Source organism: Geotrypetes seraphini, chromosome 3, assembly GCF_902459505.1.
Source record: "Geotrypetes seraphini chromosome 3, aGeoSer1.1, whole genome shotgun sequence".
NCBI classification, from domain to species: domain Eukaryota; kingdom Metazoa; phylum Chordata; class Amphibia; order Gymnophiona; family Dermophiidae; genus Geotrypetes; species Geotrypetes seraphini.
The window spans coordinates 5848061-5969956 of record NC_047086.1 but is presented as its reverse complement, the minus strand read 5'-3'; the positions used below and the strand labels follow the sequence as shown (position 1 = coordinate 5969956).

General features: G+C 43.6%; 1 protein-coding gene across 2 annotated transcripts; it reads left to right on the top strand.

The window, feature by feature from the left end:
* The first annotated feature begins 520 nt into the window (after window positions 1-520).
* CDC40 (cell division cycle 40) lies at window positions 521-116093 on the top strand. Of its 2 annotated transcripts, XM_033939257.1 has the most exons (15): window positions 523-831; window positions 26786-26872; window positions 35148-35277; window positions 48842-48925; window positions 64071-64210; window positions 64325-64421; window positions 74676-74815; window positions 76177-76251; window positions 77133-77178; window positions 87107-87208; window positions 98351-98466; window positions 103455-103588; window positions 105160-105236; window positions 114905-115049; window positions 115390-116093. In XM_033939257.1, exons 1-15 carry the CDS (start codon window positions 691-693, stop codon window positions 115565-115567), a joined length of 1692 nt encoding a protein of 563 aa, XP_033795148.1. In that variant the 5' UTR covers window positions 523-690; the 3' UTR covers window positions 115568-116093. The 2 variants fall into 2 exon arrangements, with proteins under 2 accessions (XP_033795150.1, XP_033795148.1); XM_033939259.1 differs by lacking the exon at window positions 48842-48925 and having other exon boundaries at window positions 521-831.
* The last annotated feature ends 5803 nt before the right edge of the window (window positions 116094-121896 follow it).

The window sequence follows — 121896 nt, the reverse complement described above, 5'->3', positions numbered from 1 at the left end:
CCTCATGTTACATTGTTTCCCTAACCATCAAGTTCCATGACGTCACAATGCAGCCGTAAAGAGTCTTAACCAATAGGGAGAGGAGGAGACAGCGGTTCGTGTGGATGGGCCATTTGGCCTTTAGCTGCCCTCATGTTACATTGTTTCCCTAACCATCAAGTTCCATGACGTCACAATGCAGCCGTAAAGAGCCTTAACCAATAGGGAGAGGAGGAGACAGCGGTTCGTGTGGTTGGGCCATTTGGCCTTTAGCTGCCCTCATGTTACATTGTTTCCCTAACCATCAAGTTCCATGACGTCACAATGCAGCCGTAAAGAGCCTTAACCAATAGGGAGAGGAGGAGACAGCGGTTCGTGTGGATGGGCCATTTGGCCTTTAGCTGCCCTCATGTTACATTGTTTCCCTAACCATCAAATTCCATGACGTCACAATGCAGCCGTAAAGAGCCTTAACCAATAGGGAGAGGAGGAGACAGCGGTTCGTTTGGTTGGGCCATTTGGTCTTTCTAGGTGGAAGGTGAGCGCGTGACTGTCGAGGGCTGGACTCAGCCATTGAGTGTCTAAAGGGGCCGTTGATTGAGGCCGCGTCTGGAAAGCTCGAGAGGAAAACAGCGAAGCGGCTCTTGAAGGGGGCTGGGCCGCGTCGCTTCCGGTCTCGGCGACGTACTTCCGCTTCCGGGTTGGCGGGCCATGGAGGCGCTGGTTTCGTACGGCAGCGGCTCGGGCTCGAACTCGGAGTCGGAGGCAGAGGCGGGTCCCGGCGAAGGGGTTGCGGCGGTCCGGAGCCTTCTGCGCATCGCCGTCGACTCCACCCCGGAGGTGGCGGTGAAGGTGAGCGGGAGAAGCTGCCCCCGACCCCCATTGTTTTGCCTCACGGGACGGGGGAGGGGAGTGCGCGCGACCCTCTGCTCTCAGTCGCTCAAGGCGAAGACGGGGTGGCAGGGAAGCGCGTTCTCATGCAAGAGCTCTTTTGTTGGCATGAAGGAGGGTTGGCATGAAGGAAGAGGTGGCTTTTGGTATGAAGGAAGGGGGTTATTGGCATGAAGGAGTGGGTGTTGTTGGCAGGAAGGGGTGTTATTGGCATGAAGGGGGACTGGCATGAAGGGAGGGTTGGCATGAAGGAAGAGGGGATTGTTGGTATGTAGTGGAGGTTGGCATGAAGGAAGAGGGGGTTGTTGGCATGAATGGGGGTTGGCATGAAGGAAGAGGGGGTTGGCATGAAGGAAGAGGTGGCTTTTGGTATGAAGGAAGGGGGTTATTGGCATGAAGGAGTGGGTGTTGTTGGCAGGAAGGGGTGTTATTGGCATGAAGGGGGACTGGCATGAAGGAGTGGGGGTTGTTGGCAGGAAGGGGTGTTATTGGCATGAAGGGGGACTGGCATGAAGGAGTGGGGGTTGTTGGCATGAAGGGAGGGTTGGCATGAAGGAAGAGGGGATTGTTGGTATGTAGTGGAGGTTGGCATGAAGGAAGAGGGGGTTGTTGGCATGAATGGGGGTTGGCATGAAGGAAGAGGGGGTTGGCATGAAGGAAGAGGTGGTTGTTGGTATGAAGGAGGGGGGTTATTGTCATGAAGGAAGAGGGGATTGTTGGTATGTAGTGGAGGTTGGCATGAAGGAAAAGGGGGTTGTTGGCATGAAGGGGGAGGTTGGCATGAAGGAAGAGGGTGTTGTTGGCATGAAGGGGGGTTGGCATGAAGGAAGAGGTGGTTGTTGGTATGAAGGAAGGGGGGTTATTGGCATGAAGGAGTGGGTGTTGTTGGCATGAAGGGGGGTTGGCATGAAGGAAGGAGTTATTGGCATGAAGGGAGGGTTGGCATGAAGGAAGAGGGGGTTGTTGGCATGAAGGAAGGTGGGTTATTGGCATGAAAGGAGGGTTGGCATGAAGGAGGAGGGGGTTGTTGGCATGAAGGGGGGGTTGGTATGAAGGAAGGGGGGTTATTGGCATGAAGGAGGGTTTGGCATGAAGGAGTGTGTGTTGTTGGCATGAAGGAAGAGGGGATTGTTGGCATGAAGAGAGGGTTGGCATGAAGGAAGGGGGGTTGTTAGTATGAAAGTGGTGGAAGGGTTGTTATTGTGCTATCGTATGCATTGCTCTCTCTTGAAGTTAGTGTGCATCCCTGCAGGTCCAAAGGGTACCCAAGCCCGGTGGGGGGAGGTACCATAGTACAATAGGATAGGGTCAAGCTCTGTCCTTGCAATGCTCAACTCGTTTGGGTTTTCACAGTATGCCTAAGAAATATCTGTAACCAGGATTTAAACCTGTTACTTCTATCATACATAAATGTAAGTCTTTTGCATATTCATTGTGGTTCCTGTGTTAGGGGAAGGTTCTTAAAACTTTAACATGGTCGCTAAACCGGTTCTAGCCAGTTTAGCGTTCACGTATTTTAGCGGTGGATTATCAAAACGGCTTACCGTGGTCTTTTCTGAGATTCCTAGCAGTCTCTGACTCTGCCATGCAAATGTATTACAATGAGATCATTACACTCCTGACGATTCTCTATTATTGCCGGGTGATTCCCAAACCTCACTGTCCTACATTTGCAAATAAAATTTTCCAGCAGGTCTGAGCTGATGTAGCTTTACTTTCTGATTGGCTCAGGCATTGACAGGAAAGTAACACTTGACAGCTCAGAACTGCCAGAAAATTTTGCTGCTGTCAGGTAACCCTCCTCCCACCCACGGCACCAGGAGAGATACCCACTCCCGCCGCCCCCAATGAACCCCCCCCCCCCTTGTTTGCGAAATGTGGCTAGAGGGATGCCTACCCTCTCTGGCCAGCAGATACACTTTTTCAAAATGGTGGGCCTGCCCCTCCCCAATGCATCCTAGGATGCACCAGGGAGGGGCCTAGGGCTCTGGCTCATGTTGTTTAAGGCCTGCTGGCCGGAGGGGGTAGGCATCTCTCCAGCTGGTCTTGAGTGGGAGGGGGTTATAGGAGGCACAGGAGGGTGGTGAAGGTACAGCAGTGAGAAGGAATGGGCATATCTTCCTGTGCCAGAGTTGTTGAGAGGGGGTTGCTTGGCGGTGGGAGGGAGTGGGCATCTCTTCAACTACGGGGAGAGGGGGAGGGGGAGGGAGGGGAGTGTCAGGGGTTGTTGCATGGTGGTGGGAGGAAGTGGGCATCTCTCTCGCCACCATGGGGTGTTGCTTGATAGCAGCGGGAGGGAGTGGGCATGTTTTTAAAAAATTTTATATATAATCCACTTTTCCCAAAGTGGCTCAAATATAAATATACATAATAAAAACTACATAAAATACATATAAAAACAGTCACACAAATAAGCGACCAGCGCTTACACCTAAACAGCTGTCTTAAGCCCTTATTTCATATTGCAAAATAAGTGTCTCTTCAATAACTTAAACCCAATGAGATTACATTGCTTTCTGATATACAAAGATAGGAGATTCCATTCCTGGGGTCCCCTACAGGAGAACATAGTCACACGTGAGGCATTCAGTCTCAGGTCCCTTACAGATGGCACAAACAAATTGCCATGATGGACGGCGCAGTTTTGACAGAAGGACATAAGCATGAATAGTACTCACCAAACTTGCAGGAGCCAAACTATTCAAACACAAATATACCATCACAAGCAACCTGAAATGTATGTGATCTTCTAATTTCAGCCAGTATAGCTTCACATAGTATTCAGTGACATTTTCAGTCCTTTTCAAATGCAAGAGGGTTCTAACCACTGAATTCTGAGTGACCTGTAATGCACTCAACAAGGTTCCTGGTAAACCCAAGAGCACAAGATTACAATAGTTCAAACATGACAGGACCACTGACTACAAAATGACCCTGAAAATGTCAGGAGACAAGTATGGTCGAATTCTATTGAAAAGACGTAATCTGAAAAAAGTAATTTTTATCAATTCCTGAACATGACTTTTGAAAGTCAAATTCGAATCCACCACAACACCTAAGTAATTTACCTTATCAGAGAGCTATATTGGGGTGCCCCAGAGCTATACAAACCCTGAAGTTTCCTGCTCTGCGACCTCCGGACTAACATCATTTTTTGTTTTTTGAACATTCCGTTTCTTCCTACTACTCTCTATCTATTCCTTCACACTCGTCATCACTACATGTAGTCGTTCCTTCATTTCTTTCCAATTCCCATTAACAGCCAGTAACTGACCTCGGAACGCTGCAGAGTTGTAAAATTCCCACTGTAAAAATTTGGAAGTGTCCCTGAGAGTTGTAAAATTGTCACTGTAAAACCATTGCTGAAAAAACAAAATCTGGATAGGGAGATTTTGAGCAATTATAGACCTGTTTCTGTAATGCTGGTAGTTTCAAAAATTATTGAGCGGCTAGTTTTGAAGAAATTAGAGGAATTTGTGGAAGAAATTAGTTTGTTGGATAGGCATCAAAATGGCTTTAGAAAAGGGCATGGAGTCGAGACACTCATGTTGCCTACATTGGATGTGCTTCAACGTGGTTTAGATATGGGCAGGGCTGTGTGGAGTCCTCAGTTTCTGGTACCCATAACGCCGACTCCTCTGTATTTAATATGCTAATGTAAAACATGACAGATTAAATTACACATTCTGGTGGAATTCTGTATGCCATATATACAAAATGGAGCTCACTATAGCAACACAAAAAGGACATGTAAATGAATTTCAAAAAATATGGAAACCATTAACTGAATATTGTAAAGAATGATTAATTTTCCCATATATAGAATTTGTTTAGAGAAAAATGGATGAGATCATATTTCTAGATATTATATAATATATTAATACTTGATATATAATATGATATATAGAAAGAATAATTTTAAAAAATTATATTCATATATTACTGAATAGAAGGGAGGGGATGGGATATTATTATATTAACAAATAATTATATAAATTTAGTTTTCTGAAATATTAATATGAATTTTATATTTTTTGATGTAACATATGAAAATGAATAAAGATTTCTCATTCTGTATAGATAGGGAGGGAGGGAGGGACGGGAAATTATTATATTCAATAATAATTGTATAAATTTAAATTTCGTACAAAATAATATAACTTTATAATATATTGATTTTCTAAAGAAATGTTAAATTTGATATTAATTTGTGAATTAATCAAGTGTGTTTATTCAAGTTTATAATGAATTTATTTAAAACACTTGTTGTAACATTAGAAAATGAATAAAGATTTATAAAGAAAAAATATGCTAATGTATTTCCAGGTTGATTGAAGGAAGGCAACATACACGCCATTTAACCTCAGAACTACTGGCTCTACTGTATTGGCCAGTTTAAACAAAAGACAAAAAAATGAAAACAATAAGGTTTATTTATTGTTTTTATCAAATGGCTATAAAGTAGTAGTATAGCATGCATAAAAATCAGGAACAGTTTAAAAATATGAACCACATTCTTTGATAGTTTTAAAACAAAGCTTAACTACATGAACAAAAAGAAAAGCTGGAAAATCTAAAACAGCTTATATATTAAACTTGGAATTTAGTTGCAGAGTAGAATAGCTGTTAAGTGCAATCCCAAACTAACTCAATATAGTGTTGCTCTAAGGAACAGAATTGCTTCTGCCAGATCCTCTTTCATAGAAGTTCTTAAATCTGACTTGATGATTTTTAGAGCTGAAAATAGTCTTTCAACACTGACTTGGGTGAGGGCATTGCTGTTACTAATAATCTCAGGATAAACAAGGATGGCAGTTTCGATGAGCGATCAAACTTTTCTACATTCTTTAAAAAACTCCTGCTGGAATCTCTTTATTTGGACATTTTCTGGTCGTTTATCTTTCACGCATATGCGACGTCGCTTTACTGTTGAAAGTTCCATTTTGTCCAAGTAGGAATCAATGTCTAATTCTTCATTTGAAGAGGATGATCCTGAGTTACCAGTGCTTATAGCTTCAACCAGTGGTGGTGTTTCAGGTAGTACACTTCTCCCTCCGGATTCGCAGTGGATGCGGGCGGAACATAGCCGTGAATATGGAAAAGCTGTGAATAACTGTTTATATGTTGGGTTTTTTTGTAACAGCCAGCGTTTTTGCTATTGGAACCACAAATAACTAGAGACTCTGCAGCTGAAGGTACCTGGGACTGTGCTAGATGCTGCATACGTGAGCAGCTCTCTCTCTCTCGATCTCGCTTGTTGGGCTGGCTGGGCTTCGTGCAGGCTCTGCTTCTTCTCCGTGTCGCAATGAGAGGGGGGTGGGGTCCTGCGTGAAGGCCGCGTCAGATTTCAAAGCGCTCGGCACTTGCGTTTCCTGCACTGTCTTCCGGGTTGTTTTGTTGCCCTGTGGATTGTGTGGGGCTGCTCTCCTCAGAGCTTCGTAGATTCGCCATCACACAGGTGTTTCTGTCAGGTGAGCCCTCCAAAAGGCACTGTTTTTACTTTAATTGCTCTCTGTGACGTAACTCAGATTTTGCATGTGAATATTCAGTGGGTGAGGAAACAAATTGTAGTGGCCCAAGGCAGAAGCACTCCTCGTTTATTTTCATTTTTATTTGAATCAGGAGTAGCAAGGCAAAATGTATTATACAGGATGATTCATTTACTTGAAGGTTGATCACCTGCATCTCGGTTTCAAATGTAGTTTGGGTTCAGAGTTGATTGATTTTTTTTTTTTTTTTTGGGGGGGGGCGCGGAGTCTGCATGCAAATAAGCGAAACCACAAGTGCAGAGATGCAAATACGGAGGGAAAAGTGTAATCCCTTCATGCGAACTGCTACATCATAGAGGGCCTTTTTTTTTGCAGTATCAGTCTGGTCATCACTTAACAAAATTCAGCTCATTGGGTCAACATAAATAGCAGCTAACAAGATTTGATTATCCAATGAGAGATTCTCTCTTTTCTTCATTGAAGATAAGAACATAAGCAGTGCCTCCTCCGGGTCAGACCATAGGTTCATCCCGCCCAGCAGTCTGCTCCCGCGGCGGCCCAAACAGGTCACGACCTGTCTGAATCACCAGAAGGGGCCCCCTTGCCATCTTGGTTTCCCATTGAGTCTTATCTTCCCATCGAAGTCCTAACCCTCCGGTCCTGCACAAGCACGACCTGGTTGGGTTTCTCCCAGCACCTCTTCCAGCTTGCAAACAAATGGCAAATGCGCTTTAACGTGGAAAAATGCAAGGTCATGCATTTAGGGAAAAAGAACTCGTTGTTCGACTACAAATTGGGGGGGGCATTGTTGGGAGACAGCAGTCTTGAGAGAGACTTGGGTGTTCTGGTGGATGCATCACTGAAGCCATCTGCACAGTGTGCAGCAGCCTCGAAAAAAGCCAACAGGATGCCATCAGCTATTAACCCTCCACTTTTGTTCAGGCAATATATCAAGCTCTTCCATTTCAAGAAGAATTTACCAGGTGTTACATCTTCAGATTGCAATCTCTTGGTGACAGGAAAGGGGGTTAGAAAGTAGATTTTCCAGTGCTTTTACTTGTGCCCACTGGCTTTCATTGTCCAGTTCTTCAAGAAAGTCTTTTAATTAAGCAAACGCTTTATCATCGTGTTTGATCCAAAATGGCTCCTGAACACACATTAGGCCATAGCATTCACCTACACCTACATCATTTCACACAAATGAACTTGTTAAACACATTAGATCTGAAATAAAATGAAAACACTTTTTCTAATGTACATAATCCAGATTACAATAATGTGAATGTCAGGTTGTATAATAGCTCAGCTGAACTTCACACTAGTGGAAATACAACTATGCACTGGGCTTTATTCTTACATCAGAGAAGTACTTAATTATGACTATTGTTTGTGAAATGGGACATTTGAATTTGCTGTATTTTTAAAATTATAATTTAAATTTATCAGTTGTCAGTACATTTTTATCGACTTTGACTCCAGGTACCCAAAATTTTCTCTGACTTCACAATCCTAGGTCCAACTTTTTGTATGGTATCATTGGACACATCAGATGCTTTTGACGCAGTGGATCCAAGATTGTTATTAGAGAAGTTACAGAAGGGTGGGGTGGGAGGTGTAGTGTTGAAGTGGTTCAGCTCTTTTTGATGGACTGAAAATTTGTGGTGAAATGTGGAAAAGAAGAAAGGGATACCACAAAGATCTATCTGCTTGGTTGGCATTATTATATTGTATCGATAGGACCTGTAGTGAAAGAATTGGGAGTGTATTATCGCAAATATGCAGATGATATATACGCTTTTTCTTTCCTGTAGAGAAGGAGGGAGGGTATATCGAACAAATTAAATGACTGTAAGTTAAAGATCAAAAACTGGACGAAGGAAAATAGATTGGTGCTGAAGACAGAAGTGATGATTATTGGGAATGATAAACAGTTATAGCTGTAGGATGTGAAAATACCTGTTTTGTCTCACATGAGTTTGTTAGGGGTGCATTTGGATACACAGCTTACCATGCAGGTCATCAAGGGAACTTTTTACAAACTTCGGATATCATGTAGCATCTGTGCCAGATTTTTGGACAGTGGTGCAGAGTCTGATAATTACAAAACTAGTTTTTTGCAATGCATTATTTTTAGGTATGTATTGTAAAATCTAAGGTCAAAGCGTTGCAGATAGTACAAAATACAGCAGTGAGTATGATTACTGGGGTGTCCCGATATGAACACCTTTCTTCACTGTTGAAATGATTACACTGGTTACCAATTAACGTTCCAAGTTCAGTATAAAGTTTTGACAATTACGTGTCAGGTAATTTATGGGAAGGCACCCTGGTATCTGACACAAGTTCTGAAGTACTTTGCTGGCACGTCCGTTGAGATCACAGTTAGCAATGAAACTGTCAATTGGGTCTGTTGGAGAAACACATAAGAGAATGCTGGTGACAATAATATTAGTGGCAGGTCCATAGTTATGGAATTGCTTGCCTGACTAATTGAGGTTATGTAGGGATGTTAAATCTTTTAGAAGAGATCTGAAAACTCATCTGTTTGTGCATGCTTTTCAGGGTTTTGAAAGTGAAACTGTGGAGATAGATTGTTGGAAGAGTTTGCGGAATGTGTAACTTGTCCAATTCATGTGTTTTGTTTTATTGTAATCCTCTTAGGTTTTAAAAGGAATAGAAATTTTAAAAATAAATAAATATTGATGGAAAGGGGAGAGGAGATGCTGGATAAAAAGGGAGGGGGAGAATAAACTATAGAAAGAAGGAGGGTGACAGAAGCTTGGATGAAAGGGGGATATATAGGAAGGAGATGATGGAAGGGGGAGTGAAAGGGGAGAGAAGGGGCAGACTGTATGGAAGGGAGAAGAGACAGGAGGGAGATACTGATGGAAGGGGAAGAGAGTGTGGAGATGCTGGATGGAAAGGGGGCAGATACTAGATGGGAGAGAAATGAGCAGATATTTAGGGGAAAGAGACAGAAAGAAAGAAGATAATGCTGGAAAGGGGAAATGAGCAGATATAGGAGGATACTCATTCCATACAACTCTTCTCGCTCCCTTTGCTCATCAAGACAAGGTCTTTTGGTAGTCCCTTCTTTGAAAGTGATCGGCACAAGACGACACGATATATTTTCAGTAGTTGCCCCTCAGACCTGGAATTCTCTCCCCCAATATATTAGAGATGAAAAAGATATTAGCCGTTTCAAAACTAATTAAAAAACCCTTCTGTTCAAAGATGCGTTTACCTCCTATATGGAATAATTGCAGTGCAGCAGTCTTATATAAAAAAAAGAAAAAAAAAAAAATTACCCCTCCTAATGTTTTCTCCTTTCGTGTGTCTCTCTTTTTAAAATGATTAATAATGTAACCTGAATCCCTCCTTCCTTCCATTCAGTTGAGTCTGTTGGTCTGTAGGTCAAACCCCCTTTTTTTGGATTTATTATTATTATTATTACCTTGTATCTTAACATATGTTCAAATTTGGATTTTATAGTAATTCGCTCAATATTTTATTTGTTATTATTATTTTATATTTTATCGTACATTCAAATTTGGGTTTTATTGTACATCGCTTAGTATTTTATGTATAAGCGATTCATCAAATTTCGAATAAACTTGAAACTTGAAAACATTGTATAGAAGGGGGAGAAAAAGAGGGCAGAATTAGGGAATGACTGGGAATAAGGGGAAGTAAAATAGGAGAGCCAGGGTGAGGGAAAGAGATGGAAAGCTGCTAGTAGATCGTAAAAAAAGAGAGAACGAAGTCTAGATAGTAAGAATGAGTTAAATCTGAACATAGAGGTAGAAAAATAAATTGAAGAAAGCCAAAAGGAAAAAGAGGAGAGAAAAATCCTGGAAAGAGACTTAAGACAGAGGAAAGCAGAAGCCAGAAAATGGCCAGAAAACAAAGGTAGAAAAAGGAATTTTATTTTTAATTTGGGATAAAGTGTTTATACAGGTTAATAAATATAAATAAAATGAAGATGATATATTTTCATTGAACTATTTTTAATACATTTTTGACCATCTGTCCGAGACCAAAACCGCCTTTCTCAGGTCAAGATAGCTACTGTATTGACCTGGGGAAGGTGGTGTTGGCCTCTGAGAGCTAACTGAAAAATGTTAAGTCCTTTCCATAAAATATAATTTTATTTTCCATTTTTAATGTATATTTGTAATTCTTAATTTGTAATGTACAGTGTTCAGGGTAATGTAACGGAAAAGTTTTGCTCACATCAATTCAGTCCTTTGCTCGCGAAAAAAAGTTTTTGCTCACATGAACTCGGTCCTTAGAGATAACATTGATCTCCTCGCTCTCTTCCCTTTTCTCTTCTCTACGACATACTTCCACAATTCTGTTCCAGACACTTTGCTCACAATCGCATGGCTGTGGATACCTTTTTGTTCCGTTGAGGAAACAGTTTCTGTACATGTTTCCTCCGATCCCACTAATAGGGAAAACTCTACTTTGCCAGGATCAGGGACTCAAGAACCTCCCATATGAGGAAAGTCTGAATAAACTGCAACTATACTCGCTCGAGGAACGTAGAGAGAGGGGGGACATGATTGAGACTTTTAAATATATCACGGGCCGCATCAAGGTGGAAGACGATATCTTCTTTCTTAAAGGACCTTCAACCACAAGAGGTCATCCGCTGAAAATCAAAGGTGGGCAATTTCATGGCGACGCCAGGAAGTATTTCTTCACCGAAAGGGTAGTCGATCATTGGAATGAACTTCCATTGTAGGTGATTAACGCCAGCAGCGTGCTCGATTTCAAAAAGAAATGGGATATGTATGTGGGATCTCTAGCCGGATGAAGTCTGGGGGTGGGTTATTGGTGTGGGCAGACTTGATGGGCTACAGCCCTTTTCTGCCGTCATATTCTATGTTTTTATGTTTCTATGACATGGGATTTGTTAGGGAAAGAAGGTGATAGTGGACACTTCAGATGGGCCAACTGGATTGGCCATTTGGCCTTTATCTGCTGTCATGTTACTGTGATCCTAATAGCACCTTTCTGGCCATGCCAGGTTTGGTTTCCACTTGGTAGATTAGAAATTGTATAAAGTAAAACATCTTCTATACTGGAAATGTCAAGTTTATTAATTGTTTTTTTTTTTTTTTTTAATTTAAATCATGTTTATTAAGACAGTAGGGCAACTGAACAGCAAGTGAAACATCCAATACAAAAACGGTACATCAGAACAGGTATGAACCCATACATGGGCAAGATGTTACAACAAGCAAGAAAACATAAAAACAAAAAAAATGTGATAAACAGCCCTTTTAGTAGGCTTTCAGAACTGTGTAAAAGAAGAGAAATACATTTGTAAAAAGGAAAGCTAAGATGCAGTCATAGTTGAGCAAAACTCAGAATTTCCTTGTATAGAGCCCACCTCCCATAGTAATGAAGAGGATAGGTATGGGAGTAATTAGTTCTGATAGGCATCTCCGTATTCAGGTCTGTCTTAAATTTGGTGTAGAGAATGATATGGTCACAGAATTCGCCATCCCCTTCCCCACGGATAACCACAGGAAACAATTCTGTGTCCTTCTTTAGTTTCTATCTCAACCTCAGTCCTTCTATGCCAGCATTTTTCAATGCAAGGCTTGAGGGTCAGTGGCTGGGCCCATTCATACTCTGTTTTTTTCCCCTCTCTCCTTAATAAATGACATAGGGATGGTTTCTTGTGGGTATCCATGGAGACAGTGACAAATTCTGTCACTGTCGTTCTCTAATTTGGTAAATGAACATTCTAGGCGTAAGGTCAGAGGTAGAGCATGCCAAAGAGTGGGACCAGTGGCATTAAATATCTTTGCAAGTATGAAATTGAAACAAATAGTTCTATAGGTTTGGACAATTTCTTTGAGGAAAAGTCCATAGTATGTTATTGAGAAAGACATGGGGGCACTGCTTGCCTTGGATTGGTAGCTTGAAATGTTGCTACTCTTTGGGTTTTAGCCAGGTACTAGTGACTTGGATTGACCATCATGAGAACAGTCTACTGGGCTTGATGGACCATTAGTCTGACCCAGTAAGGCTATTGTTATGTTCTTTGGTTGGAAGTAGTAGGTTATTTGTTTGAGAGGATCTTAGATATGGTATGAGTAATCGTAAAGGGTCAAGAAGTAGGCCTGCTTGATGCATCTTATGAACTAAAGAAAGAATCGCCTTTTAAAATCCTATGTGAGTGGTGCACTGGAAAATGTCCCAGTTGTCCTGGGAGGCAACAGAACTGTCTTCAGCCCCTTTTAGGTTGACCTGAACGGTGGGAGGAAAATACATATTTGGCCCTCATCAGGGTCTGTAGGGTGACAGTGACCTCCTGCGCATCACTGGCACTAGTTCAATCATAATAATAATAATAACTTTATTTTTCTATACCGCCATAGTCAAACTGACTTCTAGGCGGTTCACATAGAAAGAAGGCTGGACAATCAGCGAATTACACAATGCACGAAGAAGGAAGTTATGTGATAATTTGGGAAGCATAGGGAAGGAATACATGAGAGAAAGAAGTTACATAATACATTGGGGTTATAAGGGGAAAGAATACCTGAGAGAGGTCATCTGATTAGGCAAGGAATTTGTCAAATAGAGTGGTTTTAATTGATTTTCGGAATGTGTTGTAGGTCTGTCTGGCTTTATTTATGTGGTTTCCCAGCCAGGATTGCTGTCTGTTTGCTTGGAACATGAAGGTTCTGTCTAGGAAGGATTTGTATTTGCAGCCTGTGATCTTTGGGTATGCAAAGATGTTTTCGTTTCTGGCTGTACGTGTGGGGTTGTGCATAGTGAAGTGTGTTTGCAAGTAGGAAGGTGCTAGGCCCCAGACTTGTTTGAAGCAGATACAAGCAAATTTGAACAGTATTCGCGCCTCCACAGGTAGCCAGTGTAATTTCTTGTAATAGGGGCTGATGTGGTCTTTTTTCCTCAGTCCGAAGATCAAGCAAACTGCAGTGTTTTGCACTAATCTTAATTTTTGTACTGTTTTTTGGGGGATACCCAGATAGGCGATGTTGCAGTAATCTAGGGTAGATAGGATCAGCGATTGCACCAGTAGTCTAAAGGATGTTGTGTCAAAGTATTTTTTTGATAATTCTTAGCATCCACATCGTGTAAAAGCATTTCTTCACCATTAGGTTTGTGTGGTCAGCCATGGTTAGGTGAGTATCTAGTATGGTTTTGGAGATTGGGTATTCATGGTAGTTTATTTTTAACATAAAGACTTGCCATACTGAGACAGACCGAAGCTCCATCAAGCCCAGTTTCCTGTTTCCAACAGTGGTCAACCCAGGTCCCAAGTACCAGACAGAAGCCCAAAGAGTAACGACTTTTTAGAGTTGAGATTCTGATGCCTCATTCCACCAATGCCTGAGAACCAACTTCTTCAGTAATGTCACAGTGCCTTGATTGTCCTATACTCAGCTCACATAAAAACATAAGAGCTACTAAATTAAACTAAACTAAACCTTAAGTTTATATACCGCATCTTCTCCATGGAAGTAGAGCTCGGCACGGTTTACAAGAACTTAAAAATGAAAAAGGGTAGGAAACTAAAACTTAACTTTATATACCGGGTCTTCAACCAGAGGAAGCTTGACGCAGTTAACAATAAGTTAAAAAATAAGCTAAAATACCATATTGGGGACAGACTGCAGGCCCATCAAGCCCAGTATCCTGTTCCCAACAGTGGCCAATCCAAGTCCCAAATAACTAGCTAGATCCCAAGTAGTAAAATAATAATAATATAGTAATTTTATTCTTATATACTGCCAAAGCCATGGTAGTTCGAGGCGGTTTACAACAAGAAGAGCTAGAACAATCAGCAAAGAGGTTATAATTCAAAGTCGTCAATACAATCTATCTATCTATATATATAAAATCGGAAGTATGTATGTGTGTGTGTATGTGCTGCGATCACGCAAAAACGGCTTGACCGATTTGAACGAAACTTGGTATGCAGATCCCTCACTACCTGGGATGATATGTTCTGGGGGTCTCGCGGCCCACCTGCACACGTGGGCGGAGCTACAAACAGATAATCAGATTTCACCCATTCATGTCAATGGAAAAAATGTAAAAAGCTGCCATTCTCACAGTAATTCAAAAACGGCTTGACCGATTTGAACGAAACTTGGTATGCAGATCCCTCGCTACCTGGGGTGATATGTTCTGGGGGTCTCGCGGCCCACCTGCACACATGGGCGGAGCTACAAACAGAAAATCAGATTTCACCCATTCATGTCAATGGAAAAAATGTAAAAAGCTGCCATTCTCACAGTAATTCAAAAACGGCTTGACTGATTTGAACAAAACTTGGTATGCAGATCCCTCACTACCTGGAGTGATATGTTCTGGGGGTCTCGCGGCCCACCTGCACACGTGGGCGGAGCTACAAACAGAAAATCAGATTTCACCCATTCATGTCAATGGAAAAAATGTAAAAAGCTGCCATTCTCACAGTAATTCAAAAACGGCTTGACCGATTTGAACGAAACTTGGTATGCAGATCCCTCACTACCTGGGGTGATATGTTCTGGGGGTCTCTCGGCCCACCACTCTATGTTGCTTGCTCAAGGGTGGGTTCCCCCAACAATTTATATGTTCTTGCTCCTGGAGGTGAAACTAAAAATGTTGTTTATAATCACGTTTTGCGTTAGTTGTATTGTATTCATTTTGTCAAATATTTCACATTATAATTTGAATATTGTACTTTTTATTAAGCTGTAAAAAAATAATTTCATTCACCACTATAAAGTATCTTTATTTGAATCCATTTACAGTGTTATTGCTATAATTAAATACCTGTGCAACGCCGGGGCATCAGCTAGTCTTACATAATTGAAGAAGTGGAAAGCTAAATAGTTCTTAGGTTAGTGATTGAATTAACGGCTATAAAAATTCTTAGTTTACAAATCGGTTGAACAAACTCGTTTTTACCAATTTTCTAAAATTGAAGTAGGATGAGGAGAGCGTGATAACGTTACTAAGCTTTTTCCCCCTACAAACCCGAAGCAATCTTCAAGCAATTCCTATCCCTCTCACTTTCCCTCCCCTTTCAACCCCTCTTACATTCCCTCCCCTACAGACCTTTTCTTCTGTAGCTTTCTCCTCATGCATTTGTAATTCGCTGAATGTCCAGCCTTCTTTTGATGTGAACCGCCTAGAAGTCGTCTGACTATGGCGGTATAGAAAAAATAAAGTTATTATTATTATTAGCCTGCCTGGAAGGCAAGAGTTCTCTCCAAGAATCTTTTGTAGTGGCAGGCCTTTATTGTCAGATAGGTGAACAGATGTATTCTTCGTGTGGGCCTAATAGAACTAGCCAGGTTAAATTGGTTAAAATATCTTATGCTGCTTATCCTAGGAATAAGCAGTGGATTTCCCCAAGCCATCTCAGTAACGGCCTATGGACTTCTCTTTTAAGAAGAAATGTGTAATGTGATCTCAGGTTTATCATTTTCCCTTCAAGCTTATCACAGTGCTTGATGCCAAGTATTTTGTACTTATTTTCAGGGTAAAGGGAGTACAGTATTTCTCACTAGGCTGATGGTTTTGACATACAATGTTTAGGTCAGTGCTTCACAAACTTTTATCCAATTTGACTTTCTTTTCATGGGACCCCAGATGATGATGATAATGGATGACGCTGACAACATTCCCCTATTCCATCTATGTCTTCCCCAGTTCATCCAAAGCATGAAGGAGTCAGCACAAGACCCTATGTGTCAGTATGTGTTCACCAGAGCTCTGCATGGTGGAAAGGGCAGGCTGCTAGACCCTTCCCATAAACTGACTCTGTCCACACCAGGAATGCTGTTGCATAAAAGTACAGATTTATTATAAAGTAGAAGACAGCATATGAAAAAGAGAGTAGATTAATAAATGGATTGCATTCAAAGTGTCACAGAGAAGGTACGGTTCCACACCCTGCTTTACAATCTATTAGAAAGTTTCTGATTGGTTATTAGCATTATCACAAGTGATCAGTTGCTAATCTGATTTGTTAGCATCATTAACAAAATTAATTCAGTGTTTACAAATGCATATAATTGGTTATATCCCTAATTGACGTTAAAGCCATTAACATAATGCGTATGTCTTACAAGCAATTTTCTACTTATGTATGTCGTTATCAGATTGATTTTGATGGCCAAAACCACCTAAAATTATCTGCTCCTGACACCCTTCTGCTTGGGGCTTTTTCAGAGGTTATCTATGCATGACATACGCCCAATTCCAAGAACGGCCCCCAATCTGTCCTCCAGGTGCTCTGTGGTTTGTGCATACGTGCAGGCCAGCTTATGCTCTCGATGTTCCATGAACCAAGGCAACTGTGGTTCAAGTGTTATCTGATGTTCCAAAAGGCTGTTTCTTCATCTGTAGTGGCAACTGTCAGAAAGACAACCTTGTCGCTTGTCCAAGCTTTGCATTCTGTGCATACAATGCATAGGCCTCATGCCTGGCCTGCTGTCCATTTTTTCACCTCTGGTCAGAGAATATAGGAAATACAGGATTCGCTGCTGTAGGCCTTAACCTGCAGCCCTGTCTGTATCTTCCAGACTTGCATCCATATCATAATTTTCTTTTCATACAGCAAGCACTGATCTATGTAGTGTAATAATCATCTGTGCTGTGTTGTACCATGTTTAAGTTTAATTAAATTTTGATATACCGACCATCGACATGCACCTGGACGGTTTACAAAGCTAAAAATAATGTTACAATAAATTTTAAGAGGAAAAAAAAAATTGTGCACATTAAATAGACAAATTACAAATACGAACATGAGCTGTGGATAAAGAGGGAGGAAAGTTAATAATTATATTATTAAATTAATTAGGGGAGGGGCGAAATAAAACACCAAGATAAGGGATCGCTTCTTAAAAGCGGTTTGTTTAATATACTGCTGTACTGTTGGAAAAGAAGATATTTAGACGCTATGGTATGTGTCTTGGAATAAGAACATTTTTAGTTTAGTCTTAAATTTGTTCAGTGAATTTTCGTGGTGGAGTTGAGGTGGCATGGCATTCCATAAAGATGGCGCTACAACGGAAAAATTAGTATTTCTGGTGTAGTAGAATTCCTTGTTAGAAGGTATGGTTAATAAATTTTGATCAGCCGATCTAAGGGTAGAGCAATAGGGGATGATGAGTCTATCAAGAAAGGGTGGGAGGCGCAAAAGTTTTCTAAGGATACAGTGTGTTATGGGTACCCAATGTGCTTCTCACAGAAGAGGGGTAATGTGATCCTATTTTCCTACTTTAAAGATGAGTTTAATTGCCGTATTTTGAATGAGCTGCAGACGAAATAATTCTTTTTGGGTGATTCCATTATAGAGGGAGTTGCAATAATCTAAATGGGAAATGACCAGTGAGTGAATAAGGGTTGTGATAGCATCAGTTTTGAGGATTGAGATTAAAGAACGGATGAGCCGGAGTTTGTGAAAAGAGGTAGGGGGAAATTGCCACAGAAGTACAGAAATCAAGCTTGGCCTGTTTTTAAGTCCTGTGGCCATGTTCCAGGGGTCTTCAGGAAGGGGTCCAACAGGAATTCTCCTTCAATGGGGAGGACATTTACTGATCCACTGTCTGCCACTACCTGGCTTCATTTGCAGTGGACGTCCAAAAGAAGGGTCAGAAACCCTGTTTCTCTGACCCACAGTTTGGGAAGTGCTGCTTTACTGGAGGCAGATAGACCAGAGTGGAATATCCAGCGATTCAGAGGCAATTCTGTATTGCACTTTGAGTTGCACTAAGAGACAAGGAGACGGTACTAAGTGGGAACCATGGGGAAAATGAGGTAAGGGGGGGAGCTGTGGGTCTCATTCATGCATTATTCAGAATGTGTTTTATAGTCTTTCAGTGCACTTTTTAATTGCATCTGTTGAGGTAAAATTGCTTGCAGATTGATTTTGTGGAAGTGTTTTATAGCTTCTTCACTCAGTGGTGGCCTGAGTGCTTTATGCTGTCTGTCAGTTTACGGTTATTAAGCACCATTAGATGAGAAGACAAGGAAGCTAGCTTTTGGCACCCTTGCTGATAAATATGATTCTTAAGGTATAGAAAGATTTAGGAGATAGGCACAGGGATATAGAGCCTGTCATCTCTGGGACTGGACAGGCACAATGGTACAGGAACATTGCATTTCTCAGACATGTCATTTCTTTCTTTTTAGAATCACAAAAATCCATCCATACCTCAACAAGCCATAAAAACCCTTTTCTTCTTCTTACCTCTTGCTTCAATTATTGCAGCTTCTTTGAACTGTTTAGTTTTACTGGTCTATTATAAACTCAGCTGTAGGACTTATCTTCCTCCAGTAAAGTTAAAACTTATAGAAGGGGGAGAGATGGCTGGGTGGGAAAAGCCCATCTGAAAGCACACAAGATTCTTCAAGAAGCTTCGCTTATACTAAAGATGATGAAACTTATAAGAAACATAGAAACATGATGGCAGATAAAGGCCAAATGACCCATCCACAGCATCCACTATCTCCTCCTCTCCCTATTGGCTAAGGCTCTTAACATTTGCATCTCCTCTTCCTATAGGATAAGGCTCCTTACACCTGCAATGTGAGGTCATAGAGCTTTATGGTTATAGAAACATGATGGCAGATAAAGGCCAAATGGCCCATCTGGAGTAACCATTATCTCTTCCTCTCTCTAAGAGATCCCACGAGCCTATCCAGAGACTAGTGGGATAATGCACATCTACCAGCAGGGGAAGATAGAGAATTGAATAACAGGTAGTCCCATTGGTTGGCACACTCTCTGTATCTTCAGTATTACTCCTTGCCCAAGCATCCGGAATCAGAAACATGATCCATATGGAAAAAACTTATTTCCCACAACAAAGTGCAAATACAAGAATAGAGAACACAACTACCAACTCAAACAAACTGCGGAAACCCACAACTTACACACAGTGAGCAAAGAACCAGAAAGGGTGGGGCTCTGGATTCATCTGCGTCTAAAGGAAAGAAAATTAACAGGTAAGAACATCATTTTTCCTTCCTTTTCAACAGCAGCAGATGAATCCAGAGACTAGTGGGATGTAGCAAAGCAATTCTCAATCCGGGTGGGAAGCAAATGCTGCCTCCGCAATAACCAAAGCCCCAAAAGCAGATTCTGCACACACCACCACATCCAACCGGTAATGCTTCAAAAACGTATTCCGAGAAGACCAAGTAGCCGCACAACAAATCTCCTCCAAAGAAAAACCCCTGGACTCCACCCAAGAAGTAGACATCGCTCTAGTGGAATGAGCATGAAGTTTGTCTGGCAACCGCTTACCCGACATCAAGAAAGCAGACGCAATGGCCTCCTTGACCCATCGAGCAATGGAAGCCTTGGACGCCGCCATACCCTTGTTGTGGCCTGCGAACAACACAAAGAGGTGATCGGAACGACGAAAATCATTAGTAATCTGGAGATAATGCAAGAGAATCCTACGTACATCTAGCAAATGCAGAGAAGAAAAACGCTCTCCCCAATCCTCCTTCCGGAAAGCCGGAAGGAAGAGAGACTGGTTCACATGAAAGGGGGAGACTACCTTAGAAAGAAATGAAGGTACAGTTCTGACCGACACACCGGAACTCGAAATTCTCAAAAAGGATCTCTACAAGATAACACCTGCAACTCAGACACCCGCCTGGCCGAAGCCATAGCAACCAGAAAAAACGCTTTCAACATCACATCCTTTATAGTAGTACTTGCCAAAGGCTCAAATGGCGGCTTTTGCAATTCCCAAAGGACCACCTTAGACAGATCTTTTTAACAGGAGGCCGAATATGTTACACCCCTTTGAGAAATCGAACGATATCCGGTTGCGACGCTAGGGAAGAACGAGTCACCCGGCCTCTATAGCAAGCAATAGCGGCCACTTGAACCTTGAGAGAATTATAGGCCAATCCCTTGGTTACCCCTTCTTGAAGAAAAGAAAGAATGGTAGAGAGAGAAGCCTGGAAGGGCGACAGACCCTGAGCAACACACCAAGAATTGAAAACCCACCAGAGACGAGCATACAAGGCAGAGGTGGATCTTTTTTTCGCTTGAAGAAAAGTGGAAATAAGCTGTTCGGAATATCCCCTACGTCTCAGGCATGACCTTTCAAGAGCCAGGCTGTAAGATCAAAGTGGGACGGATTTTCAATGTTGATTGGACCCTGAGTAAGCAAGTCCGGAGTCACTGGAAATGTCAACCGATCGCCCGCAGACAGATGTATCAGGTCCGCATACCATGGACGACGCGACCAATCCGGAGCCACCAGGATCACCGTGCTGGAAAAATGAGTTATGCGATGTAACACCCAACCTATCATCAGCCACAGAGGAAACATATAAAGGAGACAACTCGGAGGCCAAGCAAGAGCCAGCGCGTCTACCCCTTCTGACGCCTGCTCCCTGTGTCTACTGAAGAATCGAGGAAGCTTCGCATTGTTCGACAAGGCCATGAGGTCTATGTCCGGGAGACCCCACCTTTGCACTATGAGATCAAATGCCTGATCGGAGAGTTCCCATTCTCCGGGATCCAAAAGATGTCTGCTCAGGAAGTCCGCCTGAACATTTTCCTGATCTGCAATGTGAGCCACTGACAGCAGAGGAAGATGAAGTTCTGCCCATTGAAGGAGCATCATTGCTTCGTTTGCCAGCTTAGAACTTCGGGTACCGCCCTGCCTGTTGATGTACGCCACCACCATGACACTGTCCGAAAAAATCCTCATTGGTCGTCCCTGAATCAAGGGTAGGAATGCTTGGAGCGTGAGCCTGGCCGCTCTCAATTCCAGAAGATTGATGGGCCACTGAGCTTCCTCCGGAGACCAGACTCCCTGTGCTGAGGATTGAAGGCAGTGAGCCCCCCAACCCAACAGACTGGCATCCGTGGTAACTATCATCCATGCTGGAGTCGCCAAAGGCATGCCTTTGAACAGATTGAAATCGCTGAGCCACCAAGCCATGCTGAGCGATGCTGGCGGTGTCTACTGCAGATGACGATTGTAATCCTGAGATACCGGGGACCACCGAGAGAGAAGGGACTGCTGCAATGGTCTCATGTGAAAGCGCGCCCAAGGCACAACTTCCAGCATAGCCACCATGGATCCCAGAACCTGTACATAATCCCACACTCTCGATCTTGGCAACTGGAGAAGCATGTGAACCTGAGACTGCAACTTCTCCTCCCGGTCTTTGGGAAGAAACACTTTACCTTCGTGTCGAGCTCCACTTCCGTGGAGATGACGCGGTATATAAACTTAAGGTTTAGTTTAGTTTAGTTTAGTGTTGAACAGCACTCCCAGATGTTCCAATGACTGTGACGGGATAAGAGAGCTCTTCAGAAAATTGATTACCCACCCCAAGGATTGAAGAAGAGAGATCACCCTGTGGGTCATTGACAAACTGTCCTGCCTGGAAGACGCCCTGATCAACCAGTCGTCCAAGTAAGGATGCACCTGAATACTTTCCCGGCAAAGGAATGCCACCACCACAACCATAACCTTTGAGAACGTCCGAGGAGCCGTGGCTAGGCCAAACGGCATGGCTCAAAACTGATAGTGCTGTCCCAGGATTGCAAAATGAAGAAATTTCTGATGCGGCGGCCAGATGGGAATGTGCAGATAAGCTTCCTTGAGATCGAGAGCTGTAAGGAATTCCAGCAGTTGAACAGCCGCTATGACTGACCTCAACAGTTTCCATCCGGAAATGCCGGACTCGAAGAAAGCAGTTGACCCTCTTGAGATCCAAGACTGGTCTAACCGAACCCCCCTTTTTGGGCACAACAAAGTAAATGGAGTACCGTCCCTGCCCCCACTCCACCAGAGGCACTGGAATGACGGCCCCAATCTCTAAAAGAACCTGAAGAGTGCTCCGCACCGAATCTCTCGTGGCAGCCCCTGTACACGGGGAGACCAAGAAAGAATCTGCAACGGGAGAGGAAAATTCTAATTTGTAACCTTCTCGAACAATGTCCAATAGAAACATAGAATATGACAGCAGAAAAGGGCCGGCGGCCCAACAAGTCTGCCCAATCAAGATCCCTCCCACCCTTGAGAAACTATCCTCTATTATACCTCTCTAGCGACCCTATCTGCTTGTCCCATCGTCTCTTGAAGTCTAGCGTGCTATTGGCCTCGACTATCTGACGTGGAAGACCATTCCATCTATCAATTGCCCTCTCGGTAAAGAAATATTTCCTGGTGTCCCCCATGAAATCTTCCTCCCCTATGTTTTAGCGGATGTCCTCTTGTCACCGTGGGACCCGTAAGAGTAAAGATTTCCTCCTCCTCCTCGATGCGGCCTGTTATATATTTGAAGGTTTCTATCATGTTCCCCCTTTCTCTGCACTCCTCGAGCGAGTATAAGCGCAGCCTGCTCAGATGATCTTCATATGGAAGATTTTTGAGTCCTAAGACCATCCTTGTGGCCGTTCTCTGAACCGACTCAATTCTATTCGCATTAAACTTGAACTTGAAACTTCCTCCAGGAACTTGTCTAAATCTTTTTTTAAAACGCTACGTTAACCGCTCTTACCACATCCTCTGGCAATGTGTTCCAAAGCTTAACTATTTGAGTGAAAATATATTTCCTTCTATTGGTTTTAAAAGTATTTCCCTGTAACTTTTGAGTGTCCATTAGTTTTTGTAATTTTTGATGGAGTAAAAAATTGATTAATTTGTGCCCATTCCATACCACTCAGGATTTGTAGACTTCAATCTTATATCCCTTAGCCATCTCTTTTCCAAGCTGAAGAGCCCTAACCTCTTTAGTCTTTCCCCTTTATCATTTTGGTTGCTCTTCTTTGAACTTTTTTTAGTTTTGCAATATCTTTTTTGAGATAAGCCGACCAAAATTGAATGTTGTACTCAAGGTAAGGTTGCACCGTGGAGCGATAGAGGCATTATAACATTCTTAGTCTAGTTTACCATCCCTTTTCTAATAATTCCTAGCATCTTGTTTGCTTTTTGGCCCTTGCCGCACATTGGGGGAAGGTTTCATCATATTGTTTACAATGACACAGAGATCTTTTCTTGGGCCCTGACCCCCAAGATGGAACCTAGCATCTGGGAACTATGATTTGGGTTATTTTCCCTAATGTCCATATTAAATTTCATCTGCCATTTGGATACCCAGTCTTCCAATTTCCTAAGTTCTGCCTGCAATTTTTCCACTGTATGCATGTGTTTTAACAACTTTAATAGTTTAGTGTCGTCTGCAAATTAAATCACCTCACTTTTGTTCCAATTTCCAGATCATTTATAAATAAGTTAAATAGCACCAGTCCCAGAACAGATCCATTTACTCTACTCCATTGAGAAAAATGGCCATTTAACCCTACCAATAACCAATTCCTAATCCACAACTGAATATGGTCTTCTTTCCTATGACACTTTAATTTTCTCAGGAGCTTCTCATGAGGAACTTTGTCAAAAGCTTTCAGAAAATCTAGATACACTACATCAACCAGCTCACCTTTATTCATACCTTCAAAGAAGTCTAGCAAATTGGTGAGGCAAGAGCTCCCTCGGCTGAACCCATGCTGACTCTGTAACATTAAATCATGTTTGTCTACATGTTCCACAGTTTTATTTTTTATAATTGTTTCCACTGTTTTGCCCAGCACTGAAGTCAGGCTTAACAGTCTGTAATTTCCTGGATCTCCCCTAGAACCTTTTTAAAAATCGACGTAACATTGGCCACCCTTCAATCTTCAGGTACTACAGAACAGACAGTTTTAGCGATAGGTTACATATCACCAACAGCAGATTAGCAATTTCATGTACCCTGGGATGTATACCATTGGGTCCAGGTGATTTATCACTGTTTAACTTGTCAGTTTGACTTAGTACGTCTTTCAGGGTCATCAAGATTTCTTTCAGTTTCTCCGCATCATCACCCTTGAAAACTATTTCCAGTTCAGGTAGATCTTTTACATCTTCTTTCGTAAAGGCCAAGATCTGGTGCCAGAGACAAGGTACTGATAAATATGCTGTGAGCTTGTTCACAAGTTCAGCACTTCGGACAAAAACTTTTAAATGTATCATTTATTGCATTGGCATCTGACTGTCAAATATCCCATTTTCCCAAAATGAGCTTTCTAGAACTTTTCTTTTTGAAGGCATAGGAAATGCATTTAAGTCATATTCACATAAAAGACTGATCTTGAGAGACTGGTAAATACCTAATAGAAGTAAGTCTCTCTTCTGGTCTCATCTACAGCATCTTCGGAGAACTTATTGTCAAAATGGATGGACTGAAGAAAGATGTAAGAAAATAGAGACTAACTTGCATAATGAAACTGGTTTTGAGTGGTTGCAGGGGGTCGATTATAAGGGAAGAAGGTGCAAAGGGTTCTCCTGGGAGAATTTTGTGCAAAATGTTAGAAAATTCTGCAGTGCTTGTAGCAGTTATTTTTGCACAGAATCCTCCCCATTCTAAAGCCCAAAATTTTCTCCTATTTTCCTCTTTAAGCTCCAGCCTCTCCAATGACACATATCCCTGTCCTCCTCTTCATTGTACTTCTAGAACTGGCTCTCCCCCTTCCCCATAGAGATTGCACTGCAGGAGGAGGAGGAAGTGAACCACTGCCCATTGGGTCATTTCCTCTTCTCTGCCTCCGCCAGCTTAGTCTCGACTGCTTATGTGAACTATGGGACCCCTGCAGTTGACATAAACAGTCTAAGGAGAAAGAAATGACCCAGTGTGCTGCAGTTCATTTGGAGTTGAGGAGTGGCCTAGTGGCAGAGCTGCTGCCTTGGCACCCTGGGGATCCCAGTGCTGCTCCTTGTGACTCAGAGTGAATCACTTAATCCTCCATTTCACCAGGTACAAAATAAATACCAGTACTGGTACAGTATGTAGAAGGCTTAGGAATGTGTAACCACAAAAAAAGGCAGTATAGAAATCCCTTTCCCTTCCTCCTCCTGCTGCTACTGTCTGTGGGAGAAGGGAACGAGAGACCCAGTGGTGGTACTGAGCAGAATTCTGCACGGCGAGAAGCTGTGTGCAAATTCTGTGCTATGGAGCTGTGCAGAATTTCCCAGGATCCGTGTGAAAACAGCATGGCTATTGTGTTTCTCAGTCAGGGAAAGTGCCGGTGATGCACTAAAGGCCACATAGCTGTTATATTTCTTTGGGACAGGTGTTTTTTAGCTTGAGGCATGCTAGGTCTGCAGTATAGGCGGTGTCAGAATGGCAGTGTAGAAAGAATTTCATAAGATAAGCACTTAGGCTGTAGAATAGCTTTGTATTCCCCCCTTCCTCTGATGGTACACCATTTGACAAACTCCCTGATTCTGAGATGAAAATGGGCTGCTGGGTTATAGCTTCTGCTGATCATTGAAGTTTCTAGTTTATCTCCTCTTTTATACTTGGTCACTCAATTCATTTCCTGCTGTTTACGGTTTCTCGCTTGCGGTGTACAATTTGGTTTTTGTGCAAGAAAGCAGTTCCCCCCCCTTTATTCATCAGCTTGGTTTTTCTTATTATAATAATAGTAATAAAGCAGCATTTTTAATTTACCATAAAACAATTCACAATATATATATTTTTTTAAAGTGGCAAAGCCTGACTTCTTCTGCATGTATTGAAAGAGCTGGAAGTGGGCCTTGTATACCACTTTTTCTGTGTGGTTTACATATTTTAGACAGGTACTTGGGAGAGTGAATTGAACTCACCAGCTCAGGGTGCTGAGGCATTCCCCTATCCTAAAGAATCGATGTTCAGCTTGCAGTGGCTAGATCTGAGGTGCAAACTTTGATTGACAAAAGATGTCAATGGCAGAACGAAGAAGGACCAGACATCCAAAGAAGTGTCAAAAGCAAGAGAAAGGAATCCACTATCTCCCCCCCTCCTTCGGATTGGAGTTTGCTGTATACCCTCAAATAGATTGGTTAGATTTTAATGCTAGCTGCTATGTGTGAATTGCACCAGCAACTCCTGGCTACTGCTGCTATTTTTTGCCAGCACACAGACAGCTCCCCAGGTAATTTAGGAGCACGTTCACGCTTCAAAAAGCATAGAGAGGAATAAACTAAACTAACCAGTACAGTAATTATAACCTCAACCACCTTACTGGGCATGTTGGTCTTTATCTGCCATCATTTCTCAGAGGAAAATGTAGAAATAAAACAAAAACATACAGGGGAGAAAAGAATACATTTTTTATTGGACTAACTTAGCTTTCAAAGGTAAACCCCTTCTTCCTCGGACCAGTTTTTGTTTTATTTTGACATATTACCTTGAAGAGTGGACTAACACGGCCACCACAGGAAGTGTAAGCGGATGCAACTATGGTGCCTCTGGCCAGAATTCTTGCCTAGTACCGATGCCAACTGGGGCCTGTCTGAGGGTGATGTGCAGAAGATATGCACTGTGTTGTATCTCAGTCAGGAGGGTGTTGTGTTCACATCTCTTCTCTTGCCTTTCAGGAAGATGTGGAGACAGGGACTCATCTGGACCCATCGCTTAAGGAGGTGAACTACAATCCCACCTACGACACCATGTTTGCACCAGAGGTAAGAAAGCAACTTGTGTCCTGCCCAAAACTTGTTTTTACAGGTTTCTTTTTCCCTTTGGAGTAAAAATATATACTTCTCCCTCCGTATTCGCTGTGATAGGGGATTAACAGAACCGCAAATACAGAAAAACCGTGAATAACTTTTTCATATGTTATTCGCTGTTTTCTATTAAAAACCATTGTGAATATGGTGAAACCGCAAATAACATAGTGGGAGACCTGGTCTGTTCCTGAAGGAGAGGCAAAACACGGTGAAGAAAGTGCTGGGAATCAGTGATTTCTCTATGCAAGCTGATGTAATTTGGGGGGAGGAGCCAGCAAGCTAAAAACTGTGAATATTCGAAACCGCGAATGCTGAAACCATGAATACGGAGGGAGAAATGTATCTTATATCAAAGTTATGTACAATTCAGCACTGCAAAAGCTGATTGACCTAAGATATTTAGTCATCTTTTGCGAATGTTTTATATATATGTCTTGTAGGTGTGTTAATGAAATCAAATCTCGGTGGTCTGCCAGGATGATAATTCCTTATCCTGCAGATGAAAGCAGAGAACACTGAGTTTTCAGTATTGTGATCGCCGGTTTAAGGAGTGTTTCCGTATTCTCCACTTGAGCAGATGTTTGTATTTTAGACTGGGTGGTGGAATTGCCTGACTCCTTGGAGTACAGTTTATGATATGTGACCCCCTAGGTCTAGTCCATATGAGCCCTGTGTTTTCTGCAGCTCCTTGTCCTGATGGAGTGTGTGACTAGTTCCCCACGGCTCTAGTCTCAGGATCTCAGCTTAGAGTAGTCTGTCCATTCATTCGCAATGCAGTACCAAAGGGTTCCCCATTTGGGGTGGTACTAGAGGCCCTTCTAGTACCTGCTGTTGCCACTTCCTCCTCCTGATTCGTTCTTAAATTGATTTTCCTTGGTTTGATGGCTGGAAAAGTTGTGTTGCAATTTTAGGGGTCTTATTCCTGAATGTTTTCTGTTATGTTTAGTGTATTATCCCAGGACAAGCAGGCAGGTATTCTCACATATGGGTGACGTCATCGACGGAGCCCGGATGCGGACACCTCACAAGCAGACTTGCTTGAAGAAACTCGAAGTTTCGAGTCGCCCGCACCGCACATGCGCCTTCCCGCCCAGCGCAGAGCGCGTCTCTTCAGTTCTCAGTTTTCTGCGGAGCCAAGTCCGTCTTTGACTCTCTGCATTTAACTTCGTTCCTTTGTGCCTTCTCTGAACTGCGTTTTGTATTTTTTTCCTCACGAATCGCTGTTCTTATTTTATTTCTTTTCTTTTTGTTAAAAAAAAAATATTTTTTTTCTTCTTCCGTCCATTTTTCAGCACAGGCCGCTCGGCCACAGCCCGAGGGCTTCGATCTTGCGGTAGCTATTTTTCCTTCTATGTCCCGGCCTGTCACAGGCTTCAAGAGGTGTAGCAAGTGTCAGCGCATGATCTTTCTTACGGACCCTCACGGACCCTGCCTCAAGTGCCTTGGGCTGAAACATCATCCTAGGTCGTGCCTACCTTGCCAAACACTTCAGCCTCATGCTTTTAAGCGTTGTTGTATTTTGGTAGATAAGCTCTTCGAGATGGAATCTTCTACTGATCTCTCGACTTCGAAGGCGTCCTCGGCCTCGACTCCTACGCGCCTACTGCTTCCACCTCGAGCCTCATCAGACCTTCGTCGTTTGCAGCGGCTCTTTCTTCGACGTCATCTGCTGTATCTTCCCCTGTTTCCTCAGGTCAGATAGCTCAGCAGTCGGTTCCACCGGTAGTGATTAAAGTGTCTGACTCCCAGGTCGAAGCACACTCACACTACCTCGAAGTAACCCCCAGCCAAAGCAGGTGGTCCAGTTTCAGACGCGGATCCATCCTTGCCGGCGTCTTTCCAGACCATGTTAGAGAAGCAGTTTATTCAGCGAGTGGTGGACGTTTGGAATGCTCTCCCGGAGGAGGTTGTGATGGAAACCTCCATTATGGGATTCTTGGAGTCTCAGTCCAATCGAATGCAGCAAGCGGAGGATCGCATAGCGCAGCAGGAGGCGCGCACGGATAATTTTGAGGAGAGGCTGCACTCCCTGGAAACATCCACCTCTACACTAAAAGAACGTGCTGAGGACCAGGAGAATCGAGGCCGCAGAAACAATCTGCGATTCATTGGAATCCCGTCCATGGTGAGAGATGTGGATTTGCGAGCCCGTCTTGAAACATGGCTGCCAACGGTTTTTGATATTCAGGCGCCTCTGACCCCGGTGTTGATTGAACGAGCACACCATGTGGGAATCCGCAAAGAGGGCGAGCTACGCCCGAGACCCGTGATCGCCCGGTTTCTGAACTTTGCAGTGAAAGAGCGAATCCTGTTTGCATATCGCAAAGGCACTGAGCTACAATTTGAAGGACAAAAAATCCTACTGTTCCAGGACTTTTCTCCCCACGTGTCTTACCAACATCGAGCCATGGCTCCTTTTTGTAACGAACTTTACAAGCGCCGTGTTAAGGTAACTCTCCTGTATCCGGCTCGTGCCCGGATTTTCTACAACAATAAGGTCACCTATTTGGATACTCCTCAAGTCATGGAGCAATTTCTCCAAACACTTCCCCTCCCCCTGGATCTCCCCGGGGTGGGTGACTGATTATACGGCATGCTTGATTGCTCACAACTCTTGGTACTGGACTTATGTCTGGGGCTGTTATTTCTGATTTGTTGTTTGCTGAGGACACTGTTTAGGCTCTGATGGCCCTTGACTCGACTTGTTACCATGTGCTGGCTGTATCACATTGCCTGATGGATTTTAAGAAGAGTCGGAGGGGGTCCTGCGAGCCCTGCCTGCCCTAACGGCCGGTACGATGGTGGCTGGGACCCCTCCACAGATGTCCTTATTTGGGAAGCATACCTCTTTATGTGCCTTTTTCTTGTTACTTGTTTTTGCTGTGTGTTCCTTTGCAGCTGTTTCCATGTATAAGATTTCGATGCTTAATAAGACCCTACTTAGTGAAATGGGTTTGATGTTTGTTCCTGGTTTGCACTCCTCCGGCACCCCATTATGGGCACTGGGTGATATATGTCTTTACTTAACTTGCTTAATCTTCTGTCTCTCTAGGGCTTTTCTCTCTTATCCTTATGACCGCTTCGAGGCGGCCCGGAGCTGATATCTCTATGCTGTTATGTTGTGCAGGGGTAGACTTATTAGTCTGGGGAGGGGGGAGGGGGGGACGGGGTCTGGGGTGGGTAGGGGGGATAGGAGTGTGTGTTTGTATGGATGGATTGGCTGTGTACCTTATGGATGGCAGTGGCACGGTGTCCTTTTCTCTATCTGGATGGAGCGGCTTTTGCTCGGGTGCTTACTTTTCGTTGCAGGAAAGATGGGGGGATATGGCTGGGACGCCCCCCATTCGGTCCGCTCTGGACTTTGGATGTTTTCATCATATCCTAATCTTGTTTTTCTATCATCTTATGGCTAATCTAAATGTTAACTCTTTGAATGTGGATGGGTTCCATTCCCCGGTAAAACGAACAAAGGTTCTGGCCTATCTGAAAAGGGAGAGATGTGATGTAGCTTTCCTCCAGGAGACCCATCTGTCCACCACTGAACACCTCAAACTTCGCAGGGATTGGGTGGGACAGGTGGGTTTCTCAGCTTTCTCTTCCCGGAAGAGGGGGGTGGCAATATTGATACATAAAAACATTCCCTTCATTGTTCATAAGGAACTAAAGGACCCTGAAGGTAGATATCTGTTTCTGATCGGGGACCTATGGGGCTACCCCCTGGTGCTGGGCACGATTTATGCTCCGAATATTTACTCTCACACATTCTTTTCTTCCTTGGTGGGCCTTTTGGCACCTTTTTCTTCCCATCAGATGATCATAGGGGGCGATTTCAATGTGGTGGCGGAGCCCCTTGTGGATCGCAAACCTGCTAAGCAGGCATCTAAAGGCCACTGATAAAGGAATACCCTTCCTTCTTCGTGAATTGAGACTGCTCGACGCCTGGCGGACCCTGAACCCGGGGGATAGCGACTTCTCCTTTTTCTCACACCCTCATAATGTTTACACTAGAATCGATTATATACTAATCTCGGAGGGCCTTTTTTCTAAGCTGTCTCGAGCTGTCATGAATGCCCCGCTGGTTTCGGATCATGCACTTCTAGGAACTACTTTTCAGTTTTCTTCGGCTTCTCCTGGTAGGGTTTGGAGGATGTCTCCCCATTTGTACTCTGATCCCACTTTTACGAGCTATTTGGAGCGGAAGTGGGAGGACTTCCTAGCCACTAACGATACGGGGGATATCAGCGCGGTCACGTACTGGGAAGCCGCTAAGGCTGTTATGAGGGGCCACGTGCTAGCTTATTCAGCGGCAGCTAAGAAGAAACGAGACGGGGAACTGCTGGCATTGACCGTGGAGCTGTACCAATTGCGACGTTCCCATATTTCGACTCTAACACGGGCCTCGCGGGATCGACTTCAGGTGGTAAAACATCAGTTAAATGATATCCTATCTCAAAGAGCTTCACGTAGCATTTACTTTTATAAATATAAATTGCACGCTTGGGGCAATAAGACTGGACGTCTGCTCGCAAATCTGATTCGACCACCTCGTGCACGACATGTCATAACGTCTATCCGGGATGGGGCGGGTAGGATGTATACCCAGCAACAGGAGATCACGAACCAATTTCTCCAGTTTTATCAACAACTATACGCCGAGCAACCACCTGATGACCAAGCTCGGGATGCTTTCTTCTCAGGCCTGAGATTGCCTACAATATCTGCTTCCCAACACCTTATCCTCAATCGGCCGATCAGTGGGGACGAATTACAAGCAGCCATCCGACGGCTTAAATTGGCTAAGACCCCGGGGCCGGATGGTTTCGGTCCGGAGTTTTATAAGTTATTGCCCCCTGCTGGCCTTTGTTCTCTTCAGGCTTATTTTATGGGCCTTCGCTCGGAAACACCTCCGGGAAATACACACAACCGCACCCATGTGATTATTTTGCCGAAACCTGGAAGACCTATGGATCAGCTGGGCTCTTATCGTCCCATCTCCCTCCTGAATCAGGATGTGAAGCTATTGGCTGGCATTCTGGCTTCTCGCCTTAACACAATGCTCCCTGACTTGTTTCACGAGGACCAGGTGGGCTTTGTTCCTGGCAGACATGCTTCTATGAACTTGCTTAAGGTTCTTGCGGTTTTACAACTTCCTCACCTGGCCTCAGATAAAGCCTTAATCACCAGCCTTGACGTGGAAAAGGCGTTCAATATGGTTTCATGGCGCCATCTTTTTTGGGTTCTTGAGCGTTATGGTATTTCAGGGGATTTTGTTCGCTGGGTGTCTGCATTGTATTCGTGTCCTCAGTCGCAATTGATGATCAACGGAGGGATCTCTGCCCCCTTCCCTCTCGGCCGAGGTACCCGACAGGGTTGCCCCTTGTCACCCTTGCTCTTCCTCCTTTCTCTTGAACCTCTAGCTATCCGAATCCGGCAAGATCCGACTCTGCAGGGTTTGAATGTGGGAGGCTCGGAATTTCGAATTAGCATGTTCGCAGATGATATGCTACTTTATGTCCGACGCGCGGATGTTCATCTTCCCCATTTGATGTACATTATCAACTCCTTTGGACTGTTCACTGGCTTAAAAATCAATTATGATAAAACTGAAGCTCTTCTTCTCCATGACTCTACTCTTGATCCTTGGTATAAACGCCTGGGGGTTGGCATTGCACAAGGGATGCTGAAATATTTGGGGATCTTATTATACCGGAATCCGAAACAGCTGTACGACGCCAATATTTCGGCGGCTATTGGTCGTATTAAAACCCTCTGTCAGCGTTGGCGCTCCCTACCCTTATCTCTGATGGGACGGGTGGCTCTGGTGAAAATGGTTCTCTTCCCTAAACTCTTATATGCACTCCAATCTGTCCCCTTTTGGGTTAGTCGGGAGGATGAGCGCCACTATAATTTCATCATCCGGAAATTTATCTGGCAGGACCGTAGGGCCCGCATAGGGTTCCATAAATTGTCTCGAAGTAAGGAACAGGGAGGGCTTGGACTCCCAGATCTACGCCTCTACAATGTCGCATCGCTGTTTCGCTGGATTCACGAACAACTGACTTCACACTGTCGATACTCCCCACCAGGACTTTTGGCTTCTTGTTGCTTCCCTGTATCTTTTGTTTCCTTCCTTCATGAGAACCCGAGCACGGCGGTGTCTCTTCGTTACCCCACAATGGAATTCCTTTTCGCTTTCCGTAAGGCTTGGACGTGGTGGAGAAAGCTCCAACACAAGGTGCCTCATCTGTCCCCTTTTCTGTCCCTGATAGGTAATCCTAGTTTTGTCCCGGGATTTCGGGGTCTGCCGGGCCTGCGGGGACGCCTTGAACACCTTGAACGCCTTGAATACTTGACTTGTTGCACCTGGGGGGTGGTCAATTCCCTTCCTTTTCTCAGCTGAGCACCCATTGGGGGCTCCCCACCACACAGATTTATCTTTATTTCCAAATTAAGCACTATTATCAATCAATGTTAGCCACACCCCTCACCACCTGGACCTGTGGTACGCTGGACGAGAAAGCATTACTTATTCTTCCCCCGCAGAACAAGATTGCCACTTGGTATAAAGAGAGCCGGAACTATCAGGGAGATAGCTGCCTCCAACCCGTGATAACTGAATGGTCCCGAGACCTGGGCTTACTGGTCTCTCTCCATGATTTACAAACCTTTTTCCAAAATACTTACCTCTTTATTAAAAATGTCTCGTTACGTGAGACCCAATTTAAGATTCTACACCGTACATACCTATCCAGATCCAAGGGTTTTGTCATGAAGCTCTGGCCCGATGATCTGTGTGTCAAGTGTCACCTTTCCCCTGGAACCTATCTACATTCTTTTTTCCTCTGCCCTGTCTTGTCTTTCTGGACCTTAGTTCGTAAATGCCTCGATTTGGAATCCACCTGCGTTACTGCTGGGTGATACACACGATTTGTCTCTACAACAACTCAGTACTTCTTCTCAGAAATTTATCCTCCATGCAATCTTGACGGGGAAACAACTTATTTTGCAACATTGGGCTTCGTCTGAGGCGCCTCCTGTATCGCTCTGGTCGATTAAAATGCGAACCTTGGCCCTTTATGAGTTGCAGACCTATTCTTCTCGCTCTCAGACCCATTGGAAAGAATATTGTAACCTGTGGGAACAATTTTTGGTGTATAGTCCTACGCAATTACAGTAGGCAACTGTCTTACTGTTGCTATTTCCTGTCTTTTTGTTGATGCACTGGTCTCAAATATATATTCTCTCTTATGTACTCTCCTGGACCTTGACTCCATCTTTCTTTTCTTTTCTTATACCTTGCTCTCTGTGGGGTACAGGTGTGGCTGGGTGTGAACGTGGGGGGGACGGGTTGGATGTATGAGTGTTTGCTTGTTTCTGGACTGTACGAGTGTGATTGTGTTGGTGAGTTTGAAGGTTGCTAGCTTAGGGTATTTTATCCTGTAGCTTGGGATAACTTTGTCGCTCTTCTAAAATTTGGGCATTTTGGCGTGCGGCACTCCTCCTTTCACACACCTTTGGGATTGACATCGCCTGTTTTTATGCTAAGTATGGAGGCGAATTTTACTTCTCTGTACAGCACTGACCTGTGTTTTTATGGTTGCCATGTCTATGCATCATGTAGCTTTTACGTGCATTCTTATCTTGCATTTTGTCTCACGCTATGTATTGTATTGCTATGCTTATTTCTGAAATTTGGAGTGTGGTTTGCCTTTTTGTTCAATAAACATGAGATTACAAAAAACAAAAAAACAAGAAAGCTTCTATGACTGGGGAGTCAATTCAGTTTACATGAGCTTCTGTAAAGTTGGCGTTTTCTGAGATGGTTTTCAATACAGACACATTTATACCATATAAAACTGAACTTGATTCTACCCGAGTCAGAGAGTTGGTTTTGATTAGTTCATTTAATATAGACAAGGATCCCCTGTGAGAAAAATGATTTGTGTTTCTACGACGACATGTGTTTGAGAAATGTCCTTGCTATCTGCACATTGCAAGCTGCTTTTTTTTTTAGTGTTTTTTATGTGCAGGTGAAGAATGTAACCTAGTCTCATAATCTTATTAAAAAGTATTACCAAAAAGGTGAATTTAGTCCAGTTTATGAGCTGAATATATGTCTAAGAGAGTATGCTGTCTTGCCTTAAAATTCTGCACTAGACAGATGGCTTACCTGTACAGTAGAAGAACTCCTTCTCCATTTATTTTATAATAAACTCACATGTTGTTTCAGTTTGGGCCAGTGAATCCATTCCGAACACAGCAGATGGCAGCTCCCAGGAACATGTTGTCAGGATACGCTGAGCCCACGCACATCAACGACTTTATGTTTGAGCAGCAGAGACGAACCTTCGCCACCTACGGTGAGACTCTTCCTCAGTGCCACGGCTCAGCCTAATGCTCTATTGCATCTTTGCAGCTACACTTGCTGGCTCTTCTATGTCAGCTGCAGTTGATTCTTTATCTGTGGGAAGAATTGTGAGTTCGTTTAGGTGGGATGGGGTACAATTGAGGATGGCTCTGGTATTTGTAATTTTGTTCTTGAAGTGTTCTGCTAAGAGGTGGCTGAGGGGGGTGGGGTATTATTAGTGGTCATGTAGGATTTGGTGTCTGTTAGGTCTTTAAATATTTGGAATAGATTTTGGTATCTTGGGTTTACGTTCCTATTAGATTGGTGTAGTGTGTTTTTCTCTTGTCCTTTAGTAGTATTTTCTATTGTTTGTTAGTTTTTTTCCAGGCGGTTTTCGTGTGATCTAGATTAGTTAACAGGTTACAATTTGCCATAGTTATTGTACAAGTTTTTAACCTAACTTGACACATACTAGGGATCTAATACCAATGTACAAAATATGCAGTTTACAAGTTAAATTTGCCTTAGTTACAGTGCTAGATTTTTCAATACAAATTTTTATCCTAACACGACACATACCGAAGATCAAGTACTAATATACATTTCTTTGCAATCCATCAGCCTTAAGCCGTAGATTCTAACGTCTACTATGATTTAGTAGTCTGCCTGCTTGCAAGTTGGTGTGAGGAGTACTGGAAGGAAGAAGACGGTGCATTTTGGCTTGCAGTTTCCTTCTACTTTAGGCTTCAAAGCCTTGGATTGAAAGACATGAGCTGCCTTGTGCAATTATCCAGGCATTTTTCCCTTATTTTCATACTACTTTATGGAACTGGGATCCCAGGATTCCAATGGGAGTGATGCGATATAGTATGGCATTTATATTCTGCCAACTCCCCAGAAAAGCTTCAAAGTGGATTACAAAAAACAATCACAAAAATCAATGAAAAGATGATTGTAGGTTAATATGTTTTAAATAAATATTTTCAGAGGGATCACTGTGACGCTATGCCCAGGAGAGAACGTTGAATCATTGCTCTCCTCATGCCCACCTAAACAACCTGCTTTTCTTGCTATTTCTTCTTCCAATTGCTATTTCTTCTTCCAACCTTGAGAGAGAATTAAATAGAAATTGTAAGAAGCGGCATGACCACAATACTGGTGAGAAGGATCAAGACTGCAGTCGGTTGGTGGAAGAGAAAATGGCGATGCCTCACAGTCCCACCGGTCCCTCAGTTGCGTCCACATGGTTGCTGAAATTACAGCAGAAGTTACCGCGGCCCTTGAAATGATCCTGGACAAATCAAGTTTTCAAGTTTTATTAAAATTTTCATGATTCGCAATATCATTAATTCAAAGCGGTTTACAGTTAAAAACAAGGTCTTAATTATTAACTACAACAGAAACACACGAACATGACAAACTGATACATAAAGAAAGGAGGGAGAACTACAATAAGCTTAGTAAAGGACACATGAAAGGAAAGTACAGAAGGAGGGTAAAAAAAATTTAAAAGTATTGATAAAAATTGAAAAGAAAATTAAGAACTTTGTTTTTAAATTACATTTCTCGGAGCTAAGACAGAGGACATGTGAGTTTATGCAGAGAATGAGATCAACAGAGACTCCGATGATTAGGCCTCAAAAGCATCCTTGTAGAACCAGCATTTTAACAATCCTTTAAATTTATTTAGTGATTTTTCTTCTTTAATAAATGCTGGTAAGGAATTCCATATTCTGGGTGCTGTAACTGCAAAGATCATATCTTGTCTTGTATTTATTATACTAAGTGGTAGAATTACTAGGTTTTTGTCTTCTGATCTCAAACTTCTAGTAGGAATATATGGAATAATGTACCTTTCTAAAAATGATGGAGCTTTAGTTGTTAATATTTTGAATAGATAGATTGTGAGCCCACCGGGACAGAGAGGGAAAATGCTTGAGTACCTGATTGTAAAACCGCTTAGATCAGTGTTTTTCAACCGCTGTTCCGTGCCTGGTGTGCCGTACGGTCAGGGCCGCCATCAGGGCAGTACCACCAGTCTAGGGAGAGGGGCGGACCGCCCCACGTGGACAGGAGAGAGCTGGACGGGGGACCCGCGGAGTTCAAAACATCTCGAGCCGCGAGGCTCGTCTTCTGTTCCTGCCTGCCCTGCAGCTAACATATAGCCGATCGCAAGCGTTCCCCGATGTCAGCGCTGACGTCGGAGGGAGGGCTTAAGCAAAGCCTGCCCTCCGATGTCAGCGCTGACATCGGAGAATACTTCCGTTCGGCTATTTGTGCGCGGCAGGGCAGGCAGGAAGCAGAAGACAAGCCTCGCGGCTTGAGCTTCGTTTTGCTGAGAAAGTTGCAAAGATGGGCTGGGAGGCAAACACGGAACACAAAAGGGGGGAGGGAGTGCGTTTTGGACACAAGGCATGAACTTGGGAGAGAGGAAGGGAGGGAAAGAGATGCTGAGGTGAGGGAGGGAATGCGTTTTTGGACACAGAAGAAATGGACTTGGGAGAGAGGAAGGGAGGGAAAGAGATGCTGAGGTGGGGGAGGGAATGCGTTTTTGGACACAGAAGAAATGGACTTGGGAGAGAGGAAGGGAGGGAAAGAGATGCTGAGGTGGGGGAGGGAATGAGTGTTTGGACACAGAAGGCATGGACTTTGGAGAGAGGAAGGGAGGGAAAGAGATGGTTGTGTACACGGGGAATAGAAGAAAGGAGAATTTTTGGTCATAGGGAGGGAGTGAGGTACAGATAGTGGCATACCAGGGTGGGGGGGCGGTCTGCCCCACCCCGGGTTTACGTCCCAAGGGGGTGCACAGCTGGCCACCCTCCAGTGTTGTCCCTAGGCCGGCAAACTGCGGCTCTTTAGCCACTTGAGTGCCACCGCCGCCATCGGGAACAGGCCGGCGCCAAGTTCTCCCTGCTTTTCCCTGTGGGGCCGGCCAACTCTCGCCACTCGCGTCAATTCTGACGTCGGAGAGGACGTTCTGGGCCAGCCAATCGCTGCCTGGCTGGCCTAGAACGTCCTCTCCGACGTTAGAATTGACAACGGGTGGCGAGAGTTGGTCGGCCCTGCGGGGAAGAGAAGCAGGGAGAACTCGGTGTCGGCCTGTTCCCGATGGCGGCAGTGGCAGCCTATTCCCCAGTGGCGGTGGCAGCATTATAAAATACTTTCTTTGTGTTTATTTGATTCCTATATATTTATATATAGTCAATATAGGCACAGTTAAATTTTTTAACTTTTTCTAATGGTGGTGTGCCTCGTGATTTTTTTCATGAAACAAGTGTGCCTTTGCCCAAAAAAGGTTGAAAAACACTGGCTTAGATAACCTTGATAGGCGGTATATAAAATCCTAATAAAACTTGAAAAACTTGAAACTTGAATGTTAATATTGCTAATTTGTAGGAGATTCTGTGACCAATTGGCAGCCAATGAGCTTCTACCTATTGATAACAGATTAGAACAGCTCCAGGAGAAAATGGAAGATGTGGACTGAGAATTGACAACTTTTCAGCAATGAGTCAATGATGCTGAAGATTGAGTCCACAGGGTGGATTCTGCCCAACAATGCCAACAAAAATGCATAGAGGCCTTGGCGAATAGGACCCCAATGAATATCCTTCGATTTGTTGGGCTCATGGAACCACTACCTGATACTGATCTTTGAGCCTTTCTTGAAAGGTGATTGTCCATCGCCCTAACATTGCTGAAGATCTTAGGACCACTTCGTATTGAAAGAGCTCATAGAATTGGCATGTGCCAAGCGGCGGCAGTGATGATGAGACTCCTCAATTATGCTCATAAAAATTTTACAAGCGTTGCGAGGAAGGCACCATCTGACTTATGGAAACAAACACATCCTTTGCTTCCAAGATTACTCAGCTAAGGTGGCACAACAGAGTTCTAATTTTACTCCACTTTGGCAATCGATGGAGGAACAGTTTTGCATATTGCCAAATTAAATTAAATATAGAACCTTTGCTGAGGGAACAATTAAGAAAAACCTTGTATGGTAACTAAGGCAAATTGCAACCTGTAAACTGTATATTATGTATGATAGCCTGTAACCAGTTCTGAGCTCTTTGGGGAAGAAGGTTTGGAAAACGAAATAAGGAAGTAAATAAGTAATTAAAACTAATTAGGACAGGGGTCGACAACCTGCTGCTCGCAAACTACATGTGGCTCTTTTACCACATGGTTGCAGCTCTTCTCTTGCTTCAACAGATTAGCAGCAGCAATTCCTACAGCTGCCTGCCGCTAACCCAAAAGCCCCTCCTCTACTGCGTCCCACCCTCTTTCAGAACTTCCTGTTTCTGCCCTGGTGGGACATGACAGAGGAGAGACTTCCGGGTTAGCAGCAGGCAGCTGTAGGAATCGCTGCTGAAGCAAGACAGAGCATAATATTTGTGAGTGGGGTTGGGGGAAGGAAATAAGAGAGTGGTGAGAGATGAACGTAGGGGTGGAGGGGAGGGAAAGATGGTTCATGGGGGGAGAAATGTATATGAAACAACTCTATGCAGTGTCAAAAGTCTCATTAAATTATTTTTCTTTATTTTCTGAAAGTACTTGAGGTTTTGTTTGTACCCATATCGCATTAAAAATCATATGTCAAACCCCCTTCTCTCTACCCATTGTGGCTCTTTGTAAATCTTGAGTCAAACATTTAGGATAAAATGGCTCTTTGCTTTAAAATGGTTGCTGACCCCTGAACTAGGACAACATATTCAAACCTTTTTCACAGGTGTAGCAGACTTTGGTATTTATTTATTTCTAAAATCTCTTGACCGCCTATAGCTAAACGGTTTACAAATAAAACATTCACAACGGTTCAGAAAACAACATATATGAAAAATATTTGGCTTGTCTTGGCACTTCATAAAGCCTTGCAACAATTTGAGAAGAGTAAAGATATGCAATCTGTAAAATCAGGATGGGAGGGAGAGTTTAAAAATTGCATTGGGACTTATTGGGGGAATGTTAAAGTTATACCCCAATTAATTGGTAGTGCGGTATTGCAGGAGTGTTACTTTCAGGTGTTCTACAGAGCGTATTTTGCCCATGCACAGCTATATAAAGTGGGAGGAATAGACCATTGTGCCTTAAATGCCGTAGGGAACCTAATACCTTTTCCCATTCCTTTTGGGAATGTTGGCATGTTCAAACATTTTGGGCTACTATAGCCTAATATTTACAGAATGATGGGTTGTGCAATAGCGGGCATAGTAGCGCAGTTGGTGCCAGATGTGCCAGGTAAGTTCCAGGGAGATCCCAGGGGTGGGACTCTGATGTATGGAGAACAAGAGGGCACTCTCTAAAGTTGAAAGGGGATAGATTCCGTACAAACGTAAGGAAGTTCTTCTTCACCCAGAGGCTGTTACAGGGGAAAACACCCTCCAAGGATTCAAGACAAAGTTAGACAAGTTTCTGTTGAACAAGAACGTGCGCTGGTAGGGCTAGTCTCAGTTAGGGTGCTGGTCTTAGACCAGAGGGCCGCCGCGTGAGTGGACTGCTGGTCATGATGGACCTCTGTTCTGACCCAGCAGTGGCAATTCTTATGTTCTTATGTATTGTCAGGTGTGTCTCCTCCTATCAAGAAAATGTATAATGCAGAATGGAGAAAACAGGTTCATACTCTAGTTACATGGGAAGCAAGAGCGTGGGGGGCCATCCTAGCAGAAGAAGCGATTTTTACCTACCTGGGTTGCTTATTTGATTTTTAAGTCCAAGAGGTTGAAGTTTATTGTTGAACATGCTGTAATGGTAGGACTACTGGGGGTGGGGGGTGGGGAAATTTAATGGAAGAGACAACCTAGAAGGGAGATTTGGAGATAGATGTTCCTTTTTACATTACATTGTGCTTGTTGACTGCGTAACCACACGTTCAACGCGGTTTACAAAAGACTCTTTGCTTTAAAATGGTTGCTGACCCCTGAACTAGGACAACATATTCAAACCTTTTTCACATAGTAGGGATCTAATACCAATGTCCAAAATATGCAGTTTACAAGTTAAATTTGCCTTAGTTACAGTGCAAGATTTTTCAATACAAGTTTTTATCCTAACACGACACATACCGAAGATCAAGTACCAATATACATTTCTTTGCAATCTGTAAGCCGTAGATGCTAAGAACACCAGAACTGAACGCAATACTCCAGATGAGGTCGTACCATGGAGCGACACAGGGGCATTATGACATTCTTAGTCTTGTTAACCATACCTTTTTTAATAATTCCTAGCATCCTGTTTGCTTTTTTGGCCGCCACCACACTTTGGGCGGAAGGTTTCATCGTATTGTTTACAATGATATCCAGATCCTTTTCTTGGACGTTAATCCCCAAGTTTGACCCTAGCATCTGGTAACTGTGTTTCAGGTTATTTTTCCCAATGTGCATCACTTTGCATTTATCCACATTAAATTTCATCTTGACACCCAGTCTTCCAATTTCCTAAGGTCTGCCAGCAATTTTTCACAATCTGCATGCGTTTTAACAACTTTGAATAGTTTAGTGTCATCTGCAAATTTAATCACCTCACTCGTTCCAATTTCCAGATTATTTAAAATAAGTTAAATAGCACCAGTCCTAGTAAAGACCCCTGCGGCACTCCACTGTTTACTCTCCTCCATTTATCATTCCCTCTTTCCAAATTGATCCACAGTGCCTCTTTCTTGCCCTGCAGATCCTGCAATTGTGTTTCTTTAATATGATTTTTAACATATAACCCTACTCCCCTTACTTTTCTTCCTACCCTTACTTTCCTGAACAGATTATAGCCCAGCATAACTACATCCCAATCATGGTTCTCTGAACCACATCTCTTTGATTGCCACTATATCCAATTCATCTACTTCTATCACAGCTTCTTGATCTAGAATCTTGTTTCCCATACTTTGAGCATTAGTATATTCTGCTTTCCAGACATTGCCCCTTTTTCCCATCTGTGTAGAGGTATTCAGTGATTTACTTACCTGAGGATTTATACTCACCCTTTCAGCAACCCTGGTGCTAGTGATGTTGGCTCCCGACAAAGGTAGGGGTAGGGCGACGGGGGGGGGGGGGAGGGGGGGAGCATATCGGTTTGCATGGGGGGGCAATGGCAAGAGGGAGTGGGTATCCTTCCTGCCATATTTTAAAGTTTGGGGGGATTGGGGGCCGATGGCAGGAGGGAGTGGGCACCCCTACTGCCATTTTTTTGGGGTTTGGGGAGGGAGGGAGGGGCGCTTTGTTATGAGGGGGGAGTTATCATTTTTTTATTAGGCAGATATTTTGCGTGCCATTAAAAAAAATAAATAAATAAATAAATTTTAAACCAGCAGAAGCTCTGACAGGAGGCTGCTTCTCCTGTCACTACTATCAGGGCTCTGCACCGAATGAGCGATTGAGTCAGTGAGTTTGCATGCAAATGATTTGTACCTCTGTGCCAAATCATTTGCATGCAAACTTGATAGTGAATCAGTCGCTGTTTGAAAATCAGCCAGAGAATCGACCAACAGCGGTTATTGAGAGTCACTATCTTTTTAGTGAATCTGAGCCCAAATCGGTTAGTGCCTCTTGATGAATTCCCTCCTGAATGTTGTATTTGTGCTATGTCAAGCATATTGAAACGTTCCCTATGATACTTCTTAGAGTTTTCACTTGAAACCTGTTGCCGCCTTTACTGCTCTTAACTATCCTGTGTATTTTATCATATTTACTGAGGCGATTGAATGTGTAGCAGTTGCCAATTTTCTCCTTGGCTATTCCTGAGAAGGTAGGTGAATGACTGTCGTTACTTTCAGCTAACCTTCCTCTTCAATGTGATGTAACAATTTCTCCATGATGCTGCATGGGTGCCTCATCCTGTAAATCGCCTTGAGTGCAATTAAGAAAGCCTGATTAGATTCAACTAAATTCCATTGATGTTTTAGAATACAGTACTTTTATTTATGAAGTTATCTGCAGTTAAAGCACTTGTCCACAAGGGGGCAGTCCAGGCAAAAAAGTGGGCCAGTGAGCACTTTGCAGTGGACAGAAGCATAGCTGTGTCATATTCCAAGGGGCAATACTCTTGCTTCCTTCCATCTTTCACAGTGCAGGTGATGGACTAGCTGCATGCATCATGAACTGGAGGAGGAAAGCGTCAGGGGCAATTGGTTATGCCCAGCTCTGATGGCTTTCTTTATTTGCATTGATTTCTTCTATACTGCTGCAAGTTCGAAAGCTATTGAAGTGGTGGAGTAGAGACATAGGAGAAGTCGCTGCTTGTCCTGGATCAGTGGCATGGAATGCTGCTACTATTTGGGGGGTTTCCAGATACTGTGACTTGGATTGGCCTCTGTGAAGATGGGCTACTGGGCTAGATAGACCAATTCTTATGTTCTTACATTCAGGCACCGTAGGAATTTATCTGACCATGGAGGGCTGACAGTCTGAGTTTGTATCTGAGGCAATAGAGGGTGAAGTGACTTGCCCGGAGGTCTGGAAGGTTAGGAGTGGCCTAGTGGTGGAGCTGCAGGATTGATCCCTGGACAAGTCACTTAATCCTCCATTGCACCAGATACAAAATGTATAGCTGTCTATGCAAACCAGAAAAAGGCAGTACACTTCTCCTTCCGTATTCGCTATGATAGGGGATTAACAGAACCGCAAATAACTTTTTCATATTTTATTCGCTGTTTTCTATTAAAAAAACATTGTTGATATGGTGAAACCACGAATAACATAGTGGGAGACCTGGCCTGTTCCTGAAGGAGAGGCAAAACACAGTGAAGAAAGTGCTGGGAATCGGCGATTCTCTCTCTAAACGCTTGGATTCAGCAATTTCTCTTAGCAAGCTGATGTAATTTTAGGGGAGGAGCCAGCAAGCTAAAAACCGTGAATGCTGAAACCACGAATACGGAGGGAGAAGTGTAGACAAGTCTCATCCCCTGGTTCTCTAACCACTCCTCTACATTTCAAGCTCTCTTGTAAAACCGTCACTTATCTTTGCATCAGTTGCCTCTTGCTAATGGAGAGTTCTCAGCTTCAGGCCAAAATAATAATAATTGGAGGATGTTTATTATAAGAAGCTGCGTGTGACATCCTGTAAATTCCTTTATAGCTCCTATCAGGCATATGGCTGCTTCAGAGCTGTGCGCACTTCCTCTGTGCTAGAAGATTCACGCAGCTTTCATCTGACACCTCTTTCTGCCTTCTAAAATTAAAGAAATAAAGAAATATTGTAGCATAAGAAAAGCCATGCTATGTCACCGAGACCCTTTGAGCACAGCAACCTCTGACAGTGGGTCACAAGAGCCTCTTCACCCCCTTTGCCTTCTCCTACCCACACTGGCACTGTGGTGTAAACAAAATAAACAAACAAAAAAGACTTTTCCTCTCTCTGTTAAGTCCTAGCTCACATTCATAGTCTAACAACAGCTCTGGCAGGATACATATTTCAAATCTGACCTATTGTAATCACAAAACAGAAAATAAAATTATTTTTTCTACCTTTTGTTGTCTGGTCATAAGAACATAAGAATTGCCGCTGCTGGGTCAGACCAGAGGTCCATCATGCCCAGCAGTCCGCTCACGCGGCGGCCCTCTGGTCAAAGACCAGCACCCTAACTGAGACTAGCCCTACCTGCGTACGTTCTGGTTCAGCAGGAACTTGTATAATTTTGTTTTGAATCCCTGGAGGGTGTTTTCCCCTATGACAAACTCTGAAGAGCGTTCCAGTTTTTTACCACTCTGGGTGAAGAAGAACTTCCTTATGTTTGTAAGGAATCTGTCCCCTTTTAACTTTAGAGAGTGCCCTCTTGTTTTCTCTACTTTGGAGAGGGTGAACAACCTGTCTTTATCTACTAAGTCTATTCCCTTCATTATCTTGAATGTTTCGATCATGTCCCCTCTCAGTCTCCTCTTTTCAAGGGAGAAGAGGCCCAGTTTCTCCAATCTCTCACTGTACGGCAACTCCTCCAGCCCCTTAACCATTTTAGTCGCTCTTCTCTGGTCCCTTTCATTATTCAAATCATGTTGGTCCCAGGCTCTGGTTGTCTTCTAAAAACTCGCTTGCCAGGGTCTCCTTCTTTCTCCGTTCTAAACATCCTTCCATCTCTGTCCTCCCCTTCCGTTTCCATTCCCTCCCCCAGATCCAGCATCTCTCATTTCTCAACTACCCTTTCATCCAGCATCTCTTCCTCCTTCCCCACCACCCCAGGGTCCACCATCTCTCAACTACCCTCCTGTCCAGTATCTCTATCCCCCCTCCACACCATCCCTTGTGTCCAACTTCTCTCCCTTTCTGTTCCCTCCCTCCATCCCATTATCCACCATCTCTCTCCCTCTTCTCTGTTTTTAGACCCATTATTTCTTCCCCTCCTCCTCCTCAGTCCAGCTAGAATTAAAAATGATAAAATATTGCAATCTACTGAAATATTGGGATATACCTTAAAAGCTAACACTGATCAAAATATATTCCCTCTGGATAGGGGAATCTTGGCATACACGTGTAAGTTTTTCAAGAATAGTATTCAAACATCATTTATTTTACCCAGCTTTAAGTTATATTATAAAATGAGTATCACCGGCGCCTACCTCGACTCACACTGGCTCCCAATACAAGCAAGAATACTATTCAAATTTTTCTGTCTACTATTTAAAGCCATGAATGGAGACAGCCCAGCTTATATAAACAATCGCCTTATCAGAACCACCACAACCAGGCAAAGGAGAACCCAGACACCATTCATACACCCCCCAATCGGAGGTGTCAAACGCAAAAAAATGTACGATGGTCTATTGGCCAAGCAGGCAGCGAAACTAGACCGCCAACTATCCAATCTACTGACCACAACTCCAGACTACAAAACTTTCAGAAAAGAAATAAAAATCCTGCTATTCAAGAAATCCATCAAAACAAACTAACACCACAGGAAGCTCTTCAGTCCCCCAAAGTAACCCGTTCAACTCTGTAACTCTTCTGGAAATGTCCAGATAACCGCAAGGTAATGGCGGAATAAAAGTCATTAATGCAATGTAAATATCTCTTTCTATAAGTTACTTTAGTATGTCTGGGCCGTGCACAATCCCCATTGAGCCTATGGCAACCTAACAACATTAGTGCGAATCACACAGGAGGCCTCAAGGATAAAGTTGGGCTCATATCCGAAATAAAAGCCATTAGTAAGCCAATGCTGAAAAATTCCATGTCTTACATTTAGCCACTAGGTGCTGCTGTTTCTGGTGGGTCGACATGGCCAGGTTCGCCTGGCTGTTCTTGTACTGCACCAGCTGCAGCATGATCTCGGCGTTCCATCCCTGCTCCTGCACGCACTGAAAGTCGATCTCGTGGCCCTCAGACATCACCACGGTGAAGTAGATGTGCTTGCCTGTGCGCTTCACGCAATCAGCTGACAGTACCATGAAGGGCTGGGAGTGTCGGAGATCATTCCTCCCTGCCCCCCACGCCTGTGAACAGACACCATGCACAAAGCCCGAACCGCTATTTTCTCGCGGTGGGTATTTTCCTTTCCAGGACCTTCGGGCCACCCTAAGTACTCGGTAACCTGCAGTGGCGTTGAGTGATAAAGGGGGGTGGGTGGTTCCTTACCTCAGCGGGTATCAGAAAATTAACAGTGAAGCGCACCCTCGGCCTTAAGTAGTGCAGCACTGACCCTCCCCCACTGAATTGGCCAGGTCGATTTTTTTTAAAAAAAGGAATCGATTCGAATCAATTCACCCAAAGTGAATTGATTCAAATCGGGCAGCACTAGTCCTGACTGCTGCGCCTTGCTGTGGGAGGCAAGCATTCAAGTCCTTGATCCCTCGATGGATTTGAATGGTCATTTCCACGACTTACATCACCCGCGGCAAGCAGCTGTTGATTTCACTTAAAACACATTCAACTAGAAGTGTGGCTGTGTCGTGGGTAGAGTCTCGCGTGATTCATCCTGATGAAATTTGCTACTTGGTTCTCTCTTCATATTTTACCTGGTTTTACCGAGTGGATATGGAGGCTTGTTCTGATGCTGCTTTTGGTCCCTTGGTGTTGAGGGCAGGCTCTTCTGTCCCTCCCTAGCTGTTACCATTGCTTTGATACGTCACCTAGCGTATGGAATCTGGAAGGGACATAACAGAATGGAAGATTAGGTTTATACCTTCGATAATCTTCTTTCTGTTAGTCCCCTGTAGGATTCCATACACTCAATTGTTTGGAACAGCCTGCTTTTTCTTCCTCGGTTATTCTCCTTACAGGCTTGAAGATTTCCCAGCTAGTTGCCAGATCCTGTGGGGAGTTTTCTGTGAGTATGAGCATTACCGAAGATTTTTCTTGGGGTGCTCGTTGCATACAGCAGGTTAGTTCTACATTGTTCCTGCAATGTTTTTCTGAGTTGCCTTTGTGCCTTGTTATTACTTGTTCATGTTTTGCAGAGCAACCCAGTTCAAGATTTGTTTGTGTTGCTGGAGATTCCCACCCCCCCCCATACCCCCCTTATCATGGATTTGTTCCTGGATATCTTCTCTAGCTCTCAGGCTAAGGGGGTGGGGCATATGCTCAGAAAAATGTTGGATTTCTGCAACTCCCAGATTGCAGGTTGGGATTGAACACCTACAGCAGGGGTAGGGAACTCCGGTCTTCGAGAGCCGTATTCCAGTCGGATTTTCAGGATTTACCCAATGAATATGTATGAGATCTATTTGCATGCACTGCTTTCAATGCATATTCATTGAGGAAATCTTGAAAACCCGACTGGAATACGGCTCTCGAGGACCGGAGTTCCCTACCCCTGACCTACAGGGACTAACAGAAAGAAGATTATCACAGGTATAAACCTTATCTTCCATTCATGATCTTGTGACCAGGAAGTGACTTCAGAGGGAGAGCTGAGGCCATTATAAGCAGCAGGTTGGCGAAGAGTCAGAGTTATGGGCAAGAGCAGAGATGCCGGTACCCCCACAAAGACAGTGCCTGGGGCAGTCAGCCCCCCTCCCTTACTACACCACGATTATATGTTAGTTTATGTTTATTAAACATTTATTATATCACATCACCATTATTATATTCAGCTTATTAAAAGTGTTTAATTAAGGTACTGGACATTGCTGGAGAACATATGATAAACTGAGAGGTATTTTCCATATAAGGTGAGCCGGCCCAAAAGTGACTGCTGAATTTACAGTTATTCATCAGATTATGGGACAACACTATCTATCCAAAACTGAACATTGTCTACCACATGGTAAAACCTTTGTGATGAAGCCTACCTTGCACAAACTAGCATCCAGCATTTTTGTAGCAACAAAGATAGGACTTGTGGCAGTATATAACCCCCCCCCCCACACACACACACTAGTACTTGATTACATCTTTTTATATGTCAAAGTTACCCACGCTCAGTACAGGACAGACAATACACTTTCATAAGATATGGGACTCTTACTTGACCTGGAGGGAGCAATGTGCCAATCAGCTGGACGCTAGATGAGATGTTATTCGAGGATATGGGGATATCCCCAAATCTAAAGTCCTGTGCAAAATGGGACCTCATTTAGAAATGCTTTATAGAAAACGTATGATTTCAGAGTTTAGGATTCACACACCATTTTTTTTTCCTTTGTCTTTAGGTTATGCCCTGGATCCATCCTTAGACAGCCCACAAAGTGTGAGCAAATACATTGGCTCTGTAAAAAAGGCTGAAAAGTTTAAAGGTAGAGTATCCCTACCATGGGCTGTATTTGCTGCAGTAGAAGTCTCTTTCCAGCTTTCCTGACACACTAATCGGACCTTTCAATCTACTGAACTGTTACTCTGCTATAATATAACACACAGCCTCACTAAAGCAGTTTTATGCTACGTCTTTCACTTAACGCTTTCTCAGAACCTGTTCCCAAGATCTAAATCTCCCATGTGTCAAAATGGCAAATTTGGAGTTGGATTTAATTAATTTGTCTTTCAAATCCAAGCTCAAGGTAAGCTAATTTTACTAGACTAGGTATTATCCCAGGACAAGCAGGCAGTATATTCTCACATATGGGTGACGTCATCAGCAGAGCCCAGATGCAGAAGTTCGCAAGCAGACTTGCTTGAAGAAACTCAAAGTTTCAAGTCGACTGCACTGCACATGCGCGAGTGCTTTCCTGCCCAGCGCAGGGCGCGTCTCCTCAGTTCTCAGTTTTCTGCGGAGCCGAGAAGTCCATCTTTGACTCTCTGCGTTTAACTTCGTTTCTTCGTGCCTTCTCTGAACCACGGTTTGTATTTTTTTCTTCACGGATCACTGTTCTTCCTTTATTTCTAGTTTAAAAAAATTTTTTGATCTTCGGTCCGTTTGCCGGGGCAGGCTGCTCGGCCGCAGCCCAAGGGCTTCGATTTTGCGGCGGCTATTTTTCCTTCTATGTCCCGGCCTGTAACGGGCTTCAAGAAGTGTAGCCAGTGCCAGCATGCGATTTCCCTTACAGATCCACACCGTCGGTGCCTCAAGTGCCTTGGACCGCAACATCACCCGAAGTCGTGCGAGCGCTGTGCTACTCTTCAACCTCGAGCCCTTAAGCATCGTCACCTTTTGGTAGAGAAGCTGTTCGGGATGGATTCTTCCTCAGATCCCTCGACATCGAAGGCGCCCTCGACCTCACCTTCGGCCGAGACTCCTCCTGCTTCAATTGCTTCCACCTCGAGCCTCATCAGACCTTCATCGTTTGCAGCGGCTCTCTCTTCGATGACACCTGCTGCATCTTCCCCTGTTTCCTCAGGTCAGAGAGCTCAGCAGAAGGTTCCAGCAGTGGTGCTTAAAGTGCTCAAGACTTCCAAGTCGAAGCACATATACATTGCCTCGGTGCAGCCTCCAGCCAAAGCAGGTGGTCCGGTTTCAGACACGGATCCATCCTTGCCAGCTTCTTTCCAGACTATGTTGGAGAAGCAATTCATTCAGTTCCTTACTAATATGGGACCGAAGCTTCTTCCTCTCATCCAGCCTGGGCATTCAGCAGACTCCCGCAAGGTCAAGCCGCTTCCTTTGCCTCAGTCTGAACTTACACACTCTTTGCAGGGAGCAGAGTCTCTGTGAGTGTCTGGTCTGGTATCCAAGCACGCGAAGCAAGGAGCAGAATCTTTGCAAGTGCCTCAGCAGGAATCCTCACACTCTATACAAGGAGCAGAGTCTTTGGAAGTGTATTGAGGTTCCTCCATCAAGCCTCTGGAGCTTTGCTCTACAGCCTCCAGTCCTATCCATTCTTTGGTGGCATCGGCTGCTTCTGTCTCCTAGTTGAAGTCTCCTCGAGATTCGAGATCTGCTTCCAAGCATCGTTCTCACCGACGATCGAGGCCTTCATCGAGGCATACTTCCAGGTATAGTTCTTCTTCTAAAGAACGTCCCTCTTCAACTAAGCCTCGCTCTACTCCTACTTTGACTAGACTGCCGACTCCTTGCTCGAGGTCTTCACTTCTGAACCTCAAGGATGCAGTGGTTTCGATTGCTTTGTCCAAGTCTCCATATTCTTTTGATGCCTTTTTCCTGCGGAAGCTTCATGTTCGACCCAGGCTGCCTCGATGTCCTCGAGGCAAAGCATTGGCGGATCAGCTATCTTTCTCATCTTTTCTTCATCAGATGGCTGTTGACTTGGATCTTCAATTAGATGCTGGTTCCAAATACTCTAAGGAGTACCTCGAAGTCATGCATCTCCCTCAACCTCCGGCAGAGTCACTTAAGCTTCCTCTTCACAAGCTTTTGTCTCAGATTTTTGTTCGATGCCTGGAGACCCCTTATACCATACCGGCTGTTCCAGGCAAATTGGACTCTAGGTATAAAACTGTACATCGCAAAGGGTTTGACAACTCACAGTTATCTCATCAGTCCCTGCTAGTCGAGTCCTCCTTGAAGAGGTCCCATCCTTCCAAGGTTTATGCCATCGTTCCTCCTGGAATGGAAGGGATAACTATGGACAAATTTGGACGTTGCATCTATCAAAATGCCATGATGTCCTCGAAAGTCCTCAATTATAATTTTCATTTTATTACTTATTTTGAGTTCCTCATTTCTCTATTACCAAAATTCTTGACTTATTTAAATACTCAAAAGCACTTTGAATTTCAAGAAGTCATTACTTCTTTATCACAACTTTGATTACATCTCCTCCAGTCATCTTTTGATGCCTTCGAGTTGTCTGCCTGGGCAGCTGCTTGCTCTGTAGCCATGCGTCGCCTTGCCTGGCTTTGTACCATTGATATGGATCCTAATCTTCAGGATCGCTTAGCTAATATTCCTTGTGCAGGCAATGACCTCTTTGATGAATCTATCGAGGCAGCCACCAAGAAATTGTCTGAACATGAATAATCCTTTGCTTCTATTGTCAGACCTAAGCCAAAGTCAGCTCCTGCCAAACCTACATGCCCTGCTCCTATCTATCAACGGCGTTTTACTCCGAGGATGGCTCCTTACAATCCTCCTCTTAAAAAACAGCAGCCTCAGAAGCAACAAAAACCTTAACCTTCTGCTGCACCTAAGGCTACTCAGCCTTTTTGACTGTTTAAAACAGAACATAACCTCCATCATTCTGACTACCTTCTTTACCCCCTATAGGAGGTCGTCTCCACTTTTTTTTACCATCAATGGAGATCAATTACATCCGACCTCTGGGTGCTTACCATCATCAGGGAAGGATACTCTCTTCATTTCACTCAGGTTCCACCAGAGCTTCCTTCAAGAGAGTATCCTTCCAATCCTTCCCAGACCGCCCTTCTTCTTCAGGAAGCTCAAGCTCTGCTTCGTCTCCAAGCCATCGAACCAGTTCCTCTGGACCAGCAGAACAGGGGGTTTTACTCCCATTACTTCCTTGTTCCGAAGAAGACGGGCGATCTGCGGCCCATTCTGGATCTCAGGGCTCTCAACAAATTTTTGGTCAAAGAAAAATTTTGAATGTTGTCCCTGGCATCTCTTTATCCCCTTCTAGAGAAGAACGACTGGTTATTCTCTCTGGATCTCAAGGAGGCCTATACTCACATTCCCATTCATCTGGCCTCCTGTCAATACCTCAGATTTCGGGTGGGGAATCTGCATTATCAATACAGAGTGCTGTCTTTTGGCCTGCTTCCTCTCCCAGAATGTTCACCAAGTGCCTGGTTGTGGTAGCAGCAGCTCTAAGGAACCATGGTCTTCAGGTATTTCTCTACCTCGAAGACTGGCTCATCAAAGATTCAACATCTCAGGGGGTTATTGTAGCGACCCAATGGACTACCTGGTTACTACAAAGTTTGGGATTTGAAATCAACTTTCACAAATCCCATCTTCAGCCCTCTCAGAATCTACAATTCATCGGAGCTGTTCTGGATACTATCCAACTCGGAGCATTCCTTCCACAACAACGTCTGGAAGCTCTTCTTCAACTCTGTCATACAGTGTCTTCCCGCTCTTCCATCTCAGCGAGACACATGATGGTACTTCTGGGTCACATGGCCTCCACAGTACACGTGACTCCTTTTGCCAAACTTCACCTCAGAATTCCTCATGGACCCTGGCATCTCAATGGACGCAGGTTTGCGACCCTCTTTCTCAACACATAACAGTCTCTCTGTTGGTGGATCTTTCTTCCAATCTCTCCAGAGGCTTGCTTTTCCAAACGCTCCCCCTATCAGAAGGTCCTCACAACAGATTCTTCAACCTACGCTTTGGGCGCTCATCTCGATGATCTCCGTACCCAAGGCCACTGGACCAGTTTGGATCTTCAGTGTCATATCAGTCTATTGGAACTCAGAGCGATCCTCAAGGCTCTCAACGCTTTCCAACATCTTCATGACCAGGTAGTCCTTTTGCCAGACTTCACCTCAGAATTCCTCAGTGGATCCTGGCATCTCAATGGATGCAGGTTTGCAACCCTCTTTCTCAACACATAACAGTCTCTCTGTTGGTGGATCTTTCTTCCAATCTCTCCAGAGGCTTGCTTTTCCAAACGCTCCCCCCATCAGAAGGTCCTCACAACAGATTCTTCGACCTACGCTTTGGGTGCTCATCTCGATGATCTCCGTACCCAAGGCCACTGGACCAGTATGGATCGTCAGTGTCATATCAGTCTATTGGAACTCAGAGCGATCCTCAAGGCTCTCAACGCTTTCCAACATCTTCATGACCAGGTCTTCATGACAACCAAGTTGCCATGTATTATATCAACAAACAGGGAGGGATGGGATCTGCCTCCCTTTGTTAAGAAGCTCTGAAGGTTTGGGACTGGGCATTCTGCCACAACACTTTCCTCAAAGCTGTCTATATCCAAGGGGCGAACAATTGCTTGGCGGCAACTTGAGTCATCTTCTGCAACCTCACGAATGGACACTCCATTCCTCGCCTCTTCATCACATTTTTCACAGTGGGGAACACCTCGGATAGACCTCTTTGCAGCTCCCCACACCTACAAACTGCCTCAGTTCTGCTCCAGGATATACTCTCCTCATCGCCTCGAGGCAGATGCTTTTCTTCTGGAATCAACATATCTCTTCCTCTATGCATTCCCTCCATTCCCTCTCATTCTCAGGACTCTGGTCAAGTTAAAGACCGATCATGCCACCATGATTCTGATTGCTCCTCGGTGGCTCAAGGATCTATCGTACGAGGAAAGGCTGAAAAATTTGTGGCTGTACTCACTCGAGGAACGTAGGAAGAGAGGATACATGATCGAGACGCTTAAGTATATTACCGGCTGTATCGAGATGGAACAAGAGATTCTTTTTCTCAAAGGACCTTCAGCCACAAGAGGGCATCCGTTCAAACTCAAGGGCGGGAAATTTCATGGCGACACCAGGAAATATTTCTTCACCGACAGAGTGGTTGATCCTTGGAACGAGCTCGCGGTGCAGGTGATCGAGGCAAACAGCGTGCAAGAATTTAAGAGCAAATGGGATGCCCATCCAGGATCCCTTAGAGGGTTAAGCCAAGGGAACCTGTCACCAGGAGTGGGTTCCCTAGGAGAGTAGATTGGGGGTGGGTTAGTAGAGTGGGCAGACCTGATGAGCTATGGCCCTTATCTGCCGTCATCTTCTATGTTTCTATGTAACCTTGGTACTCTCTTCTACTTCAATTCAGCAGCAGGGAGCCCTACCTTCTACCAGTTTTTCCATCTCTGCTTACACAGAGTCAGGGATCTCTGCTTCATCCCAACCTGCAGTCTCTACACCTGACAGCTTGGTACCTCTCAACATGATTCCTCTGCAGTTTTCTCAACCTGTCAGAGACATTTTAGAGGCTTCTAGGAAACCTACCACTAGACAATGCTATCACCAAAAATGGACTAGATTTTCTACGTGGTGTTTTTCTCATGATAAGGTGCCCCAACATTCCTCCTTATCTTCTGTTTTGGATTACCTTTTGCACTTATCGACTTCTAGCCTCAAGTCTACATCGATCCGAGTCCATCTCAGTGCAATTGCTGCATTCCATCAGTTTATCGAAGGGAAACCTCTCTCTGCTCATCCGGTGGTTTCCAGATTCATGAAAGGACTTTTCAATGTCAAACCTCCTCTCAAACCGCCACCTGTGGTTTGGTACCTCAATGTTGTCCTTGCTCAACTGATAAAGGCTCCATTTGAACCAATTGACAAGGCTCATCTGAAATATCTCACTTGAAAAGTGGTATTCCTCATTGCCTTCACTTCTGCTCGACGAGTCAGTGAGCTGCAAGCTTTAGTTGCTGATCCACCTTTCACTGTGTTTCATCATGACAAAGTGGTCTTACGTACTCATCCAAAATTCCTTCTTAAAGTGGTATCGGAATTTCATCTCAATCAATCTATTGTTCTTCCAGTGTTCTTTCCGAAGCCTCATTCTTATCCTGGAGAAGTAGCTCTTCATACTCTGGACTTTAAACGTGCTTTGGCCTTCTATTTGGAACGCACCAAACCACACAGAACTGCTCCTCAACATTTTGTCTCCTTTGATCCAAACACGTTAGGGCATCCTATCTCTAAGCGTACCATCTCCAATTGGATGGCTGCTTGTATCTCATTCTGCTATGCCCAGGCTGGATTGCCCCTCCACAGTAAAGTCACAGCCCATAAAGTCAGAGCAATGGCAGCATCTGTAGCTTTCCTCAGATCTACTCCCATTGAAGAAATTTGCAAAGCTGCTACTTGGTCCTCAGTTCATATTTTCACATCTCACTATTGTCTGGATACTTTTTCCAGACGGGATGGACAGTTTGGCCAAACAGTATTACAAAATTTATTCTCCTAAATTGCCAACACTCCCACCATCCCATTCTGATTAGCTTGGAGGTCACCCATATATGAGAATAGGCTGCCTGCTTGTCCTGGGATAAAGCACAGTTACTTACCGTAACAGGTGTTATCCTGGGACAGTAGGCAGCTATTCTCATAACCCACCCACCTCCCCGGTTTGGCTTAAGACGGGCGATCTGAGACCTTTTTTGGATCTCAGGGTGCTCAATAAATTTCTAGTCAGAGAAAAATTTTGCATGTTTACCCTGGCATCTCTTTATTCCCCTCCTCAAGCAGAACGACTGGTTATGCTCTTTGGATCTCAAGGAGGCCTACACACACATTCCCATTCATCCGGCCTCCCGTCAGTACCTCAGATTTTGGGTGGGAAATCTGCATTATCAATACAGAGTACTCTCTTTCGGTCTGGCCTCGTCTCCCAGAGTATTCACCAAGTGCTTGGTATTGGTGGCCGCAGCTCTCAGGAACCATGGTCTCCAAGTATTTCCATACCTTGATGACTGGCTCATCAAAGATTCCACGTCTCAAGGAGTCGTCGTAGCGACCCAGCGGACTATCTGGTTCCTGCAAAGTCTGGGATTCGAAATCAACTTTCCCAAATCCTATCTACAGCCGTCTCAGACTCTTCAATTCATCGGAGCTGTTCTGGACACAGTCCAACTCAGAGCATTCCTTCCTCAACAATGCCTGGAAGCTCTTCTCCATCTTTGTCATTCAGTGTCCTGTCGCCCATCCATCTCGGCGAGACTCATGATGGTTCTTCTGGGTCACATGGCTTCCACAGTACACGTGACTCCTTTTGCCAGACTTCACCTCAGTGGACCCTGGCATTTCAATGGATGCAGGTTTCTGACCCTCTGACTCGACACATCCAGGTCACTCCTGCTCTGACACAGTCTCTTCGCTGGTGGATGCTCTCTTCCTATCTATCCAGAGGCTTACTTTTTCACACGCCCCCACATCAGAAAGTTATCACGACAGATTCTTCAACTTACACTTGGGGGGCTCATCTAGTTGATTTCCGTACTCAAGGCTATTGGACCAGTACGGATCGTCAGTGTCATATCAATCTGCTGGAACTCAGGGCGATTTTCAATGCTCTCAATGCTTTTCAGCATCTTATTCACGACTGTGTAGTCCTCATTTGAACGGACAATCAGGTCGCAATGTATTATGTCAACAAACAGGGAGGCATGGGATCAGCCTCCCTATGTCAGGAAGCTCTAAAAGTTTGGGATTGGGCAATGGACTCTCCATTCCATGCCCCTTCATCACATTTTCTCTCAGTGGGGGACGCCTCAGATAGACCTCTCTGCAGCTCCCCACAACTACAAACTGCCTCAGTTCTGCTCCAGGATGTACACTCCTCATCTCCTTGAGGCAGATGCTTTTCTTCTGGACGAATCTCTTTCTATATGCGTTTCCTCCATTCTCTCTCATTCAAAAGACGCTGGTCAAGCTGAAGACCGACCATGCCACCATGATTTTGGTTGCTCCTCGGTGGCCCAGACAACCCTGGTACTCCCTTCTACTTCAACTCAGCAGCAGGGAGCCATACCTCTCTGCTTACACAGCATCAGGGATCTCTGCTCTATCCCAACCTGCAGTCTCTACACCTGACAGCTTGGTTCCTCTCAACGTAGCTCCTCTGCAGTTTTCTCAATCTGTGAGGGATGTTTTGGAAGCTTCACGGAGGCCTACTACTAGACAATGCTATCACCCAAAATGGACTAGATTTTCTACTTGGTGTTTTTCTCATCATAAGGAGCCTCAACATTCCTCCTTATCTTCAGTTTTGGACTATCTTTTGCACCTTTCTCATTCTGGCCTCAAGTCTACATCGAGTCGATACGAGTCCATCTTAGTGCAATTGCTGCTTTCCATCAGCCTATTGAAGAGAAACCCCTCTCTGCTCATCCTCTGGTTTCCAGATTCATGAAAGGACTTTTCAATGTCAAACCGCCTCCTGTGGTTTGGGACCTCAATATTGTTCTTACTCAGCTGATGAAACCTCCATTTGAACCAATTGACAAGGCTCATCTGAAGTATCTCACTTGGAAAGTGATGTTTCTCATTGGCCTCACTTCTGCTCGACAAGTCAGTGAGCTCCAAGCGTTGGTTGCGGATCCACCTTTTACAGTGTTCCATCATGACAAGGTGGTTCTTCGCACTCACCCGAAATTCCTTCCTAAAGTGGTCTCGGAATTTCATCTCAACCAATCCATTGTTCTTCCAGTGTTTTTTCCAAAGCCTCATTCTCATCCTGGAGAAGTTGCTCTTCAGACTAAAGAGCTGCACGGGAACGGGGACGACGGGAATCCTGCGGGACTCGCGGGCATCCTGCGGGTTCCCCCTTCGGGTCACGGGGATCCCTTGGGGACGCCTCCGAGGGTCGCGGGGTTCCTGCGGGGCTGGATATACTCAGTCGTGCGGCTCTTCTTCTCTCTACCTGCTCTGCTTGCAGCACAGAGCCAAACGGAAGTCTTCCTGACGTCAGCACTGACGTCGGGAAGACTTCCGTTCGGCTCTGTGCTGCAGGCAGGGCAGGTAAGGAGATGGAGAGTAGCCTCGCGGTTTGAGTGGCTACCAAGGGAGGGGGGCTAGATGTAATTTACTTGGATTTCAGCAAAGCCTTTGATACAGTTCCTCATAGGAGGCTGTTGAACAAACTTGAAGGGCTGAAGTTAGGACCCAAAGTGGTGAACTGGGTCAGAAACTGGCTGTCGGACAGACGCCAGAGGGTGGTGGTTAATGGAAGTCACTCGAAGAAAGGAAAGGTGACTAGTGGAGTCCCTCAGGGTTCGGTGCTGGGGCCAATCCTGTTCAATATGTTTGTGAGTGACATTGCTGAAGGGTTAGAAGGAAAAGTGTGCCTTTTTGCAGATGATACCAAGATTTGTAACAGAGTAGACACCGAAGAGGGAGTGGAAAATATGAAAAAGGATCTGCAAAAGTTAGAGGAATGGTCTAATGCCTGGCAACTAAAATTCAATGCAAAGAAATGCAGAGTAATGCATTTGTGGATTAATAATAGGAAGGAACCGTATATGCTGGGAGGAGAGAAGCTGATATGCACGGACGGGGAGAGGGACCTTGGGGTGATAGTGTCCGAAGATCTAAAGGCAAAAAAACAGTGTGACAAGGCAGTGGCTGCTGGGCTGTATAAAGAGAGGCGTAGTCAGTAGAAGGAAGAAGGTGTTGATGCCCCTGTACAGGTCATTGGTGAGGCCCCACTTGGAGTATTGTGTTCAGTTTTGGAGACCGTATCTGGCGAAAGACGTAAGAAGACTTGAGGCGGTCCAGAGGAGGGTGACGAAAATGATAGGAGGCTTGCGCCAGAAGACGTATGAGGAGAGACTGGAAGCCCTGAATATGTATACCCTAGAGCAGGGGTGCCCACACTTTTTGGGCTTGCGAGCTACTTTTAAAATGACCAAGTCAAAATGATCTACCAACAATAAAATTTTTAAAAAACACAAAGCACACTGTACACATAGAAAATGTTAATTATCATTCCTATTCCAGGGTTTTTCAAAGAGGTCAAAGCAGATGACTCTATGCACTATCACCTCAGTAACAACCATACAAAAATAGACAAATATACCCCCCTCCCTTTTTACTAAACCACGACAACAGTTTTTAGCGCAGGGAGCTGCGCTGAATGCCCAGCGCTGCTCTCGAAGCTCATAGGCTCCCTGCACTAAAAAACTCTATTGTGGTTTAGTAAAAGGGGACCTTAGTGTAAAATATAGACAGCAGATATAAATTCAGACACATTTTGATCACTAAATTTAAAATAAAATCATTTTTCCTACCTTGTCTGGTGATTTCATGAGTCTCTGGTTGCACTTTCTTCTTCTGACTGTGCATCCAATCTTTCTTCCCTTCTTTTAGCCTGTATGCTTCCTCTCCTCCAGACCTCATTCCCTCCCCCAACTTTTCCTTCCTCTCTCCCTCCCCTTTCTTTCTCTCTGCCTCCCTTTCTTTTTTTTCTGTTTCTCTTCTTTCCTTCTGTCTCCCTGCCTGCCCTTTTTCTTTCTTTCTCCCTGCCCTCCCCCAAGCCACTGCCACTCCATCGGGGACCAGGACCCAAACTGCCATTGGGGACCAAGACCCAAACCGCCACCAATAACGGGCCCGAAAGCCGACGACGCCCCAAGCTCTCCCTGCTTCAGCTGACCAGCATCGCGATCGACCTATTGGGGGAAATGCTGCCGGGTCCTGCCTTCGCGGAAACAGAAAGTAGGCAGGACCCGGCAGCAAGAAGAGGAAATGCTTCATTAACCTGTCTCCCGCCTAAGCCCGTAGCGAATGCTTGCTTCAGGGCTCTCAACATGTGCGTGCCGGCTTCCCTTCTCCCCCAACCCCTGGACATAACTTCCAGTTTCGGAGGGAAGAGAAGAGAAGCCGGCACACACACGTTAGATCCCGGAGCATAAGTTCGCTACGGGCTGAAATCTCCAAGCCGGGTTTTTTTTTTCATTTTCAGCAGCGGTGGCAGCAGCAGATGACAGCTGGGCCCTAGGGAGAATATAGAAGAAGGCTGATCGGCCCGGTAGATCAGTACGGCAACACGAGTCTAGCGATCGACTCACGTTGCCTTCCTGAGCTACTGGTCGATCGCGATCAACGTATTGGGCACCCCTGCCCTAGAGGAAAGGAGAGACAGGGGAGATATGATTCAGACGTTCAAATACTTGAAGGGTATTAACGTAGAACAAAATCTTTTCCAGAGAAAGGAAAATGGTAAAACCAGAGGACATAATTTGAGGTTGAGGGGTGGTAGATTCAGGAGCAATGTTAGGAAATTCTACTTTACAGAGAGGGTAGTGGATGCCTGGAATGCGCTCCCGAGAGAGGTGGTGGAGAGTAAAACTGTGACTGAGTTCAAAGAAGCGTGCGATGAACACAGAAGATTTAGAATCAGAAAATAATATTAAATATTGAACTAGGCCAGTTACTGGGCAGACTTGCACGGTCTGTGTCTGTGTATGGCCGTTTGGTGGAGGATGGGCAGGGGAGGGCTTCAATTGCTGGGAGAGTGTAGATGGGCTGGAGTAAGTCTTAACAGAGATTTTGGCAGTTGGAACCCAAGCACAGTACCGGGTAAAGCTTTGGATTCTCGCCCAGAAATAGCTAAGAAGAAAAATTAAAAAAAATAAAATAAAATAAAAAAAATTTAAATTGAATCAGGTTGGGCAGATTGGATGGACCATTCGGGTCTTTATCTGCCGTCATCTACTATCCTATCAACCCCACCATAAAAACACTCGGAGTCATCCTAGATAGATGCTTGACCTTCGAAGACCATACCAGTGCCCAGGTCAAAAAATGCTTCTGCACCCTCTGGAAACTTCGCACCATCAAATACCACTTCGACCACCTCTCCTTCCGTTTACTGGTCCAATCATTAATATTAAGCATACTGGACTACTGTAATATCATATACCTGGGAGCCTATAAAAACACCATCAAACATTTAAAAATAGTACAAAATGCCGCCGTCCGCCTCATCTTCGGCCTCAAAAAATACGACCACGTTAGCCCCTATTACGCTAAACTCCACTGGCTGCCGGTAGAGGCAAGAATCATCTTTAAATTCGCTTGCCTCTGCTTCAAAACCTTAGCAGGCTCTTCACCAATCTACCTATCTGAACATCTTGAAATTGCATGCCCCTCTCGCACCCGAAACATCTTCCTGTTCTCCTTTCCCTTCCTGAAGGGCTGCCTCTACAAAAAATTCCTTGACCGATCCCTAGCATTCCAAGCGGGCAAATGGAACAAATGCCTCTCTACTCTCATCTCCACTATCAAACATTCAGGAAGTTAACTAAAACCTACCTTTTTGACAAATTCCTCTGATTTATCCTCCCTCCTCCTCCCTTCTCTTCTGACCTCTCCCCCCCTAGACCCTTACCTCATGTAACACTGCTATTTGTAACACCGCTGTATCTAACTTAAAGCAAATGTAACTACTCCGAACATATAACCTAGCTGCTAAAATAACTTCACCGTATATTTATCGTCTAAAATGTAAAGGTAACTTGACCGAATATATATCGTCTAAAATGTAAATGTAACATTAACAAAATTGTAACTTCGCTGTAAATGTACAGTCTCTTCATCTGTTAACCGCATAGAACTTCCATGGTAATGCGGTATACAAGAATAAAGTTATTATTATTATTATTCATACTCTGGACTGTAAACGTGCTTTGGCTTTCTATTTGGAACACACCAAACCACACAGAACTTCTCCTCAACTTTTTGTCTCCTTTGATCTGAACAAGTTGGGACATCCTATCTCTAAGCATACCATCTCCAATTGGATGGCGGCTTGTATCTCTTTCTGCTATGCCCAGGCTGGATTACCCCTTCACAGTAAAGTCACAGCCCATAAGGTCAGAGCAATGGCAGCTTCTACACCTATTGAGGAAATTTGTAGAGCTGCTACTTGGTCCTCGGTTCATACCTTCACTTCTCACTATTGTCTGGATACTTTCTCCAGACAGGATGGACAGTTTGGCCAAACAGTATTACAAAATTTATTCTCCTAAGTTGCCAACTCTCCCACCATGAGTATAAGATGTTGGGGGAGACATTAGCCAAATGCGAACAAGAAAGGGATTTGGGGGTACTGATAGACAGAACCCTAAAGCCTTCGGCTCAATGTGCGGCGACGGCGAAGAAAGCAAACAGGATGTTGGGCATGATTAAGAAGGGGATCATGAGTAGATCGGAAGAGGTCATAATGCCACTTTACAGAGCAATAGTCAGACTGCACTTGGAATACTGTGTCCAACACTGGTCTCCATACCTTAAGAAGGATATAACTCTGCTGGAGAGGGTGCAGAGGCGAGCCACAAAACTAGTCAAATGTATGGAAAATTTGAGCTACAGAGAACGCCTCAAAAAACTGGGACTATTCACCCTCGAGAAGAGAAGATTGCGAGGGGATTTGATAGAAACTTAAAATATTAAAGGGATTTGATAAAATAGACCAGGAAACAGCATTACTAACATTTTCGGAGGTGACATGGACACAGGGTCATAGCCTGAAACTGAGTGACAGCAGGTTTAGGACAAATGTTAGGAAGTTCTGTTTCACACAGCGAGTGGTTGGCGCTTGGAATGCTCTCCCGGAGGAGGTTGTGGCAGAGACTACTGTTCCGAGTTTCAAGCGCAAGTTGGATGCACACTAGAGAATGGCACAGTGACAAAATTCATCATCGTTCCCGTCCCCGTGGATAACCGCGGGAAATAATCCCATGTCATTTTCTAGTGTCTATTTCAACCTCGGTCCTTCTACACCAGCATTCTTCAAAGCAAAGCTTGCGGGTCAGTGGTTGTGCCCAATTATACTCTGATTCTTCCCTCTCTCCTTAAAGAATGACATGAAGATGGTTTCCCGCGGTTATCCGCGGGGACGGGAACGGTGATGAATTTTGTCACCGTGTCATTCTCTAATGCACACCTTCTTGCAAATCATATTGAGGGATACGGGAAATCCGGGTCTCCAAAAAGGAGTACCTAAATGGGCCACCGCGTGCGCGGATCGCTGGACAAGATCGACCTCGGTCTGATCCGGTGCAGGCATTTCTTATGTTCTTATGTTTGGTTAGCTTGGAGGTCACCCACTTGTGAGAATAGCTGCCTGCTGTCCCTGGATAACAACTATTACGGTAAGTAACTGTGCTTTTTCGGTAATTCTAAATAAACAATATTGCAATAATCCAAGGTAGACAATACTGTAGACTGAACCAGCACCAAAAGGATTCCATGTCAAAAAACTTCTTAATAGTCCTCAGTTTCCACATAGTGCATAGCTTTTTTTAATTAAGAGATCTGTATGCTTCTTGAAAGTTAAACTACAATCCAAAGTTATTCCCAAAATCTTCAGATTTGACGCTTTCTCAAAGTTTTGACCATTAAATTGGATAGTTGATTTCTGAATTTTTTCATTAGGACTAGCTAAATAAATCTTAGTTTTTTTCAGGATTAAGCTTTAACCTAAACTGCATCATCATCCTCTTCTCAAGAGGACTCAAAGGTGTCCATTCTGGTAACTTGAAAGCTCAACATCTTCTTATAGCTTTTGCAGAGGAGAGTGATTATGGCAAAAGAAGCAGTAGAAATTTTATGCAGGTTTGAACAGGAGAAGCTGCTGACGAGAAAAATATCTTGCTAGTGATTCCTTACTCACAGCCTCGGCTCCTGAGCCTTGGAAGTCTTCCATACCTTCTGATGATGATGATTGAAGCTTCTGCACAGCCATTGTATAAGCAGGCTCCTCCCTGCTGCTTGTTGACACTACTTCAGTTGATTTGGGGGCTAGAGGAGAGTTAGGTATTGCGGGACTCTGCAGTATCCTCGGCCTGTCCACAGCATGTCCTTTAGCAACCCCCAAGCACTAGGGTCTGGCGTGAAGTGCTAACAGAAGGAAGAGGAGGTATTCCTCATCTTTTCAGCAAATGTTATGTTGTTAAACTATTTTTTGCTTTGTTCTCCATTTCTTTCCTCTTTGCTGCCTTAGTGCCGGTATTGCTTCCTGTTATTCTCATACTGCAAGGCAAGGACTCTTAAACAGGACACCGTAAGATTGTTCTTAAGTTCCTTTGTGGTCCTTTTCTCTTGCAGGTCGGACAGTGTTTGAATCTGGGAGGAAGAAATCTAAGAAGAGGGAAAAAATGAAGGGGACGGATGCATCCAATATCGAAGGCTTCCTGGGGCCCTGGGCAAAATATGTGGATGAGAAGGACGTGGCCAAGCCTTCTGAGGTAAAGATGCTCCAGTTATGTCTCCTGTAGGACTCTAGTGTTTCTTTCAGAACCATATTTCTGGTTTTTTGCTCTCTGCAAGATAACCTGGCTTAAAAAGTTTCTTTTCTTTAGGAAGAGCAGAAAGAGTTGGATGAAATTACCGCAAAGAGACAAAAGAAGGGCAGACATGAAGAGGAGAAGCCTGCCGATGAAAAGACCATCTTGCATGGTAAGCATTCTGATGAATCCTCTGGGTAGCATGACTTAGATCTGATTGTATCTCGCTGACTGATCTGGGCAGGAAGCAGGTTGGATGAAGTCAGTACTATGCTAGGAAGCTTCCAGAGAACAGCGAGTGCTGCTGTGATGCAACTAGTCCAATGTCCCCGTCCCCCCCCCCCCAGAAAAGGAGGAAAAAAGGTTGACAAAAATAAACCATTCAGCTTGCGGCTCTCCAGCGACCACAGCATGGTGTGGTTTCACCTCAGGAAAGGAACCACTAGGTCAAACACATCAACAAAGGTCCTTATCTTTAAGGGCACTAACTTCGAGAGCATGGGAGATTTTGTCTGTGAGGCGCTTCAAAATGTGGAGGTAATGTGGTCAGCTCTGAAATCTATCCTACAGGAAGCAACCAATCTCTATATAAAAACCGTGAGTAAACAACGGAGAAATAACAAACCCCAGTGGTTCTTTGCGGAGATCTCGGAACTCGAAAAACAGAAGAAAAGAGCATTTGTATCCTACAAACAATCACAACGACTAAAAGTCAAAGAAACCTATCTAGAGAAATCTAGAACTGTCAAAAGAGCGGTCAGAAACGGCAAACTCCGGATGGAAGAAAAGTTAGCTATGAATATTAAAAAAGGGGATAAATCCTTTTTCAGGTAAGTTAATGATAGAAAGAGGAATACAGACGGGATAATGCGCCTAAGGAAACCCGACGGTACCTATGCAGAATCGGACTCCGATAAAACCAAACTACTAAACAATTACTTCTGCTCAGTCTTTACCTGTGAGGCGCCGGGATCTGGTCCACAGCTGCAAACAAGGGAGAGCTCAGAAGACCTGTTCAGGAATTTTGAATTTACTACCAGCCGCATCTACCAAGAATTATCAAGGCTCAAAGTGAACAAAGCCATGGGACCGGATAAATTGCACCCCAAAGTGCTTAGGGAATTGAGAGATGTCCTGGCAGAACCGTTACCCGCGCTCTTCAATCTTTCCCTGAGCACGGGAAAAGTCCCATTAAACTGGAAAACATCATTCCGTTTCACAAAAAGGGATGCAGGTCAGAGACTGCAAATTACAGGCTGGTAAATCTTATATCAATAGTGTGGAAACTTGTGGAAACGTTGATTAAACACAAATTGGATATGTTTCTGGATGATGAGAGGCTGAGGGATCCCCACCAGCATGGATTTACAAAGGAAAGGTCCTGCCAATCCAATCTAATCAGCTTCTTTGACTGGGTAACAAAAAAACTAGATAAGGGAAAGTCCCTGGATGTAGTGTATCTGGACTTTTGATAGTGTCTCACACCGTAGATTATTGAACAAGATGAGCTCGCTGGGACTAGGAGAAACATTAACTGCATGGGTTAAAGACTGGCTCAGTGGCAGACTTCAAAGAGTGGTGGTAAACGGTACTCCCTCTGAAACGTCATTGGTGTTCAGTGGAGTACTGCAGGGCTCGGTCCTGGGACCAGTCCTATATAATATCTTCGTACGGGATCTGCCTCAGGGACTTCAGGGTAAAATTGCATTATTTGCTTTTGATGCTAAATTATGAAATATAGTGGGCAGAGGTACCATACCCGACACTATGACACAGGACCTACTTTTACTGGAGCAATGGTCTACTATTTGGCAGCTGAGCTTTAATGCCAAGAAGTGTAAACTTATGCACCTTGGTAGCGGAAACCCTTGCAAAACCTACACTCTGAATGGTGAGACCTTAACTAGAACTGTTACAGAACGGGACCTGGGAGTAATCATTAGTGAAGATATGAAGGCTGCCAATCAAGTGGAGAAAGCTTCATCCAAGGCTAGACAAATGCTGGGTTGCATCCGGAGAAATTTCGTCAACCGAAAGCCCAAAGCGGTAATGCCGCTTTACAGTTCCATGGTGAGACCACATCTGGAATACTGTGTTCAATTTTGGAGGCCAAATTATCAAAAGGATGTGCTGAGAATAGAGTTGGTTCAGAGATTGGCCACTAGGATGGTCTCAGGACTCAAGGAACTCCCATATGAAGAACATCTAGGTAAGTTGCAGCTATACTCTCTCGAGGAACGCAGAGAGAGGGGAGACATGATAGAGACGTTCAAATACGTTACTGGCCATATGGAGGTGGAAGAAGACATCTTTTTCCTTACAGGACCTACAGCGACAAGAGGGCATCCGCTAAAAATCAGGGGTGGGAGATTTCATGGTGACACTAGGAAGTATTTCTTCACCGAAAGGGTGGTTGATCGTTGGAATGATCTTCCACTACAGCTAGTAGAGGCCAACAACGTGCTCAATTTTAAGAATAAATGGGATAAACATGTGGGTTCACTTCGAGGAAGTGCTTAGGGGGGTGGGTTATTTGAGTGGGCAGACTTGTTGGGCCGATGGCCCTTTTCTGCCGTCATACTCTATGTTTCTATGATCACTCCTGCCGCGGTTCACCACTGGACCACCAGGGATTCAAAAGGTATGCCGGGGAGGCGGGAGGGAGGTAAAATGTTCTCCAAGTCAGCTGGGACAGGAGATGGATAGGATTCCTTTTCCGGCACACAGCTGGAACCACCAGGCATTAAAAAGTACACTGGAGAGGTGAGAGGGAAAATAAAAGTTCTCCAAGTCAGCTGGGACAGGAGATGGGAGGGATCTTGGTCACTCTTCTTTGAACCTTTTCTAGTGCCACTAAATCTTTCTTGAGATATGGTGACCAGAATTGAATGCAATACTCAAGGTGAGGTTGCATTATGGAGCAATAAAGGGGCATTATAACATTCTTAGTCTTGTTAACCATCCCTTTTTAAATAATTCCTAGAATCTTGTTTGCTTTTTTGGCCACCGCCACACATTAGGCGGAAGGTTTCATCTTATTGTCTACAAGGACACCCAGAACTTTTTGTTTGGCGCTATCCCCCAAGGTGGACCCTAGTATCTGGTGTCTTTGATTTGGGTTATTCTTCTCAGTGTGCATCACTTTCCATTTGTCCCCATTAAATTTCATCTGCCACTTGGACACCGAGTCTTCCAATTTCCTAAGGTCTATCTGCAATTTTTCACAATCTGCATGCATTTTAACAACTTTGAACAGTTTAGTGTCATCTGCAAATTTAATCACCTCTCTCGTCATTTCAATTTCCAGATTGTTTATAAATAAGTTAAATTGCACCAGTCCCAGTACAGACCCCTGCGGCACTCCACTGTTTACTGTCCTCCATTGAGAAAAATGTTTTCTATCCGATAACCAATTCCTAATCCACAACTGAACTTTGCCTCCAATCCCATGACACTTTAATTTTCTCAGGAGCTTCTCATAAGGAACTTTGTCAAAAGCTTTCTGAAAATCTAGATACACTATATCAACCGCCTCACCTCTATCCACTTGTTTATTCACACCTTCAAGCAAATTGGTGAGGCAAGATCTCCCTCGGTTGAACCCATGCTGACTCTGTCTCATTAAATCATGTCTGTCTATGTGTTCCACAATTTTATTTTTTATAATCGTTTCTACCATTTTGCCCGGCACCGAAGTGAGGCTTACCAGTCTTTAATTTCCCTGGAGCCTTTTTTTAAAAATTGGCTTAACATTGGCCACCGTCCAATCTCCAGGTACTATAGACGATTTTAGCGACAGGTTACAGATAACTAACAGCAGGTCAGCAATTTCATGTTTGAGTTCTTTTAATACCCTGGGATGTATACCATCTGGTCCAGGCGATTTATCACTTTTTAACTTGTCAATTTGGTTTAGTTCATCTTCCAGATTCACTGAGATGTCATTTAGTTCCTCCGCATCATCACCCTTGAAAACCATTTCCGGTTCAGGAAGATCTCTAAACTAAACTAAACCTTAAGTTTGTATACCGCATCATCTCCATAAAGATAGAGCTCAACACAGTTTACAGGTAATTCAATAAATAAGGGAAGGACATAATAAGAAATTAGAGGTTATGAAGAGGATAGCTAGCTTTACATTTTAAATAGATAGCTTTACGTTTTGGAGAAAAGCCAGGTTTTCAGAAGCTTTCGGAATAATTGGAATGAGCCTAGGTTCCGCAGCGGGGCAGGGAGGTTATTCCAAAGCTCAGTGAATTTGAAGAAAAGGGATTTCCCTAATTTACCTGCATACATGACACCTTTTAACGAGGGGAAAGATAGTTTGAGTATGTGGGCGGATCTGGTAGTGTCAGGTCTCAAAGAATTCCAGGATAGTGGGATAGGGGAAGAAGAATGCCATATAGGATCTTGAAAATTAGGCAGGTACATTTAAAGTGAATCCTAGAAATCACCAGAAGCCAGTGAAGTTTTGACAGAAGCAGGGAAACATGATCGAATTTGCTTTTTGCGAAGATCAATCTAGCCACAGTGTTCTGGATCCACTGAAGTCTTTGAAGATTTTTTCTTGGTTAGACTTAGATGAAATTACAATCTTCTTCCATAAATACCAAAGCAAGGCGGCAAAGGGGCCAAAAGAGACTACGAGGAAAAAATAGCCTAGGAGGTGAAAAACTTCAAGCCATTCTTTTGATATATTAAGGGGAAAACGACCCATGAAGGAAGTGGTGGGACCGTTGGATGACCATGGAATAAAGGGAGTGCTAAAGGAGGACAAAGCCATCGCCGACAAACTGAACACATTTTTTTGCGTCTGTATTTGCCGAAGAGGATATACACAACATACCGGAACCCATAAGGCTATATGCTGGATACGAAGACAGGAAACTGACAAAGTTGATGGTCAGTCTAGAAGAGGTATGCAGGCAGATTGATAGGCTTAAGAATGATAAATCCCCGGGACCGGGTGGCATACATCCGAGGGTCATAAATGAACTGAAAGGGACTATGGCTGAACTGCTTCAATTAATAGCCAATCTGTCGATCAAATCGTGAAAGATTCCGGAGGACTGGAAGGTGGTGAATGTTACGCCTGGAAAGATGGTAGAGGAGCTGATACAGGACTGCATCATTGATCACCTTGACGGACACGATCTGATGAGGACCAGCCAGCACGGCTTCAGCAAAGGCAGATCCTGTTTGATGAAATTGCTGCACTTCTTTGAGGGAGTAAACAGGCAGATAGACGAGGGTGACCGGGTCGACATTGTATATCTGGATTTTCAGAAGGCGTTCAACAAGGTTTTGCATGAATAACTACTTCAGAAAATTGCAAGCCATGGAATCGGTGAAATACTCACGTGGATTAAAAACTGGCTGGAGGATAGGAAATAGAGAGTGGTGGTAAATGGACAATGCTCGGACTGGAAGAGCGTCACTGGTGGGGTGCCGCAGGGCTCGGTGCTTGGACCCATGCTCGTCAATATCTTTATAAACGATCTGGACATTGGTACAACGATTGAGATGATTAAATTTGCGGACGATACGAAGTTATTCAGAGTAGTGAAGACACAGGGGGATTGCGAAGATCTGCAACGTTTCATAATCAAGCTCGAGAAATGAGCAGCAACATGGCAAATAAGATTCAACTTGGATAAGTGTAAAGTGATGCATGTCGGTAACAAAAATCTCATACATGAATACAGGATGTCCGGGGCAGTACTTGGAGAGACCTCCAGGAAAGGGACTTGGGAGTTCTGATCGACAAGTCGATGAAGCCATCCACGCAATGTGCGGTACTGGCGATAAGGGCGTACAGAATGCTAGGAATGATTAAGAAGGGGATCACAAACAGATCGGAGAAGGTTGTCATGCCGCTGTACCGGGCAATGGTGCGCCCTCACCTGAAGTACTGCATCCAGCACTGGTCGCCATATATGAAGAAGGACACGGTAGTACTCAAAAGGGTCCAGAGAAGAGCGACTAAAATGGTTAAGGTGCTGGAGGAGTTGCCGTAGTGGGCCTCTTCTCCCTTGAAAAGAGGAGACTGCGAGGGGACATGATCGAAACATTCAAGATAATGAAGGGAATAGACTTAGTAGATAAAGACAGGTTGTTCACCCTCTCCAAGGTAGGGAGAATGAGAGGGCACTCTTTAAAGTTAAAAGGGGATAGATTCCGTACAAACGTAAGGAAGTTCTTCTTCACCCAGAGAGTGGTAGAAATCTGGAACGCTCTTCCGGAGACTGTTATAGGGGAAAACACCCTCCAGGGTTTCAAGACAAAGTTGGACAAGTTCCTGCTAATCCAGAACGTACGCAGGTGAGGCTGGACTCATTTAGAGCACTGGTTTTTGACCAAAGGGCCGCTGTGTGAGCGGACTGCTGGGCACGATGGACCACTGGTCTGACCCAGCAGCAGCAATTATTATGTTCTTATGTTCAAAGAATTCATTTAGTTTTCTGTCATGGCCTTATCCTCCCTGAGTGCCCCTTTTGCTCCTTGATCTTCCAATGGTCCCGCAGATTCCCTCATAGGTTTTCAGCTTCTGATGTACCCACCAAAAAGCTGAATTTTTGAAAGTTTCTCTTCATTCTGTTTCTTAACTTTATTTATTAGTGCTTTGGTCTCTTCTTATTTTATTAATTTGGATTCTTTTTCCATTCTTTAAAGTATGTTTTTCTGGATCTGATAGCCTCTTTCACTTCACCTTTTAATTATGCCAGCTCTCATTTTCTCTTCTTTCTACCTTTAATATGTGGAATGCATCTGGTCTGGGCAACCACGCCTGGTTTACCTGGTCCTAACCTTTGCAACTGACCCCTTTTCGCTTCTTTTCAACCGTTTTCCTCATTTTATCATAGTTGCCTTTTTGAAAATTAAATGCCGCTATAGTAGATTTTTTTTTGTGACATCACTTCAGATATCAGCTCAAATTTGGCCCCATTATGATCACTGCTTTCACTGTGGACACAACACAGTTATCTCCTGTATTATACCTTGTATTCCGCTAAGGACCAAGTCTAAAATAGTTCCCCCCTTTGTTGGCAAAGATCAACTATACACACACACACATTTCCCAAAGCTAACATTTTAGAAATAAAAATAAAATACTTTTTTCACCTTTGTTGTCTGGAGATCTATTTTTCCTTCAAGTTGTTTGCAGTTTCTCTCTCTTTTTTTTTTTTTTTTTTTGCTTTCCTGTCTTTTGTAAATTCTCCTTCAAGTGGCTGGTGTCCATTTGTCTTTTCTCCTCTCCCCTGTCTTGTTCTATTCTTTCACTACAACTGCTTCCGACATATTAGCTTTTTCCTTCCTCTTTTTTCTACCTCTGTCAGATTTCACTTTCTCCCTCTCTATGCCCAACAATTCTCCTCTTTCTTCCTTTCTCCGTGTGCACCATCTCTTTCCCTTTCACACACCCATGCCCAAGAATTTTCCCTTTTTATTCCCTCCCCACCTCAACATCTTTCACTCCCTCCTTCTATCATATGTTCTTAGTTTGCGTCCCTTCCCTCCCATTCTATGTCCCAAGTTCATGCTCTCTCCCTCCCTCCTTCCTCCTATGTCTCAAGTTTGTACCCCCTCCATCCCTCCTTCTTCCATCCTGTGTCCCAAGTTCGTGCCCTCTCCCTCCCTCCTTCCTTCTGTGTCCCAAGTTTGCGCCATCCCTCCCTTCCACAGGTTTGTACCTGTCTTCTGGTAGGACTCCTTCATCCTTCTTTCCAGCCACACTTGCTTCTTCAAAAAGCCACAATTGTCTAGCTCAGAAGTATGTAATGAACTTTGAGTGATTTATACAGAATTGGGAACTAATGTGTCTGTATTGTGTTTTGTGTAATTTTATATTGCTTTTATTCATTATTTTGTCTCACAGGATTATGTCTCTTTTTCTATTCACCACCTATATATGTAAATGGTGTGGGATACCAGATTTCTTAAATTTGTGGATATACCTTCCTTTTCCTGTCATTCATTTTTTGTCTTGTATCTTTCTATTTCCCTTTAATTTTTAACTTTGTAAACCACTTAGATATCTTTCCATGACTTTGCAGTATGTTGAAAATAAAATGACTATGACCAAGTCTTCCAGTGGTGGGATTAACATGATTGTTTTTTTTTAGCTTATCAAAATTGCAGGGGAAGGGGCCCAGGGGCCTGAAAGTTAATCGAGAGAGGTGCTATCTTACACAAGACCAAATGAAAGAGGGTTACGGCAAAAATTCAGCTGGACTCTTTAATTATCTCTAGGCTAGATTACTGTAACACAAAAAGAATTGAGAAGATTGCAAATTATACAAAATACAGCAATAAAAATTATCACCAATTCCAAAAAATATGATCATGTGACACCACTTCTGAAAAAAGCACATTGGCTACATATAGAACTGCGTACAAAATAGCATTATTAACCTTAAAAATCCGGCTGTCAAATGCACCATTTTCTTATACCGTATACTCCATTTAGGACACTCAGATCAACAGAACAGCATCTTTTGACTATCCCCTCCCTAAAAGTTATAGGCACTAGGAGATCTACTATTTTTTCAGTTATAGCTCCTCCGCTCTGGAATAACTTACCAAATTATTTGCGTGGGGAAACCTCATTAGAAAAATTCAAGTTTCCTGTATAAGGATGCATTTGAGGCATAGACAAGACAACCAGTCTACATTTAAAATCTTATATTTTATATCTTAACATTCAATTTTAATCAGTCCTCATGTATAGGACTTTTTTTTAAAAAAAATTTTCAATTTTTGTCCCCCCCTTCCCCCGATGTGTTACCCATAAATGTTCTCTTTGTGCTTTAACGATTGTAGTTCATCTCCCTTTCCTTTTGTATCTGTACTGAATTTTGTATGTATGTATGTATTATTTTGTAATAAACTGCCATATGGTTTTCCCCTATTTTAAATTTGTAATACGCTTTGAAATATTTGCCATTTTAATAAAACTTGAAACTTAATAATAATAAATCCAAATCACATAATCCTTCTACAACTCAAGGACAATCCAACGATCCAACTACCACCCCCTCCGCCTACCATGTTCGATAAAAGGCTCTCTTTGAGTTTAAGGGGCCCAGAATCTAGAACAACCTCTTGGCAGCCTTCGACAAACACCCACATGCTTCCAATTCTGGAAAGCCCTGAAAACTCACCCATTTTCCCTCAATGTATTGACCCATTCCCCTGCAATTTCTTTGTAATATCTATGTCTCTGTAGCAATTCTAATATTGTGTAAACTGCAATGATTCCTAGCTGACATTTGCGGGATACAAGAGTTGGTATGGTATGGTATCCTATCCTGAAAATATGCCTAGGACTCTGAACAGCCTTGCATTAGCCGTGAGCATCCGACATTCTGAGATTATGCAAGAATGCATGAAATGCGGCATAAATTGATTTTTTACATTGTTAAATGTTAATGATGTAGAATTCCTAACAGAAGTTATTACATGAAACATATTGCAGTCTGCTCATGGTTAATAAGGCATCTTATGGAGGCCACTTTTTTCAGGCAGTTTAATCCTCCATGTTTTGTCAAAGTTTGTGCTATGTCATCGTTGGGGTAAGGTGGTACAATGTTAATAACCCTATAGTGCACGACTCAGCAAAAAGGCCAAGTTTGCACCATCCCTCTGTCCCTCTCTCCCGCAGGTGTGTACCTGTCTCCTGACTATCTCTAAGAAGTCCAAGTAGATCACCTCCTTCCTTTTTTCCAGCTGCACTTCTTCAAACTGCCATGGGCAGAAGTTCCCTACACGCTACCCGTGGATGGCGCATAAGCCTTCCAGGACATCCACAGGTAGTGTGCAGGAAGCCTTTTTGAAGAAGCAAGTGCGACTAGAAGGAAGGAATGAGGAGGCGCTACTTGGGTGTCTTAGAGCCAGGTAACACACCTGCGGGAGCCCTACAAGAGGTGCTTCCATCCTCGCAGGATCTCTATGGGTTTCCTGCGGGATTCTGTTGGCCCCATTGCCGTGCAGCTCTCTAGTTTGAGGGGTTCCTCCCTCTGATCCAGCATCATGTTGCTGTGAGCCAGTACTGATGAATGCTTTGTCTCTGTGTTCTGCTGAATTTTGCTCTCACCAGTCCTCGACAGGCATTGGAGCAGTAGCAAATTACAAGCATAAGTGGCTCATGCATGCAGGGACATGGTTGCTGGTGTGGATTCAGCTCATCCTCTCTGCATTCTTGAACATAAGAATAGCCATAGTGAGACAGACCTGTTTTCACAGTGGCCAATCCAGGTCACAAGTAATTGTCAGGAACCCAAATAGTAGCAACATTGTATGCTATCAATTCCAGGGCAAGCAGTGGAATCCCTCATGCCTGTCTCAATAGCAGATTATGGACTTTTCCTCCAGGAATTTGCCAAACCTTTTTTAAACCTTTTTTAACTATTCATTGTCTTCTTTCTAGTTAAAGATATGTATGATTATCAAGGCCGATCTTACCTGCACATTCCTCAAGATATTGGTACCAACCTACGCTCCACAGAACCACCTGAGAAATGTTATCTTCCCAAGAAACAGATTCATGTGTGGTCTGGGCATACAAAGGTAAGACATATTTATAGAATCTTTAAACTGGGACTAGCTATTCCATTGATCAACTCTGTCACATGATAAAACAAAACAAAAAATGTTTCATTCCCTCCCAGCTTGCACCCCATAAAAATATATGGTAGGCTCAATGGGAGTAATAGCTCAGCACTGCCTCCCATTCCTTGTAGTAGAATCACGCAGAGATTAAATGAAGAGTCAAAGACAACGAGGGAGAGACACAGTAGCAGAATAAGAGTAGTGGTGGGTATCTTTGCGATCGTAGGAAAATCATACCAAGATAGTACCAAAATTTGTTTTGCAAGGTTTTCTGAGGTCATCTTAGACTTTGGACAACATGTTCCACAAGTCTTAACATTCAACAAATATTGATTACATCTGAAGAATATTGGAAAAAACCAAGGAAAAAATAAATTAGTACAAAATATATTTAAAAAAGAAAATCTAAATCTGAAGATTCTGATTAATTGGCTTTTTATTTGAGCAGGCTAAGAACCTGGCAGGGGCTTTGAGCACTCGGTGGCAGGTGAAAGAAATTTGGGCTATAGTCCTGGTCTGTGTCTTGCCAAACAACATACCCAGGAAGTCGTAATCTGTTCTCAATGTGTCCAGTTATTTCACTAAACGTTCCCATGTTCTGCTCCACTATGCAGCACTCATGACCTGTGAGCACGCCATTGTATACTTCCTATAGACCCCAGACAGGCAGCGTTCCCTACCTCCCATCCCTTTGTCTAGGTGTGGTGAACATTGGATCTGCAACCGCTCGGGCCCCGAGACTCAAAAGGTTTCCGTGCTAGTGGATCTTGTTAAAACAGTCTTACTGGCACGGAAGCTCTCCTCCCAGAGATCAAAAGGGTTTTCTGAGAATGTATTACAAGGAGCTCATTAGTATTCTAATGAGCTTTCCTTGTGATGCATGAAATGAAACGCCTGCCCCCCCATTTATGATGAAGTTTTCTGGCAGAACTATTCTGCATGTGTTGTTCACTCACACGACACGCACGCACAACAGCTGCACCCTCCCCCATCCCAAAAAACAAAGCCACAGCTAAGCAGGCAGCCCCTGCTCTCCCTGTTGGCTCATCTTGATCTTGGTTCTGGAGACGCTATCGGCTGAGCAGCAGGGGATTCCCTGATTACATGAGCTGACAGGAGGTATGGTGGGGAGAAGCTGGGCCTAGCAATTGCACAAATAGCATGCATATGATTTACATGCTATTTGTGTGAGCATAGCCCTGGAAAGGTAAATTGCTCCCAACAGAGTATTTTGTACCATGTTGTCGGAGCATTGTGCATCCTGCCCTCAGAACTGCTTCCCTTTGCAAATGAATGAATCCTTGCTGTGTTTTTTGTAGGGTGTTAGCGCTGTCCGGTTGTTTCCTCTTTCTGGTCATTTACTGCTGTCCTGCTCCATGGATTGCAAGATCAAGGTGAGTTGTACCTGGACTGTAGCACATTCACACACAGTCAGATGGTCTCTTGCCAAGGTCCAGCACACCACTCCTGTTTGAGACCTTTGAGATAGCTGTGGCCTTCAGATCAGCCCCTGGACTACGAATTCTGGGTTTACAGCTGAGGCTCCTTTTAATGGTCTATCGTATTTCAGTATTAAGTCTGAAGAAGCCAGATTAATGTACAAAGTGGCATTAGTGAAGTGATAACTCACTCCACTGCAATTTACTTCACAAAATCCCATTCAAATCAATTTCCAGCTAAGAAAAACAGTTTTTCTAGTAATTGTTGATCTTTAGCAACTGGTTAAGCAATTGCTCAGCTGATTACAAACCTGGCTGTTAGTCAGCACTGCTTAGGGGAGTGTCGGAGGGGGAAGAGCAGTGGGCTTCAAAAGAATCCTCATCTTCCTTTTCTTAAAGAGGTAACTTGACACGTCAAAACTTCATATGTCTGTTTCTTCTTGTATGCACCAAGCATGCAACTGTGAGAAAAATGTTTCCTGATGTTGCTTCTGAGTTTATCTTCTTGAAGGACATCAGCTGAAGCGTCTATGTGGTAAACTCAGAGGGGATGGAGGGAAGATTTTTCTTAAAAAGGGAGGTGGGAAGATAATGAAAACACAGCTGGTGCTGGAATTGGAAAAAATGTGGGATAAACAGACAGGATCCCTAAAAGGCAAGAGGATGGAGTACCTGAATTTGAGCCTGGGTGTAGCTGGAACCCTAAACAAAAATGGGAGGTGAGGGAAAATGAGACCCCTAATCAGCTTACTGGGAGATGGAGTGGGCCACTTTGTCAGTTGCTGGCATAGAGTATGGATGCTAATAAAGATCCTTGTTTCCATTTGCATTCACAGCTTTGGGAAGTATATCAGGAGCGGAGGTGTTTGAGAACATTTATAGGTAATATATGGTATAGGTTTATTTGTTGCTTGTGCTATGTAAGGTTTTCTATTTAATATTTATATACTGCCTGTAGCCTAAGCGGTTTATATTCAGGTATTCTAGCATTTTCCCTATCTGTCCCAGCGGACTCAGAGTCTATCTAACGTGCCTGAGGCCGAAGAGGGTCACAGGGAGAAGCGCAAGGTTTGCTTTAGTTCTAACCATTAGGCTACACTCTCCCATGCTTCTTATATTGCATTTCTAAGTTTATTCTTCGGATTTGTTTACTCCTCCAGCATCCCTCCCACCCCTTTTTTTATTTTTTTAAAAATTCACCCAAGGTAGTGTGCAGCAAGTGTAAACTGGATATAGTTTGCTATCATAGTGAAAGTGTGACCATCATAAAACGCTCAAATAACAGCATAATAGCAACAATACCGATACAGATCAGCACACTACACTTTAAAAGAATGCAGTAAAATACAGAACAGTATACATTAGTAAAACAGAAGCATCTTAATAGACAGTGAATGAAATAAATAAGGTGGAAATAGGGTATAACAAAGGGGGCTGAGTTCCCCCCTTCCCCTGTAGTCTAGTTATTTCACTGAGCTCTTCACACGAAAATCTTCTGTGCACAGCAGCATCCAAAAAAGCAAACATTGTTAGGAATTATTGGGAAAAGGATAGAAAACAAAACAATTAATATAACGCCTCGTACATTAAGTATTATGTGCAATTCTGGTCCAAATATTGCAAAGAAAATATAGCGGAATTAGGAAAGGTTTAAAGAAGAGTGACCAAGATGGTAAAGGGGATGGAACTCCTTTTGTATGAGGAAAAGAGATAGCTGAGGGGAGACAGGATTGAAGTCTACAAAATCCTGACTGGTGGAGAAGTGAATTGATTTTTCACTCTTTCAAAAAGGACAAAGACCAGGGGCATGTTTTGGATAAATTCTTGGAGGTAAAATTCATAAACTGCTATTGAAGAAACAGAGAAACATGATGGCAGATAAAGGCCATTTGCAGCATCCACCATCTCCTCCTCTCCCTAACAGATCCTACATGCCTGTCCCACTCTTTCTTGAATTCAGGCAGTCTTTGTCTCCACCACTTCTACCGGGACACTGTTCCATGCATCTCCCACCCTTTCTATAAAAAAGTGTTTTCTTAGATTACTCCTGAGCCTCTCACCTCTTCACTTCATCCTATGCCCTCTCATTCCAGAGCTTCCTTTCTAATGAAAGAGACTCATCTCGTGTGCATTTATACCATGAAATTATTTAAAACATCTCTGTCATATCTCCCCTGTTCGGCACTTCCTCCAAAGTATTGAGATCTTTAGGTCTGTCCCCATACGTCTTATCAAGAAGGCCACTAACCATTTACTAGCAGGTTTGGTATCATCCACAAAGAGGCAAATCTTACCCGACAGCCCTTCAGCAATATCGTTTATAGAAATGTTAAAAAGAACAGGCCCAAGAACAACCTTGAGGCACACAACTGGTAACATTTCTTTCCTCAGAGCGATCTCCATTGATCAGAACCCTCTGTCGCCTTCCACTCAACCAGTTCTTGACCCAGCTGTCACTTTGGGACCCATCCCGAGGGCACTCAGTTTATTTATCAGACGCCTGTGTGGAACACTGTCAAAGGCTTTGCTAAAATTACTCACATTTCATGAACAGATAAACTCTTTGGTAAAAAAGTGTTTTTTTAGTTTACGCATTACATTACATTAGATATTTCTATTCCGCCATTACCTTGCGGTTCAAGGCGGATTATAAAAGAGTTATAGAGAGTGGGTTACAAAAGAAGGTCTCTGGTCATTTCCCGAACGTATGTTAAGGAAAGTTAGATCGTTATTTCATCAAGATCATTTTTCAGTGCTGGTACAGTCTATTATAATTCTGTATATTTAGGTATCAAACAAGGTAGTTTGAGAAGACTGCAGTTAATACAGAATACGGCAGCTAAACTCATCTTTGGGAAAAGAAAGTACAATCATGTCTCCCCTCTGATGGGAAAGCTTCATTGGCTCACAATCCATTTTAGGATCCAGTTTAAATGCGTCTATATCATTTTTAAGCTTCTCTATGGAATATTTGGCCCTTTGGTCCCTTTATACTGGAATACCCTTAGATCTTGCCATTCGAGATACAAACTACTGTTCCCTTCCTTCAGAGGAATTAAATCGGCTGGGGAAACTCAGTCAATCTTTAACTTATAAACTGGTAGAAATGTGGAATGGGCTTCCTGACTGTCAGATTGATAGGTCAGTTACAACAATTTTGTAAAGTCCTAAAAACCTTACTATTTACACAATACTTGAACAGTTTACCTAAAGATTAAACAAATTGATTGCCCTACAACACTTATTTTCGTCTATGCTCTTGTTTGTGTAAACCGAGTCGAGCTCTGTTGGGAGTTGACCCGGTATATAAATCGAAGATTAGATTAGATAACAGCACATTTAATGCACTCCCTTTCTCCAATTCTCTGGTCACCCAGTCAAAGAAATTGATCAGATTTGGCTGGCAAGACCTGTCTCTAGTGAATCCATGTTGCCTCCGGTCCTGTAATCCACAGGATTCCAGAAACGTCACTGAAATCTGTTTTCAAAGTGTTTCCGACAATTTACTTACTGGTTTGTAGTTCCCTACTTCTTCCTTACTTCCACTTTTGTGGTGAGGGACCACTTCCATCCTTCTCCAGTCCTCTCTAGAGAAAAGGTCAGTGAGCGGAGCTGCCAGAACTTCCTTAAGTTCCTTTAGTACCCTTGGATATACACCATCCATTCACCATTAGTTTAGCGAACTCGTCATGAGCACAGTTCTCTGCAAATCATTCAGGGTCTACCATACCTCCATCCCTATTTACATTTGTCTTCTGCTGTCCCGCTTCTGGCACTTCAGCTGTGAAGAGGATTCGGGGAAAGCCACTGATGACCTGAATTAACCACAGATGAAAACAGTATGGCTATTTTGTTCTTATTACCTAATGATCTGAAAAGGAATTCTGATTATTTACATGATTGGCTGGCTCTATTTGGAATGAGTTGGGTATGGGTTTTTACTTTTGTGTTTTTCTAAATGGAGCCCTATTTCAGAAGGGGGAATTCAGATTTCCAGGTAGGGGAGGTGGTACTTTTTAGGAAGCCCAACCAAATAAAGAGCCTCTTGTGGAATAGATGTAGGACTGCACATTGGCTCCTCCTATTTATTATTTCTATAGTGCTGCATATTACATGCAAGAGACGGTCCCTGCTCGAAAGAGCTTCCAATCTAATTATGAAAGACACACAGGGTGGATCAGTATATACACAAGTGGGAGCAGTGATTTAAATGTGTAGCCCTCCACCTATTTTACATTTGGCTGAGCCTTTTATAAAATACCGTGGGAATTCTCCTCATCCTTTCTATAATAAAGCCCACGTTGTGCTTGGAAGCAGGTGTAAATGCTGATAACTAGAGTTTTTAAAGATATCTACCTGGATTTCCCTTGTAAGTTGTGGATATTAGGCCTGCCTTTGCCACTCTTTCCCCTTCCCCCTACCATGCTACCTGGCAGTGTAATTGTGGTGAGCATCTCCACATGTAAATATCCCCCTTTCTAAAATGGATTTTAGATATGTAACAATTTTGTAAGCGATATTGCTGAAGAGCATTATGGTAAGACTTGCCTCTGTAGATGATACAAAAATCTGCAGTAGAGTAGATACCCCTTATGGTGTTGGTAACATGTGGAAGGACTTAGCTGATAAAAATGTGTTTGAACAACTTAGCTACAGTACGTGTGAATCCTGTGTCACTCCAAGACCCATAATCTGACCTTTGATTGGAATATTTCACGGAGAAAAAGATATCATAAGCCCCACATCAAACCTGCATAATTTCAACTTTACCTAGGTTTAGGGCTAATTTTCTCCTGTCCAATGAAGTTTATGTTCATTTTATTGTGGTCAGGTGTGAACTATCCGTGGTTGATGGGGTAGATTGCAAATACAGATATTATCCCAGGACAAGCAGGCAGATATTCTTGACTGATGGGTGACGGCACCGACGGAGCCCCGGTACGGACAATTTTAGAGTGATTGCACTCTAAGAACTTTTTAGAAAGTTCTAGCTCGGCCGCACCGCGCACGCGCGAGTGCCTTCCCGCCCGACAGAGGCGCGCGGTCCCTCAGTTTCTTAGTTTCCGCGGAGCTAAGAAGACGCGTTTTCAACGGCTGTTGAAATTTTTTCATAACTTGCCTTCCCGCTCGCGTAAACGTTTGGCTTAATTTGCCTTTTTTCTTTCTTTCATTTTGTAAAAAAAAAAAAAAAAAAAAAAAATCTTTCATTTTTTTTCTTCAATTTTCGGTTTTCCCCGGCGGGGCCTTCTGCCACCATCGAAGCCTCGGCCTTCGATTTGGCGGAAGCCGTTTTTCCTTTCATGCCCCCTCAACCGGGTTTTAAAAAGTGCCAGCGGTGTGCTAGGCCTATATCTCTCACGGACCCACACAACTGGTGTTTACAGTGTTTGGGTCCTGAGCATCAGGCCTCTTCTTGCACCCGCTGTGCTACTTTGAAAAAACGAACATTAAAAAATCGCTTAATTCAACAGCGATTGTTGTTCGGTGCCGAGATGTCCGACCCCGTTCCTTCGACTCCGGCTTCGGCACCGATTCAGTCGGCACCCTCGTCTTCGACGCCGCGTGATTCCACACCGGCATCCCAACAGTCAGGTAAGCCGGCTAAGAAGCCTTCCCCGCTGGAACGTCTTCCGGCCTCGAGTGCAGTGAGCCCAATCCTGCCGCCGGTTCGACGCCAGCGGAAGCGCTCCGCCCCTATAGAGGTGAGTCCCTCGACATCGGGCTCCTCATCTCCGGGGCGTCGAGCGGCACCGCAGGTACCGCAGAAGAAAAAAGCGGTACCGGTGCCATCCCTCGATGACCGCATTACGGCCATCCTTCAGGTGCAGCTTAAGGAGCAATTAGAACGACTCCTTCCTGCTATCATGACACCGAACCTTCCGGTGCCAGTTCGCACCGAGCCATCGGTACCGGTTGCTGAACAACCTGTATCGGTACCGATTGTGGAACCCGTATTAACCGCTTCCACTATTTCGGTACCGCCTCACCTAACCTCCTCGGTATCGATGCCAGTTCTTGCACCGGAGCCGAGAGCTCACCATCAATCGGTGCAGACTTCGGCACCGGTGCGTCCGTTAACTTCTCCGGACACGGTATCGATGAGGTCGGGTAAGTCGATGCGCAAAACCCGACACATGCAAACGTCGACACCTGAGTCTCGGGACCATTCTTCCCATGTAAGGGACCCTGATCTGTGGGGAGACTCAGAGGAACCCTTTCTTTCTGAAGGAGAATGTTCCTCAGAGGAGGAGGATTCGGCTGTCCCTGACCCATCCTCCAAACAGGCCACTTCCTCTTTCTCTAGTTTTTTGAAAGAGATGTGTGAGTCCTTGTCCATTCCTTTGGAGGCTGAATCCAAAAAGTCTAAAGCTTTTTTGGATGCCCTTGATTTTGATCAGCCTCCAAAGGAATTTTTGAAACTTCCCCTTCATGACATCTTGAGGGAAACTTTCTATAAGAATTTAGAGACTCCTTTAACTGTCCCAGGGGCCCCACGTAAACTGGATTCTCTATATAAGGTAATTCCCATTCCTGGGTTCGACAAACCTCAACTACCACATGAATCCTTATTTGTCGAATCCACCCTTAAAAAGACTTCAGGAGCCAGTGTATATGCATCTGTCCCTCCTGGCAGAGAAGGAAGGGCCATGGATAAATTTGGTAAGAGGCTCTACCAAAATGCTATGTTAGCTAATAGAGCTAGTAATTATGCTTTTCATTTTTCTTTTTATTTAAAGCATCTCCTTACCACCATGGCTTCTTTCGAGAAATATCTTCCTTCACGAAAACATTCCACTTTTCATTCATGCTTGTCGTCTCTTCTCCAATTGCGTAAGTTTATGGTGAGATCCATATATGACACTTTTGAACTTACGTCCAGAGCGACAGCAATGTCAGTAGCTATGCGTCGTTTGGCCTGGCTTCGGGTATCCGAGCTTGATGTTAACCATCAAGATCGGTTAGCCAATGCCCCATGTCTAGGGGATGAGCTCTTTGGGGATTCCATGGACTCAACCACACAAAAGCTCTCTGCTCATGAGACACGCTGGGATACCCTGCTCAAGAATAAAAAGAAGCCTCCTCCGCCAAGACCATACAGGCAGCAATCGGCCTATCAACGCCGTTTCACAGCCCGTCCATTGCCTACCACTGCTCAACAACCTAGGCGTCAGAGGCAACAGCAACGTCAGCCTCCCAGACAACAGCAACAGCAACAAGCTGTAAAACAACCTCCTCAGCAGAAGTCACAGCCCTTTTGACTTCATTCTCCGCAGTATAGCCAGTATCCCTATTCCTGCTCTCCTGCCTCAACCAATAGGAGGTCGACTTTCTCTGTTCCTCAGCCGGTGGGAAGTAATCACTTCGGACCAATGGGTCCTCAACATCATCCGCCACGGCTACTCTCTCAACTTTCAGACTCTCCCACCTCAAAGCCTGCCAAAAGAGTCTGCTTTGAACAGTCCTCAATCAGCCCTCCTTATTCAGGAGGTCCAATCCCTCCTCCTTCTGAACGCTATAGAGGAAGTTCCTCTAGATCAAAAGGGGCAGGGATTCTACTCCCGTTACTTTCTAGTTCCCAAAAAGACAGGAGATCTCAGACCCATCCTGGATCTTCGCGATCTCAACATTCATCTAGTAAAAGAAAAATTCAAGATGCTTTCTTTAGCCATCCTTTATCCCCTTCTAAATCAAAACGACTGGCTATGCTCCCTCGATCTCAAAGAGGCTTACACTCACATACCGATCAATGTAACCTCAAGACCATATCTCCGATTCATGATCAATCATTGTCATTACCAGTACAAGGTGCTGCCCTTCGGTCTTGCCTCATCTCCAAGGGTATTCACCAAATGTCTCATTGTGGTGGCGGCTTTTCTACGCTCTCACCACCTGCATGTATTTCCCTACCTGGACGATTGGTTGATCAAAGACACTTCTGCCCAAGCGGTCCTTCTGGCCACCAACCAAACCATCCAGTTTCTACAACTTCTGGGATTCGAGATCAATCTACCCAAATCTCATATCATTCCCACTCAGAGACTTCAATTCATTGGAGCGATCCTGGATACACTCCTCATGAGAGCTTTCCTACCATCCAATCGTCTCCAGACTCTTCAGTCTCTATGTCACCAGGTGCTTCCTCTGCCGTCCATCTCAGCAAGACAAATGATGGTACTCTTGGGGCACATGGCATCCACAGTTCATGTCACACCTCATGCCCGTCTTCACCTGCGCACTCCTCAATGGACCCTTGCTACCCAGTGGTCCCAAGCGTCGGATCCTTGCTCACGACACATATCTGTGACATCATCTCTTCGTCAGTCTCTTCAATGGTGGTTGGTATCCTCAAATCTATCCAGAGGTCTTCTGTTCCATCAGCCTCCTCATCAACTAGTCATCACCACCGACGCCTCTCTGTACGCATGGGGAGCTCACTTGAACGAGTTCCAGACTCAAGGTCTTTGGTCAGCCCAGGAAAGGAAGCATCAAATCAATTTCCTGGAACTCAGAGCGATGTTTTACGACCTCAAGGCCTTCCAACACCTTCTCTTTCCTCAGGTCCTTCTGTTGTGCACAGACAATCAGGTTGCGATGTACTACATCAACAAACAGGGTGGGACAGGCTCTCGCCTTTTATGCCAGGAAGCCCAGAAGATCTGGACTTGGGCCATAGATCACCATCTCTTCCTGAAAGCTATATACATTCAGGGGAAACAGAATTCCTTAGCGGACAAACTCAGCAGAATTCTCCAACCTCACGAGTGGACACTCGATCCCGTGACTCTGCAGTCTATCTTCGATCAATGGGGCACTCCTCAGATAGACCTCTTTGCAGCTCCTCACAATCATCAGCTGCCCCTATTCTGCTCCAGACTTTACTCTCCACACCGTCTAACAGCAGATGCTTTTCTCCTCGACTGGTCGAATCTGTTCCTGTACGCCTTCCCTCCTCTGCCTCTCATGTTGAGAACCTTGTTCAAGCTCAAGAGGGAACGAGCCACCATGATTCTGATTGCTCCGAGGTGGCCCAGGCAACATTGGTTCTCCCTTCTACTTCAACTCAGTTCCAGGGAACCTTTTCTTCTTCCTCTGTTTCCTTCTCTGCTTACGCAACAGCAGGGAACCCTTCTGCATCCCAACCTCCAGTCTCTACACCTGATGGCTTGGTATCTCTCGGGCTGAACTCGACTGATACTCTTTTGTCTCAGCCCGTTCGTTCCATTCTGGATGCCTCCAGGAAACCAGCCACTCTACAATGTTACCATCAAAAGTGGACGAGATTTTCTTCCTGGTGTCTTCTTCATCATCTTGATCCCACTTCCCTAGCAGTGGAGACGTTGTTGGATTATCTTCTTTCTTTGTCTGACTCTGGCCTGAAGTCCTCTTCCATCAGGGTCCACCTCAGTGCCATTGCAGCTTTTCATGAGCCAGTCCATGGAAAACTTCTTTCAGCTCATCCCCTGGTGTCCAGGTTCATGCGTGGGCTTTTCAATGTGAAACCACCTCTTAAAGCCCCTCCGGTTATCTGGGATCTCAATGTGGTTCTTTCAGCTTTAATGAAACCTCCATTTGAACCTTTAGCTACTTCTCCTTTCAAATTTCTCACTTGGAAAGTACTTTTCCTTATTGCTCTTACCTCTGCCAGGAGAGTCAGTGAGCTTCATGCACTGGTTGCAGATCCACCTTTTACGGTTTTTCACCATGACAAGGTGGTTCTGCGTACACATCCAAAGTTTCTCCCCAAGGTTGTTTCTGAATTTCATCTCAACCAATCCATTGTTCTACCGGTTTTCTTTCCAAAACCTCATTCTCATTCTGGGGAACAAGCTCTGCATACTTTGGATTGTAAAAGGGCTCTTGCTTACTATCTGGAGCGTACGAAACCCCACAGATCAGTTCCCCAGCTTTTTCTGTCCTTTGATCCGAATAAATTGGGACGTCCTGTTTCTAAACGTACGTTGTCTAATTGGCTAGCAGCGTGCATTTCATTCTGTTATGCTCAGACCGGACTGACACTGGAAGGTTCTGTCACGGCCCATAGAGTCAGAGCAATGGCAGCATCTGTAGCTTTCCTCCGTTCCACTCCTATTGAGGAAATCTGCAAAGCTGCTACTTGGTCCTCAGTTCACACTTTTACATCTCATTATTGTCTGGATGCATTCTCCAGAAGGGATGGTCACTTCGGCCAATCTGTTTTACAAAATTTGTTTTCTTAATGGCCAACCTTCCCTCCATCCCTCTTTTTGTTAGCTTAGAGGTCACCCATCAGTCAAGAATATGCTGCCTGCTTGTCCTGGGATAAAGCACAGTTACTTACCGTAACAGGTGTTATCCAGGGACAGCAGGCAGATATTCTTGCGTCCCACCCACCTCCCCGGGTTGGCTTCTTAGCTGGCTTATACTAACTGAGGGACCGCGCGCCTCTGTCGGGCGGGAAGGCACTCGCGCGTGCGCGGTGCGGCCGAGCTAGAACTTTCTAAAAAGTTCTTAGAGTGCAATCACTCTAAAATTGTCCGTACCGGGGCTCCGTCGGTGCCGTCACCCATCAGTCAAGAATATCTGCCTGCTGTCCCTGGATAACACCTGTTACGGTAAGTAACTGTGCTTTATTGCAAAAAGTTTTTATTGGTCAAAAGCACAATCAAAAACCACCAGACAAAGAATATAACAGAGACCACATTTGATACCATAAAACCCTCCCCCCCTCCACACAAATACAGATATTAAATTTAAGGTAGTAGGGTGGCAGTAAGTAGTTGGATATGTGAATAGAGTGTTGCCTGAGAGCTGGTCTTTCTTTGTCTTGCAGGACACAATAAGGCTGTGCGAGACGTCTGTTTCAATAACGCTGGGACTCAGTTTCTTAGTGCAGCATATGATCGGTACCTGAAACTCTGGGACACTGAAACAGGTATAAGTACCAACACACACACGCACCCTAATCATGAAGGAGCTTGGACACTGCATAAAATCAGGTCTGGTCCCTAGGAACACTGGCAACTGAATGGGGCTAGAAGTAGTGACCTTCTGTGTCTTAGCATGGAGTTAAAGGACGTGAGTCTCTCTGAGTTGCTACTGACCTAGTGTGGGGGGACATTCTGAGCTCTGAGTGCAAGGTAGCATAGTGAAGACTAAGAGCAATGGTTCGTGAGTGTTAAACGTGGCTTCTGGCTAAATTCCAGTAGGGACTGAAGATCTCTTATGGTAGCAGAAGAAAAGCAGACTACAGAGGTGGCTTAAGTGTAGGAAGTTTGCTCATCAGGTGCCAGAGCAGTGGGCAAAACCTGTCCTTCAAAGATGGACCTGAACTACTACTGAAAAAGTGTGTGCTGAATCCTAAGAAGCTGAAGAGAGCCCAGACCATCCTGTCATATATTTAGTTTTATTACAGCATAGAGTAAACCTGTCACAGTTTCACTTAAGTTCAAAAGGTAAAGGGTCATGGATTTGATTTGATTGCACCAACCCTTAGGCTCCTCCTCCACTAGGCCTGTCTAATCTGCCACGTTTCTTTTGTGGTGCAGTTGATCTCTGAATTTCTCGTCCTTTGATTCTATCAACATACTGTGGTAGGTTTAAAGCTCTGATAACATTTTATAAGTGTTTCTTAGGCCAAAAGAAGCTTTTCTTTGTTTGCATCCTGTTAAAATGACTTAATTTATCAGCAACACTGCAGAAATATGCAGTAGACATAATGCTCTTTATAAGGACATGAGATAATACCGAATACTTAAACATTGGTTTCTTTTGTGTAATCAAATCACAAATCTTGTATATTTTTATATGTGTGCATTAAATACATATGATGATACCAGTCACGTTTGACACCTTAACAGTTACATGTAAGTCATTTATATTCTGCTATAGCCAGTGATTAACTCTTAACAGATAACATAACAAGAAGCTAGATCAATGAATCTAGGACTTACAATTTACAAATAAGATATTAGTTGGGCATTATCCAATGTGAACTACAAAGTCTGTATTTCCAAAACAAGGTGGTTTAAGTGTCTTTTTGAAAGCAGCTTGATAAGAAAACTGGGCAGTAAACTTTATTGGCATAATCCTCTTATGACTCAGGAAATTGCAATGATATTGTCTTTTGAGATTTATAATATTGACTAGCTAGTGATCTGCATTGGAACACCGAGCATCCAAATGGCAGATGAAATTTAATGTGGACAAATGCAAAGTGATGCACATTAGGAAGAATAATACAAATAATAGTTACCGGATTCTAGGGTCCACCTTGGGGGTCAGCACTAGAGAGCTGCACGGGAATGGGGACAACGGGAATCCCGCGGGTTCCTCCTTCGGGTCACGGGGATCCCGTGGGGACGCCCCCGAGGGTCGCGGGGTTCCTGCGAGACTGGATGTACTAAGTCACGCGGCTTTTCTCCCTACCTGCTCTGCTTGCAGCACAGAGCCGAACGGAAGTCTTCCCGATGTCAGCGCTGACGTCGGGAAGACTTCCATTCGGCTCTGTGCTGCAGGCAGGGCAGAGAAGGAGAAGGAGAGTAGAGTAGCCTCGCGGCTCGAGTGGCTACCAAGGGAGGGGGGCGGTCTGCCCCGGTGCAGCACAGCCGGCCAGGTCCCCTTACTTTTGTGGCGCTTCCCCGACCGACCGACAACAGCCCCGGTCCGACAAACCTCCCTGTCCTTAACCGCGAATCTAAATTACCTTCTTACAGCAGCTGTAAGAAGGAAATTTAGATTCGCGGTTAAGGGCAGGGAGGTTTGTCAGACCGGGGCTGTTGTCGGTCGGTCGGGGAAGCGCCACAAAAGTAAGGGGACCTGGCCGGCTGTGCTGCACCCGGGACGGGGAGAGAAGGAGGGGGGAGAAGGACGCTGAAAGCACTGGGGAAGACAAAGGGGTGGAGAAGGACGCTGAAAGGCCATGGGGAAGACGGGGAGGGAAAGACACTGAAAGCACTTGTGGAAGACAGAAGGGGGAGAAGGACGCTGACAGGGCATGGGGAAGAGGGGGGGAGAAGGACGCTGAAAGCACATGGGGAAGACAAAGGGGTGGAGAAGGACGCTGAAAGGACATGGGGAAGACGGGGGGTGGGTGGAGAAGGACGCTGAAAGGCCATGGGGAAGACAGAGAGGGAGAAGGACGCTGAAAGGACATGAGGAAGACAGGGGGGGGAGAAGGACACTGAAAGCACATGTGGAAGACAGAGGGGGAGAAGGATGCTGACAGGACATGGGGGGGAGAAGGACGCTGAAAGGAAATGGGGAAGAGAGAGTGGGGAGAAGACGCTGGCAGGGAAGAAGACAGATGCCAGACTATGGGGGGAGCGGAGGGAAGAAGATGGGTGCCAGACCAATTTGGAAGGGGGGAGAAAGGGAGAGGCAAAGTAACAGAGCAAATGGAAGACGCAGAAGGAAGAGAGACAGTGGATGGAAGGAACTGAATGAGAACATGAGGAAAGCAGAAACCAGGCAACAAAGGTAGGAAAAGAATTCTATTTCTATTTCTTTTTTTTTGCTTCAGAATAAAGTAGTATATTAGTTGTGTTGATAAAAATTTATAAACAAAAGAGGCTCTGGTAGAAACCCGTTTACAAAGTATGTATTCTTCCCAATTAATATTTCCAAATTAATAAAGTCTTTTTGCTTATTTGTAAATGGGTTTCTACCAGAGCCTTTAATTTAATAGCATAATTAAATGAAATAACTATTTCTGAAGTTTATAGGGACGGTCGAGGATGGAGGGGATTCCTCGCGGGGACGGGTGGAGACGGAGGGATTCCTCACGGGGACGGGTGAGATTCCTCACGGGGACGGGTGGGATTTCTGTCCCCGCGCAACTCTCTAGTCAGCACTCAAGAAAAAGATCTGGGTGTCATCGTAGACAATACTCTGAAACCTGCCAAGAAAGCAAACAAGATGCTAGGAATTCCTCTGTATCACTCAATGCAGCAACCTCACCTGGAGTATTGTGTTCAATTCTGTTCTCCTTATCTCAAAAAAGATATAGCGACACTAGAAAAGGTTCAAAGAAGAGCAACCAAGATGATAAAGAGGGATGGAACTCCTCTCGTATGAGGACAGACTAAACAGGTTAGGGCTCTTCTGCTTGGAAAAGAGAAGGCTGATGGAAATATGATTGAAGTCTACAAAATCATGAGTAGAGTAGAACGGGTGCAAGTAGATCGTTGTTTTGGGGGTTTTTTGTACCACATCAAAATTTACAAAGACTAGGGGACACTCAAAATTACAGAGTAATACTTTTAAAACCAATAGGAGGAAATATTTTTTCACTCGGACAATAGTTAAGCTCTGGATGGAATGCGTTGCCAGAGGATGAGGTGAGAGCGGGTAATGTTGCTGGTTTTAGAAAAGGGTTGGACAAGTTCCTGGAGGAAAAGTCCATAGACGGAAATGGAGGAAGCCACTGTTTGCCCTGGATCGGTGGCATGGAATGCTGCTACTATTTGGGGGGTTTCCAGATACCTGTGACTTGGATTGGCCTCTGTGAAGATGGGATACTGGGCTAGATAGACCATTGGTTTGACACAGTAAGCTTATTCTTATATTTTTAGAGTGTGCGGGTGACAAAATCAGCATGGGAATTCAGGATGTCACCCCCAGCAAAACTATTTCAGCAGTGGGGAAGGTAAAGTTAATACAAACAAAAATCTAAAAAAACTCATTCGCAGTCTAAGAAAAGAAAAGTTCAGGATTTGCAAACCCTGATGTGTGAGGCAGACTTGAATATCTCTGCTGTTAGCTGAGGATCATATACAAGGGGATGCTGATAAGTCTGGCTTTTCCCATTTCATCTACTTTTAGACTAATAATACTTTCATCACATCAAAGCTTGTTTCATATGTGTCTGACCTAAATTTCATAATTGTAGCTTGATTATTTAAGTTTTTTGCAGATTTGAATTGAAAATGGCGAAAAGCAATAGAGATTGCACTGTAAAAGAGTGTCAACGGTGATGAAATATCTTTTCCTGAAAGGGAACTCGGTCAAAAAATTTCCTCCTATACCCTCTGCTCCTCCTCCTCCTCCTCCTTTCTTCATCTCAATCCAATCCAATCCTTAGACTTGATACCGGGTCATTCCCAGATGGGGCTCAAACCAGTTAACAAAGTTAGCTCAAAAGTACATAGGAAAACAATAATTGGACAAGAAGAACATATACTACTACCGTGTCTTATTTGTCAACTAAAAATATATCAAATAAATACGTCTTCAGAGTTTTTCTAAAACATGTCAAAGAGGAAAGCAGTCTAATTTCTGAAGGGAGGTCATTCCAAATTTTTACCAGTCTCCTCTGCTCGCAACCTTGGAGTCATTTTCAATTCTGATTTCTCATTTTCTACATACGAGTCCAACAAGCTGCTAAGACCTGTCACTTCTTCTCTTCAATATCACAAAAATTCGCCCCTTCCTCTGAGCACACTACTTGTCCAAGCTCTCGTAACCTCACGCTTAGATTACTGCAATCTACTTCTAACTGGTCTCCTGCAGTGTCGCCTCTCCCCCTTGCAGTCTGGGCAAAACTCTGCTGCACGATTCATCTTCTACCAACCTGGCTACACTCATGTCACTCATCTCCTCTCCTTAAGTCACTTCATTGACTCCCTATCTGCCATCGTATACAGTTCAAGATCTTATTGCTGACCTACACGTGTGTTCATTCTGCTGCCCCTCAATATCTCTCCTCGCTTCTCTCTCCTTATACACCTCCCAGAGAACTCAGATAAGTCACTCTTAACGTTACCCTTCTCCTCCACTGCCAATTCCAGACTTCGTTCCTTTCATCTAGCTGCCCCCTATGCCTGGAATAAAGTATCTGAGTTTGTCCGTCAAGCCTCTTCCCTTGTTTAAAAGCAGACTGAAAGCCCACCTTAATCCTTCTCCTCTGCCCTCCAAGCCAGCCAGCTGATTAACCGTTCCCCTTAATTGTATCCATGACATCCTGTTTGTCTGTCTTGTCTGTTTAGATTGTAAGCTTCTTTGTGACTATGCAGCACTGCGTGCGTCTGGTAGCGCTATAGAAATAATTAATAGTAGTAATAGTAAGTGCCCTTCCTACTCCACAGTCAAGAACTGGTTGCTGCGTTTAGAATAGGACATTTAGAGCACAGAAGACAAAAACGTTCTGGGAGACCAACTCAAGTGAAAATTCCAGCATCCTGAACGATCAAAGAATATCCATATGGCAGAGACCCTAGAAGTATCCTGAAAACGAGTAGGCTGTATTATTCATGAGATTTTAGACATGAGAAAGCTCTCAACCATATGTGTTCCCAAATGTCTCAATGATTGAGTTGTTGCCTCGCAATCCATTTGGACCAATTTTGGTGGGATTCTGTGAGATTTTTGAACCATCTTGTAACTATGGATGAAACTTTTATATGTATGTATGAGGGCTGATTGAAAAGTAGTAGTACTGCCTCTGGTTTTCTTTCCAGGCAGTAGACGTGGCAATGCTGTGCTGGTTCTTGTGAAGCTCTTTCATACATCAACCTTTCTGAATCTGCAGTTGGACTAACGAAGCTTTCATTGTTGGGTCACAGTGAGAGGAAGAACTTTGTATGTTTTGTCATGGCAAATGAGGAATGTGTGATTGAATTTTATGTTAAACTTGGAAGAAGGGTAATGAAACTCTAGAAGTATTATGACAAGTAAACAGTGGTGAAATAATTAGCATGCTACAGACACACCTTCCTCATCTGCCACAATGAAACATACAAAGTTCTTCCTCTCACTGTAACCCAATGGTGAAGACTATGGCAGTCCAACTGCAGGTTCAGAAACTTTGATGTATGAGCTTCACAAGAATCAGCACGGCATTGCCTCATCTACTTCTTGTAAAGAAAACAGAGGTAGTCTCATTACTTTTAATCAGCCCTCGTATGTTTGTATGTATGTATTAGCGAATGACACGGTGACAAAATTCATCACCGTTCCCGTCGATAACCGCGGGAAATAATCCCATGTCATTTTCTAGTGTCTATTTCAGCCTCGGTCCTTCTACACCAGCATTCTTCAAAGCAAAGCTTGTGGGTCAGTGGTTGTGCCCAATTATACTCTGATTCTTTCCTCTCTCTTTAAAGAATGACATGAAGATAGTTTCCTGCGGTTATCCGCGGGGACGGGAACGGTGATGAATTTTGTCACCGTGTCATTCTCTAGTATGTATGTATGTATGTGTATAATATATAATCTAGCGTCAAGAATAATCAAAAGAATGGAGAGACAGTGGTTCCTTGCATCCCAAGAAGTTCAAGAGACAGAAATCATCAAGTTTCTGGGACAAAGATGGAATTTTGCTTGTAGATTACATGGAAAAGGGTGCAATCATCACAGCAAAGTACTACATTGCACTTCTGAACAAACTGAAGCAGCAACTGGTCTCCAAATGTCGAAGCAAGTTTTTGAAAGGAATCTTGTTTCTTTAAGACAATGCTGCTCCTCACAAGATGGTCATTACGCAACAGAAATTGAGAGATCTTCACTTTAAAGTTCTGAAACATACCATACCATACTGTTTCTTATACCCTGCAATTATCAGCAAGGATTCATAACAGTAACATCAAGGATCAGTTAATGTAGAGTTCATGTCTTGGATTACAGTGAGAATAGATGAGTCTAGTGATTTTCTGAATTGAAGGTAGGAAGGGATCTCAAGCAGGCAGGAAGATAATTCCAAATCTTGGGACCTTGGAACTTGAAGGTAGACTTGAAGAGTGATTTTATTTTTTATTTTTTTCTGGATTTGATGTGGAGGGAAGAGACAGTTTGCAGCGCTGGGTCATTCTTGAGTTGTAAAAGGAATGCGTGACCTGAATGGCCGATGTTTGCCCAGACTACTCACCTGATTTGGTCTCTTCAAACAACTACCTCTTTCCTAACCTCAAGAAACACCTCAAGGGAAGAAAGTTTTAAGGCACTGAGGATGCCACATTAGCTGCAGACGAATGGCTTGCAGCACAACCAAAATAATTTTTCTTGGATGGGTTAAAGTTAGAACAACAAAGTCATAAGTGTGTGGAGTTCAATTGGTGAATATGTAAATAATTTTTTTTAATCCTGTAGCTTGTTGTTCCTTTACAAAGCCAAGGACTTGTCAGCACCCTCTCGTACTCCATTAAAGTTTCCCCCTATGATCATGGGAAGCTCACCAAATGGTGAGCCATGAAGTTTGTCAGTTAAATGTTCGTAAAATTGTTTATCGTAAGTATTTGGTGCATAAATATTATCCAAGATCACCCACCCCTCCACCATAATGTCAGATAATAGTATGCAACCAGTTGGTTCAGTGTAAGTGTTAGGTATGGCCACATGTCCCTTTCCTAAACAATACAGATACACCTGCTTTTCATTCCTGTGCTGGAGCCTCTAATACCTTTCCCACCCACTACTTTGGCAATTTCAAATGCTTGCTGGAAGTGTTTCCTAAAGTAACACTATGGTAGGGCAACATCTGTTTAGAGCTTGTAGAATTTTTTGATGTTTTATCAGGGATGTGATCCCTCTCACATTCCAAGGGATTATCTTCCGTGTCATCTGAGTGATCTCACCCCGTCCCTGGAAAGTTGTCCTCAATAATCCTTTAGTTAGCAAAAGGGAGAATTCACAGCCAGCCCTCTCCCTACACGAGTTCTGACAGTTAAGTTTGCGACAGTGACGTGTGAGCTGCTCCATAGTCGTGATGCAAGAGCTATGAGTTGTTGGTGAAAAGTTTAGGTCATTTTTGTCTTTTTCACACAGCCTTTTCAGCACTTCCAGAATAGTAAACTTGGTTAACTGTTTGTCCAGTTGGTACTAATTCATAATGAACAATCCCTCCGATATCAAAAAAAGTTAGTAACATCGTTTTGACTCTTGGACTGGTAGAGCTTTTTTGCTTGTGGGGAATTGGCTGACTTCTATTGTGTACTTTATTGCTTTGATTCAGGGTTGTATTGGTATACCCATCATTGGTACACCAGTGATAACACAGCCCAAAACATCATCTTGCTTCTCCAAAAGGTCTTGGCAAATTTCAATTCTCCTTTGCTTTGTTCATCAGTAAGCTCATTTGAGACCATTTCTGCACACACCTTTCTCATGCCAAGATTTTCCTGTTTCTCTATCAGTTTACTTGGTCTTCTATGCTTCTCACAGTCAGCTGATGATTTTGATGCACAATTCGACAAATTTTTACAATGTTTTCTTCAGTTCTTCTCCTACACCACAATCCCCTCTGCTCCCCCAACAAATACCAGACCCTCCCCATCCCATGAACACTCTTGTACATATGTTGGACCTCCCCAGTCCCCCACACAGTCGCCTGGTCCAAATTACTATAATAGATCCTATGATTCATGACCCCTGCAGATATGATACATATCCCCCTACTCTTTAACTGTGTTCATTCAGATATAAGTACAAAAACATGTAACTCCTCCCTTTCAAGATTTTCTGCTTACATCAGCCCACCAGATGCAGGGGAAGAAGCAGGTTGAACAGCCCTTCCGGCTTCCCCAAGAGGAGGATCTTCACCCCCAGTATCTCTATCTGAACTGCCTGAAATTCTTCCCTCCTCTTGTAATTGGAGAGGGTGAGGGTGAGGGTGAACGGGAACTCTGGCAAAGACACTTGGTTTGGGTGGTTTAGAAGGAACCCCAAACTCAGGAAGTTGTTGGTTGAGCTACCAGCTGAGAAGAAAGCAGACCTATCTTTCCTGAATCTGCCCTCTGCTGAACTGAGACTATATGATGCTACACCCCAGAGAGTAAACTAGACCCTGAGAAATCCTTGGCTTTTTTTGAAGAGCTCAGAAATCGATACTTCCCATTATAGGTAACTGCCACCTTGGGAACCAGAGACCCACCTGGAGTCCCTTCCTCTTCTATTGCCTTCTTAAAGGGCCATAACTCCTTGTATTTACGCACTGTCGCTAAACTCAAATTGGGAAAGATCTGTAAATCTCTATTATCTAAGCTTGCCTCAAAATTAGTTCTTTTTCTTGATATCATTGGAGTTTGACCACCATAGCTAGCAATAGCATAGATGGATCAGGTCTGGGCCTGAGTTCCCTTTGAGTTTTTTCCACCTCAAAAGCCGGGAAAGCCTTCATCATGGGGAAACAAGACCTCAAAATCCTTTTACATAAACAATTTGTGCTCCCTTCCAGGATACCCAAGATCTTCCTATTTTCCTGGTCATCAAGCCAGTCTTGTAGTTCCTCTATGCTTTGCTCCATCTGCATCTTGTCGTACTTTTCCCCTACCCAATCCTCTGAATCTGGGCGGGCGGGTGGGGCTTCAAATTTTTCTTACAATCTATGAATCACCAGTTCAGTAATTTCTAGCTTTGTCTCCCAAAACCCCTTTATGTTCTCATAATTGTTCTCTCCATTGGTGCAGTGGGTGCTGGTAGACAGTCCTGGGCTGGCGCTGAGCTGACCTGAAGAGGAGAGAGGAATGTAGCCATCTAGTCATGTTATAGAAATGATTACTAGTAGTAGCCTCAGGTTTCCCTCCATCTTTAGTTGACTTAGCTAGATAAATGTCCTTGATTGAGGGTAGAACTCTGATCTTAAGCTGCACAGGCATTGTGTTATAAGGAGAGGGGAGGCTATTCTGAACCAGCAGGCAGAAGTGCTTCTTACTGGATCTAAAACCGCTAGATAGCCTTTCTTTAAATGGGACTAGCCAGAAGGGGCCTGCTTCCCATTCCAGCCCCAATGTCATGCCTCTAGAGCACAGGTGTCGAAGTCGGTCCTCGAGGGCCGCAAATCAGTCGGGTTTTCAGAATTTCCCCAATGAATATGCATTGAAAGCAGTGCATGCACATAGATCTCATGCATATTCATTGGGGAAATCTTGAAAACCCGACTGGATTGCGGCCCTCGAGGACCGACTTCGACACCCCTGCTCTAGAGGATCCCTCTCTCCTCAGCTCCTTTCCCCACACAAACTTCCAATCTCTGAAGGTCTCTGTTGCTACTGTGCTGCTCTATTTGGCCCCCACCTCTTCTTCCCCTGGTGGTCCTGTAGCCCAACATGTGGCACAGAGGGAGGGAGCAAGCCTGAGGGATCCCAAAAACGAAGAGCGGAGGAGTTCCTTCTACCACAACAGAGCTGCAGAGTCAAGGGTTGTGGCAGCCAGTAAAGCACTTCCTGGGATTGGGGGGCCGGGTTGGGAGAGACAGAGCTCAACATAACGCTGCCATCTTGGCTGCAAGCGCCACCAGATGTCCTTGATTTTCATTTTTAAAAAGGGGAGGCAAGAGGAACAAAAACCCAAGTTGTTTCCCAATGGTAATCTGTGTTTTTCTTTTTGTTTAAGATAACCTGGTAGCTAAGAATTCCCATGTGTGCTTGTGTTCCGAGAGTGGATAGGTTTTCTCGGAGGCCAGCAGGACATCAGTCCTCATGATACTCATCCTCTTCCCGTAGGGGTTGCTTCTGCATGGTATACTCGTATAATGCTAGAACTTGATACTGAACGGAGGTGGTTCGAAGCAGTGATGCTTGTTCAGGAAGTCCATACTTGAGCATAGACAAATATGCTGGAAACGCTTCAGAACTCAAAAGCTCACCTATTATTTCCATATGTGAGGACTCCTATCTTGCTTTCCTAGGTGAACATCTATTACACATGAGCAATTCCACCAGCCTCCTAAAGTTGAAAATACATTAGAATATTTTGACTTATTAAATTCCAGTCAAATTAACTGTGATATACAAAAATATTATGTAAGTTCTTGGGGTGGCTCAGCCCAATTGTCTGTTCCACAGAATTAATATTCTGGAGCATCACATAACCCAGAATAGTCACACCCAAATGCATCATTTTGTTACAAAAATGTCAGCACGTGGGCGACATGTTTCAGCCACCAGTAAGAACTCATATGGTCACCATGATAATTCTCCATAAATGATGACGATTGGGGGGAATTATTCTGGGACAATCTTTTTTTTGTCCTCCAGGTAGCTTGTAGTTTGAATTACATTGCAAAAATGAAACAGTGTCAGGCACTGTGATGTGAATATTTGATAAAAGAGGATTAATATGTTGGTTTGGTAATGGTTTCTTCCAGGTCAGTGTATTACGAAGTTCACAAACCGAAAGGTACCATATTGCGTCAAATTCAACCCAGATGAAGATAAACAGAATCTCTTTGTGGCAGGAATGTCTGATAAGAAAATTGTACAAGTGAGTCTGGGACCCCTGAAAACTGATCTGTAATAAATATTACATGAGGACGTAAAATGTGCCATGCAGGATCAGACCAAAGGTCCATTGACCCCACATATCCTACCTCTGGCAGTGGTCAGTCCGAGCCACCATAAAAATATCTGACAGATCCCCAAAGCTCTTTTCTTGTTGCTTACTGAACAGGGATAAGCAGTGGCTTTCCCTAGATTTGTGGAGCAAATAATTGTTCATGGATTCTTCCTCTAAGAACTTGCCAAGTCTCCTTTTTTTAAGTCTGAGAACCAGTTCCACAGCCTGATTGTGTATTAGTGGGAAAATGCTTTCTCCCATTTGTTTTAAATTTTCTGTTTTCTGATGTTTCCCTTAGTCCTAGTGCAATTTCAGGAAATAAGTATTCATTCCCTGTTTACTTCATGATATTATAAACCTCTGCAATATTTCCTCTTGGTTGCCTCTCCTACAGTATGAAGAGGACTGACCTTTGTAGCTTTTCTCCATAGGGAAGTTGTTCTGTCATTTCTCTCACTGTGAGTATCCTCTAGTCCAGTGGTATTCAACCCAATCCTCAGGGACCACCTGGCCAGTCGGGTTTTCAGGATATCCACAATGAATATGAATAACAGAGATTTTGAAAACCCGACTGGCCAGGTGGTCCCTGAGGACTGAGTTGATTACCACTGCTCTAGTCCTCTGGATGCTTAGGAGCCAACAAAGCAGTTTATAAAATAAAATGAATAGAAGGGACAGGGAGGGGTCATAAGATAAGGGAAAAGACAGGGTTGAAGGAGAGTATTACCTGGGACTTTTTCACTGTGTGTTGAAATTTGTAAGGGGAGGGAATTCCATAGATAAGAAAAGGCAGAGTGTCTGCAGATTTTGAGACAAAGATGAGATGGCGGTGAGAGAGAATGGAGGGTGGCTTGGACTGATCAAACAGTCCAGTTGGTGCATAGGAGGTTAGCAAGTGAAAAGTGCCCAGTGAGTTGCAGTGAGGATTTTGCATTTAAGATGAGCAGTGATTAGGGGCCAGTGTTCAGCCTTCAAATGCGCACAACTCTTAAGGTGCAGTTAACAGAGAGGCATTATCATCTCCATTCTTTTCATTGCTATTTTGACTGCCCCAAAAATCTGTGCTCAAGATTTAGATTTATTGTCTCTAGTGATTCCAAGATCTCCTTCCTGCATGGTGACAGCTAATCAGAAACATAGTAAATGACATCAGATAAAGACCTGAACGGTCCATCCAGTCTGTCCATAAGTTATACCCATTAAAAAATACATGATTAGATTAACTTGTCTCTTCTTTGATATTTCTGGGCCAAGACTTTAAAGTCTGGTATTGCCCTAGGTTCTAAATGCTGAAGTTGCCATCCAAGCTCACTCCAGCCTGTCTAATCATCCCGTTGTTTGCAGGATATCTACCATAAAGTCTGGCCAGTAACATCCTCATGTTCCATATTAGTGGAGTTCCCATCGATGCCCTCCCCAGCCCGATCCTACACCAAATCTTCACATATGGGACACAGACGGTAAATCTGTCCAGTACCGGCCTTAGTTCTTTAATTTACATCCTTTGTTTTCTAATTAGAGATCCTCTATGTTTATCCCACGCTTTTTTGAATTCTGTCACTGTTTTCCTCTCCACCACTTCTCTCAGGAGGGCATTCCAGGCATCTACCTCTTTCTCCGTGAAGAAGAATTTCCTAACATTGCTCCTAAGTCTTCCTCCCTGTAACCTCAAATTATGCTCTCTAGTTTTACCATTTTTTTCTTCTCTGGAAAAGATTTGGTTCTATATTAATGCCTTTCAAGTATTTAAACGTCTGTATCATATCTTCCCTGTCATTCCTCTCCTCCAGCGTATACATATTTAGGTCTTCCAGTCTCTTCTCATATTACTTTTGGTTCAAACCCCTTACCATTTTCGTCGCCTTCCTCTGGACCGCTTCAAGTCTCATTATATTCTTCATCAGATATGGCCTCCAAAATTGGACACAATACTCCAAGTGCGGCCTCTCCAACGACCTATACAGGGGTATCAACATCTCCCTTCTTCTGCTGGTTATTCCTCTTTCTATACAGCCTAGCATCCTTCTGGCTACAGCCACTGCCTTATCACACTGTTTAGTTGCCTTTAGCTCCCCAGAAACAATCACCCCAAGGTCCCTCTCTCCATCTGTGCTTATCAGCCGCTCATCTCCCAGCACATATGGTTCCCTCGGATTTCTACCCCCCAAATGCATCACACTGCACTTCTTCACATTGAATTTTAGTTGCCAGATGCTGGACCATTCTTCTAACTTTTGCAGATCCTTCTTCATGTTTTCCATTCCCTCCGGGGTGTCCACTCTGTTACAAATCTTGGTATCATACACAAGAAGGCTAATTTACCTTCTAACCCTTCAGCAATGTCACTCACAAACATATTGAACAGAATCAGTCCCAGCACCGAGCCTTGAGGCACTCCACTACTCACCTGACCCTCCTCTGAGCGAATTCCATTTACTACTACATTCTGGCATCTGTCCGTCAACCAGTTTCTGATCCAGTTCACCACTTTGAGCCCTAAGTTCAGCCCATGGAGTTTGTTTAAGAGCCTCCTATGAGGAACCATGTCAAAGGCCTTGCTGAACTCTTAAGTAAATTACATCTAATTCTCTGGTCACCCAGTCAAAAATTCAATCAGATTCGTTTGGCCCGATTTGCTTTTAGTAAACCCATGTTGCCTTGGATCTTGTAATCCATTAGATTCTAAGAATTTCACTATCCTTTCTTTCAGCAACAACTGAAGTGAGGCTTACCGGCCTGTAGTTTCTCATTTCATCTCTGCAACCACTTTTGTGAAGAGGGACCACATTCGCTCTTCTCCAGTCCCGCAGAACCTCTCGGAGCTCCCTCACTATCCTGGGATGAATCCCGTCCAGCCCCATAGCTTTGTCCACCTTCAATTTTTCAAGTTGTTCATAAACACTTTCTTCTGTGAATGGTGCAGTGTCCATTCCATTCTCAGGTGTAGCTTTGCTGACCAACTGAGGTCCTTCTCCATGTTTTTCTTCTGTGAACACCGAACAGAAGTATTTGTTTAGGATTACATCTGGGAACCAGGATTGTCTAGCTGTCTCTAGCATTACTTCCTTATCTGTATCACTTTGTACAGAGGGGTAGCCTAGTGGTTGCAGTAGGAAGCAGAGAACTAGGGGAGTGGAGGATTCAGATCCCACTTTGACCTTTGAAGCTTCTTATGACCTTGGAAAATCACTTCACCCTGCATTGCCTCTGCTGAAACTTAGGCCTTTTACTAAGCCACGGTAGAGGTTTCTACTGCAGTCCAAGCATTCTACGAGCGTCTGAGCAGCGTTGGAGCATTTAACCCTCAGGGCCATGGTAGAAACCTCTACCGTGGCTTAGTAAATGGGGGGGAGGGTTAGATTGTAAGTCCTTTGGGGATAAAAACATACCTTAATGTGTCTGAATTATAAGTTGCTTAAACAATTCTTATTAGATTTTCCCCAAACAGACAACAAGAAAGGCACAATGAGTTTAGCATTGAAAATCCTGATCTACTTGTACATATTTTTATGTATGTTTTTAGTTAGTTAGTTTATGTATTGTCTGCAATCCTAAAAGTGATGTACAGTGGCTAATTTTCTGTTCCTAAAAAGCTCTTAATCTAAGTTTGTAGTTGAAATAGTGGAGGGTTAAGTGACTTGCCCAAGGTCCCATGAAGTTCTCTTGGTTCTCAGCCTGCTTTTTATTTGTCCAGTTCCCCAGCCTCACAAGGTAGTAGTCCTCTGATATACTGTATGCTCAGTTTTTTTCAACAATTTTGGATCCTTTTTCTCATCATCTCAATCCTGCCTTTTCAGATGTTAAACAAAATTGTTCCCAGTACGTATCCCTGGGACACTCCACTATTCACCTCTCTCCATTCGGACATTGACCATTTAGCCTCACTCTTTTTTTTTTTTGTCAATCTTTATTCATTTTTGATCTTACAACAAATACTAATAGATAAAAAAATTTTAATCCCATCCCTCCCACCCTTCCAATCTTACATTCAATCAAATATATCACATAAGTAATCTTTCCTAGAAAACTAATCCCTCCCATCCCTTCTACCTAAAATTGTATCTATAATATAAAATGGTATCTACTCATTGCAATATTTTGTTAATGGCTTCCATATCTCTTTAAATTTATTAAAATTCCCTTTTTGCACAGCTATTGTTCTCTCCATTTTGTAAATATGACATATTGAATTCCACCACGAATTTGGTCTTGGAGGATGAGATGTACAGTGTCTTCATCTATGAAACAAACTTGGTTCTTTTTGTTCCATAGAGCATTTTGGACCCCAGTTCGATTATAAAAGTTAGATTCCTCTAAGTCTAATAGGTGCTGGCACTGTAATCTTGTAGCCTCACTCTTTTTCCTGACATTTAACCAATGGCCAACCCCTAGTAGGACACTGCCTCCTATACCATGTTATTTTTCAATTTCCTGACAAAACTTTTGTGTTACTAGGTGCAATTTTGTAACCGGTCATCTGCGATTAGCAGACGACATCTTCCTGGGAGTTTAGGGTTAGAAAATGTTAGATTACGTTTTCTGCTGAACTTTATAGAAACATAGAAACATGAAGACAGATAAAGGCCAAATGGCCCATCTAGTCTGCCCATCATCTCTTTCTCTCTCCGAGAGATTCCATGTGCCTATCCCAAGTCCTCTTGAAAACAGAGACTGTGTCTGAATTCAAGAGAGCCTGGGATAGGCACGTGGGATCTCTCAGACAGAGAAAGAGATGATAGGCAGACTAGATGGGCCATTTGGCCTTTATCTGCCGCCATATTTCTATGACTCCATGTAAAACACTGGTTTGTGTGTCTCTCCTTGTATAAGCTGGAGACAGCTTGGCTAACTTGGCTGTCTCCCTGCTCATTGCCTCTTCAGAACAGATTATGACTGTTTGTTTTGTTAATTTGCAGTGGGACATTCGAAGTGGGGAAATAGTTCAGGAGTATGATAGGCACCTGGGAGCTGTCAATACTATCACTTTTGTGGATGAGAACAGACGATTTGTCAGTACGTCAGATGACAAGAGTCTGAGGGTCTGGGAATGGTAAGTTTCAGGCCAGACATGTACATAGTAGAGAGGGGCAAATGAGTGCTCTGTTTCAAACAATTTGGAATAAGAGAGCGCCAGTAGGGTTCCCTTTGCAGCAAAAATCTGGCATTAACCTGCAAGAAGGCTGTGTGTTCCCTTATTACAGAACGTTGCTGTGAGAGAGTATTTCTTGGTCCCTCCGTTTCTTCCCTCTCATCTGGGATCATCCTTGGTTGATTTTCCATGTCCCCAGACAGAATGAGCTTAGAATCCCCAAACCAAGCCTCCCCGCTTCCCCCTAACCCTCAAGGGCTGCAATCCAGGTGGGTTGTCAAGATTTCCCCAATGAATATGCATGAGATCTATTTGCATGCACTGCTTTCATTGTATGCTCTCTTCCTGACGTAGCATTTCTTGCACAACCTCCTCTCCGAAGGCATCTAAAGTCACCCTTGCAGTCATTGCCCTCCACAGCTAGTGAGGGTAGGGATTATTGCATTTGACATACTACTGGGCTGGCAAACTGTTTCTGTGCCTGGGGCAGTGGAGGGAGGGTTCAGGGACTTTCCTGACGTGGGAATTGACCTTGGTCCTCTGCTGACCATTGAGCTACTCCTAGTTCTTGAACTTGGCTTTCTGCTACTTCTCCCTGGCCCCCATTTTTGCTGCTGTGTGGTAGTTGCTGCTCAGCATCCTAAGAATCACTCGGACTCGGCCAGAGTTTCAGTTCAGCAAACAGCTCCATAACTTAAGAGAAAGATATTGTCTAGGAGCAGTCCAGAGGCATTCTGAGGAAGTCTTTCTTCTACCCCTGCTTGGCACAAAGAGAAATCGGGTAGTTTGGGGGGTTCTGGGTCTTTTTTCTTTTTAAACCCTTCCACTTCCTTCTTCAAGTCAGTCAAACTTTCACCTGCGTGGACCTGAGGTCTCATCTTTTCATCAGTCATCAGGGAGTGATATTATGGAATGCTCTTCAGTTGAGAAAGCTGGTGAAAACTCTTGTATTCCAGAGACTACGTCTTTGATTTATGGATGGCTATGTCGGGTAGAAAGGGCTAGGATGATAGATTGAGGTATGAGTGAACAGTATGTGTTGTGTATTTGTTTATCTTTTTACAGTGTGACTCGCTCAGAATAGTAGGATGTAGCGAGTAATAAAGTTTTCCATCAATAAATAGTCTCCATCTACCTAGTTGCTTGCAGTGGCTTAGCAAAGTAAGTTGGAGCCTGAGGAGGGGGCACCTGGCATCCTCTTAGATGCACCCCCTCCTCCCTTGTACTCTTCAAGTCTTTTAGTCTTCACTGGCAGCAAGCAGGGTCCTGTGAACAGGAAGTGATGTCAGAGGGAGGACTGGGGTTGGCATGAGTAGTGGGGAGGAGTTCCTGCTCACTGCCGGGAGACCCCCCCCCCCTAACAGGGAGGAGAGATACTGGCACCTGTGCTGCTCTGCCACCTTACTTTGCCACTCTGCATGCCAAGGCTGTGAGCACCTTTAGATTTCTCTGGAAACAACAAGAAAAGCATCACAGTAGAATATGACCAAAGGGAATGATGTTGCTCACGTCTGTTTACTTGTTTTTCGCAGGGACATTCCTGTGGATTTTAAATACATAGCAGAGCCAAGTATGCACTCAATGCCTGCTGTTACTTTATCTCCAAATGGTGAGTAAATAGTTAAGAGCTGCCAGATGAGTTTGGACTGGAGGCCCCTATTACTTGACCTATATCTAAGAGGATCAAGCAGTGGGTTCTTGGGAGAATGGTCCATTCCCCCAGCACTGAACCTGACTCTGCTCTGTTATCTCGAAATTGTCACTTGTTTCACCTCTTAAACATCATCTTCTCTGCTTACTTTTCCCACACTCTGGTTTTAAACCTTTCTCGTATCTTTCCTTAGCTAACAAACTCCCAGAGATTCCAAGGCTTAATGTGATGTACGAGTAAGTTTAAGATTTGCTCTAAGAGCAAGGCAGTTTACAATGTGCCAAACATTAAAACAGCCAATATTCTACATCTTAATAGACAGAATAAGAACTCAAGCTATATAGAAAGGCAGCCTGCCTCTGACCCGACTTGCCCCTTCTGACATTACTTCCTGTTTTCAGAAAGGATGGCCTGAGTCAGAGGGAAAGGCCTGTTGCAAGCAGCCTTTCTGTATGGTTGCCACTGGATTCCCAAATGGGCCTGGCTACAGGGGAAGAGCAGCTGTATTTGAGTCCAGGAGGGGGGGAGTTGGACCTGGGGGATAGGGATGGAGATTTGGACATGAAGTTAAGGGGGAAGGAGATATTGGCTGAGGCTTCATCTTCTGCCTGTTTCTCCCTTCCTCCTCCTCTTACTTCAGGAGTGAGGAAGTCAGCAGTATGCCTCCGTCCACTGACATTTGCACTCCCCAAGCATGCTCAGTATCACCTGCTGACTTCCTCGCTTTTGAGGCAGCAAAGGAGGCAACTTTGGCAATGGATTTCTTTGACTGGGGGGGCTTCAGCATCCCCACCATGTGGGGATGGATGAGAGGAAATGCATAGCCACCCAATGCCTTGCCTTTATCACACAGTTAATTGCGATATTAAAATTTTAAGCAAAACACAGCCCTAATTTAGAGTTTAGACTTTAGAGTATTTGCTGCTCTGAGCTAGAAGGTGCAGGTTACCTTCTCTAGATTTGAGAGTTGTGACTAGGGGCATAAAATTAAGCTAATAAGTAGTAAATTTAAAACAAACCAGAGAAAGTGAATTTTTTGCTAGAGAATGTGGTAAAAGCAGTTTGCTTAGCAGGGTTTAAAAAGGTTTTTTAGATAAGTCCATAAGATGGACTTCAGAAAATCCACTGTTTATTTCTTGGATAAGCAGCAGAAAATCTTTTCCTCTTTTGGGATCTTGCCAGGTACTTGGGACCTGGGTTGGCCACTGTTGGAAAAAGGATCCTGGGCTTGATGGACCTTCTGTCTGTCCCAGTATGGAAATTCTTATGTTCTCATCTGCAGATTGCCCTCTGTGCTAGATTTTTTTGTTTAGAGGTGTCCTGCTTCTCTGTGCAGGAACATTTAGGTTCCTTACTCTCTGCCTTTTTTGAAGCGACTCATTTGTTTTGCTTTGAGCCCTTCCTCTTGCTTTATAAGAGATCCTCTAGTTTATCCTATGCATTTTGGATTTGTCTGTTTTTTTCTTCTCTTCAGCGTCATTTCTTGTTCTCTAGTTCCATAGCTTCTCTCTCTTTGAACATGATTTGTGTGTTTATTAATATTTTTTTTATTTTTTTTTTTAATAATTTGTTTATTGAAAAGATTTTCAAAATACAATACAAAAGCTCAGAGGTACAGCAAATATAAATCCAAAAATTCACAAAAAGACACACTCTCCCCAACCCCCCACCCCCAAATTCAAAGAAAAAATTGAAAGATAAAGTTGTACAGTACAATGCATAAAATCACATACATCAAAATTAACCCCCCCCATCCCACCCCAAAAATCAAAAACATAACTGATCTAAAAGATATACATAAGGGTTATAAAGAATAAAAACAAAAATATAGATAATCATAGGTCATGAGGGACTTTCACACCACTGAATATAGGGATTCCAAACCTTAAAAAAGGGAGTAAGACAAGTCTTTGTCAATGCCGTCAATTTAGACATACGGAAAATAAAATCTATTTTTCGCAACAAATGAGTCCGCCCTGGAGGAAAAGACTGCTTCCAATAAGCTGCCAATAAAAGTCGAGCAGCAGTAAAAATAAAACAGGCCAATTTATGGGCATTAGCAGTCAATGGACCCAAGGGGAGATGTAAAAGAGCACAACCCATATTTCGAGTAAGCGTAGTGCTTAAAATATCAGATAATATCTCAAAAACCATATCCCAATATGGTATCACCCTCGGACAGTCCCACCAAATGTGAAGAAAGGTACCCAACTGACCACAATGTCTCCAACATAAGTTAGATACTTGAGGATACATAAGATGAAGACGCTGGGGTGTGAGGTACCATTGATAAAGCATCTTATATCCATTTTCCACCAAAGAACTAGCAATTGATACTCGGAGCAGGCGACTGAACACCCGCTCCCAGTTAACAATCGGCGGCACTGGGCGCAAGAGTCCCTCCCAAAGAGATAGATATTTAATCGGGGGAGCCTGTTGTTGAATAAGGGCTTTATAGAATCTAGTAATACACCCCTTACCACTATTACCCATAATTGCCTACTCCAGGGCGGTTTCTTCTAGACAAAGATCACTAAGAGCCCTGCGACCAATAAAATCCAGCACCTGACGATAGCGGAAATGATCAGTCAACGGTAAATCATAAGCTTCCCTTAATTCTGTAAATGATATCAATCGGCCGTCTTCCACAAGTCCCCCAAATCCATAAGACCCTGTTGGGCCCAAACACGGAAGCGACGATCAAGCTTTCCAGGTGTAAAACCCCACGCTACCCACAACGGAGTGCTACGAAAATACAATCGAGAAGAGAAAAACCGAATACGCGTCCAGACCCACATCACAAACGTATGGTGCAAAAAAGGGTTAGCCCCTTTAAATAATTGTCGAGCCTCGTCCACTGTCAACCAAGGGATCACCCGACACAGTTCTTCCGAACCCAAAATTTTTTCCAAGCAAACCCAACTCTTTGATCTGTCCTTACACCAAGTCAAAAAAGATTTCAATTGAGCTGCCTCATAATAACGCCGCAAGCAAGGTACCGCCATACCCCCCTGAGTTCGAAATTGATGCAATACACTCCTTGGTACCTGCGGGGGTTGACTCTTCCAAATATATTTAAAGATTTTCCTGGCCACCCCGCGAAAGAAAGCAGCAGACAAGGGAATTGGCAAGGCTTGAAAAAGGTAAAGTAATTTCGGCAAAACTAACATTTTTACACTTTGAATGCGACCATACCAAGATAAAGAAGTATTCTCCCATCTATCCAAATCAACCCAAAGGGATTGCAAAAGTGGTGGATAATTAACCTCAAATAAAGAACAAAGCCTTGCTGGTACATTAATTCCCAAGTAACGTAGAAATTTAGATGCCCATTTAAAAGGATATTTAACCTTCAAAAAATCACAATCCCTAGAGTGCACTGATAAATTTAATATCTCTGACTTATCCATATTAGTACGAAAACCTGAAACTGCACCATAACAAGACAAGTCGTCTATAATTCCCGAAAGGGAAACACATAGATTAGTTATCGTGAAAATAACATCATCAGCAAACATCAGCAACTTAGTAGAAAGCCCTTCACATACCATTCCGTGAATAGAATGCTGGGCACGAACATGAGAGGCTAAAGGCTCCATAGCCAACGCAAATAGTAACGGCGAAAGCGCACAGCCTTGTCTGGTTCCACGGGCTAACTGAAAAGTTTCCGTATAACTCCCATTAATACGGAGAGCTGCTAAAGGGTTTGTATAGAGAATCTGAATCCACGTAAAAAATTTCCCTCCAACACCCATAGCTGATAAAGTGCTCAACAAAAATGGCCAAGACACCCTATCAAAGGCCTTTTCGGCATCTACACTCAGAAGCAAGGCTGGCAACTGTTCGCGCTGTACAAACCAAATCAAATGAAGCAATCTACGGATATTGTCAAAAGTTTGTCTCCCTTCAATGAAACCCGCCTGGTCGTCTTGTACTAAATAAGGCATATAACCTTGCAACCTACGAGCCAAAATTTTTGTAAAGATCTTATAGTCGGTATCTAGCAATGAGATTGGACGATACGATCCACATTGCGCAGAATCTTTTCCAGGTTTCAAAATAAGCGTTACTCCCGCTAATCTCCATGAATAAGGCAGCTCCATACCCAACTCCAAACTATTAAAAGCCCGAGTAAGGGGGCCCACAAGTAGATGCCGAAAACATTTATAAAATCGATTCGTGAAGCCTTTCCCATAAGCTAGAGTAGAGATCGCCCACTGAGTTTCATCTTCTAAAATAGGAGCCGACAATAGTTCAGCTTCTTCAGGTGTCAATTCAGGGAGCTGTACCTGAGCCAAGTAATCGTCAATTTGAACCTGAGATACAATAGTCTCAGGGGTATAAAGTTGTTGATAAAATGAAAGGAAAGCACCAGCAATAGATTCCGGAGTATAGCAATCAGAACCATCAGGGGCTCGCACCTTAGTAATCACATTTCTCAATTTTTTAGCCTTCAACTTGTAAGCCAACTGACGGCTCGCCCGATTGCCATACTCAAAATGCTTTTGTTGAACCGATTGTAATTGGTCCGACAATTCATCTAACTGCATCACCTGAAGATCCTTACGCACTTTATCCAGTCGAGTTAACAAAGTAGCAGAAAGATTCCGCTTATGCATTTGTTCTAAATAGGTCAATTGTTGTCGTAAGGCTTCCTGTTTTCGCCCACGTTCCCGCCGTCGATGTACCCCAATAGAAATGATATGGCCACGTAAGACTGCCTTCATACCTTCCCAAAATATCAAAGGAGATATCTCATCACTAGTGTTAAATTGAATATAATCCCTTAGGCTCTGTTCTATCCGGGACACTATGATAGGATCTACCAATAAGCTATCACAAAGTCGCCAAAATCGCCGTCCAAAAGAAGCCATATGAGGGTGCAAAACAAAGTGTACCGAAGCATGATCCGACCACACCCGCTGAGCTATAGAAACATCAGATACCTGGGAAAGTAAAGCCTTATCTATCCCCCAAAAATCAATGCGAGAATACGAATCATGCACTGCTGAAAAATAAGTATAATCTTTGGTGATCCCTTGGATGTCTCCAAGGGTCAATCAAAGCCCAGGACGTAAAGAAAGAGTGCAATTGCTTTCTATCAGGTTTTCCATAGTGTATCAACTGTGTCGAATTATCCAACCCAATATCATAAGTCAAATTAAAATCCCCCCCTACTAACAAAGGGCCCTCTACTACCCCTCACAACACCAGATCTAAAGACTCCAAAAAAGCTTTTTGCTCTGAATTGGGAGCATAAAGATTACACAAAGTATATATCACCTGCTGAAGCTCCACTTTCAAAATTAAATAACGACCCTCCGGGTCACGTACCACTTGTTTAACCTGTGGATCAAGATGCTTAGCAAATAAAATCCCTACACCATGTTTTTTAGACCCCTCTTCATTCGAAGCAAAATAGATATGGGGATAACGAGGATGTTTCAAGAGCGACTCATATTGAGGCTTAAGATGAGTCTCCTGAAAGAAACCCACCCCAGCCTTCAACCTATCAGCCTCTTTAAAAAGCAATTGCCTCTTTCGTGTTTATTAATATTTTTCAGGTATTTAAACATCTGTCTCATATCTCCTGTGATGCAGAATGAGAGAGAGAGAGAGAGAGGATTATTTTAGCTCCTAGTTGAACAGTATAATGAGCTCCCAAGGGAATTGATAGAGACAGAAATAGAAACTAAGTTCACGAAAGCTTAGGATAAGTACACAGGATCCTACATGCAAGGAAGTGAAGAAAAGCTGGATATGGACTGGATTCTGTGGTATGAAAGTAGGCCAAAAACAAGGAGAACAAACATCCCATGGGTAGCAAAGAGCAAATAGAGAGGTCCAAGAATAAAATAAGTGACTTTTACTGGAATATAATAGCACATCTCAGGAATCGCAAAACGGCCGTATTTTGACTGCATCAGGAGTCCAATATACTCAAGTGCTGATGAGTTTTACTCAAGCTGAGTAATCAGCCATTAGAGATGAGTAATCTTTTTTGTTAATATTTGCCAAGTCGTACATTGCGTTTCAGTGAACAGCATTGCATGGAGGTTCCACCTTAAAGCAGGTGAGACTAGTGTATCATCTTTGCTCTAGGATTGCTGTGCAGGGCACTCAATGGTGGAACACCTTGCCGCTTAAAGTTAAAGCGGCACCAACTTTATTAAATTTTCAGAAATTGATCAAAACAGTATTGTTTGAATGACTCTATTCATAGGAATGATGAATATGTGTGGCGGCGGCCAACAAAGCAAACATTATGCTAGGAATTATTAAATAAGGGATGGTTAACAAGACTAAGGATATTATAATGCCTCTATATCACTCCATGGTACGACCTCAGCTGGAGTATTGCGTTCAATTCTGGTCTCTTTATCTCAAGAAAAATATAGCGGCACTAGAAAAGGTTCAAAGAAGAGTGGCCAAGATGATAAAGGGGATGGAACTCCTCTCATAGGAGAAAAGACTGAAACGGTTAGGGCTCTTCAGTTTGGAAAAGAGATGGCTGAGGGGAAATATGATTGAAGTCTACAAAATCTTGAGTGGAGTAGAACGGGTACAAGTGGATCAATTTTTCACTCCGTCAAAAATTACAAAGATTAGGGGACACTCAATGAAGTTACAGGGAAATACTTAGAATCAATAGGAGGAAATTTTTTTTCACTCAGAGAATAGTTAAGCTCTGGAACACATTGCCAGAGGATGTGGTAAGAGTGGATAGCGTAGCTGGTTTTAGGAAAGGTTTGGACAAGTTCCTGGAGGAGAAGTCCATAGTCTGTTATTGAGAAAGATATGAGGGAAGCCACTGCTTGCCCTGGATCGGGTAGCATGGAATATTACTACCCTTTGGGTTTTGGTCAGGTACTAGTGACCTGGTTTGGCCACCGTGGGAATGAACTACTGGACTTGATGGACCATGGGTCTGACCCAGTAGGGCTATTCTTATGTTCTTATAACATTTCTAGCTTCTTTAGTGCTGCATGCAATTCTCCTACTAATTTTAAAATTTGACATGGCCAATTTTTTTTTTTTTTTTCTACACTAAACTTTGGCCAGAAGCTAGGTGGAGTCTCACTACTTATCATTTGCTTCTTATCTTTTCTCTTAATACTGGACACACTGTCATTGACTGCAGTCCCCTTGAGCCACCCCGCATTCAACAGAAATTTTTTGCTTCGTCCGTCTCTGGCCACGCCCTTCGCAGAACAAAGGAAACGCAAATAAGGACTCCTTCTCACTTCGTGCCCCTGGCACATCTCATACACACACAATTGCAGGGTGCTTACAGAAAAAACTCAATCCAGATCTTGACTCAACCCTATTCTGTCCCCTAATATATATATTTATAGTATATATACAAATGTACAATGTCAACTGTCTTTCCCTATCACTAACCTGACGTTTAATATAAAAAATTTAAAATAAAAGGTTGTACTTACAGTTTCTACAGTATTAATTCCATACGGTCTCTGTGTGACTAGAAATATATTTTTTTGTGGAGTTTTGGCGTCCAATTACGGCACAAAATGTGGACCACGATGTGGCCCCCAGTCCGTGCCCTACAACTGGCCCCTCCAAAAAAAACCCTCACACAGGAGCACCATCCGTCCAGCACCAAGGCTATCATACGCCCCCTGAACGTGTTTCTCTTTGGAGTTCACCGGAACACCTAAAAAATAAAATCCGTTAATCACGCAAGCGCGTGAAACCCACGCATGATCATGTCGGGGTCACCACTGAAGTAAATGCTGCTTTGTTTACCTCATTGGAATGACTACGAGACGGCATTGTATTTTCCAAAAACAGACAATATTTTTATTGTTAGTATAAAGACTTACAAAATTACAGCAGCAAAGGCATAGCAGAAAGAAATATATTGTCAGTTCAGAATATGCAATGGAGAGTAGAACTTACACCCATATGCCGAGCAGGGGGCTAGCATGTCCCTGCTGGCATACCCAAGTGAATCTTTCTCTGGTTTTACCTGTGATGCGTGGATTGTTATATATATGTAATCCTTTTTCTTCTTCTCTATCCACTATTTTAAGTTCTTGTAAACCGTGTCGAGCTCCATTCTCATGGAGATGATGCGGTATATAAACTTAAGGTTTAGATTAGATTAGATTAGAGAAATTCTTCCTTTGTTTCAAAAAGCACATCCCCGAACTCTGGTCATGTACTTCCCTATTGGTACAAAAATGTATACCTAACTATTCCTCCCCCCAGTCCACGCCTCTCTCACTTCTTCCCCCCCCCCTAGGGAGCAGAAACAGAGAATTCTTCTTGAACTTTCTTCCTCCAGCTCTGAGATCCTTATCACCTTGCAGATGCTAATTTGTGGTTTTACAATGCTGTGCATCTTCAGGATGGCGTCCTTGTAGATAGTCTTATGCAGAAAGTTGGCAAGGGTGACTTCCAGCACCCCAGCTGTGCTTGGTTTCCATAACTTGCTTCAGAGACAGGCCAGCCTGGGTAAGAGTTCTGTCTTGGTATCAGGCTCCTACATATCTTACTCCTCTTTCATCCTGCAGGGAATGTTGCTTGTTATAAATGTTTTATGGCTTTCCAGGGCCTGGCATATGTGAAGTCATACAGCACTGATAACAGCTCAGCAGAACCTTGGAGAAGTATCCTCCTAGCAGGGAATGGAGACAGGAACTTTGCAGCAAAGGCCAACTGGGTTAGCATTTCAAAGGATACATGTGTTCACAGACAGCAAGGTACAGGCTGGGCCAGGCTATGGGAAAAATATATGTTAAAAATGTCTGTAGTGTCCAGCATACACAAGTGAGGCCAGTATGTCCATCTGTATGTCCAGGTTATCCATCTCAGTTATGTATGAAACAGATTTTAGGATTATTGGTTTTGGGAGATGTTATTGGATTGTAATTGTTTGCATATGTATGTTTACTGTAATTCGCTCAGAATTGCAGGATGTGCTAGTAAGAAATTTAAATATTTCTTTTCCCTCTTTAATGCTATCAACTGTTGACCTTATTTAGTGGTTTAAGAATTTCACTGTAAATCGCATTGAATCCTTGCTGAAATTTGCATGATAGAAGAAACTGTATGCTATAGTACGGTATTATAGATAAGACATAATCCAAACATTTGCTAATTCAACAAGGGCAGCAGATCTAAAACCTGGTGCCATTTGTTCTACCTACGAAAAACATTGACAAGCAAATCATTTTATGTTTTCCAATAACCACAGAATTTTTGTTAACGGTGCTGTTGAACATCATAGTTCACACAACCAGCTGGAAGATGCTGGACTGGGAAGCTAGGATTGCCCGTATGTACGTATTCCCAGAATGCTGCATATATGTTGTAGTATGTATAATACCATTGATAACAGAGGCAGCTGTATTCCAAAGTGCCCCACTGTTTCTTTACTACTGACACAGGGCTGAATGAATCATAACCCCAAGGATTTTAACTTGGTCCACCACGCACCTTCTTTCACTCTGCCCCAGCCCCCCAGCCCCACCTTCTCTGTGCCTATGCGAGAAAATCTGAAAGAAAATGGCTAAAATGTTAACTATGGTGTGCTAAGGATGCCTTGGACAATGCCACACCCCCACTGTCTTTCTCTTTCATTCTGATCTGTCTCTCCACAGGGAAGTGGTTGGCCTGCCAGTCCATGGACAATCAAATTCTGATATTTGGGGCACAAAACAGATTCCGACTAAACAAAAAGAAAATCTTTAAGGGTCACATGGTGGCAGGGTATGCCTGTCAAGTGGACTTCTCGCCAGACATGAGGTAAGCTCCCCATGTGCTACAGAGTGAGTGATTATTATAGACTTATTTGTGTAGTTTCCTTTAATGTAGCTAGTTGGATGGACTGCTCCGGACTGCCCCCTGGCTGGCTGCAGAGAGGAAGCTCGGGCTGTTTCCCTCCTGACTTCAGTAGGTCCTAGCTGCAGTCAGCCCCAAAGAGAATGGGAAAATATGAAGGTCATTGTTGTGGAATGCAATCACCTAGCTATTGGATTAAAGAAAACATTTTTCCCTGTGTCTTGAGCATTTGTGTCTCCAATATCAGATTAACCTCCATCTTTCACCTGATAATGACTATTCACTTTTCCAATTTTTAATGCAGCTACGTGGTATCGGGTGATGCAGATGGAAAACTGAATATCTGGGACTGGAAAACGACCAAACTGTACAGCAGATTGAAAGCCCACGATAAGGTGTGCATTGGAGCAGTCTGGCACCCACATGAGACATCCAAGGTGATCACGTGTGGTTGGGATGGACTTATCAAGCTGTGGGACTGAGAAATGACCCAGCAGAGCCGAGAGGCGTCAGGATTAAACTGCGCTCCAGAAACCATAATGCCAGAGGAGCCCTGGGCAAACAGCAACTGTTGCTTTGATTTGCTTAAATTAATGCTTCTGTGGTTTGCGTTTCTGCCTGGGAGCATTGCTCAATGACAGTTCAGTTTTGCCACTGATCAGACTCTTCGTAGATGCTGCCGTCCCTTTACCACTTCTTCGCTGCTGATTTGTTAAGATTAAAGGACAGAATTACTGACCAGAGATCAGCCCTGCTGCCTTACTGCAAATCAGCTGTGTGTGCCCCAAATATCAAAGCAAAGCTTTGATTTAGAAAAAAAAAATCAGTTTACACAAGCAATGTCGGCAGCATCATGGGGGAAAAGGGAAACAGCTGTTCTGTGGAGTCCCTTCTGCCATATGACCTACTGATTCACAATGTTTTCTAGTCAGTGTGTTGTATATATAACTGTCCTGGCCTGCCTTTTTTAAGTGTATATTTTTAATAAATATTTCTATGGCAGGTTTATTTCTGCTTTCTGTGTAGGTTATTCTGACAAACACTGCAGAGCTCAATGCCATCAGACTTACTGTCTTCTTACAATATCTTGCAAGTTTGGTTCACCAGTCTCTCTACATAACTTATGGAGGTTGTGTCCCTCCACAGTGAGCTGATGATAAACTAATCTAATCTATAATAATAATAATAATAACTTTATTTTTCTATACCGCCATAGTCAGGTGACTTCTAGGCGGTTCACACTGTAAGAAGGCTGGACATTCAGCGAATAACAAGGTCACAATACAATACAATAAGTCAACATACAATACAAGACAAAACAATACAATACAATACAATGAGTGTATACACCACAGTACAATATAATACAATGAGTCTAAATATAATACAATACAATAAGTCTAAAGACAACACCATACATAAGTCTAATACAGTATCGTACATTGAGTCTAAATATAATACAATAGTGAAGAGGGGAAAGTTACAGATTGGGGTTCAATGGGTAGTGAGTAACTGAGTATTTCTTTAGAACTTCCATTTGAATTGGAGTACTATGGATAGCGAATATCTGAATACATGAGGGGCATCTTGAGAAAGAGAGAAAGGCGTTTAAAGGGAGGGGAGTCCTAGTGCGGGAGGGGACGATTTTAGTCAGTGAATTTTTTCGAATAGGGCGGCTTTGATCGATTTGCGGAATGCACTGTAAGACAGGTTGGGTTCGTTTATGTAGTTTTTCAGCCAAACTTGCTGTCTGTTCGCTTGGAACTTAAAGGTTCTATCCAGGAATGATTTGTATCTGCAGCCGTAATCTTTGGGTATGCAAATATGTTTTTGTTTCTGGTCGCTCGTGTGGGGTTGTGTAGGATGAAGTGAGTTTGTAGGTATGAAGGTGCTAGTCCCCAGACTTGCTTGAAACAGGTGCAAGCAAATTTGAATAGTATTCGCGCTTCAATTGGAAGCCAGTGCAGCTTTTTATAGTAGGGGCTGATGTGGTCGTTTTTTCTTAGTCCGAAGATTAGTCGAACGGCGGTGTTTTGTATTAATCTCAGTTTTTTTATTGTTTTTTGTGGGATGCCCAGGTAGATGATGTTGCAGTAGTCAAGAATGGATAAGATCAGTGCCTGTACCAGCAACCTGAATGATGTTGGGTCAAAGTATTTTTTTATGGACCTTAGTCTCCATAGTGTGTAAAAACATTTTTTCACTAGTGAGTTTGTGTGGTCAGTCATAGTTAGGTGTGTGTCTAGAGTGATACCAAGTATTTTTATGTTATTAGAAATTGGGTATTCGTGATTGTTTATTTTTATCGATGTTCTCGTAATTTTGTCATTAGGACTAGCCAGAAAGACTTTTGTTTTTTCTGCGTTTAATTTTAGTTTGAAATTGGTGGTCCATTTATCGATTTCGGTCATTACGTTTGAGAGATTGTCTACAATTTCTTTTGTGATGTCATTTAAGGGGATTAGGATGGATATGTCGTCTGCGTAAATGTAGTGTATTAAGTTTAGTTTTTGTAGGAGGTGGCCTAAGGAGGCGATATAGATGTTGAAAAGTGTGGGCGATAGGGGGGAACCTTGAGGCACGCCTGATGGGTTTTTCCATGGTTTGGAATAATTTCCATTGCTGATTACTCGGTAGGATCTGTTTGATAGAAATTCTTGGAACCATTTCTTTGCCTTTCCAGAAATTCCCATTATTTCAAGGCACAGTAGCATGATTTCATGGTCTACCAGGTCGAACGCACTGCTGAGGTCTAATTGTAGAATTAGTGCGCTTTTGCCTTTGCTAAAGAGATCATAAAGGTGGTTTAGTAGGGAGGCTAAGACAGTTTCTGTGTTGTATCCTTTCCTGAATCCTGATTGGTGTTCACTAAGGATGTTAAATTTGTCCAGGTAGTTTACTAGTTGAAGGTTGACCAATCCTTCTTGTATCTTTGTGAAAAGGGGAATGTTTGCTATGGGTCTGAAATTGGATGTCAGAGCAGAAGAGGTTTTCTGATCTTTGGGGATTGGAGTGATTAGTATGTGTCCCAATTTTTTGTTTAGTGTTCCGCTTGTGAGGGCGGATGTTAGCCATTCAAATAGTTCCTTTTTAAATTCTAGAGGGGCAACTGTCATGATTTTAGGGGGACATGCATCAAGTAGACAGTTAGATTTGGTGTATTTGTTGAAGAGATTTAGGAATTGATGCCAATTTGGATATTCGAGGTGGTCCCATATCATGTCTACTCTGGTGTCTTGGTCGTGAGGTTCGAGGTATTGAAGAGCATTTGTTATGGTAGTGGGTAGAGTTGCTCTTAAGTTAGCGGTTTTATTTTGAAAGAAGTTGGCTAGGGTTTGTACCGATGGAGTGGGTTCATTGTCCTTTTTCAGTATTTGTGTTGTATCGGTTATTGTTTTTACTAGTTTGAACAATTCTTTGCTGTTTATTTTTGAAGTACCAATTTTTTTTGCATAATGCTTAGTGCGTTTTTCTTTGATCAGATTTTTGTATGTTTTCATTTTTTGTTTCCAGTTTGTCTTGTCTAACTCATTGTTTGTTTTTTGCCAGATTCTCTCCAATTTTCTTAGTTCCTGTTTGGTGGTTAATAGTTCACAGTCAAACCATTCGTTTGGTGGTCTATTTTTCTTTTTGTATGTTTTATATGGTGCTATTTGGTCTAGGAGTTCTTTGCTGTAAGTTTCCCATCTTGTAGGGAAATCCTGATTATCATTAGTTATGGGATGTAATTCATAGTGGGTCCAGAATTCTGTTGGGTTAATAATGCCCCGGCTGGTTATTGTGTTCGTATTGACGTTTTTGCGTTTTTGTTGTGTGTTCTGTTTTAGCCAGTGTAGATTGAACTTGCCAATGAAGTGGTCTGACCAGACGCATTTTTCCCAGGGTCCTGGGTAGTATTGTATTTTGGGATCTGTTGTTTCTTTGTGGGAGAAGGTGATTAAGTCTAGTTTGTGTCCTTTTTCATGGGTTATTTCTGTGTCTGGGTTTGGAAAGTCTAGTGATATTAGGAAGTTGGCGATTTTGGATATTTCTGGTTTTGTCTGTTGCTCTAGATGTGTGTTTATGTCTCCCAGAAGCAGGTTGTATGATCCTTTTAGGGTGGATAAGGTAAGGAATTCGGCGAATTCCTCTTTAGCGTTTGCCCATTTTTTGGGTGGGATATAGAATAAAGTTGTAATTAGAGATTCTTCTAACTGTGCGTTGGTAATTTTGCAGGTTAGTATTTCAAGGTTTTCAGACGATTTGGAGTCTGTCTTGATGTAGTTGAAGTGGTCTTTTAGGATGATCGCTAGTCCTCCTCCTTTTTTCCAGTTTCTTGATAGTGTAATGATTTTGTATCCCTGGGGAAGGATTTCTTTCATGATAGTGTCATTGTCAGAGATCATCCATGTTTCTGTCAGAAATAGGAGATCAGGTTTTGTTTGTAGTATCCAATCATTTATTATTTGTGCTTTGTTTCTCACTGAACGGGTATTTAGGTAGTATCCCTTAATGTTTTCGTAACTGTTTGCTGTGGGGATTTCAGAGTATGTTATCTTTCTTAAGTTTCTGTTACAGGTCTTGTTCCTGTGAGGTTTACGGTGTTTGCGGGTGGTGTTTAGTACTTTGATTTGATGGAGGTCTTGTTGTGTCTGGTTTTGTAGGGGTTGGAGAGGGTTGGAGGGCTTAGTTAGCTCGACTGGTCTGCGCCAGGAGATGGGGTAGGTGTGCATGGGTTGGGGGGGGTTGTCTTCATTGCCCCAGCATGTAGAGCATAATAGGTATAGTATCCCTAAGAGTAGTTGCTGTTTATTGCAGATTGCCATGTTGTGTGAAAAGGTGTGCGGTTTGGATTGGGAGAAGTAGGGACTGTTGCCTGACTGGGTGTGGCAGTCAGCGAGCAATGGAAATGGGTAGAGGTAGAGAGAAACTGGTTGAGGAGACAGAGAGAGTTGGAAGTAAGGAACTGAGTTGAATTGAGAGAGAGGGTTAAGTGAGAACTTACGGTGTTAAGTGAGAACTTACGGTATAAAGTGGAGAAAGCTTATCTCTGGGGAAGAAGGATAGTCGTACGGTAGCCTAGTGCTAACAAGTTGAGTATATGGAGTAAGATATACGTGCTGGGTATATGGAGTAAGATATACGTGCTGGGTAGCCAGTATACGATTGTACATGCAGTCTAAGCAAACAGATTTTACGGAGCAGGCTCACACGCCCGGGTTGGAGGGGGCGGTTTCGGTGAGGGCCCCGATCTTTTCTCATTACTAACTTGGAGTCGGATGACAGCGGCACCCGTGGGAGACCCTTGATAAAACACTTTGTTGTGAAACATGTCGGGTCTGACTCCCTGGGTTTTTTTGCTGAGATAAGTATGATTTACTTGTTAAGTATATTCAAGAAGTGAAGGATTTTTGATACTAAGTAAAAACGAACATAAAATAATGAAAAATATCACAAAAATTGATTGCCAATGATGAAGCACCACAACTAGCTTCCCGCTTTTGAATCTTTTACAAGCGGTGGAGTGGTGGGACTGAGGCATCATTTTTTCACTACAACACATTGTATTGATGAAAATAGAATATAATCCAGATACTATTGATAACGTCAGCTATTTTGACTGGATTTAACTAAATTTTGGGGTCAAGCTTTTGCCATAAGATTTATAGGCTCACAGTGAGCTTGAGGCACTCAAGCTTGAACTCCTCTCCAGGAAACCTCCTCATGTAAGTGTGGTCCTGGTTACCAAACATACAGAAGGTGTTTTCATCACTGCAAATGACCTTTACCCACATTTCACATGTCCAGCTTGAATGCTTCCATGCCCACTGAATCTGGGTTGCACCCTTGGACATCAGTCAGGGTACCAGTGCTCTAATTCTGCAACTAGACCTAAGTAGTGCCTTTGATCTGGTTGACCATGCTATTCTGATTGACTGTCTGGAGTCAATTGGCCTTTCAGGTAACGTGGTTTCAGGGTTTTTTCAGCAAACGGTCATATCAAGTCTATAGTGACAATAAAAAATCCTGTAGTTGGGTAAACTCTTGCGGAGTCCCGCAGGGCTCTCCTCTATCCCCCACATTGTTCAACATCTACCTTGCCTCATTGGGGAACTTACTACAAAGCTTAAAAGTTAAATTTTATATCTATGCTGATGATATCACCATTGTTATTCCCCTTACTACTCTGACCTCCGAGACAAAGATTCATCTATCATCCATTCTAAATCAAGGAGGTTGCTGAGGAAAGGAAAGTCTACTATTGTGGTGGGAGACTCGATCTTGAGAGAGGTAGACAATCACGTAGCTGGAGGAAGGGAGGACCGGCTAGTGACTTGTCTCCCAGGGGCCAAGACACGAGACATCACTGATAGGATCGAGAGGATCCTGGACGGAGCAGAGGCAGAGGAGACTGCGGTAATAATCCATGTCGGAACAAACGATGTGAGCCGGAGGAACTTCAGCATGGACGCACTGACTGACCAGTTCAGGGTCCTGGGACGAAAGCTGAAGCGGAGCACACGGAGGATAGCATTCTCGGAGATCCTGCCTGTACCGAGAGCAGATGCAAAGAGGCAGGCAGACCTCCAAGCTGTGAATGCATGGTTGAGGAGATGGTGCCAGGAGGACGGCTTCCGCTTTGTGAGGAACTGGACATCCTTCTGGGGAAAGAGCAAGCTCTACCGGCGGGACGGCCTGCACCTGAGCACAGCGGGAACCAGACTACTGGCAGCCAATGTGAGGAAGGAGATCGAGAGGGCTTTAAACTGAGGAGAGGGGGAAAGCCGACAGCTGATCTGATGTTGACGCTTCGGACAACAGTATCCAGAAC

Excerpts from the sequence above, each read along its gene's own strand:
- CDC40 (XM_033939257.1), top strand. The coding sequence starts at position 691 with ATGGAGGCGCTGGTTTCGTACGGCAGCGGCTCGGGCTCGAACTCGGAG. Across the intron at positions 832-26,785 it reads CCCCGGAGGTGGCGGTGAAG|GAAGATGTGGAGACAGGGAC; the intron begins GTGAGCGGGAGA and ends CTTGCCTTTCAG. Across the intron at positions 98,467-103,454 it reads CTGATAAGAAAATTGTACAA|TGGGACATTCGAAGTGGGGA; the intron begins GTGAGTCTGGGA and ends GTTAATTTGCAG.